This window comes from Vulpes lagopus, chromosome 1 (genome assembly GCF_018345385.1).
Source record: "Vulpes lagopus strain Blue_001 chromosome 1, ASM1834538v1, whole genome shotgun sequence".
In the NCBI taxonomy this organism is placed as follows: domain Eukaryota; kingdom Metazoa; phylum Chordata; class Mammalia; order Carnivora; family Canidae; genus Vulpes; species Vulpes lagopus.
In genome coordinates, this window is record NC_054824.1 from 158,735,023 (window position 1) to 158,879,201 (window position 144,179).

At 40.3% G+C, this 144,179-nt stretch overlaps 2 protein-coding genes across 5 annotated transcripts in view; one reads left to right on the forward strand and one right to left on the reverse strand.

Moving 5' to 3' along the window:
* The first annotated feature begins 7,538 nt into the window (after window positions 1-7,538).
* PRRC2C (proline rich coiled-coil 2C) lies at window positions 7,539-111,839 on the forward strand. Of its 4 annotated transcripts, none has more exons than XM_041753052.1 (35): window positions 7,539-7,768; window positions 40,916-41,077; window positions 41,797-41,974; window positions 43,592-43,701; window positions 44,844-44,969; window positions 47,023-47,246; window positions 51,018-51,100; window positions 51,947-52,080; window positions 52,161-52,248; window positions 53,302-53,446; window positions 55,012-55,065; window positions 59,273-59,894; window positions 69,748-69,917; window positions 70,350-70,599; window positions 72,165-72,375; window positions 73,800-76,052; window positions 77,983-78,191; window positions 81,888-82,042; window positions 82,815-83,598; window positions 83,992-84,077; window positions 86,945-87,133; window positions 87,279-87,530; window positions 88,723-88,815; window positions 91,691-91,792; window positions 95,191-95,392; window positions 98,669-98,872; window positions 100,354-100,466; window positions 100,846-100,982; window positions 103,604-103,835; window positions 104,065-104,172; window positions 105,201-105,419; window positions 105,968-106,071; window positions 106,445-106,571; window positions 107,500-107,736; window positions 109,892-111,839. In XM_041753052.1, exons 2-35 carry the CDS (start codon window positions 40,966-40,968, stop codon window positions 110,147-110,149), a joined length of 8,571 nt encoding a protein of 2,856 aa, XP_041608986.1. In that variant the 5' UTR covers window positions 7,539-7,768; window positions 40,916-40,965; the 3' UTR covers window positions 110,150-111,839. The 4 variants fall into 4 exon arrangements, with proteins under 4 accessions (XP_041608986.1, XP_041608993.1, XP_041609003.1 ...); XM_041753059.1 differs by having other exon boundaries at window positions 41,803-41,974; XM_041753069.1 differs by lacking the exon at window positions 107,500-107,736.
* A 28,154-nt stretch (window positions 111,840-139,993) lies between these two features.
* Window positions 139,994-144,179, reverse strand: part of MYOC (myocilin) — an 11,443-nt gene continuing 7,257 nt past the window's right edge. Inside the window, exons 2-3 of the mRNA XM_041753107.1 lie at window positions 142,992-143,117; window positions 139,994-141,340 (exon numbers count right to left, since the gene is read on the reverse strand). Of these exons, the coding sequence (XP_041609041.1) occupies window positions 140,556-141,340; window positions 142,992-143,117 (911 nt within the window). The 3' untranslated portion in view covers window positions 139,994-140,555. The remainder of the gene's footprint in view (window positions 141,341-142,991; window positions 143,118-144,179) is intronic.

Here is a 144,179-nt window from a genome sequence, read left to right on the forward strand (position 1 = left end):
GCCTGCTTCTCTCTCTGCTTCTCTCTCTCTCATGAATAAATAAATAAAATCTTTAAAAAAATAAAAATAAAAATAAATAAACCAGATTGTACCTTTTATTCCATTATAAGAAGGGTTTGTTGACCCAATTAATAATAGACTGATAAGAACAAAAATATTTATTCCACATTATGTATAATGTAATATTTTATATACGACATATATTTAATAACCTATTCTGGGATCCCTGGGTGGCGCAGCGGTTTGGCGCCTGCCTTTGGCCCAGGGTGCGATCCTGGAGACCCGGGATCGAATCCCACGTCGGGCTCCCGGTGCATGGAGCCTGCTTCTCCCTCTGCCTGTGTCTCTGCCTCTCTCTCTCTCTCTCTCTCTCTGTGTGACTATCATAAATAAATAAAAATTTAAAAAAAAACCTATTCTAACTTTACAAAAGACAATTTTTAAGGCACTGTCAATATTTTTCTTTATTAATAAAGTTCAATATCTGTTGAAGTTAAGTGAGATTACATTTTCATATAATACTTGGGTATTATGATTTTCATTGTATCAACTTATAATGTTTCACAGTTTTACTAAATATGATTTGCTGGATCATTGGTGAAAAGAAATCAAAATTGCCATGTGCACATAAACCTCTAAGGAATACTTCGGCTAAAAAAATATGATATGGTCATTGATTCTTTTATTTTTTGTCTAACATCTCATAAATCTTCAGTGCCTCTACATTTATAGAATCAATCCAATGAGAAGGGTAGAGACAATAAAACCATTAGCAAGGGGCATCTAGGTGGCTCAGTCGGTTAAGCATCTAAGTCTTGATTTCTGCTCAGATCATGGTCTCAGGGTTGTGAGACTGAGCTCCCTGTCAGGCTTCACACTTAGTGTGGAGCTGATCAGAAAGGAAAAGGCAAGCTGAGGACAAAGCACAAGCTGACACTATACAACAACCCCCCTCAACTCCCAGGTGGGATCTGTGTGACCTGGCTGCCCTAAAGCTAAGGGAAGGAAAAACAAATGGTTAACTAATAGAAATCACAGTCCAGTAAGACCTATGTCTCCCTCAGTTTAAAAATGTCTTAGTGATTTACAAGAAATAAAGCATTCTCATCGATAACCTAATTTCTAGAAGGAAACTGCCAACTGTTTTAATATTAATGGTTTACTAGAGGGAAAAACAACCTTAACTTGACAATGGCAAGGCCTTCAATATCTTGTAGGTCCTCTTTAGCTACAAAAATTCTTTTGAGGGCAGCCCAGGTGGCTCAGCAGTTTAGTGCCGCCTTCAGTCCAGGGTGTGATCCTGGAGACTGGGGATGGAGTCTCATGTCGGACTTCCTGCATGGAGCCTGCTTCTCCCTCTGCCCATGTCTCTGCCTCTCTCTCTCTCTCTCTCTCTCTCTCTCTCTGTGTCTCTCATGAATAAATAAAATCTTAAAAAAAAATTCTTTTGAGGGATGCCTGGGTGACTCAGCGGTTGAACGTCTCCTTTGGCTCAGGTTGTGATCCCTCAGTCCCAGGATCGAGTTCCACATCGGGCTCCCTACATGGAGCCTGATTCTCCCTCTGCCTCTGTCTCTGCTTCTCTCTCTCTCTCTCTCTCTCTCTCTCTCTCTCATGAATAAATAAAATCTTTTTTAAAAAAACCTCCCTTTTTTCTTACCCCCAACTCCCAAGTATATAATCAGTCACCCCTCACAATCCCAGGGCAGCAGCTCTTCCTGCCCATGGGTCCTGCCCTCCTGCTTTAATAAAACTACCTGTTTGCGCCAACGATATCTCAAGAATTCTTTATTGGTCTTGGCTCTGGACCCCACCCACCGAATCTCACCTATATTTAAAAACTACATCAGAGCCAGCTTTGGATTCTCTCTCCCCCCCTCCTCTTTTGCCCCCCACCCCCTTCTCTCACACGTATGTGTGTGTGTCTGTGTGTAGGTGTACACTCTCTCTTGAAAAAAAAAAACATTAGCAAATAAGACTGGAGAATCACAAAGAAAAGAGGTCATATTGTTTGGAGAATCAGTTTGTTTCCAGTAAGAAACAGTTTGCTTGATTGCAAATTGCCAATTGGCAATTTGATAATGTAATCCTAAAATTAATTTTTAAAAAGTAGAACTGGAAGTTGAATGACAAGTTTCCATTCACTATGTCATGAGAACATTTCCATTATGACAAATTTACCTATGCTGAAGGGATGTTAGGAGAGGTGCGAGTAATACAATACAAAGTAAATTTTAAAAGAATATTATTTGGCTCTGGACATCGTACCAATACCTACAGATTTCAGTCCACTTCCTCCCAGGATATTGGAAATAAGGGAAATAAGATTGCTCTTTGAGAGCTAAACTTTAAGAATACACACAACGGATAAGACCAGAAGTAAGTAAAGTCACCTATAAAACACAAACTGGCCTGACCTGACTGCAACTTGGTTTTCATTGACATAAGATTGCTAAGAGGTTTTGGGTAGCCGTGGAAACAGAAAGGAGCATATAGGGGCACTTCTGGGCCAGTGCCCATCCAAGTGCTGTCAAGGAGAGAAGATGCTCAAATCAATAGCATGCCAGGATGTCCCTACTCTTGGAAATCAATTAGAAAGTTGCAACCATGGAAATTGAGTATTTCTATCTTTGGGACAAAATCATCCTGCCATGGAGATAGATGAATCAAGAACAATCTATACACATAAGCCTACTTGTTCTGAATCTGTGTTCATCAAGTTGCCTTCTGATAATGCCTAGGTTTCCTAGGTAAGCCTTGTTTATGTAGAAAACACACTGACTTTGAAATCTTGAGTTTTCTGGTATATAAATTGAAAACTAGCATTAATATTCTGGTTATATATATATATATATATATATATATATATATATATAATTCTCATCACCTTGGATAATATAAACTCATCTGATTGCTGGAGCTATTTTAGGTACTTCTGAGATTAAAATACTGTAAGCCAGATCTTAAAGGGTTGGGAAAAATTCACTAAGGTAAGGTTTCCCTGTCCTCTTGGGGCTTCCCCTGGCAATGACCCTATATCATCCAAACTTTTCTATTTCAAAAGATCATTGATATCAATGCTGGGCGGGGGGAACAGGGTGTTAGTGTGTGCTTGTGACTTAATTGTGTTTATTATTCTATTTATTCTAACATTGCTACAGTGACAATCCTTGACCATATTGGTGGGAAAGACAGCTCAGACCAGGAGAGATGGCAGGGAATTCTTGAATTTAAAATATACCATATATAATTCGTAAAGTGGATGCAAGTTTCCACTTACCACATGTCTACCATATGCTCAAAGTCAATATTATCATCATTACGGTCCCTTAGTTACAGATACCCTCACAGCCCTATCTTATACTTGCCTGGTAAAGCCCAGCATGGATCAATCTACCTGTCTTCTTCATAGCTGTACCAAAGAGCTGCACACTGCTGGAGAAATCATATAAATAAACTGAATGGCATATTTTTACATCGATTATCACAAACTTTAAAACCGCTCTCAGCAGAGCATGCCAATCCTACACTCCTCCTCACACTAGGCTTAATTTTTCACTCTTTTACTTTTGAATCTTCCCCTCAAACTCCTACAAGTCAAGCCCTCTCAGCAGGTTTCCTCCCTCTCTACTTCACTGAGAAAACATGCTATCAGTGGGATTTCCCTTTTGTTTCCAACATCGAATCATCAATATTCCCTATAGCTGCAACTACCGTATGTAAATCCTCCTCCTTCGGAGCTCTGAATCCCCCTTCACACCTTCTCATGGGCCTCCCTGCCTTAGCATTTCTTCTCTTCTATCTAATTGTTATCCTCCTCCTTCTGGATTATGCCCATCATCATACAAACATGATCTACTGTCTCCAATACTTAAAAATGTCTCTCTTTACTCCACATTCCTTCCAACTACCTTGTTTTTTATCTCATGGCAAAATTCAAGTTCTTCTGGAAATAATTGTTTATCCATGGTCTTCTCTACTTTCTCAACATCTATCTCCTTTTCAACTCACCAGCATATGACTTTCTGACCTCATTACTCCACCAAAACTTCCTATAAAAGATATTAGTAACTTCCAGGTTGCCAAAAACAATGGACACTTTTGGCTCCTCTTTTGTATGACTTGACCTCTCAGCAGCATTTAACTTATGTGAATGTTCATGCCGTCTTGTAATCCTCTCCTCTCTTGGCTTCTGTGACATCATCATCTTCTGACAGTTCTCTGGCTTCTCCTCAGTGTTCTTTGCTACTGCCTCCACCTCCACCTAACCTTTACATATCACTGTTCCTTAGAGCTGGCCATTTTTTCTTCTTTCCCTATTCTATCCCTAAGTGATATCATCTGCTTCCAGCACTTTAAACATATGTCTATGAAATGTGTGTGTATAGTTGTGAAGCCCATGTCTATGAGATTCAAATCTCTCTCCAACTCCGACTCCCCTCTGAGTTCTAGACATGCATGTCAACTGCATACTTGATCTACAGTTAGACATTACAGAAACATCTCAAATTTCGCATGTCCAAAATTTAATTTTCCCCAATTTTTCTTTTTAATATTGCTCCACCAACCAAATGATTTTCCTTCCCTCTTCCAACACCATAATCTCTATAAATGTTGCTGTCATTCACCCAGTTGCTCAAGCCATAAATCTGTCATCATAGATTTTCTTCTCCCACATTTAGAAGCCATAATGTCCCACAAGCAAGTATATTTTAGCTCCAAAATATATGCCATATCAATTTCTATCTCCACTGCCTCCATCCTAGTACAGGCCACTGTCATTCTTCACCACTGTAATTACTTCATTATTGCCTAACAGGGCTCCTGGTTTCCTTTCTTGCCTCCCCCAATCTATTTTTCATGCTCTTCACTCGGCAGTAACGATGATCTTAAAATGCAAAATATCAGATCGTGTGGTTCCTGTTCTTAAAGCCTTTCAGGGATCCCTGGGTGGCGCAGCGGTTTAGCGCCTGCCTTTGGCCCAGGGTGCGATCCTGGAGATCCGGGATCGAGTCCCACATCGGGCTCCTGGTGCATGGAGCCTGCTTCTCCCTCTGCCTATGTCTCCGCCTCTCTCTCTCTCTCTCTCTCAATGTGTGACTATCATAAATAAATAAAAATTAAAAAAAATAAAATAAAAAATGAAATCCCCCATGTCTCTAAAAAAAAAAGAAAAAGAAAAAAACCCTTCCAAATGCTTTTCACTGCACCTAGATGACATTCTGAACTCCCTAACCTGGCTTCTAAGGCCCCTCTGATTCCGGCTCTTGTCTCTCCTTCTAGTGCCATCTTTTGTCACTCTCTCTCTTAACTAAGTTCCAGACACACTCCTCTTCTAGTTCTTAGAACATTCCAAGCTCTTTCCCAGATTAGGGCATTTGCAATTGTAGTTCACTTGGTCCAGAGCACTTTTCACCTATTCTTTGCATTACTACTTTTTTTTTTACAATTTTATTTTTTTTATTTTAGAGAATGAGCACAGGTGGATGGGAGGGGGAGAGAGAAAGGGCAGGGAGAAGCCGACTCCACACTTAGCTGGGAGCCCTGACTCTGGACTCAAACCCAGGACCCTGAGATGATGACCCAAGCTGAAGGCAGACCCTTAACCAACTGAGCCATCCAGGCACTGCAAATTACTGCTTCTTGGTATCATTTAGGTCCCAGCATTATGGCCCCTTCTCAGAAAGGCACTCAGTAACCACACTTTCTAACATAAATTCCTCCAGCTCTTCTCCCTGGTTATTTTTTATCTTGATACCCTGTTTGTTTCCTTCACTTCACATATCCAAACCTATTATTTGGTCTGTATCCCTAGACCATTGCCTTAGGACCAAAGTCTAAATTGTTCTATACCTTTAAATACCCAGTACCTAACACAGATAATAGGTGCTCAATACATATTTGGTGAGTAAGTAACACAAACTTGAGAAGTAGGTATTATTATGTTTTTGTGGAAGAACAATTCTTAAAATATTTTATTATGGTTTTTTAAAAAGATTTTATTTATTTATTCATGAGAGACACAGAGAGAGAGGTAGAGACATAAGCAGAGGGAGAAGCACCATGGGGACTCAATCCTGGGACCCCAGGATCACGCACCAGGCGGAAGGCAGGCACTACACCACTGAGCCACCCAGGCGTCCCTCTTATGTTTTTTTTTTTTTTTTTAGATTTTATTTATCCTCTTATGTTTTTTAATTGTAGTACAATTGATATAGAGAGAAATAGGCATTATCTCCATATTACACATAAGAAAACAGAATCTAAGTAACTTGCTCAGTACAGAGCAATTAGTTAGCAGAACATGTTCTTGTCTTATTCTAAAACCTGAAGAATATATACTTTATGAAATGTAAATAAATCCAATGCCATATATAGTTATATGCATAGTGTATACACTAGATGTATGCACACATTGATCATTTGTGTGTCATAATTTTATGACTCACAAAGTTTTCATTACACATTAAAAGTGATTTCTGACTATAAAATCTGGAACTTACAGAAAGGCATGCATAAAATACTTTTAAAAATCTGCATTGGGGGGATCCCTGGGTGGCGCAGCGGTTTGGCGCCTGCCTTTGGCCCAGGGCGCGATCCTGGAGACCCGGGATCGAATCCCACGTCGGGCTCCCGGTGCATGGAGCCTGCTTCTTCCTCTGCCTATGTCTCTGCCTCTCTCTCTCTCTCTCTCTCTGACTATCATAAACAAAAAAAAAAAAAAAAAAAATCTGCATTGGGGCAGCCGGGTGGCTCAGCGGTTTAGCACCGCCTGCAGCCCAGGATGTGATCCTGGAGACCTGGGATCGAGTCCCACGTCGGGCTCCCTGCATAGAGCCTGCTTCTCCCTCTGCCTGTGTCTCTGCCTCTGTGTGTGGTGTGTGTGCGTCTCACGAATAAATAAATAAATAAATCTTTTAAAAAATATCTGCACTAAGAAAACTATTGTTGACATCAACATCATTAACATCCAGAGTACATGTTTTTAGTCTTTTCCATCGATACGCACATATGCGGGTGTTTTTACAGCACAGTTATGGCATAAGCATTCCCCCGGTCATTAAGTATTAATCGGAATTTAATGGGTTCAGAATAGTCCATTATGTGGATGTATCATAATGCATTTAAATATCTTTATCAACGGCCAGGTTTCGGTATTAGGAATATTGTATTCCCATTTCTGGAAAATCCCAAGACTGTCAAATATCAAGGTTAAAGATCGTGCACGGTGCAACGTTGCTACAAAGCGCCAAGCTGCTGAACCACCTCTCGGACCCATCCACCACACACAAGGGCTCCCTCCCGCGAGGCCCATCACCGTGCAGCCGCGGTCTCCTCCGGAGCGGCCGGGGAGAGAGCGCAGGCCAAGCGCCGGGCCGCGGGAACTCGGACCGCAGGAACTCCCTCCTGCCGGCAGGAGGCGCCGTCGCCTTCCGCCGGGCTTGCGCCGCCACGGAGGCTCCACGTGACCCGGCCGTCTCCGCGCCGGAGGGCGGTCTTGCGGAGACCGGCCTTACGTACGCCGCGGCGTGACGTAGGACGTAGGGGCTGGCTAGCCGCCATCTTGCTTCTTTTTCTCGCTCGCTCTCTCCCGTGTCGGGAAGCAGCGAAAGTGCTTTGGCGGTTTGTCCATCCGCGGCTTGGGCTTTCCTGTCGGGTGGTCCTTCCAGCCCCCCACCCCAGCCTCCCCTCCCCCTTCCCTCGATCGGAGCCCGGCGGAGACTCTCGAGGTGCGCAGCCACGCTCCGCTTGACACTCGCCCTGGCCGGTAAGGAAAGCGAGGGCGTAGGAGCTGCGATCAAAGCGGGCCCCGTCGCGGAGGGCGGGCGTGGGGCCGCCCGGGGCGTGGGAGCGCACCCCGACCCTGCTTCCGGCGGGCGGACGCGCCGAGGCCGCCTGCAGACGGCCTGGGGTCCAGCCTCCCTCCCTCCCTCTCTACCTCCCTCTTTTTTTTTCTTTTTTAAGCTCCCATCCTGTCCGCGTCTGGGGGGAAGTCTCGGCCTCCTGGTCGGGGAGCGGGAAACCGGAGCCAGACCCGCCCCATGTGGTCTGCCGCGGGAGTTCCGGGCCCGTCGGCCTCGCTTCCCCACCCGGCCCCCGACTCGGGCCCTCCGCGGGGATTCACTTGCGCTGCGGCCCGAAGGAGGGAGTTTCCATCCTTGGGAGAGGCGGCCGCGCGGTCTTTTTTTTTTTTTCCCTGTAACGTGTGGGATGCGTCCCCCCAGCAACTCAGGGGCTCACCCAGGGCCTCGACTGCCGACTTCTTTTCCGTGTGGAGTGAAGGGGGAATTTGTAGCGAACAGTGTTGGTGTTGGGTGAGAGGGACCGGGGGGCGGGGGAGTAAAGACCTGACTCCGTGGGCGGCTCTTGGGGGGATCTGGACCGACCCTGCTTCCGCTGGGGACGTGCTGCCCCGACTCCAGAGGAGGGTTTGGTCGTCGTTTCGTGGCCCTAGGCCTCGGCATCCCCTACCCTGCGCAGTGAACCCCGCTCTGCGGCTCGCCCGGCTCTTTGAGAGAGCGTTAATGTTACCCGTGCTACGGGAGAGGCCCCACGTTAGGACTTGAAGGAAAAGGCATGGGGGGGGGGGGGCAACGAGAACACTGATAAATTGTTCTTTATGCCCGAGAGGAATGCGTCGAGCTCCTTTCAAGGGGGGTGCATATTTGTTTTAAGCTTTGAGTTTTTTTTTTTTTTTTTTGAGGTTTCCAACATGCCTGGTGTTTGCTGGCTCCTAAAGGCTACCCAGATTTCTGCATTGGCCGCTCTTAGGTTTATAGAGTCAGACCTCGCTAGGGTACTTGGAATGGTACGGTAGGCAGCTGTGCTGTAAGGTTCTCGTGTGGAATGAATGCAGCACAAGAATCAGAATTTGTGATTAGGTGCTTGATGGCTTACTCCTGCAAATAAAAACGGTAGGGTGGTATTTAAGCGCCCACCAAGTCTAACTCCAGCATTTGTTAAAAGTATTTAACCTCCTCTGTTGGTGATTAAGATGCTGCTCTGACTGGAGCCATTTTTAGGTGTGTGTCACAGATGCACTGCAGCATCATTTCTGGTCCACCTCAAATGCATTGATCCCCTAAAAAAAAAAAATAGGAAAAGATTGAATTTGAATTTTATCTTTAGCGTGTAGTCAAATAGTAACTTTCTTTTCTATAATGGACTTGTAAGAATCTAGGCTTTTTACTTTTATGTTTTGGCTTGGTGAGCTTATACATGTGGCTGTGTTCTCTCCACCATTAGTTGACCTTTTATTGTGTACTGAGCATAGTAATAAGCCCTTTACATACACGATCTTTTCTAGTCTTACAGAAAGTGCTTGAAGGATGTTCTGTTATTATCATCCCATTTTACAGATGAGGAAGTGAAATCTAAGATACTAATTTGACCAAGGTCACTCGAGTTCGTGGTGCTGTAGAGATTCAAACCCAGACTGTCTAAATACAAAGGATGTTCTGGGTCCTCAAACTGCCTTCCTGTTCCTTGTAATTTTAGGAACGGTAGTAACTAAAGATGCAGCATTGTTAACCTAGTTTTTTTTTTACCCCCGCTTGATTTCAGTATAGAAACATTGTTGCATACAGTGGTGACAGTGTTGCAAGGTATAAAAAATAGCTTATAACTACTCTGGGGATAGGAGAGAAGCTAGTTTTTCTACCCTTTTCTATTTAAAAGCCAGTTGGTTAATACTTAACTGTATAATATGTCATACAATTTTAAAATTTTGAGATCTGGCCCGTATTGTTGATAAAATAGTTCTTCATCTGTAAAATTGAGGTGATGATAATAATTCCCTCCAAGTTTTGTTGTAGTATTAATAATGTGTGTGAGGGGTTATTGCTGTGCTCAGCACATAGTAAAAGGGCAACTAATAGTGGAATGGCAAAATGTTGGTAGAAGAAAGTACTCTCCCAAATAAGTAATCTGTATATTCTTAGAAAGAAGTATATATTCTTTGGGAATTTAAATAGTTTTATTTTTTTTTAACACTTACTAGATTTTGTTTTTTAAAGATTTCTTCATGCTTTGCAGTCAGTAACCTTGGGTTCAGTATGTTGAGCACAGATGAAAATACAGAAGTTCTGACTCATTCCAGCCCTTGCCTCCCCACTACCCTTATGTCACCCTACCGCCTTTTCTGGTAAAATGTCTTTGAATATTATATTTTCCCCTCCCTCCAAGTGGTTTCCTTTTGTCCCCGCCCCCCCCCCCCCCAAACACTGCTTCAACTTGTAAGCCAGTTGAGTAACTTGTTTCAGATGCTACTTATGCCATATTCGTGTAAGAAAGGGATTGATTATTGATAAAATGTTACACAAATTGGTACAGAACCCTATTCTTACAGTGAAGAGATCCAAGAGTTGTGTCTCACTGACTTATGACTAATAAACTTTCAGTAAAGTGAGATTTATCAACTTATGAATAGGGTAACAGTGATAGTTTATCTTAGTCAATGTTAACTGTTGTTTAGAAGCTTGAGAATTAATGTTTTCTGAGTCATAACATTCTTAACGTCTCCATAAAGCCTTTGATGCATCAGTCAGGATATCTTTGTGGGTAAAAGTATTTTCTAGAGATGGTAACTTGCACTGAGCATGTTCTATTGTATGTTTTTTCCCAATCCCCAGAAAGTCTAAATATAAACTGATCTTTCGCCAGTTATATTTGTAGTCGTTTTGCTGTAGATTAACAGAATGCCAGGCATGTTTTAGGGCCTGTGTGTGTGTGCATATTTGCCAGCAAATCAGATGAAAAAGGGCTATTAGTGAATTTCAGCAGTCCTCTAGTTGGCAGACAGAAACTTAAATGGTTAGCATGTAACTACAGTCTGAATATAAGGTAGCAATAAAGTCATTACTGTCAATGTGATTTAATGTTCTCACCCCTAAGTGGTGCTGCTAGGTGCTCTACATTGAAAGAGGATGGGGTTATAATCAGCATTTGTGGAGCATATCTAATATAAAAAAAACTTGGATAGTATTTACATAGTATATTATCTAGTAATTTTCCTTTTACCTGTCTGTGTTCCAATATTAGTCTGTTTTCTTTTACTAAACTGTTTTCATGTCTTCATCACCTTGTGTGGTAGTTGGCATATATCTTGATTTTATTATTGAATGAGTGAAATTAGAAAACAAGAATAGACCCACAACCGAGATTGAACTGACACAGATCTTAGTGGAGCAAAAGAATACCTTGTCCTGGGGATCCCTGGGTGGCTCAGCGGTTTGACACCTGCCTTCAGTCCAGGGCCTGATCCTGGAGTCCCTGGATCGAGTCCCACGTCGGGCTCCTTGCATGGAGCCTGCTTCTCCCTCTGCCTGTGTCCCTGCCTCTCTCTCTCTCTCTCTGTCTGTCTCTCATGAGTAAATGAATAAAATCTTAAAAAAAAAAAAAAAAAGAATATCTTGTCCTTTTCCCCCCTTTATTTACGTATCAGAATGGTGTCAAATGCTTTCAAATAGTTTATGTACTATGCATTATGAGATTTATTTGCAGCAGATTTTCCTTTCTAGTTTTTAGATTTATTCAGCAAACATTAAAGATTTTTTTAATTTTGTAAGGCTTAGTGAATCAGGAATATGGCTTTTGGTTGCTGCTGCCAAGATGTTCACAATTTTAAAGATTAATGTTAAAAGTTATGTGATCTTTGGATTTATATCAAAAGAAAAAATGAACATATAAGCTATAATGGGCAAAAAGTCCATATATGAAAATTTGCTATAGTATAGATCACATGTCTAGTTGATTACAAGTGAAGAAGGTATGGTGGCCAAGACAATCAATCATTGCAATTATTTAAAAAAAAAAAAAAGAATGAATTGCAGTTTATTTGTTGGGCACTTTCCATGCAGGCACTGAGCTAAGATAATTTTGTAGGTTATCTTTTTCAATGTATACAGTAAGCCTAAGAGGTAAATTATTTTATGCCTGTTATGCAACTAGAAAACTGGAATTTAAAGAGGTTTAAGTAATTCGTTCAAGTTAACTTAGCTAGTAAATGCGATTCAGGTCATCGACTCAGAGCCTGAGTGCTTAACTTCCACACTACATGGATTTCCCAGTGACTAGTATGGCCCAAACTTAAGACCAGTCATGACTTTTTAAATCTTCAAACCACCTGTCTTAGCCAATATATTTCTTTAATTCAACTTAAACGATCTTTTAATTAAATGATTTTCAAGAAGAACATACATGGTTTTTTCATGTTACAGTTTGTTTCTTTCGGTGTGTTTCAGAATAAACATTTTAAATATGCTTCTATGGACCACATAAAATCATCTAATAGGTCATCAGTAGTCTTAGATATTTCATCTTTTAGGGACATAACCACTATAAGAAATGAATGCTGGGATAGATCAGGCAACAGTTGGAATTAATGAAAGCCAGAAGTGATGAAAGCCTAGAGTGGAATAGATTCATCACAGAAAATGGCAGCATTACAGGAGAGGAACTGAAATTAGAGCCTTACCTACATCCTTGGGACAAGCATTTCCATGATAAACTGCAAAGTGAAGATATTTGTTTAGACAGAAATGTAGCAGGATGTCTTAAGACAATCTATGGCAAGAGGAGGAGAGCAACAATGAATAAGTGAAGAAGGAAACCATTACAAAAATCAAGATGGAAGAGAATAATCCAAAAAATATGATTATTACAGGCAAATGCAGAGGAATTCAGAAAAATATAAGAGAAGTGACCATTGGGTTTGGCTGAGACATCTTTGGTGACCCTAAAAGAATTTAGGTCAAGTAATGAGGGTAGTAGAAGGTTAAGCAGGGAGGAATAAGTAGTGAGACTTCTTGATTTTTAGGTGACTTGAATACTTAGTATGACCTCTGGACTATGAGTTTAAAAACCTGGGTTTAGTCCTTTTGTCACCTACGGTTTTTTCTTGTTCCTGCTGTTAACTTTGGGGGCAAGTAACATGGCTTCTTCAAATTTTAGATCCAGGTATTCCGTGCTCTTTGAAGGTTCGCACCCCACTTTGCTTTTTTTTTTTTTTTAATTTTTTATTTATGATAGTCACAGAGAGAGAGAGAGGCAGAGACACAGGCAGAGGGAGAAGCAGGCTCCATGCACTGGGAGCCTCACGTGGGATTCGATCCCGAGTCTCCAGGATCGCGCCCTGGGCCAAAGGCAGGCGCCGCGCCACCCAGGGATCCCGCTAACTAAATTCTAAAGAGGATTTTTGTTTTCATGGAAAAAGGCAGAAAGTGAAAATAGTATTCAGCAGTGAGCCATTATAGAGGCAGGGCACACCCTGAGCAGCGAGAGTGGTGCCACCAAGCTCCTTCCCTTGGAACTACCCTCAGCATCTAGCCATGGTGGCTTTGAACTGTTTGTAAGTGTCTGTACTTTATCATGATACATTTTGTGAATTTGTTAGTAAGATGTGTCAGAAGGTATCAGAAAAGGCTAAGAGAGGTTATTTTTTGAGTCTGGGAATAGTGCAAAAAATTTTCCATATAAATTATGGTAATTGTTTGCTGTAGCCATTTCAGCTTACAGGTTTCAGAACACTTTGCTTTCTGATAGCCGGGGAAACCTGTTTGTTCACCTGTGAAATAAGGAAAATACCCACATCCCCTATTTCAGAGGATTGTTGGAAAGATCACATTAAATGTGTTCCTATGTATGTTTTGAATTTTTATATTCTTTGATATTACATGATCCTTGACCATATTTAAAATAGAACTATGAAAAATAAAAAGTTAATAAATATAAAGGGAGGATAGGTTCTCTATGATGTTGGAACATCCTTTTTAAATAAATCCTGAGTTTATTAAGAAAAAGGTGGATGCATATATGGTTGGAGAATACTTGATCTTCTTTCCTTTTTCCTAATGAGTAATCTGAAAACGTAGGGCTGATGTGTATGATTGTGCAGTTTGTGGGCTGCACAAATGTGCTGGGCTGATATTGCTGAGGCAGTAAGGACTGAAAGCTCCATGTTCTACTTGCAGAGTCCTGTGCTCTGGCCAGGCCTCCCAGGGATAATTGTGCCTTCACTTCTACCCTTTATCCCAATGCATCAGCACCTCACCCAGAGGATCACCTGTATCTTCCCAGAAGGATAGGTTTTTCTATTTGCGCAAAGGCCCTTTGGAGACAAGTGGATGCTCTGAAAGACTCCAAAGTAGGTGTAAGGAGATACACACACACACACACACACACACACACACATATTTTAGAGATTTTATTTATTTATTCATGAGAGGCACAGAGAGAGAGAGGCAGAGACACAGGCAGAGGGAAAAGCAGGCTCCATCCCAGGTCCCCAGGATCACACCCTGGGCTGAAAGTGGTGCTAAACCACTGAGCCACCCAGGCCTGCCCAAGGAGATATATTAAGGATACATTTAGAACAAAACCAAAAACCTTTGGGAGACTGCAGAAATGGTCACCAACGAGCAAAAAGCTCAGTACTTCTTACTGAAAGGGGTTAAGTAGTTGGGCAAGTACACATTTATTTTATCCATGTACTTTTATTTTAAAGATTTGTTTACTTCAGAGAGAGCGCATGTGCACACACGAACAGAAGGGGCAGAGGGAGTCTCAAGCAGACTCTGGTCTGAGTGTGGAGCCGGATGGAGGGCTCCATCTCAACAACTCTGAGATCACCACCTGAGCTGAAACCAAGAGTCAGAGGCTTGACCACCTGTGCCACCTAGGCACCGCTATCCAATGTACTTTATTATTTTTTCTTTCTTTTTTAAGATTCTATATATTTATTCATAAGAGACACCGAGAGAGGCACAGACATAGGCAGAAGGAAAAGCAGGCTCCCTGAGGAGAGCCTGATTGCTACATTAGAACATACAGATGAGCTCTCTGTGACTTGATCCCAGGACCCCAGGATCACAACCTGAGCCAAAGGCAGATGGTCAACCCCTGAGCCACCCAGGCACCCTATCCAATGTATTTTTAAAGATGAATATTGTATGTAACTTATTAAATATTTCTTGTAACTTATTAAATATTTCCTGTAAAAACAGACCATTATATGTAATTTTTTAAAAGATTTTATTATTTATTCATGAAAGACACAGAGAAAGGCAGAGACATAGGCAGAGGGAGAAGCAGGCTCCACGCGGGGAGCCCCACACAGGACTGGATCCCCAGGTCCCTGGGATCATAACCTGAGCCACCCAGGCGCCCCTATATGTAGATCTTAAGAAACACAATGTAAGACATACGGAATTAACTTCTGAAGGTCAGGAAAATGGAATAGAGAAATTTTATTTTAAAAGTATGAAAAGTAAAAAAAAATTCATGTTATTGAAATGAGGCTTTTTTTTTTTTTTAAAGATTTTATTTATTTATTCATGATAGACATAGAGAGAGAGAGAGAGGCAGAGACACAGGCAGAGGGAAGCAGGCTCCATGCCGGGAGCCTGATGCGGAACTCAATCCTGGGTCTCCAGGATCATGCCCTGGGCCAAAGGCAGGTGCTGAACCCCTGAGCCACCCAGGGATCCCCTTCTTTTTTTTTTTTTTAAGATTGTATTTATGTATTCATGAGAGACAGAGAGGCAGAGACGTAGGCAGAGGGAGAAGCAGGCTCCATGCAGGGAGCCCGATGTGGGACTCAACCCTGGGACCTTGGGATTATGCCTTGAGCCAAAGGCAGGTGCTCAACCAATAAGCCACCCAGGCATCCCATGAAATGAGGCTCTTGACAGAAGCAGAGATTGATTATATTTCTGTATGAGTTTTTGAAATTTAGATAAAAATTGGAACTTGTTATGAGTTTTACTGCATATAGATTCATGTAACTCACATGAAAAGTAGGATACAGGGATCCCTGGGTGGCGCAGTGGTTTGGCACCTGCCTTTGGCCCAGGGCGCGATCCTGGAGACCCGGGATCGAATCCCACATCGGGCTCCCTGCATGGAGCCTGCTTCTCCCTCTGCCTGTGTCTCTGCCTCTCTCTGTGACTATCATGAATAAATAAATAAAAAATAAAATCTTAAAAAAAAAAAGTAGGATACAGAATGTAGAACCATAGAGCCAGAGTCTTTGGACATTTTGGAGGCAGGAAAAGTATCTCCTGCTGAAAAAAGAACTGTTGAATAAAGATTTAAAAGGAATAGGAGTGCCTGGCTGGCTCAGTCAGAAGAGAATGGGGTTGTGGGTTAGAGCTTGGTATTGGGTGTAGAGGTTACTAAAAAAAAATAATAATAAAACAAAAGTTAGGAATTGGCCTGCATGTGCTGATTGCTTGGTTTCTTGATCAGGATTTTTTTTTTTTGGTATAATTTTATATATGACAAATTGGAAACAAGGAAAGAATAAAAGTAGAAAGCAAAAAAAATAGGTAGGCTTACATGTCTGGAGACAAGACATTTTAATGATAGAGGAATAGAGCCAGTGCTTAGCAGGGAGGGATGCTAACCAGTTCTCTAGTTTAAACTTGAAATTCCAACCCTTAAAGGCAGCTGGTTAGTTTATATGAAAGGTTTAGGGTGGTTCATGATGACACTTGAGCATCGTGGAAGGGAATGCTTCTGTTTTTCTCCCAAAGTATTGAACATATTTGCCTTGCAAAAATTAATTAAGAAACTTTTATGCTTTGGTTTTTATTTGTAACGTATAAGTTTTGAAAGCATTATTACCATTTGTTAAACTTAATAAAAGCTTAAGTGCCAGACACTATTTTGAGAACTTTATACATATTTTATTAATTATATCTCATAATAGACTAGAAGATATAGCCCACAGATGAGGAAGTAAAGATTCAGAATTATTTTTAATGACTAGGGAAATGCTTCTGCCATAACATGCATATGCCACAATTATGCTGTAAAAACACCTAGCTACTAAATGTTAGAGCTGGAATTTAAACCACATTAGTTTTAAGAGAAGTAATTGTGTGACATGAACAGTTTAAAAATATTGTAAGTTGTCAAAAAGAGTAATGTGGCAATCACCTCATCTAGTAAATGGTAGACACAGATTTGTTACTTCGCTAGAGCAGTAATTTATGGTACAGAAGGTCTGATAGCTACATATCTTTTCTGACTGTTAAGGCATTCTGCCCCAGAAACTTAATTCATATGTTTCATTTTCTAAGAACAGCCTGAGGCCTTCTACCATTCTGATTAGAACTCCACCAGATTTATTTATATTACACTTTGTTTTTAAAAATGACAATTTTTAATCCTTTTGCTGAGGTGCTATTTGTAGTAGAGGCATTCAACATATGGTGGTATTCTTAGCTTTTCTATTATAGCAGCAAATGTGACCTTAAAAATATTTGATGTCACTCTGTTAGAATTACTGATTATAACAATTGGAGATTGAAATGAACTTAGAAGTTGCCCAGTCTCTTATCCAAAGCAAGACCTTTTCATTTTATTTTATTTTTATTTTATTTTTTTTAAGTGAATAGCATCTCCTATTTTTTTTTTATTTTATTATTTATGATAGTCACAGAGAGAGAGAGAGGCAGAGAGACACAGGCAGAGGGAGAAGCAGGCTCCATGCACCGGGAGCCCGATGTGGGATTCGATCCTGGGTCTTCAGGATCGCGCCCTGGGCCAAAGGCAGGCGCCAAACCGCTGCGCCACCCAGGGATCCCGACCTTTTCATTTTAAATGGAAAATTTAGTTTAATTTGATAGAATGTTTTCTGAAGTTAATATATAAGTCTCCCTTGCGTTTGTCAGTTCCAGCTGCCTTGAGAAAATACCATAGACTTAACTTGGTCTTCTATCCTCTAGAGCTGTAATAAATTCCTATTAGACCAAGATCAGGGTTCTCGCATAATCAGGTTCTGGTGAGGTCATCCTGGCTTGCACGTGACTGCTTTCTAGCTATGTGTTTTTTCCTCCTCCTCTTCTTCCTGCTCCTCCTCCTCTTTTTTTTTTTTTTTAAGATTTTATTTATTCATTCGTGAGAGACAGAGAGGCAGAGACACAGGCAAAGGGAGGAGCAGGCTCTCTGAGGGGAGCCCGATGCAGGACTCCCTCTCAGGACTTTGGGATCGCGACTGGAGCCGAAGGCAGATGCTCAACGACAGAGCCACCCTAACATCCCAAGCCACCTAGGCATCCCTCTAGCTAGTTGTGTGTCTTCATGTGGCTGGGAGAGAGCTGTGGTGTTGTCTCTTGTAAGAGCACTAATCCCATTATGAGGCCACACCCTCATCACCTCAGCTAAACCTAATTATTTCCTAAAGGGCTGTCTCCGAATACCATCTGTCACTTTGGGAGTTAGGACCTCAGTATATGAATTTTGAGAGGGGAAGCAATTCTCTACATAGCCCTCCCCGGATCCCCCCCCCCCTTTTTTTTACACTCTTCAGTGCATTGATTCTTAGACTTTTAACATTATTATATTTCTACCACAGATGGAATGCATTTTTACTGTATCTTGTTACTATAATTTTTAGACCCTGATATTTTATTCTGTATTGTAATGGAATAAGTTTTGAAAATAAAAACTTCAATCTGTTAGAATTTCTTAGCCTAAAATGACATGTTATTTATTACTATATTTTAAAGGTTTGATGTTTATCTTTTATAGTGAAAATTGAATTCTGATTTTCATTTGTGAGGTTATCTTGGGTACTGCCTTTGGCATCAAGCCTGGCTTTAATCTTGGCCCCTATCTCTTCATAGCTATATGAGTTCAGGGCAAGTTATTTTTGTCTGAAGTGGTTTCTTCATTGGTAAATTTTGGTGACTTGGGCTTTGAGCTCTTATTCCCAACCTAATATTTCTACATCTCTATAGCTCAGAGTTTTAGAAAATGGCTGCAAGAGACATTGCTACATTAGAACATACAGAAGTTAATCCCTCTTCATGTAAGAAGTGGGAGACATAAATGTGGAAGATTACTCAAGGTTTTATTTTCTCTCATTTTTAAAAGATTTTATTTATTCATGAGAGACAGAGAGAGGCAGATACACAGGCAGAGGAAGAAGCAGGCTCCTCATGGGGAGCCCAATGCAGGACTCCATCCCAGGACCTGGGATCACGACCTGAGCCCCTGAGCCGCAGGCAGTGCCCAACCACTGAGCCACCCAGGTGTCCCTCAAGGTTTTAAATCTAGAGATCAGGGAGGAATATCTGGCTGGCTCAGTCAAAGAACATGCGACTCTTGATGCGACTCTCATGGTTGTGAGTTTGAGCCCCATATTGAATGTCGAGATTACTTAAATAAAGCTTAAGATATCTATAGGGCAGGGAAAGTAGTTATGATGAGGTTGGGAAGAAGAACCTGTTTGGGAGAGCAGGTGAGCTTTTTAACTTATTTTTCTCTATTTAAGTAGGCTCCAAACCCAGCATGGGGCTCAAACTCCTGACCCCCGAGACCAAAAGTTGCATGCTCCATGGACTAAGCCAGCAGGCACCCATTTTAAACTTTTTCTTTTGGAATAATCTGAGTCTCACAGAAAAATAGTAAAAAATAGTATGGAAAATTCCTGTATTCCTTCATCCCTATTATTTGTTAATAGTTTACCATATTTATCATACCCCCTCTGGGGGTATGTGTATTTATCATACCGCCTCTGGGGGTATGTGTACATGTGCACATTGGGTCACATATAGAATGTGTGCTTGACTTTTAATGTCTGCTGTTCTAAACCCACTCATTATTTGAAACTTTAAATTCAAATCACAAGCTCCTCTGCCTCCAATTTTCTCAATTCAGATACTACATTTTCTTCTATAGTTTTTATTAAATGAACAGAGCAATCCACGGTAAGCTTGACTCAGTAAGCATTTAATAATTTCTATTGATGGAGCTTTTATTCAATCATAGTAAAAATTGGCAGTTCCTTCTGCTGTCCTCCTTATTCTTTTTCCACCTTCTCCTTTACTCTCAGGCTTAGACTTGCATGAAATGTTATTTTCCTGGCAGTATCTTCTCCCTTGCTTTTCTTTACACATGTATGGCACAGCTCAAATTCTTTATCATTCCAGCTGCTGTGTGCTTGCTCACCACTCCCGATTGTGCTGCTGGACTTTAATGAGAGTCTTCAAACTGTACAGCCTTGGGAGTACTGTCTATCACAGGTCTCTAGTGGGATGTCTGCACTGATTGTCAATGCCTGGTTTGCCTAGTTGTCTGTCTTTCCTTCCAATTCTTTGTAAACCTTTTCTAACCTCACATTTCCTGTTATCTCCATTCAGTTGATGAGGACAACATGTTTTTTTCATTTGTTCCTCAGAGTGCCTGATAATACAGGAGGTGCTGGATAAACATTTCTGTGAATGAATAGGGGAGTCGAACATTTTGAGTTTGTAGTTCTGGCCAGAAATTTAAGTGGAAACATTTTGTTCTATAGACAATTAAAAATGTATGTCTAAAGAGTGTAGCTTGGAGGAAAGTTTTGGGAATTATCCTTATTGAAGCGGTGAACCTAATAGATGAGTTGGCCAAGGAAGAAACCACATAGAGGGAGCTGATAGAGATGGCAAAATCATGTTAACATTTATGTAGAAGGATAGAAAAAAAGAGACCGAGCTGCCAGTCACAGAAACCAAAGAAAATGGTTTACACAGAACCTGTTTATTTTTATATTTGTATGTGATAACATTACTTACTAGAGATTCTTCTTTTATTCAGTAAAATATTTGCTGAGTGCTTATAGTATGCTCACCTGGAAATGGTTGCATTTTAGTGTTAAGTACTTAAATCATTGGGACACTGTTCTTCATTTTCCAGAGGAACTAAACTCTCACCAAACTCTTAACATAAGATTAATGAGGAGGGACAGCTGGGTGGCTCAGTGGTTGAGCGCCTCCCTTTGGCCCAGGGTGTGATCCTGGAGTCCCAGGATCGAGTCCCACATCGGGCTCCCTGCATGGAGCCTGCTTCTCCCTCTGCCTCTGTCTCTGCCTCTCTCTCTGTCTCATGAATAAATACGTCTTAAAAAAAAAAAAAAAGATTAATGAGGAAAGAAAGGTAAACAGAGCTTGAATATTTAGAAGCCCATGGTAACCAAAAAGATAATTGTCATTTAATTGAATTGAGCAGATTGGCAATTTGTGAAAGTATGTTTTCCCCCCAATAATGCTAGATTTTAAATATAACTAAAAATAATGTTTTTAGTATTGAATAGTTTTAAATACTTTTGTAATGGTGAGTAACCTTAGAATCTCACAATTTTTGAGACTGGAGGAATTTTAGAAATAATAGCAAATCTTGTTTTGATGTGGAAATCCTTCATATATTTAAAAAAAAAATTTCAGCCTATGATAGCTGTCTTTCATGAAAGCCATCTCTTTATAACCACTGCTGAGTGTCATCCTTTCATTTTGAAAGGTTGATATTTGGGGCGCCTTGGTGAGGTACATTTGGTTAAGCATCTCCTTTCTCCTCAGGTCATGATCCCAGGGTCCTGGGATCGAGCCCCGGCATGGGGCTCCCTTGGTATGGAATCTGCTTCTCCCTCTGCTCTCTCTCTCTCACATAAATAAATAAAATCTTAAAGGTTGATATTATGATAAACTGCTGCCTTCCACATTTGCCTTAGACCTTTTGTAAATTGTTTGCTTTTAAAACACAGGCTTTTTATCCTTCTTGGTTTCTTCTTTCATCTTAACACTTTTTTGAAAAAAAAAATTGTTTACAGGTAATATATGTTTATTGCTCAAATCTAGAAAATGCAGATGCACATGTTTTGGTGTATCTAATTTCAAAGAAAAATGCTAATTTCTTACTATCATTGCTCAGTCACAGACCCTTGAATTTAGAAATGTGATTACTTTCTCTTCCCTTAAAGGGGGTGTATTAGTCAATAGGCTTTGTTTTTGTAGACTAAACTTCAAACCCTAATGATTTAGATTTTTAGGTACATAGTAAGGACAGTAATGTAAAAAAAATATTCTGAATAGCATGCAAATAACAAAAAGCTTGTAAAATTTAAAATGATACAAGTAGAGGATATAGTTCCTTTGTTCTTTGTGTCAGTACAGTACATTTTTTGAAATGAGAATATGACAAGTTGAAAAGAAATGCCTCTGTTGAGCTTACTGTTTCTCAAGGTTTTTTAAAATTACTAATTATGTAGGGGGAGCTATAAGATGGCAAAATCATTTAACATTTATTAAAGGGAAAAAAAAAAAAAACCCACTGCCAGTCACAGAAACCAAAGAAAATTTTACACAAACCTTTTTATTTTTATATTTGTAGTGATAACATTACTTACAAAATTCTTTTTTTATTCAGAAAAAATATTTGCTGATTTTAATAAAATCCTCACCCGGGAAAGGGTTGCTTTTTAGGAAAAGTACTTAAATCTTTGGGGACACTTTCTTCTTTTTTCCAGGGGAACTAAACTCTCACCCAAACTCTTAACAAAGATTAATGAGGGGGGACAGCGGGGTGGCTAAAGGGTTTTGAGCGCCTCCCTTTGGCCCGGGGTTACCCTTTGGAGCCCCCAATCGAGTCCCACATGGGGCCCCCTCAGGGGAGCCTGTTTCTCCCTCTCCCTTTCTGTCTCTCCCTCTCTCTCTGTCCATAATAAATACGTTTTAAAAAAAAAAAAAAAAGATTAAGGGGAAAGAAAGGTAAACAGAGCTTGAATATTTAGAAGCCCATGGTAACCAAAAAGATAATTGTCATTTAATTGAATTGAGCAGATTGGCAATTTGTGAAAGTATGTTTTCCCCCCAATAATGCTAGATTTTAAATATAACTAAAAATAATGTTTTTAGTATTGAATAGTTTTAAATACTTTTGTAATGGTGAGTAACCTTAGAATCTCACAATTTTTGAGACTGGAGGAATTTTAGAAATAATAGCAAATCTTGTTTTGATGTGGAAATCCTTCATATATTTAAAAAAAAATTTCAGCCTATGATAGCTGTCTTTCATGAAAGCCATCTCTTTATAACCACTGCTGAGTGTCATCCTTTCATTTTGAAAGGTTGATATTTGGGGCGCCTTGGTGAGGTACATTTGGTTAAGCATCTCCTTTCTCCTCAGGTCATGATCCCAGGGTCCTGGGATCGAGCCCCGGCATGGGGCTCCCTTGGTATGGAATCTGCTTCTCCCTCTGCTCTCTCTCTCTCACATAAATAAATAAAATCTTAAAGGTTGATATTATGATAAACTGCTGCCTTCCACATTTGCCTTAGACCTTTTGTAAATTGTTTGCTTTTAAAACACAGGCTTTTTATCCTTCTTGGTTTCTTCTTTCATCTTAACACTTTTTTGAAAAAAAAAATTGTTTACAGGTAATATATGTTTATTGCTCAAATCTAGAAAATGCAGATGCACATGTTTTGGTGTATCTAATTTCAAAGAAAAATGCTAATTTCTTACTATCATTGCTCAGTCACAGACCCTTGAATTTAGAAATGTGATTACTTTCTCTTCCCTTAAAGGGGGTGTATTAGTCAATAGGCTTTGTTTTTGTAGACTAAACTTCAAACCCTAATGATTTAGATTTTTAGGTACATAGTAAGGACAGTAATGTAAAAAAAATATTCTGAATAGCATGCAAATAACAAAAAGCTTTGTAAAATTTAAAATGATACAAGTAGAGGATATAGTTCCTTTGTTCTTTGTGTCAGTACAGTACATTTTTTGAAATGAGAATATGACAAGTTGAAAAGAAATGCCTCTGTTGAGCTTACTGTTTCTCAAGGTTTTTTAAAATTACTAATTATGTGAATTGTACCATTATGTTACTTAAGATGTGGATCTGTGGAATGCAGCCATGCATTTACCCAGCAATTGAGATTTTTCTATTGATTTTCTTCAGTGGCTCTTCATGGCATTTAGAATAAACTGGGCAATACTCCTTAGCCTACTAGACTTCTGTGTACTCTGACTTCTTCTCCTGCCTCTCCCCCAGACGTGACCTTTACACCTCAACTTTTTTTTTTTTAAGATTTTATTTATTTATTCATGAGAGACAGAGAGAGAGGAAGGCAGAGAAACAGGCAGAGGGAGAAGCAGGCTCCATGCAGAGAGCCCGACGTGGGACTCGTGGGACTCGACGTGGGTCTCCCTGTCTCCAGGATCACGCCCTGGGCTGATGGCGGCGCTAAACCTGCGCTAAACTGCTGAGCCACCCAGGCTACCCTACACCAAACGTCTTATCTCAGATCAAAATTGGGTCATTGCCCCCACCCCTTCCTCCCTCTCTGCAGTGGTTCTCAACTGTGGCTATAGTTGCATACCTTGGGGATATTGAGGGTTCAGTTCCAGAACGGTATAATAAAACAAATATTGCAGTAAAGGGAATCAAATTTTTTTGGTTTCCCAGTGCATATGAAAATTATATTTTTGCTATATCGTAGTGTAGTAAAGGTACAATAGCATTGTTTTTATTATTTATTTTTTTAAAAAATATTTTATTTATTTATTCATGAGAGACACACACAGAGAGAGAGGCAGAGACACAGGCAGAAGGAGAAGCAGGCTCTATGCAGAGAGCCTGATGTGGGACTTGATCCCGGGTCTGCAGGATCACGCCCCGGACTGAAGGCGGCGCTTAAACCGCTGAGCCACAGGGGCTGCCCTATTATTTTTTAAGAACAGAAATGCAGACATTTTTTCCCTGCCCCACCCCCCAAGCAACCCTCAGTTTGTTTCTCCAGTGATTAAGAGTCTTATGGTTTATTTCCCTCTCTATTTTTAAAAAAGATTTTATTTATTCATGAGAGAGGCAGAGACATAGGCAGAGGAAGAAGCTAGTTCCCCATGGGGAGCCCGATACGGGACTCGATCCCAGAACCCTGGGATCATGATCTGAGCCACAGGCACATGCTCAGCCACTGAGCCACACAGGTACTCTTCCTTGTCTGTTTTTGTCTTGTTTTATTTTATCTTCTCTTACCCTGATCCTGTTTCGTTTCTTAAATTCTACATGTGATTGAGATCATATAACTGTCTTTCTCTGACTTATATTTCACTTAGCACAATATTCTCTAGTTCCATCCATGTCGTTGCAGATGGCAAGATTTCTTTTTTCATGGCTGTTTAGTAGTCCATTGTGTATATATACCACATCATTATCCATTCATCTGTCAGTGGACATCTTGGCTCTTTCCATAGTTTGGCTATTGTGGACATTGCTGCTATAAATATTGGGGTGCAAGTGCCCTTTTGGATCATTACATTTGTATTTTTGGGGTAAATATCCAGTAGTGCAATTGCTGTGTCATAGAATAGGTCTATTTTCAACTTTTTTTTTTTTTTTTTAAATTTATGATAGTCACACAGAGAGAGAGAGGCAGAGGGAGAAGCAGGCTCCATGCACTGGGAGCCCGACGTGGGATTCAATCCCGGGTCTCCAGGATTGCGCCCTGGGCCAATGGCAGGCACCAAACCGCTGCGCCACCCAGGGATCCCTATTTTCAACTTTTTTGAGGAGCCTCCATAATGTTTTCCAGAGTGGCTGCACCAGCTTGCATTCCCACCAACAGTATATGAAGGTTCTCCTTTTTCCACATCCTTGCCAACATCTGTCATTTCCTGACTGGTTAATTTTAGTCATTCTGACTGGTGTAAGGTGGTATCTAGCATTATATTTAAAAAAAATTTTTGTTTAAGGTTTTATTTATTTGAGAGAGAGAGAGACAGCGAGACAGCCCAAGCCAAAGTAGTAGATGGGGGGCGGGGGGGAGAGAATCTCAAACAGACTGAGCATGGAGCCAAACATGGGGCTTGATCCCAGAACTCTTGAGAGCATGATCCAAGCTGAAACCAAGAGTCAGATGCTTAAGTGACTGCACCACCCAGGCACTCCAACAATGTGTGTGTGTGTGTATTTTTTTTTAATCTTTCAAAAAGATTTTATTTATGAGAGACACAGAGAGGCAGAAACATAGGCAAGGGAGAAGCAGGCTCCCCACAGGGAGCCCAATGCAGGGCTTGATCCCAGGACCCCAGGATCATGACCTGAGTCAAAGGCAGACATTCAGCCACTGAGCCACCCTGGTGCCCCCACAATGTATATTTCTTAATTAAAAGTTACTTTACTGCTAAAAATACTAACCATCATCTTAGCTTTCAGAGTTGTAATCTTTTTGCTGGTGCAGGATCAGACCTCCACGTTGATGGCTACTGACTGATCAGGATGGTGTTTGCTGAAGGTTGGGTGCCTATTGCAGTTTCTTGAAATAAGATGACAGTGAAGTTTGCTGCATCACTTGACTGTTCTTTCATGAGCAATTTCTTTGTAGATTGTGGTGGTGTTTGATAGTATTTTACCTGTAGAACTTTTTTCAAAATTAGTCTTAAACCCTGCCACTGCTTTACCAACTATGTAATATTCTAAATCCTTTTCATTTCAACAGTTTTTTTTTATTTAAATTCAATTAGCCAACATATAATACATCATTAGTTTCAGATGTAAAGTTAGTAATTCATCAGTGGTGTATAACACCCATTCAACAGTTTTCACAGCATCTTCACCAGGTGTAGATTCCATCTTAAACACTTTTCTTTGTTCATCCATAAGAAGTAATTCCTCATCCATTCAGGTTTGATCCTAAGATTGTGGCAATTCAGTCCCATCTTCAGGCTCCACTTCTCATGCTAGCTCTCTTGCTCTTTCCACCACATCTGCAGTTGCTTCCTCCACTGAAGTCTTGAACCCCTCAGTCCATGAGGGTTGGAATCAGTGTCTTCCAAACTCTTGTTAGTGTTGGTGTTTTGTGTGACCTCTTGATGGCATATAGAGTAGTGAATCTTTTCCAAAACGTTTTCAGTTTACTTTGCTTAGATTCATCAGAGGAATCTATGGCTGCTATAGCCTTATGAAATGTATTTCTTAGATAGTAAAACTTGAAAGTTGAAGGGATTCCTTGATCCATGGGCTGCAGAGTGGATGTTGTGCCAACAGGAGTGAAAACAACATCTTGTTGTAGAACTCTTGAAGCAGTGATGTTTTGAAAGGAATCTTTTTCCTGAGCAGTTGGTCTCAGCAGTGGGCTGAAAATATTCAGTAAATAGGGACACCTGGCTGGCTCAGTTGGTGAAAAATGAGATTCTTAACCTTGGGGTTGTGAGTTCGAGCCCCACACTGAGTGTAGAGATTACTTAAAAATCTTAAAAGAAAAAAATCAGTAAATATGTTGTAAACAGATGTGCTGACATCCAGGCTTTCATTTCTGAAACGTAGGCAGAATACATTTAGCGTAATGCTTAAGGGCGCTAGTTTTCAGAATGGTAAATGAGCATTGGCTTTAATTCAAAGTTATCAGGTGTATCAACCCTTAACAAATGAGTCAGCCCTTTGGAGCTTTGAAGCCAGGCATTGACTTCTTTGTAGCTATGATGAATATTCTTCCAATAGAGGGCTGTTTCATCTATGTGGAAAATTAATTGTTTTAGCTAGGTCTTCTGGATTATTTTGTTGGAGCCTCTACATCAGCACTTGCTTCATCTTTTACATATATGTTATAAAGTTGGCTTCTCTCGTTTAACCTCATTAACCAACCTCTGCCAGCTTCAAATTTTTCTTTAGCTTCCTCACCTCTCTCAGCCTTCATAGAATTTTTTAAGATTTTATTTATTTATTCATGAGAGACAGAGAGAGATACATAGGCAGACAGAGGGAGAAGCAGGCTCCATGCAAGGAGCCCGATAAGGGACTCGATCATGGAACTTCAGAATCATGCCCTGAGCCGAAGGCAGATGCTCAACCACTGACCCACTCAGCATCCCAGCCTTCATAGAATTTAAGTGAGTCAGGTCCTCACACTGAATTGGGCTTTGGCCTAAGGGAATGTGTCTGTTTAATCCAGATCACTCAAACTTTCTCCCGTATCTGTAGTAAAAGTGTTTCACTTTCGTTCCTATGTTCACTGGAGTAGCACTTTTAATTTTCTTTAAGAATTTTTCTGTCGAATTTATGACTTGGCTAACTTTGCTGCAAGAGGCCTAGTTTTTAGGCTATCCCTTTCTTACTGAACTTAATCATTTCTAGCTTTTGATTTAAAGTGAGAGACATGAGACTTCCTTTGACTTGAACACTTACCATTGTAGGGTTATTAATTGGTCTAATTTCAGTATTGTGTTTCGAGGAACAGCTTGTTGGTGGGCAGTCAGTACACACAACATTTATCAGTTAAGTTCACTGTCTAGTTTGTGGTGTCCCAAAACAATGACAATAGTAACATCAAAGATCACTGATCATAGATCATGTAACAAATATAATAATAATGAAAAAGTTCAAAATATGAGAACTACCAAAATATGGTACAGACATGAAGTAAGCAAATGCTGTAGGAAAAACAGTGCTGACAGACTTGCTCATTGGATGCAGGGTTGCCACAAACCTTCTGTTTCTACAAAACAAAAAAACAAAAACACAGTATCTACAAAGCACAATAAAGTGATGTATGCCTATATTTAAGAGACACCTGAGGAGGTTTGCAAAGAATCCTATTGCCAGACCGTGCCTGAGAAAATTTCTGACTTAATTGGTCTGGCATGGGGACTGTAGTATCTTTAAAAACCTTCCTGGATTGGTTTGAAGCCTATGTTGAGAACCACTGATCATTTTGTCTATCCTCATGTCACCTTTCCAGAGAGATCTTTTGGACCTTTACCACAGTATCCAGTCTCTTTTCCTTCTTTGCTATCTCTTTATCCAGCTGAGTTTTTTCATTCTCATATTTTTATTACCTTTTGTTAAAACTTCCGTGAAGGCAGGGACATCATCTATCTTTCCATGATGTGTCTTAACATCTAAGGCAGAGTTTAGCAGTTTATTAGTTCTTAACACATTTGTTCTATCTTGTTGAATGAATATTTGTCATTGTAGCAGTAAGGAGGAAATTTCAGACTTGCTGTTTCTTCTTCTTTTTTTTAAGATTTTATTTATTTATTTATTCATGAGAGGCAGAGACACAGTTAGAGAGAGAAGCAGGCTCCATGCAGGGAGCCTGATGTGGGACTCAATCCTGGGGCTCCAATCAAGCCCTGGACCGAACGCAGGCTCTCAATTGCTGAGCCACCCAGGCATCCCTGGCTTGCTGTTTCTGTGTAACCTGTAGAGGATTGCTTTGCTAAATTGTATTTCAGAGATTATATTAAATCCTCCATCAGGCTTTAAGAGGACATTGGTTTCATTATTTAAGGTTTTAGTATCTAAAGACGAGCACACACAAGATATGTTATCCCTTGGAAACTTACGGATGTGAGTTAGGTTCTAATGCCAGTGCTCAAAAGGAAGAGGTGTCACCATACTTGCAAGTACCTATTGTGGTGTAAGGAGCCTTAATGACTGTTGTGTTATGCGCAGTGAACGTTCACTTAACATACATTAGTTATGTGCATGTTTTCATTGCTTTCTCCCATTTTTGTTGCATAACCACAAGGCAGATAAAAGAAGTCAGATTGGGGATCCCTGGGTGGCACAGCGGTTTAGCGCCTGCCTTTGGCCCAGGGCGCATCCTGAAGACCCAGGATCGAATCCCACATCGGGCTCCCAGTGCATGGAGCCTGCTTCTTCCTCTGCCTGTGTCTCTGCCTCTCTCTCTCTCTCTCTCTCTCTCTGTGACTATAATACATAAATAATAAATAAAAATTAAAAAAAAAAAGTCAGATGAGCCCACATTCAACTACTTTTTGTTTACTTATAGTCTTTGTTAATATTCTTGCATATTTTAGATCTGTGTTACATCAGTGAGGATAGACTTTTAAATTCTTTTTAATAAATCCTATGCATTTTTTTCATTTTCTGGTCTTGAAACTATTTTTTTCATTTCAAGTCATTGCTATTAAAAACATTTGCAGTTTTTTCTTGTTTTCTGTTACAAAAAGCAAAGTACTTTTACTGTTTATATTAAGATACTGCAGTACATATAATGAAGAAAGTCAAAGTTCCTTTTCAGGAGTGTCACTACTGCTGATAATTTGTGATATGGTTTGGTAGACTTTTATACTTGGCATGTATTTTGTATTTTTTTAATACTTAACATATGTTATTTATTTAACTATGTCTTGAGTATCTTTCTGTACAGATCCCTGCTTGTTTGTATAAAGATCTCAAACTAAATATGGCTGAGAACTCTTGCCATATTCCCCCATCTTCTGTAAATCTAGTCTTCCTCACCTCGTTTCATGTCCATCTTCTGTAGATCTTCTGTAAATCTAGTCTTCCTCACCTTGTTTCATGTCCAGCTTTTCTTTTTTTTTTTTTTTTTTAAATTTTTTATTTATTTATGATAGTCACAGAGAGAGAGAGAGAGAGAGGCAGAGACACAGGCGGAGGGAGAAGCAGGCTCCATGCACCGGGAGCCTGATGTGGGATTCGATCCCGGGTCTCCAGGATCGCGCCCTGGGCCAAAGGCAGGCGCCAAACCACTGCGCCACCCAGGGATCCCCAGCTTTTCTTTTTTAAAAAATTTATTTATTCATGAGAGAGACAGAGAGAAGGGAGAGGGAGAAGCAGACTCTCCGAACTCCGGGATCACGCCCTGAGCGGAATGCAGCCGCTCAACTGAGCCACCCAATGTGTCCAGCTTTTCAAGCTCAAGACCAAGATTGTCCTTGTTTCCTCTTTCTGGCCTCTTTTTAGTTTCCATTTTTCAGCCACAACTACATCATCTTGTGCCTAGGTTTTTGTAGTTTTGTAGTTTTTGTAGTATGATGTTTCCACGTTCCACCTTTGTCCCCCTACAATCCATTCTCCACATTGTAGCCAGGATATTTTTGAAAACCAAAGTTACGTCGCTGCTCAGAATAAATACTAAGAATTGCATTGCTTTCAAGATAAAATTTAAAATTCTGATAGGCCTTCTCATCCAATCAACTCTCCCTTTCCTAGCTTCTATTTCACTAGCTTTTTTTTTTTTTTTTTTTAATATATGACATGATAAGCATGTCAGGACCTTGGGGCCTTGCATTTGCTTTTTCTTGAGCCTTGAAGCTGATTCCTTCCCCCTTAGATCCAAATCAGAAGCCTTTCCCTCAGAGAGGCCTTTAATGATCAGCTAATCTAAAATAATTACTTTCTTACTTTCTCATATTGTCCTGTTTAGTTTCATTCGTAGCATATGTCACCATCTGAAATACTAGAAAGTAAGACCCCTGAGAGCAGATCTAGTGTGCTGTCAAAGAATTCTTTATTTTACCCAAGGTTGCAGGATTTTCTCCCTTGCTTTCTCTTTTTATAATTTTAGGTCTTTTCATTTTGTCTGTGCTCCTTTTACAAAAAATTGAGATATTAACATACAATATTGTGTAAGTTTGAGGTGTACATGTTGATTCATTTATATGTTGCACAATGACTACTGTGACATTAGCAGACTTTGCCATCACAACCCATTTATTTTTTTATGTAGTGAGAACGTTTAAGGTCCTGTCTCTTACCAATTTCGATATGTATAATACAGTATTTTGAGTATAATAATGCTGTGCATTAGATTTCCAGAACATACACGTCTTCTAATTTCAAGTTTCTACCCTTTGTTGTGGTCCATTTTGAGTTGTTTTGTATGTGGTAGGAGGTATGGATCAGAATTTATTTTTTTATGTCCTGTATATCTAATTGCTTCACCATTTGTTAAGAAGACTATCCCTTACTCACTGAGTTTTCTGTGCATTCGTAAATACCAGATGCCTGTGTATATTTATATTTCTGTATTCTGTTTCATTGATCAGTCTTTTTTTTTTAAGATTTTATTTATTTATTTGACAATGAGAATGAGCATGAGCCCACTGAGGGGCAGAGAGAGAAGCAGACTCCCCACTGAGCAGGGAGCCTGATGTGGTGGTTGATTCCTAGACTACCTCATTATGACTTGAACCGAAGGCAGACACTTAACCTCCTGAGCCACCCAGGTGCCCCTGATTTGTCTTTTTTTTTTTTAGGCCAGTACCACACTATGTTCATGGCTATTTAAAAAATCATGAAATTAGGTGCTATTCATCTTCCAGCTTTTTAAAGTTCTTTTATTGAGACTCCTGGGTGGGTCAGTGGTTGAGCCTGTCTGCCTTTGGCTCAGGGTGTGATCCTGGAGACCTGGGATCCAGTCCCACATCGGGTTCCCTGTAAGGTTCTGCTTCTCCCTCTGCCTGTGCCTCTGCCTCTCTCTGTGTCCCTCATGAATAAATAAATAAAATCTTTAAAAAAAATTAAAAATTCTTTTATTTATTGGTCCTATATATTTTTTTAAGATTTATTTATTTATTTATTTATTTATTTATTTATTTAATGATAGACATAGAGAGAGAGAGAGGCAGAGACAGAGACACAGGAGGAGGGAGAAGCAGGCTCCATCCCGGGACTCCAGGATCGCGCCCTGGGCCAAAGGCAGGCGCTAAACCGCTGAGCCACCCAGGGATCCCCTTGGTCCTATTTTTTAATGAATTTTAGACCAGCTTGACATTCTACCACCCTCTCCCCTCAAAATTCCTTCTGTAATTTTGTTTAGGATTGCTTTGACTCTATAGATCAAATTGATCTATAGATCAAAAGGAATCACATCTTACATATCGGGTGTTTTGACACACACACAGGACATATAGCATCATATATATAGGTTGTCTTTAATTTTTGTGATTTTCAGTATACAAATCTTGCACATTTTTTGTCAGATGTATCCCTGAGGATTTCCTATTGTTAATTGCTGTTATAAGTTGTGCTTTAGTTTTAGTTTCTGGTTGTTCATTGCTACTATGCAGTGATACAATTGTTTTTATTTATTGTTTTTTTTTTTTTTTTTTAAATTTTTATTTATTTATGATAGTCACAGAGACAGAGAGAGAGAGGCAGAGACACAGGCAGAGGGAGAAGCAGGCTCCATGCACCGGGAGCCTGATGTGGGATTCGATCCCGGGTCTCCAGGATCGCGCCCTGGGCCAAAGGCAGGCGCCAAACCGCTGCGCCACCCAGGGATCCCTATTTATTGTTTTTTTAAGTAATCTGCGCAATGTGAGGTTTGAAGACACGGCTCCAAGATCAAGAGTCACATGCTCTACCTACTGTACCAGCTAGGCACCCCTGATACAATTGATTTTTATATATTGATCTTCTTTGCAACTTTGCTGAACTCTTTTTAGTTCTAATAGCTTTTTCTAAACTCCATCAGATTTTCTACAAATATGATCAGGTCAGCAAAACAAAGAATTTTTATTTCATCCCTTCCATTCTGAATTCCTTTTGTTTCTTCTTACTGCACCGGTTAAAACTTAGCACAGTGTTAAGCAGAAAGAGTTGATATCCTTGTCTTGCTCCTGACCTTTGGGAGAATGAGGCAGGATGGTGGTGAGCATTCAATATTTTACAAATCTCATCTATTACCCACTTAGTTCCATATCTGATGTGGTTCATTTTTTCTGTCAATTTAGACTTTATTCTGGTCTTCCCCCCCCGCCCCCGGTTGAAGGACTTTAATACTTCTTGTAGTGTAGGTCCTGCTATTGATGAATTCTCTCAGGTTTTCCATGTCTGAGAAGGCCCCCTCACCCCCTTTCTGGTCTTCTTCAGTTTTGAAAGATATTTTTATTGGATATAGAATCTAAGTTACCTTTTTTTTTTTTCCATTCAGTACATTAAGCATGCAGCCACATCTTCTTAGTTGCATGATTTCCCACAAGGGCGCTACTGCTGTTATATTTGTTTGTTTCTCTTGTTGCTTTTAAAATATTCTCCTTATTGTTAGTTGGTTTTAAGTAATCTCTACACCCAGTATGGGGCTCAAACTCAGAATCCCAAGATCAAAAGTCACATACTTTACCGACTAAGCTCGCCAGGCTCCTGTCTTTATTATTTTTGAACAATTTGTGTATGATGTGGTATGGTTTTCTTCATTGATTTGCTGAGTCTTTTGGATCTGGATTTATAGTTTTCATCAAATTTGTAGCATTTGGCCATTATTTTTTTTTCTGTCTTTCCCCTACTCAGTCAACCTCTGTTACACTAAGATTAGGCTGCTAGAAGCCCTCTCAAGGCCTAGTAATACTCTTTTATTTTTTTTAATGGTTTTTTTTCCTCATTGTCTTCTGATGACTTCAGGTTCATTTTTTTTATCAAAGTGTCCAAAATGCTGCTAATCCCATCCACTGTGTTTTTCATTTTTATTAATTTAGATTTTTTTTAAAAGATTTTATTTGTTTATTCATGAGAGACACACGCAGAGAGAGAGAGGCAGAGACACAGGCAGAGAGAGAAGCAGGCTCCATGCAGGGAGCCCGATGTGGGACTCCATTCTGGGTCTCCAGGATCACACCCTGGGCCAAAGGCAGGCGTTAAACCGCTGAGCCATCCAGGGATCCCCTAATTTAGATTTTTAAGTATATTTCATGTCTCTGTTTGTATTCAGTCTTCTTCTTGAGTACATAGAATGCAGTTGTAATAAAAAAAAAAACTGATTTAAGGTTTTGTCTGCTGGGTTACCCAGGTTGGTTTCAGTTGATTTATTCTTCTCCTGAAAATGATTCATATTTTCCTGTCTCTTTGCCTGCATTTTTTTTTTTTTTGCATGATTTTTATTTGGATGCTAGAGAGTAGATTTTAGTTTCTTGGGTGCTGGATATTTTTTTCCCTTTTTGTAAATATTCTTTTTATTTGAGACTCAGTTACTGGGCAACAGTTTGATTCTTTAAAAGAATTTTTTTTTTAAAGATTTTATTTATTTTAGAGAGAGTACTGGAGGAGGGAAAGGGCAGAGGGAGAAAATCAGACTACCCCACTGAGTACAGAGTCCCATAAGGGCTCAGACGGGGCTCAGGCGCACAACCCATGAGGGCCAAAACCAGGAGTTTGGATGCTCAACTGACTGACCCATCCAGGCACCCCTTTATCCAAATTTTGAGTTGTTTTCATTTTGGGTGAAAGTGTGAGCCTGTTAGGCATGATTATTATTGCTTAGAAAACTCATGTAGCCATGATTCTTTGATACATTTTAAGCACCCAAACAGGAATTACACTTTAAAATATTTTTAGTTACATTATACAAAGTGAAGCTAAGTCTTGATGGCGCTTAGGCTAGATTGGTTGGATTCTCTTGATACTTTGTCCTAAAAGTAATTTTAATTTTTGAACAAGTCACTAGCTTTTCTCTAAAGTATATGTTGAATGAATTTTCAACCTAATTGGGACTTTCACGGTATCTCTTAAGCCTTTCAGAAGAAAAACACCAAAAAGCAAGAAGGCTAAATTAAACTTTGGCGCTTTTTAAAATTTTTTTATTTATTTAATGATAGTCACAGAGAGAGAGAGAGAGAGAGAGAGAGAGAGAGGCAGAGACACAGGCAGAGGGCGAAGCAGGCTCCATGCACTGGGAGCCCGATGTGGGATTCGATCCCGGGTCTCCAGGATCACGCCCTGGGCCAAAGGCAGGCGCCAAACCGCTGCGCCACCCAGGGATCCCCTAAACTTTGGCTTTTTTTTTTTTAAATTTTTATTTATTTATGATAGTCACACACAGAGAGAGAGAGAGGCAGAGACACAGGCAGAGGGAGAAGCAGGCTCCATGCACCGGGAGCCCGATGTGGGATTCGATCCCAGGTCTCCAGGATCGCGCCCTGGGCCAAAGGCAGGCGCCAAACCGCTGCGCCACCCAGGGATCCCGTTTGGCTTTAAATTAAAAGTGCTCGGGATCCCTGGGTGGCGCAGCGGTTTGGCGCCTGCCTTTGGCCCAGGGCGCGATCCTGGAGACCCGAGATCGAATCCCACGTCGGGTTCCCGGTGCATGGAGCCTGCTTCTCCCTCTGCCTTTGTCTCTGCCTCTCTCCCTCTCTCTCTGTATGACTATCATAAATAAAGAAAAATTAAAAAATATATATAAAAAAAATAAATTAAAAGTGCTCACACCAATTCACAAACCATTATAGTGCAAATGGCCTTTCCTGTTCATAGTCTTCTTGCTTATGGCTACAAATTTTGTTTCTTTCTTTTTTTTTAATTTTTTATTTATTTATGATAGTCACACACACACACAAAGAGAGAGAGAGAGACAGAGAGAGACAGGCAGAGGGAGAAGCAGGCTCCATGCACCGGGAGCCCGACGTGGGATTCAATCACGGGTCTCCAGGATCACGCCCTGGGCCAAAGGCAGGCGCCAAACCGCTGCGCCACCCAGGGATCCCCAAATTTTGTTTCTTAAAAATGCATATTTTATAACAATTAGGTTACGCACATTAAGTGGTAGTTCTTAGCTTTTGATGGAATTATCATTTGGTTCATTTGTATTACAATCAAGCGTATTTTATTTTTTTAATTTTTTGGTGTAGTAGGTACTGTAAAACATAAAAATAAGAGCAGCTTATAAGCATATGAAAGCATAAATTTTACTCTAGTAGCCTGATTGTTCATCTTTCTCACTACAGAGTACACCTGGTATGTACTTTGTTTACCTCATTTGAGAAAAGAGTACATACTGAAGGGCATATTGTATTTACTTGTTTTTAAGTAATTTCTACACCCAGTGTGGGGCTCAAACTCATGACCCCAAGATCAAGTGTCACATACTCTACAAACTGAACCAGCCAGGTGCCCCCTGAAGGGCATATTTTAGAGTATTTTGTTAATAGTGGGAGGAAAAACTTCACAGAATGTTGAACCTTAAAAAGAACTATTAAAAAAAAAAAAGAACTATTCAGACTTGAGTTTTACAATATATTTGCAGAAACTTAATTTGACCTTATAGTCTATTGTGTGGCTTTTAGGGTCATTTCCCCTTTTTCTTTCTTTTTCTTTCTTTCTTTCTTTCTTTCTAAAGCATTTTTTTTTTTTTAATTTTTATTTATTTATGATAGTCACAGAGAGAGAGAGAGGCAGAGACACAGGCAGAGGGAGAAGCAGGCTCCATGCACCGGGAGCCTGATGTGGGATTCGATCCCGAGTCTCCAGGATCGCGCCCTGAGCCAAAGGCAGGCACTAAGCCGCTGCGCCACCCAGGGATCCCCTCTTTCTTTCTTTCTTTCTTTCTTTCTTTCTTTCTTTCTTTCTTTCTTTCTTTCTTTCTTTTAATTTGAGAATTCCTTATAATTTATAGGAAAGTTTTTGTTTTTCTTTTAAGTAGAAAAATTAGGTTTATGTATTTATTTAAGGTTTATTTTATGATTCTATCCAAGCTCTAATGTTCCTTTTTTTTTTTTTTTTTAAAGATTTACTTATTTATTCATTCAGAGAGAGCGAGAGAGAGGCAGAGGGAGAAGCAGGCTTCATGCAGGAAGCCCGATGTGGGACTCGATCCCGGGTCTCCAGGATCACACTCCGGGTTGCAGGCAGCGCTAAACTGCTGCGCCACCAGGGCTCTCCTCTAATGTTCTTTGATGACTAGAATCGAATTATATATTGTCAGTCTGGTTAAATGATGTAATGTTACATTGTTTTCCTTGTGTAAGGATATAAACAAGCTAACGTGTCTTGTAATTTTAGTTTTGTTTGCTTATGAAACTGAATATACTTAATACATTTGCTTATTGGTAGTATTTCTCTATTTGTTTATAGGATTAATTTTATTCCTTCAAGTTCGTTTTCTTCAATTTGTTGAGTTCTTACATAACCACATTTTGTCAAATGTTGAGATACTTTGTCCATTGATAGTTTTTAAACTACCATTTTCCTCTCATGCTGTGCAGATGTTTTGGTAGGCTTGTTTCTGAAACCCTTAATATGAAATAGATTCCTGTGTTCTAGGTAAAGTTAGAGCTATGCAAAACAAAGAAGAAATGTAAATAGGCAGCAGGATATATTCTTAAGGAACACAGAGTTTTGGGCTGGACATAGAAATATGGGATGATCAGTTGGTTGTTGAAGCCATAGGAATGATGAGATTCCCTACAGAAAAGCCAGGATTGGCCTTCGATGGAATGGGAGAAAAGACATCCATTTTACTGTTGCAGTTTTGAAGATTGCTTACATATTAGAATCACCTGAGCAGTTTTTAGCCTAAGGATTGCCTCAGCTCCACCTCGAAACCTCAGATGCTGGTGCATTTTATTTTATTTTTTATTTTTTATTTTATTTTATTTTATTTTTTTTTTTTTAATTTTTATTTATTTATGATAGTCACAGAGAGAGAGAGAGAGAGGCAGAGACACAGGCAGAGGGAGAAGCAGGCTCCATGCACCGGGAGCCCGACGTGGGATTCGATCCCGGGTCTCCAGGATCACGCCCTGGGCCAAAGGCAGGCGCCAAACCGCTGCGCCACCCAGGGATCCCTATTTTTTATTTTTTAAAAAAGATTTTATTTATCCATTCATGAGAGACAGAGAGAGAGAGAGAGGGAGAGACACAGGCAGAGAGAAGCAGGCTCCTTGCAGGGAGACTGATGTGGTACTGGATCTGGGGTCTCCAGGATCGTGCCCTGGGCTGAAGGCGGCGCTAGACTGCTGGGCCATCCGGACTGCCCTGCTGGTGCATTTTATTTTATTTTATTATTTATTTATTTATTTATTTATTTATTTTATTTTTTAAAGGATTTTATTTATTTATTCATGAGAGAGAAAGAAAGGCAGAGACACGCAGAGACACAGGCAGAGGGAGAAGCAGGCTCCATGCGGGAGCCCGATGTGGGACTTGATCCCGGGACTCCAGGATCATGCCCTGCTCTGAAGGCAGGCCTGAGCCACCCAGGGATCCCCCCCTGCTGGTGCATTTTAAATCCCACGCGATTCCAATGTGCCTCAAGGATGAAGAACCTTTGCTTAGATTATGTCTGCTTTTAGCTTAACTTATCCTTAACTAATCGATGTCTCAGCATCATCTGAGGACTTGTTAAAAATAGTGCTACACCCCATGCTCAGAGTTCGATTTGATAGATCTGGGTTGGAGCCTGAGAATTTGTATTTTTAGTAAGTTTATAGATAATGATTGAGAACCTTGTAACAATAGCTGGAGAAAGGGAAACCATTAAGAAAGATGGATGTAGATACAGGTGGGCCTGTAGGTTTGCCCCTAAGTTTCAGGAGTGTCTTACACTGTTGCTTTCTCTCTGATGTAGGCCTGTGAGGGTCCACTAAGAGTGTTGCATGAATAGTTGTGATATTAAGAGAGGTTTGAGGTGCTAAATTGCCATCAGATGAGGATGAAGGAACAAGTAGTTGACTTTTTCTTGCTATATCAGTTACTTTTTTGCAGCTGGAGATCTCCTTGAATCTTAATTTTGTCATCTAATAAATATGCATTGCCCTTTTTTGTCACTATAAATGAATGTATGTTTTCCTACATCTTTGTTCATGTTAGTGAAAATATGTCAACAGGATATTTTCTGGGAGTACAGCTCTCTTCATAACATTATTAGCACTCTTGGGATATAATTAATTGCATGCATTCTTCTATGGTAGCAGATAGGAAGCTGTTTATATATTATGCAGTTCTTTTCATTGCAGGTGAGTCCTTTTCACAATTTATCTCAAGGAAAGGTTGTTTATTTCTGCAGTTGCATGGGGAGGAGGTAGCATAATGGACTGACCCAGAGCCTTGATTTTATTTTATTTTATTTTTTATTTTTATTTTTTTTTATTATGATAGTCACAGAGAGAGAGAGAGAGAGAGAGAGAGAGAGAGGGGCAGAGAGACACAGGCAGAGGGAGAAGCAGGCTCCATGCACCGGGAGCCCCATGTGGGATTTGATCCCGGGTCTCCAGGATCGCGCCCTGGGCCAAAGGCAGGCGCCAAACCGCTGCGCCACCCAGGGATCCCCAGAGCCTTGATTTTATATCAAGTTTCATTTACCTCAACATCAGTTTCCACATCTGTAAAATCAGGATACTAACTGTAGCATAAGGTTATTATACTGAAATGAGATAAAGTGAAAATTCTTGATAAATTTTACGGAACTATACACATAGTGTGGCAGTTGACATGTATGAAACCACACCTCTGCCTGTAAGGCTGATTCTGCAATTGACATGTGAACCAGTAGATAAAATGACTTTCATAATAATAGGGCCTACATGGCCCTTCCTTGACTTTCAGTACTTTTTGCTTGATGTACCTGTCAATTCTCTGTCTTTAATTCCTGTGCTTCAGTTCTCAAAGAACTATTAATGTTTGGTAGAATTGACCATCTTTTGCCCTACTGATACCCTAACCACTCAAAAAAGGAGAAAGAAAAAGATAAACCATAAATAAAAGAAAAACCATAAAAGGTTGATGTATGTATACTTCATTAAATGGAAGGGAACTAATAGGAGAACTAATTTGTGTATTTTTGCTGTTTATTAGTAAACTAGTTTTAAGGTGCACCTCACATTAGGACACATTAACTCCAAAGATGAAATTATCTTTGTATATGAGTGGTCATTAAAATGCTGTTTTCTTCTAATAACTTAACCATTTGTTGAGCACTTAATCCATAGCCATGAAATAGAATACTGTTTTTAAGTCCGAAGGAGTTTATAAGGAAATGTTCTACCCTTTGCAGAATGCAGTGAAAATAGAATGTTTCTTTTTATTTTATATTGTTAAATTACTACAGCTTTGTTAGATACATACCACAGAAAACAGAGGCATACAATTTATAGAGGAATGATGGTAATCCTCCTATCATATATATTCCATATGTAGGTACTGATTGATACCTCTATTTGTAAGATAGACAGTCTTCATAGGCTTATTGTATTTGAACTGTTCATGTTAAATTTATTTTTCTTAAGTAGACTTCACATGCAATATGGGGCCTGAACACAATTCTGAGATCAAGAGAATCTTGTTCTACCCACCAAGCCAGCCAGGTTCCTCTGGATTAAAATTCTTATTCTCTATGATATAGTTAAGCACTTACAAACCGTAAATAACTCAGGTGTTCACTGAATGCAAGGCAGGTTAGTTTGATTCATTTTATTGTGTGTTGGTTCTTGGAGTTTGAGAGTATTGAACAAGTCTGTGATATTATTATTGATACAAGTTATTGAAGATGGATTTCATTCCTTAGTGTTTTTATTTTTCAGAATTTCTGAGAACATTTGAATTTACTGAGAGTTTCTTAAAGTAAGTTAAATTTTTCCTCATTTTTCTTTCTAATGTGTTTTAAAGGTTTGAAGGGGTGCGGCAGGAGGTTTTGGACTCGATGAGTTTCCACCGAAATGTCGGAGAAGTCAGGCCAGAGCACAAAAGCAAAGGATGGGAAAAAGTATGCAACACTCAGTTTATTTAATACTTACAAGGGTAAATCTTTAGAAACTCAGAAAACTACAGGTGAGTAAAATCAAGTGGCTTTTTTTTTTTTTATGATTTTCATGGAACTATTGCTGTTAGGAGCTAGGACAAACCCATGTTTATGCAACCATATGTGCACTGGACTTTTTATGTTTGCACTCATTTTTCACAGGATGAATAAGTATCTTACAGAAGAAAATTTAAATGTTTTAAAATATATCTCTTTTTTTCTTTTACTGTTTGTCAGAAAGTTAAGTAGAACTGTGGCTGCAAAAGGGGATTTGGTCAATGAGAATGATAGGTTTAGGAATATTTATTAGTGGGTGCTTGCTACCATTTCTAGTTATGGAAGAGATGGTCCTGGGGTCTTTTGTATTTTTGATACCTTGAGCCTAGTGTTTATAGTGAACTGTCAAATGTTGATTATGAATGTAAAGTTAGCATATTCTGTAATGTACTAAATTTTGAGTTTAAAATAGATTCCTTGAAAAGATTACAAAACCAGTTATCGCCTGTATTTTCCTTTTCATAGTATATAGGGTTGTTAGAATGCTTAAATCCTCTTTTCAGTGGCTCCGTAGTTTAATGTAATTTCTGTATTGGTTTAATGTTGCAGGTGTGGCTGTTTTAAAATTCTTATTTTAAAATAAAAGGAAATAGTCCAAGATTCCATTAATTTTTATTGTCTTTATATATTTTAAGAAAAAATGGAGCAATAAAATAGATGTTCTAAGAAAGTTGATGTTATTGATCTTTAGTTGCAGCTCGACATGGATTACAGAGTCTTGGAAAAGTTGGTATTTCACGACGTATGCCTCCACCTGCTAACCTCCCAAGTCTCAAAGCAGAAAACAAAGGCAATGACCCTAATGTAAACATTGTACCTAAAGATGGCACAGGATGGGCATCCAAACAAGAACAGCATGAAGAGGAAAAGTGAGTCAAAGTCAACTAAAAATTTAAAACTATTCCCCTTTCTTTGTAGGCAACTTACTATTTTTTTAAAGCTTTTATTTTTAAGTAATCTCAACATGGGGCTTGAACCCACAACCCTGAGATCAAGAGCTGCATGCTCTAGCGACTGAGCCAGCCAGGTGCCCCTGTAGGCAACTTCTGTTTGAGTTCGTTCTGTGTGCTAGACATTATATTATGTATGTTGGATATCTCAGGCCATTTAAAGTCATTTTACATAGTCAACTTTAAATGAATTTTCTTTTGTGAGTAGGTTTAGTGGTAGTATTTCCACATGTCAAGGTAGAACAGATGACAGAATTGCTAATCACAGCTTTTCCTATGTACCACGTTAGGCTCCCTCAAACTCCCACCATATTAGGCATTCACTTTCTAAGATAAGTAAGAGTTGATTCTGTTAAATAATTTCCATGATGCTAAGAATTTCTGTCTGCCTAGTTCACTGAAACTATACCTGATGTACTCTGTAAGTGCTCAAGTAATACTGTTTGAATGAATAAAGAATTAGCAAGCAGGCTATGATGGAATTAATAATGTCCCTTTTATTTATTCAGCATATATTTGGCATTCTGTATTTTGGGAATTATGCTGGGCTTTTAGTTTCTTGAATGACCAAGCAAAGTAGTGGTGATTTAGAAAAATAATATCAGCATTTGGGTTTTTTATGCTTTTTGCCTATATTTGTTACCAAATTTCTGTACTCCTGTTTGGGGAGCTTTATGTAGTAAAATTTGACTTTACTTGGATAAAACTTGTCAAAGACCTTGTTCTCCATTTCTTAGTTGTAGCATTATTTTGTAGTACTAGGTCAGTTACAGGTCTGAGTATATACCAGGAATATATTGCCTCCCTTAAGTCTCTTAATTACTACCTTTTTCATTTTCAGGCACTAAATCATTACAGTGATTGAATAAAACTGTAGATTTTTTTTTAAAACACCTTTTACTTGGGCACCTGGGTGGCTTAGTTAAGTGTCCAACTCTTGATTTTGGCTCAGGTCATGACCTCGGGGTTGAGATCCAGTCTTGCATCAGGCTCTCTGTTGGGGGTGGAGCCTGCTTAAGATTCTCTCTTACCATCCCCAACCCCTCCATCAGTCCCTCTCTTAAAACAAAGAAAACACAAACACCTTTTACTCATGGGGATGAATCAGGCAAGTTGCTGTTACCTCTCTGAATAACAATAGTAAGTACAGTGATGAACCTGTTGACTCCCAAATAGAGAATTTGTTATTTCTAATTATATGTAAGTATTTACTTCTTCCAAACGGACTCTTGGTAGCTGTGCTCAATAATGAGTGTTTCATTTTTTTTGGGTGTGGGGTGTGTGTGTGTGTGTGTGTGTGTGTGTTTTCATAAAATAAAGAACAAAGCTATCCTAAAAGGTAGAAATGAAAGGGGATAGAATAGCTATACTTTATTTGAAGGAATGTTGCAAAGGAAAAGCATTTGTGGGAGATGCATCTGTGAGTAAATATGTAGCCAAAACATTCTGTACACAAATTTACCTTAACTACAATATTCATTTTTATTTGATTTGATCGTATAATGTCTGAAATAATGGATTCATATTTTTTTTAAGAACACCAGAAGTTCCACCAGCACAGCCAAAACCTGGGGTTGCAGCTCCCCCAGAAGTAGCACCTGCTCCCAAATCTTGGGCCAGTAACAAGCAAGGTGGGCAAGGAGATGGTAAGTGGACATTAGCTGGGGAAACTGGCTAGGTTTGACAGTTACTGAACAGCCATGCAGCAGATAAGGGGTGGATTTTGGCAGGGGCAAAGAACATTGTCAAGGATATACTCAGACCCTCAAAAAGTGTCTTTCTGTCATCAGTTGGTGTAGTTAAGTTTCAGTGCCAACACCCATGTATGAGCCATTTATGAGAGGGTATCGTAAAGATTCCTTTTTAAAGGAATACCCTCTGTCCCACATTGTTTTTATCTTTACCCTATGTGATCAGAAAAAACTTTGTAGCTTCTGCTCTTTGGGGCATAAAAGTACCCAGTCATTGTGTAGATTGCTAGAAACCTTATTCATCACCATCTGTGCTCCCTAACCTTTTCTATTTCAAATATGTGCTACTCAGGATTTCCATAGTAGAGAAGAGCTAGACAGTAGCTATAAAGCACAGTAGCTGTTATACTCTGCCCTCTACCCCCTCACCAAGGAATGATGGATTCCCCAGCAAAATGGAAATTTCCTACTTGCAAAACAGGAAAGATCTATAAAACATTGTATGGAAAAACCTATCTAGGCTCTCAAGCTAATAAAAATCAGATCTTTTCACTTAATAGAAGTATATAAATAGGCAGGTAGGTGGGTAGATGAGTGAATGAGTGACTAGTGAGGTGTAAACCAGTATCTCGGTTATAAATTCGTTGAAGGCCTTACTGTGATACTTGCAGTGTTGATTCATGTATTCTATTTCAGTAATATTATTTGATTTTTAGAATTATTAGCAAAAGAATTTGACTTTTTGAAAATGTAAAGAGTAGAAGAGAAACAAGTGAAACTCTCCTCTTTTGCCTCATCATCTTTAATGAGTCCTGGACAATGTCTGGCAGATTCCTTTCTTAGATTTTTATCTTCTCATGGCTGTTCATTAACTTTCCAAGGGATTCTAATTCTAAAATTTAAAGTTTTATGAATGTGAACAGTGGAATAATTATATATATATATATATGATATAATATATATAATTATATATACATATATACACACACAAAATTGGAATAATTTATCAGAGAAAGCAGAGACCTCTGTCCTGGGAGGGTTTTTTTTTATTATCTTCAGTATAAAAGTTACATTTAATATTTTAAAAAAATCTGTAGGAATCCAGGTGAATAGTCATTTTCAGCAAGAATTTCCCAGCCTGCAGGCAGCTGGGGATCAGGAGAAAAAAGAAAAAGAAACAAATGATGAAAATTACGGACCTGGACCCAGTTTACGCCCACCAAGTAAGAATATTTTCTATTTCATAAAAATAGTGAATGAGATTATATTTGTATTTTATTTTGTAACCTTCTGCCCAATATTATTATATGTGTGACTTGCCTAGTTTGAAAAGACAGTAACTGCTCTCATTCCAGTGTGGTTTTTACACGTGCAGCATTGGTATAAATTAACATGTTGGAAATGTAGGTCTTTGGCCTCACACCCAATCCCCTAAATTAGATATTTATATTTTAACAAGATTCCTGGGTGAGTTCTTTGAGTTCTTTGAGTATCTTTTCTGATACTGGGTGAGTTCTTTGCACATTAATATTGGTCATTTTTATAGTAAAAATTTTGAGCCAACCTCCCTAATGTGCAAATTTTAATTTTTAAATTATATCCATTTACTTGCTATTCTGTTAACATTCAAGGATCCTTTCCTTTCTGAACTCACACCAAAGAACCAAATAAATTTGGATAGTGAGTGAGAAATATTTGTATTAAGAAAGAAATAGGAAATGCTTCAGATTGTCATCATATTATATTCCAATTGTCATTACCAAATATCTCTAAGGATCCTGTATTACATGGGAGATCTCTGTTTTCAGTGATGGTTACCAATCTATATTTCTATTTTTTTTTTAAGATTTTATTTATTTATTCATGAGAGATACACAGAGAGAGTCAGAGACACAGGCAGAGGGAGAAGCAGGCTCCATGCAGGGAGCCCGACATGGGACTCGATGCCGGATCTCCAGGATATGGCCCTTGGCTTAAGTGGTGCTAAACTGCTGAGCCATCCAGACTGCCCTCCAATCTATATTTCTGATAACCTGACACATTTCATATTTTTTTATGGCTTATTTCTTTTATGGTCTGGGTAAATCATCTTTTTCTTATTTTTATTTTTAATTGCTAATGTATAATTGATGCATATTAGAAATAGATGTGTCAGCTCTATTTTCTTTCCTCTTTCTTTCTCTTTCATTGATTCATTTGTTCATTTAAAAAATTTTAAGTGATCTCTACACGCAACATGGGGCTTGAACTTACAAGCCTGACATCAGGAGTTGCATGCTTTATGCACTGAGCCAACCAGGCACCCTCTACTATTTTCTTGTTCAGTTGATTTTCACCAGTTATCTGTTCCTGCATAACAGATTTATCAGCTTAGAACAATAAACTGAACTGGCCTTAATTTCAGAGTATCCAAGGGTCAGGAATCTGGGAGCTGCTTAGCTAGGAGTTGTGGCTCGGGAACACTCTTCTTTGTGTGTGGGCTGCTCACAGTATTGCTTCCCCACATAAAGAGAGACAGGACTATTCCCGCTCAAGATGGAAACCTTATATCTTGTATTAAGAAAGATCTTTCATCTTTTATAACTTAATTCTGTAAGAGACATGTCATCATTTCTGCTTTATTCTGTAGGTGACACAGATAATCCTGGTATACTGTGAGAGGAGACTACTACTAGGGTATGAATACCAGGAGATAGAAACCCATCTGGGGCATCTTGGAGGCTACCTACCAAAAAGATACCCTTGTAAAACCATTTACCTATTTTGAGTGTAGTTTTACCAGATAATGTGGTCACTGAATTTGCCCCCTTGGACACGTGTATATAACTAACCGTAGTAGCCTAAAAACAAATGAGAGCATCACTGTCACTATAGAACTCCTAGCCCTCTTCCCTCAGGACTTAGGTTTAACAGTGACTTTAATTTCTATATCAAATATTGGTAAAGCTTGATAGAGAAGTTCTAATATTTTCTGCCCCAACTCCAGTATTTGCTTTTGGTGGTACCCTCTTTGGTACATCTCCTCTGCTTTGGAAGCCACTGTTCCTGATTACCTAAACACTTTGAAAGCATTAGGACCTAGATCAGACTTTTACTGCTGCTTCCCTGCATTTTGTTACTTTATTCAGTTTTGAAATCTGCCTGGTTTGAGATTTCTGTGTTCTATTTTCAGCTTTTTTCTTAGCCCCTTCCCCCCCAACCCCTTAAATTTCAATCCTGAATTCTAAGGTGTCGTTTCTTTGTTTTAATTAAATTTCTTACCTCTCTCCATACCAGATGTTGCTTGTTGGAGAGATGGTGGTAAGTCAGCTGGCTCACCTTTAACATCTGACCAAGATGAAAAGCTCTCTGGCCAGGATGAAAGCACAGCAGGAACATCAGAACAAAATGATATCCTCAAAGTGGTGGAAAAGAGGATAGCTTGTGGTCCTCCACAGGCTAAACTGAATGGACAGCAGCCTCCTCTTGCTTCCCAGTACAGAGCTATGATGCCTCCTTATGTAAGTATTGTTAAAGAAGCAAGTTCTTAAGTAAGAGGTTTTTGCTCTGGGTTTCGAGGAGAGAATTGGAATGGTGAAAAGTTTAGGTTTTTATTTGTATTAACATCTAGCTAAAAAAATCAGCATTTTCCTTGATTATGAATGCAGGCAACAAATTACAGAAGTGTTAGGAGTACCGTAGTTGTTATTACTAATAGGGATCGTAGATATTTTCCTATCATCACATTGCTGTGGATATAGCAATATATACTCAGTAATACTTCCACATAATTTATTAGACCCCTGGGTAAACCCACCTATTATTTAATGAAAGCACATACTTCACCATATCACAAATTTTTTAAAAATGTTGTGTTAACAAAATTTTAGCATTGTTTAGAATTGTTTTCTTTTGTAGTACTCCTTATTTTAGATTATGGATTTCTATGAGAAGAAGTTCATAGGATTTACAGACTGCCAGAGGGGTTGTTCATGGCACATAAAAGATTAATGTGTGCTTTAGTTCTAAAATTTTTATTGCTAAATGTACCTTTACATTCTTTTTAACTTTTTATTATGGAATATTTTGAACATAGGCAAAAACAGAAATAATAGTACAGTGGAACCTCCCTCTTCTTCTATATCTACCATCCATCTTCAGGAGTACTCAACTTTTTTTTTTTTTTTTTTTAAGATTTTATTTATTCATGAGAGACAGAGATAGGCAGAGGGAGAAGCAGGCTCCCTACAGGGAGCCCGATGTGGGACTCAATCCTGGGTCCTGGGATCACGCCTTAGCAAAAGGCAGACCCTCAACCATTGAGCCACCCAGGTGTCCCAGTAGTTCTCAACTTGTGGTCAGTCTTGTTTCACCTATTTCCCACCACCTCCAATTAGTGAAGCAAATCCTAGACACATTATTTTGTCCATACATATTTTAGGTTGTGTTTTAAAACATAAAGATTAGGAGAAAAATCCATCATGGCATTATCATACCTAAAAAGCAAGGTTTTTTTTTTTTTTAAGTTATAAAATTATTTTTGAAAAGATTTATTTATGAGGGAAAGGCAGAAAGAGTCTTATGCAGACTCTACCCTAAGTGCAGAGCCTGACATGGAGCTGCATCTTGACCCAGAGATCACAACCTGAGCTGAAACCAAGTCAGACGCCCAAATGACTGTGCCACCCAGGTGACCCTACAAAGAAAGGTTTTTCAAACATGTCAGTATTCTAATTTCTCTGATTATCTCATAGTAGGATCCATTTTTTTTTTCTTCATAGTAGGATCCAAATAACATCTATTTGAGATTGGTTGATATTTTTCTTAGGAATCCTGTTGTCTTTGGTTACTACTTTCCTTCCACTCTTTTTTTTGAGCTTATTATAATTTATTAGTTATCCTGTGGAGTTTTTCATAGTCTGGATTTTGCTGAATTCTGTCATTGTATTTTTATTTAGTATATAATTCTGACCCCATATATTTCTACAAATTAATAGTTAGATTTGGGACCCTCATACATTTGTTTGCTCAGCCTCCTGTGAAATGATACTACAAATTACATGTGCCCAAGTAAGTAAATTAACATTTTCAGGAGACCATTAATCTCAGAGTATCTGGTTATATTTATTTTTATTATGATTTAATTCCTAAGTCTACAGGCTCTAATTACCCGTATTTTTTGATAATTTTTATTTCTTTGTATGACTTAGTTATTCGTAGGTACAGGAGGGAAATAAATGATGAAATATGATTGCTTTTTTTTTTTCCTGTGGGAGCATGATAAAAATCAGTCTTAATGTGGTAAATTGGCCTTGAAAAATTATTTACATCTGTCTCCTCATAGTTTCCAAATACCTCTGAATTTTCGGGTGTGTGGGTAGGATGATAGAAGGAAAAGTAAAAAGGGAGATCAAGTGGCTTTTGTTCATGGTTTCATCAGTCATTTTATTTGAAAAATGTATTCCACTAATTAACAAAGACAAAAGAGTTTTGTGGGGTTTTTTAAGATTTTATTTTTTTTACTTATTTTTTAAAAAAAATTTTTAAAGATTTTTTATTTGTTTATTCATGAGAGACACAGAGAGGGGGGAGGGAGCAGAGGCACAGGCAGAGGGAGAAGCAGGCTCCATGCAGGGAGCCCGATGTGGGACTCGATCCCGGAACTCCAGGATCATGGCAGGATCATGCCCAAAGGCAGGCAGTAAACCACTGAGCCACCCAGGCGTCCCAGATTTTATTTTTTTATTTATGAGAGACACGCACAGAGAGAGGCAGAGACATAGGCAAAGGGAGAAGCAGGCTCCCTGCAGGAACTTGTAGGACTCAGTCCCTGGACCCTGGGATCATGACCTGAGCTGAAGGTAGGCACTCAACCACTGAGCCACCCAGGCGCCCAAGACAAAAAGTGTTTTTAAAAGCATTACTGTATATTGAGAATTTAAAGATTGCTTCTGTAAATAATGTTGTGGCAAATTCCTAAATTTTAAGCATTTGATATATGAAATTAATCTGTGCCTGACTAATCAGTAGAGGAGGGATCTAATGAAATTTTACCTATAAACGCTTGCCTCCAACAGTGTTTTTGCTAACCTCAGTACAAGATGATGTAACCAAAAATTCTGAGTATTCCCTAGACAAAAAGTTTTTCCATTTGAGGTTCATCTGCTGCTTACTTAATTAACTTGATTAACTTTGCTCTAACTCTACTTAGAAATTGTATCTTTAGATGGACTAATCATATAAGCAGCCTTTCTTCAAGTACAGAGTAATTTCTTTACATAACAGGTTTTTTTTTTTGAAAGAAAAGCTAATCTATTTCAGGATATAAATGACATATTTAAGGTAATACAGTCTTTTCTTTCTTGCCTGCCTTCCTTTCCCCTTTCCTCCCAACCTCTTTTTTTTTTTTCCCTTTTTTCCTCTTTCCTTCCCTCTTTTTTTCTTTATTTTTTTCTTTCTTTTCTTTTCTTTCTTTCGGCCTGGTTATGAGTAAATAGTTACAAGCGCCTCTTTTGACATTTCTTCTCTTGTTGGTGTTACCATATTTATAATATATCTTAGAACTTCTCCTAAACTTAGCCTCTCAAATCCACGTTCCCATAGAGAGCAAAATCTTTGTTACCTCAGTTTGTGATAACGATCTGTATATTAACTTGAAGCAGAATCCACCTATAACCCACCCATGGGAAATTTCCCATACCCACTTTCTTCCTAATTCCCCTGCATTTGACCATCCTTTTTGGGAACTGAGTTTTGCTTTACCAACAAATCTGTCTGCACTTAATCTACCGCATTATGATGAAGTCACACATTATATCCTTTCAAGTCTTTGAACTTGGTTAGGGCTTTGTAGTTCTCTGGGGTGCCATGCATGTTGTCTTTTTAGGATTTTCATGTTAGTACATAATTATTTATGTGATTTTGTTAATGGACTAGCAGAAGTTCTTCCTAGGATATGTCCTGGTCATGATCTATGTTTGTAAAGTCTTGCTAGACCAGTAGTCTTAACAGATGACTTGTTAATTGAGGGTGAATGATGATTCCAGCTGATACAATTAATTATTCATGATATGTTTTATTTTGATATTCCTATAAATTGTAATCTCAAGTTTAGTTGGGGTGAATGATGATTCCAGCTGATACAATTAATTATTCATGATATGTTTTATTTTGATATTCCTATAAATTGTAATCTCAAGTTTAGTTGGGGTGATCTATATCTATCTATCTATCTATCTATCTATCTATAAAACTTGGTTGCAAAATTTATCAATTTTGTTTTCTTCATGCAGATGTTTCAACAGTATCCGAGGATGGCGTATCCTCCTCTTCATGGTCCCATGAGGTTTCCACCTTCTTTATCTGAAACGAACAAGTAAGACTATTAAATGATAAAAGTTACCAGGGCAGAAAGGCACATAGATGGTAATTAAGATTTTTCTGGAGGTTGAAAGAAAAAAAACAAAAGATTTTTCTGGAGGTTATGATGATTGATTCAGTATTTTGGCCTTAGAGTACAGTTGCCATGGATAAATAATTGACTTTTATAAGATAGAACAAAAATACAGATTCTGAAAACTGAAAATCATGGCCCTAACAAGACATGACAGTTGTTTATCCCTTCTTCCTTCCATGATGTTAATGACTCCTAATTTCTTTTTTTCTCTCTTCATGTGAGACAAGCATTCTCCTCATTTTTCTTTCTTTTTTTTTTTTTTTTTTTTTAAAGATTTTATGTATTTATTCATGAGAGATACAGAGAGAGAGGCAGAGACATAGGCAGAGAGAGAAGCAGGCTCCATGCAGGGAGCCCGATGTGGGACTCGATCCCATTACTCCAGGATCACGCCCTGGGCCAAAGGCAGGTGCTCAACCGCTGAGCCACCCAGGTGTCCCATCTCCTCATTTTTCTTAAAGTTCTTCATTTTGATATTAGTATTAGTTTTAGCCCTATTATTCTTTAATATATTTGTTTTATTTAAAATTTTGGCAATTAAAAAAACCCATTGTCAGATATGAAATACTTGAAAAAGAATTATATATTGTCCTGAATTTATGTATTGATATTAGGATTTTTTCATATATGTGTCAGGTATAAAATATTTTGTACGTCAGTACTGATATTGAATGGAAATGAACTGATTTCCAATTTTTGAATATTTATCAATTTAGAATCATTAAAACTTTGCATCTTTTTCCCTCCTAACCTCTTGTTCGTTAGAGGTCTTCGAGGAAGGGGCCCACCACCTCCATGGGCCTCTGAGCCTGAACGCCCCTCTATCCTTAGTGCATCAGAACTAAAGGAGCTTGATAAATTTGATAATCTAGATGCTGAAGCTGATGAAGGTTGGGCAGGTAAGAGGCAAAATCAATTAAGCATTTTAGTTTTTGGGTTTTTTTCAGCAGTCAATCTGAGTTTTCCTTAACTTTAATAGGTGCTCAGATGGAAGTAGATTATACAGAACAGCTGAATTTCAGTGATGATGATGAGCAAGGAAGTAGCAGTCCTAAAGAAAACAGCAGGTAAGCTGTTGGAATATCTTCCACGAGTAATAGTATGAATTTACTGTTACAACATTATCCATTTATGCAGAGAGGGTTCATTAATAGTCATTTGTTCCTTTTTATAGAATTTCTACATTTTATTCTAAGATCTTACTGACTGGGAAGGTGATTAATAAGCCAAGTTTTAAAAGTACAGCTAATCAATGAATTAAAGTTTTGATGTTTCTAAAGAAAATACATATTTTAAAAAAGATGTTTAGTTTGGCTGTATAATTGGAGATATTTTGAAAGACCGTATCAGGGACCATTTCAAACTTGTTACTTGCTTGAATGGATTCATATTTACAAAATTGGGAGAAAAATTGAGGTACTATAGCTGCTTTCATTGAGTCTTTGATTTTTATAAACTTCAACAAGTAACATTAAAGTTTGAAAAAATGGCAACTTTTAATCTCTTCTCTAATATGGGGGCGTCAGAGTCAGAAATATATGGGTTATATACCATAAAAATTGGGCTGTTAAAATACAAGGAGCTTGCATGCATGTGTTAGTAGAGTTTTCTAGCCATCACATTGTAATACAGTGTTGTTTCATAACCAGTTGGGAGATACCTGGGACTTGTGATCTTAAAAAAATATTGTAGTTTGACTTCTCTTCTGTCACAAAGTCAGAATAAATTAGAATACAGGTGTTAATTATAATATTACTTGGATGCAGTTAGATGAGACTTTTTGGGCAGGGGGTGATAGAAAATAGTGGCATTATATTCTTTTGCCAAGTTGTGTGTAAGTGTGAATGTCCATATTTGACAACTACTCTACTGTACTTTTTATTTTGTGATGATAACCTGACCAAACCCATTTCGCACCATGTTTTAGATATATAGTATATATTTACTGAATGAATGAATAGCACCACTAGATCACAAAACCATTTCATTCCTTGATATACTCCACTCACCCCCACTAAAATTAAATAGGAATAATCGTTTTTATATAGACAAAATGCTTTTACTTACAGTGTGGTCTGTCCACTTTACTTTTTTATTCCACTTGGATTTTGATTCCTTAGTGAAGATCAAGGTTCAAAAGCCTCTGAAAACACTGAAAACCGAAAAGAAGCAGATGAAACGTGCAACACTAAATCATCTTCTCAGATACCTACCCAGCCATCAGTATCAAAAGGTCCCTATGGGAAGGGACCTTCATTTAATCAGGTTTGTTGGACTCAAGGATATCATTGTCACTACGTGTACTTTGGTTGAATTAATTTTATAATCATAAAGTTGAAAGAAGAATTAGGAAAATGAGACTATTTTTTGTCTTGAATAGTTGTAGATCTAAACTATAATTTTATTGCATGTTAACAGGAACTATCAATACAGTATCTAAAATTATCAGGTAGAAACTAAAGTTTCACTTTTTTTCTTTTCTGTAACACTTTAGTCCTATAAAGGGGAGGGATAAACTTCTTTCCGAACATTGCCAAGTGCTCTATGGTTTATTGAATACTTTGTAAATTCTAATCAGTAGTCATATGTGAAATAGTATGCTGAATTGGGAAGTAAGGAGTAGAGAAATCTATTAGGTGTGAGTTATTTTGAAGAACATTGTTAAAGAAAGGAAATAATGTGAGTAAAGAGATTCACTTGATCCTGCTTCCAAGAAACAGCATTGCAAACTGGCTGTCATCCAGAGAGTCCACTTAATTCACGGTGTACTCAGCATTTATATGTTGAACTTACACAAAACAGATGGAGGAACTAGTCCCTTCAAGGGAATAAAAGTAGGTAGCTATCAATCTCTGTAAAATGAAAAGACATCAAATATCAGTTGCAATACAATGAGTGTTAAGTGTTGTGACAGAGCACACATAATTAGTTCTTAGAGCATTCTCTGGAAAAGGTTTTGCAAAAGATTTGGTACTTGAGGTGGGAGTTAGCCAGTAAACAAAAGAAAGAGAAAAATTTTAAGCAGTGGGAACATGTTCAGAATAGAGAACCATAAGAAAGCATGGCACATTCTAGAAGTCCCTGGTAGTTTGATAGAGGAGAGGAATAAGAGAACTGTGTAACAACGAGTATGCTATACGAGGAACTTTGAGTTTTATTCTTAAAGCATTAGTTCATTGGAGAATAAATTTGTGAACTCCGAAAAAGGATTTTTCAAGTTTTTTTTTTTTAAATAAAATTCATGTTTTATGTGACTTTAACTTACTAGCTTAATATGGGGAGTGATAATGCCTTTCTTATGAAAGAATAGAGGAGTATCCTATGCCATATCTTGATGTCTTGATTTGTGCCTGACACTGATCTATCTATATATTAGCAAGTGAATAGGCTATGTATTATATTTGATTCCAATATGTTTTAGATGTTTCGTTTCTTTAGGTAAATCTCATACATTTAGGTTGCCATTAGTAAGAAATTAAAAAGAAAATAGGGCTTATGTAAATAAAATTTCAAAATTAAAGGCATACTTCTCCATAGCCAAATTATTACCTGTGGTAGAATTTCAGAATTCATACAATAAAATTCTATTTTTTGCAAAATCCATTTGAAATTCTAATCTTCTTAAATGACAGAGTGATTTTGTAGAATATAAAGTTACCGTGCAATAACTTTAATAAAGTTACTCTTTATTTAAAAAAGAGAAAAAGATGAAGATAGTTTACTTTTTGCAATCTTGTAGTGTCACCAAAAAAAATTACGTATGTTCAGAAATGTTTCCAGTAGATATCTTTTATGTTGTTATTTTGTAATAGTCCTTATTTTTATGATAGGAACGCGGACCATCTTCACACCTGCCACCACCTCCAAAACTGCTTGCTCAGCCGGTAAATCTTAAAATCTTATTTGGGGTCTGTCTGTATCATTTGATTTTATTTGTTTTAAGGGAAAGATTTCTGTACGCTTCTTATTTATAACTTTTATGATACAATTATGAATTTTACCTTGTTAGCTTTTTGCGTATCTTTCTTTCTTCTCAGCTGATAGACATGGTCCTGATTTCACTAAGAAAATGAGAAGCAACTGTTTATCTCATTTCAGTGCCCTTATTATTCTGACTTCTTCCTGTCTTCCTTTTTTTTAAAAAAAATTTTTTTTAAATTTTTATTCATGATAGACATAGAGAGAGAGAGAGAGAGAGGCAGAGACACAGGCAGAGGGGGAGAAGCAGGGTCCATGCAGGGAGCCCGACGCGGGACTTGATCCCAGGACTCCAGGATCACGTCCCCTGCCAAAGGCAGGCGCTAAACCTCTGAGCCACCCAGGGATCCCCTTCTTCCTGTCTTCCTACTAACGGGCAACTCTTACTATTCCTCTGGCCCCCTCTTCTATCACTTATGGGTAATATTATCTCCCATCTTAAGAGACTTAAAGAAACTAAAAAACGACCCTCCTTTAACTCTCACTACTGTCCCCCCCCCCCCCCCCCCCCTGTAGTTTCTACCCTATTTATCTGTTCTCCTTCATGGCAAAATATTAGTGAGCTATTTACCCGTACTATCTTCACTTTCTCTCTCATTAACCCTTTATAAGTAACGCTTTTCATCTACCACTATACCTTTGAAACTATTATCATGAAGGTCAGTAATGATTCCCATCTTGCCAAATTCAATTCTCTTGACTTCATTTTACCCAATCGCAGTAGCAGTTGACAATAGCTAATCTTTCCATCCTTCTTAAAAGACTATTTTTTTTTTACTTTTGCTATATCACGCTATTGTGTTCTCTTTCTTCAATTTGTATTTCTTCCGGCCTTTAATACTTTTGGTTGAGGGGGGTCTGTTTTGTTTATTAAAGATTTATTCATTTACTTATTAGAAGGAGAGAGGAAGGGAGTTCACACGTATAGGAAGGGGGAGGAGCAGAGGGAGAGCGCTAATCCCAACTAGACTCCACACTGAGCATTGAGCCCAGTGCGGGACTCAGTCTCACCACCCTGAGATCAAGACCTGAACTCAGATCAAGAGTTGGAAACTTAACTGACTAAGCCACTCAGGTACCCCTGGATGTTGGAGAGTTAAGGGCTATGTTCTTTTTCCTTTTTCTGACTTTATCCTTTCCTAGAGAGGATTTCATATATGTGCTTTTGGTAGTTAAATATATATTATCTGTAGCCCTTAAAGCTCTACCCTAACTTCAAGAGTCATGTATTTAGTGATCAATTAAGCATCTCCACTTGGATTTCTTCCCCCCCCCCCTTTTTTTTAAGATTTATTTATTTTTGATAGCATGAGCTCAGGGAGGGGTAGAGGGAAAATCTCAAGTAGACTCCCCTCTGAGCTCTATGTGGGTCTCATGATCCCAAGATCATGACCTGAGCTGAAATCAGGATTTGGTTGCTTAACCAACTGAGCCACCTATCATCCTTTCACTTGGATTTCTTTCTTTCTTTTTTTTTTTCAGAGGTAGGACTTTTTTTTATTACAATGCAGGGAAAATTGAATGAGGTGGATTCAACATAGGAAAGTTTTAATGAGGCAATCACTTGGATTTCTGATAGATATTGTCCAGACCATAACATTTTCCCCCCATACACAACACCCATGCAGCCCTGCTTCTTCCCTTATCTTACCATCTTAGGTAATGGCATTATCATTCACCCATTTGCTCAGGTTAAAATCTAGAACTTTCTTCATTAATTTTTATTGTACATACAGCCTAATCTATCAGCAAATTACCTTACCCTTATTTCCGAATATATTCCTACACTGAGTACTTGTCTACTATCTGTTACTTTTCAATTGAACTATCCTAGTAGATCCTTAAAGGTCTTATTTTCCACTCTTGTTCCTCCTTATCCATCACCTCCATCCGAAAGAGGACTCTTCTGATCAAATTTATTGCTCAGGTGTTACCACTTAATAGGCGTTCCCAAATCATCCTGCTGTGGTAGGCATACCTATCAACCATCACCTCTGCCAGTCATTTTCCTTGTAACCACTGAGTGCTCTTTATAGTATTTTTATATGCAAACAAGCTAAAACTAAACATCTAGAAGAAAATTGTAGAAGGAAATCTTTAAATTCAGGTCAACAGAGATGTTCTTGGATAAGACACAAAAAGCATGACTTAGAAAAAAAACATCTGTCAGTTGACTAGAGGGCAGCCCTGGTGGCTTAGCCGTTTAGCGCCGCCTTCAGCCCAGGGCGTGATCCTGGAGACCTGGGATCAAGTCCCACGTCAGGCTCCCTGCATGGAGCCTGCTTCTCCCTCTGCCTGTGTCTCTGCCTCTGTCTCTCTCTCTCTATGTCTCTCATGAATAAATAAAAATCTTTTAAAAAGAAAATCTGAGGCGATGAAAAATATGTCCACAAAAAATATTACTAATACGTCTGACCAAGAACATGTCCTGGAATATATTTTTTAAAAAAAGAACAAACAAAAGACTCTTATCAATAATAATAGGATACATAGCCCAACAAAATGATTTGAACATTCACTTCACAAAACGAGATAGACAGGTGGCCAGTAAGCTCATGAAATGATGTTCACCATCTTTAATCACCAGGGAAAGCAAATTGAGACCACAGTGAGATTTTGTTGCCCTTCCAAAATTTAAAGGGCTAGGGATACCAAATATTGGTAAGGGTATAAAGTAGCTAGCACCCTTATATATTAACTGGTGCGGCTATAAAACCTTTTAATCACTTTGGAAAACAGTTTGGCAGTGTTTTAATAAAGTGGAAAGATATACCTACCACATGACTAAGCAGTTCCACTTCTAAATATTTATCCAAGAGAAATGAAAACATATGCATTTACATAAAGACTTAGGCACAAAAGTCCATGACTGTTTATTCAGAGTTAAAAATGAAACATGCATTTGCACAAAGACAGGCATGAATGTCCATAACTATTTATTCATGGTTAAAAAAAACTAGAAGCAGTCCACATGTCCATCCACAAATGATGCAATGTGCCTATGATGGAATACTGTCCAGCAATGGAATAAAACAGATTTCTGATAGACACCTCAAAACTGTTATCCTGAGCATGAGAAGCCAGATACAAAAAATATAATTTGAAGTAGTCATATGTATTGAAATTCTAGGAAAGATAAAACTACTCTCTATTGCCAGAAGTAGACTAACAGTTGTTTGGGGTTAGGGGTACTGGCAGATAAGACAACACTGTTAGTAAATGATAGAGACTGGATCATATATATATATTTTTTGTTTAGTCCAGTGTTTTCATCATACTAATATTTTCTCATTTGTAAGGATTCTGACTGGTTATGTGACTTTTCAGGTTTCTTCATCATACTAGCCATTAAAATCAGTATCTTTAAAACAAAAAAAATTTTTTTTAGTTCCTTAACATTTCAGCCCTTCAGGTGCTCTTTTTTATTCTGCTTATTTTGTGTAGTTGCTGGCAGTGATTATAGTTGTTTTAAAACATATCAATTAGAAAGTAGATCATTAAAACTCAAGTCTCTCAAGCAATATCCCACATTCTACTATGGGTTATAGGTATCCATTTCTAGATCTTTTAATGAAAAGATTAGGAATTTTTCCTCCTTTAAAGTGTCAGCAGTAGTAGTGTTTCCACCTTCTTCACTTAACACCTCTGGCTGGCTGTTTTTGCCCTGTAAATGCACCTTTGTCTTCTCAGGGCTCACATGACACTGTTGTTGATCTTTATGGATTTTTCTCCCTCTTTAGGCATTCCATCTCTAACAGTTGCTGCTCTGAAAAACATTCATGTTCTAGATTTCTTTCATGTCTAAATTTAGATTTTGAAATTCGTGTTATGACAGCTTCTAATTTTATTCAACAAATGCTATATGAGCAATAATGTCTACCACAAAAATAGGTATATGGCCTAGATTAATTTTTCTTGTCTAAGTTTGAGGAATTCTCTAAATTTAATATTTTCCTTATGTTGCTACTTGTTTGCATTTTATTAGGTATGTTTTATCAGAAACACTAGTGGCATTTTGCAGAATTTTTCCTTCCTTCTTCATGTCTGTGGTATCCATTGTTGGATGGAAATAGATCTGTCATAGTCATCTGATAATTTATCGTAATGTTTCAGCATCCTCCTCCAGACCGACAGACAGTACCTGGAAGACCAGGCCCTTTCCCCCCCAAGCAGCAAGTACCGGATGAAGATGAAATATGGAAGCAAAGAAGACGACAACAGTCAGAACTTTCTGCAGCAGTGGAACGCGCTCGAAAGCGGCGTGAAGAGGAAGAGAGAAGAATGGAAGAACAAAGGAAGGCAGCATGTGCAGAGAAGCTGAAACGATTGGATGAAAAACTTGGCATAGTGGACAAACAGCCATCTCCAGAGGAGATTAGAGAAAGGGAACGAGAAAAAGAACGAGAGCGTGAGAAAGAACTTGAAAGAGAACAGGAACGGGAACGAGAGAAGGAGAGGGAAAAAGAAAGGGAGAGGCAACAGGAAAAGGAGAAAGAACTGGAGAGAGAGCAGGAAAAACAGAGAGAACTGGAAAAGGAAAGAAAGCAAGAAAAAGAGAAAGAACTAGAACAACAGCAGGAAAAGGAAAAAGAACTGCAAAAGATCAAGGAACAGGAAAAGGAATGTGAGTTGGAGAAGAAAGAAAGGGAAAAAGTGGAGGAAAAAATTGAACACAAAGAACCTACATTAGAGCCTATGGTAGAAAAACCAGAAAGTGAAACCAACTGTAATAAAGGTATGAGAGTCCTGTTTGTTTTTACGTTAGCTTATAAAGGCTTCATAATACTTCTCTGCTGTGGCTGTTTGTGTATTTTAATATATGTATATAATCCAGATGTGAGTAATTGAGGGTTGTTTTTTTGTGTGTTTAAGATTGATTTTATTATTTATTTTAAAAAGACAGAGATTGAGCCTGCACGTGTGAAGGGGTGGGGGCAGATGGAAAGGGAGATAGAGAATCTCAAGCAGATTCTCCACGGAGTGCCCAGTCCAACGGTGGGGTGGATCCCAGGACCCTGAGATCATGACCTGAGCTAAAGTCAAGAGTCAGACACTTAACCAACGGAGCTACCCAGGTGCCCAAATTGAGTTTTGTTGTTTTTTTTTTTTAAAAAAGAAGTTGAATTTCATTGGATATTTTAATATACTTTTTTCCGATAATTTTTATTTTGATAAAATACACGTAATATGAAATTTAGCATCTTAATCATTTTTAGGTGTACAGTATCAAATACATTCATAATGTGCAATCATTACCATTGTCCATCTCTAGAACTCTTTCCATCCCATAAAACTGAATCTCTGTCTTACTAAACAGTAGTTCCCTATTCTCCCCTCTCCTCAGCCCCTGGCCACCACTATTCTAATTTCTTTCTCTGATTTTGACTGTTCTCAGTGCCTCGTACAATGTTTATCTTTTTGTGACTGGCTTATTTCATTTAGTATAATGTCTTCAAAGTTCTTTTCGTATTGCAGAATTTTCATCCTTTTTTAGGTTAGTAATCTATATATAAAACCACAGTTTGCTTATCTTTGTTGACAGGCACTTGGGTTGATTCCATATTTTACCTATTTTGAGTAATGCTTTTGTGAATGTGAATGTACAGATATCTTGTTGAGACTTTGCTTTCATTTCTTTGATTACATACTCAGAGATGGGATTTTCGGATTACATGGCAATTCTATTTTTAATTTTTTGAGGAACCACCATACTGTTTTTCACAGCAGCTTTACCATTTTACATTTCCACCTACAGTACACAAGAGTTCTAATCTCCCCACATCCTCACCAACGTTTGTTATTTTCTATGGGTTTTTTGATAGTAGCCTTCCTATTAAGTGTAAAGTGATATCTCACTGTAGCTTTGATGTACACTGTAGCTTTGCTGATGATTAGTGGTGTTGAGAATTATTGTGTTTTTTGGCCATTTATGTATCTTTGGAGAAAAGTCCAAATCCTTTGTTCATTTTTTAAATCAGACTGTTAAGTTTTAGGAGTTGGCTATACATCCTAGATGTTAATCCCTTACCAGATACATAATCTGCCAATTATGTCTCTCTTTACATAGGTTGCCTTTTAACTGTGGATATCCTTTTCATACACAAAACTTTTAAGTTTTCATGAAATTATTCTAGTTTTTGTTGCCTCTGGCCTTTGGTGTCAAATCCACGAAGTCATGGCCAAATCTAATATTGTGAAGCTTTTTCTGTTTTCTTCTAAGAGTTTTGATAGTTTTATGTCTTACATTCATATTATTTATTTATTTATTCATTCATTCATTTATTTATTTATTTAATCTTTTACCTATTTAGAGTTAAGTGTTATACATTGTGTTAGGTAAGGGTCCAGCTTCATTCTTTTGCATGTGGACATTCAGAATTGTTGGAAATACTATTGTTTTCCCCCATTGAATGGTCTTTAGCAGCCTCTCCTAAAACTAAAATCATTCTACCATGTATGCGACGGTTTATTTTTCAATTTTTATTTATTTATTTTTTTAAAAGATTTATTTATTTATACATGAGAGACACAGATTGAGAGGAGAGGCAGAGACACGGGCAGAGGGAGAAGCAGGCTCCCCACAGGGAGCCCGGTGCAGTACCAGATCCCAGATCTGGGGATCACCACCCGAGCCAAAGGCAGGTGCCCAACCGCTGAACCACCCAGGCATTCCTATACGATGGTCTTTTTTTTTTTTTAATTTTTATTTATTTATGATAGGCACACAGTGAGAGAGAGAGAGAGAGGCAGAGACACAGGCAGAGGGAGAAGCAGGCTCCATGCACTGGTAGCCCGACGTGGGATTCGATCCCGGGTCTCCAGGATCGCGCCCTGGGCCAAAGGCAGGCGCCAAACCGCTGCGCCACCCAGGGATCCCTATTTTGGGGTCTTGATTCTATACCAGTGATCTATCTGCCTGACTTTATGTTGGTGTCATACTGTTTTTATTACTGTAGCTTTGCCATATGTTTTTATTTTTTATCTTTTGAAAGATTTGATTTTTTCATGAGAGAGACCGGGGGGGGGGGTGGGGGGTGGGGGAGCCACAGGCAGAGGGAGAAGCAGGCTCCATGCTGGGAGCCTGATGTGGGACTCGATCCCGGGACTCCAGGATCACGCCCGGGGCTGAAGGCAGAAGCTAAACTGCAGAGCCACCCAAGGATCCCCTTGCCATATGTTTTTATATCCAGATATGTGAGTCCTCCATCTTTGTTACTTTCTTTTCCATGAAGGTTTTGGCTATTCTGGGTCCCCCTGAGAGTCCATATGAATTTTAAGATGGATGTTTCTATTTCTGTAAAGAAAGCAATTGAGATTTTGATAGGGGTTGCATAAGTATAAGTTGCTTTGAGGTAGTATTCATAATGTTAACAATATTAAGTTTTTTGTTCTGTAAACATGGGATGTGTTTCCATTTATGTCTACCTTAATTTCTTCCAGCAATATTTTGTAGGTATAAGGCTTTTCCTCTTTGGTTAATTCTTAAGTATTTTAGGGGTGCCTGGCTTGCTCACTTTGGGGAGTGTGTAGCTCTTGATTTCAGGGCCATGAATTCAAGCCTCACATTGGGTGTAGAGATTACTTAAATAAAAAATTTTTAAAAATTCTTAAGCATTTTATTCTTTTTGATCCCATTGTAAATGGAATTGTTTTTGTAATTTCCTTTTTTAGATCATTATTGGTATACTAGAGATGCAGGTGATGTGAGCAGATGATACAATCTTATATAGAGTAATATACTATATAGATTTATACCATAAATCTCAAGGGATCCAGAATAGCTAAAACCATCTTGAAATAAAGTAACAAAGATGGAGGACTCCCACATTGGGATTTAAACTACGAAGTTTGTTTTTAGGAATTTGTTCATTTCATCTTGGCTTTCCTATTTGTTGGTATACAGTTATCCATAATATTCTCATAATTTTTATTTCTGTAGAATTAGTGGTAATATCCCAATTTCTAATTCTGATTTTAGTAGTTTCAGTCTTTTCTTTTTTTGCCTTAGATGACCTACCTAGTTAAAGTTCTGTCAATTTTGTTGATCTTTTCAAAGAACCCACTTTTAGCTGCATTAATTTTCTCTATTTTTGTATCTCTGTATTGATCTTTTCTGCCTTTCTGCCAGTAACCTTGGGTTTACTTTGCTCTTAATCTCTTTTCTTATGTTGTAACACTGGGTTTTGGATTGGAGATCTTTTTAATGTAAACATTTATAGCTATAAATCCCACCCCCTCTTTGTATTTCTTTTGCTGCATTCTATAAATTTTGGGATGTTATGTTTTTGTTTTCATTCATCTCTTGAGTATTTTCTAATTTCCCTTGTCATTTATTCTTTGATCTCTTAGTTAAGACTTTCGTTTAATTTCCACAGATTCATGAATTTTCCTGTTTCACTCTCCCCTTCCCCCCATTTTTTTTAAAGATTTTATTCATTTATTCATGAGAGACACAAAGAGAGGCAGAGAAACAGGCAGAGGGCAGGCTCCATGCAGGGAGCCCAAGGTGGGACTCGATCCTGGGTCTCCAGGATCATGCCCTGAACCACCCAGGCTCACTTATCTTTTTTGATTTCTAACTTCATCCCATCATGGTTAGAGAAAATATTTCATATGAGATTTATCTTTTTAAATCTATTGAGCATTGATATTGTGGCCTAACATACAGTCTTGTCTTGGAAAATATCTTATGTGCACTTAAGAAGAATGTGTTGGTTTATTGTATTTAGTCCTTTGTTTCCTCACTTACCTTCTGTCTAGTTCTATCCATTATTGAGAATAAGGTATTGAAGTGTCAAACTATAAAAGTATAATAGTCTTTCCCTTCATCTCTGTCAGTATTTTGCTTCATATATTTTGATGGTCTGTTCTTGACACATACCTTAAATATGTGTAAATAGGTGCCCACCTGGGTGCCTCAGTGGTTGTCTGTCTTCAGTTCATGTCATGATCCCAGGGTCCTGGGATCAAGTCCTGCATACTCCTCCCTCTGCCTTTGTCTCTGGCGTTCTCTCTCTCTCTCTCTCTCTCTCATGAGTAAAAACATAAACTTTTTTAAAAAAAAATTAAAAATGTGTAAATATTTATAATGTCTATATCTTGCTGCGCTGAACCTTTTATTAGTATATAATGTCCTCCTTTGTCTCTTGTAAAACTTTGAATACAAAGCCTTGCTTGTCTGATATTAGCGTAGCCGATTTGGTGTGTTGCTCTCTTGGTTTCTGTTGTTAATGAAGTATCTGTTCATCTTTTCAATTTCAGTCTGTGTCTTTGGGATCTTAAATGTGATTCTTGGAGATAACGTAGTTGGATCACATGTTTTTATCAATTTGGGACTTTGTTTTTTGATTGGAATCTAGTTCAATTTATTTAAGTGTTGATTAGAAGGGATTTATTTCTGACATTTTGGTATTTGGTTCTTATATGCCTTATATCATTTGTTTCCCTTGTTTCCTGCATTACTGCCTTCTGTGTTTAGTTGATTTTTTTTTAACGTTGAATCATGTTACATTCTTTTCTCATTTCCTTTTGCTTCAATTCTGTATCTACTTTTCTTTGTTTTTACAACGGGATTACATAAGCATCCAAAAGTTGTAACACTGAAATTATATCATCTTAACTTTGATAATATACAAAAACTTGTTCTTTTTCCTTTAACAGTTCCATTTGTATTCCTTTTGGTTGTTGATGTCACAGAATTACAGCTTTTTACTTCGTATCCCCAGAAACAAACTAATAATTATTTTAAATGCATTAGTTTCTTAAATCATGTGGAAAACCGTGTAGACTGACAAACCAAAGCATAGTGTTATTAGCTTTTAGACTAATGATTACTTTAAGAAAAGTATTCATTTCTTAAATCATGTGGACATGTCTATATGTATTTGCCTTTATTAAGATCATTATTTTGTCATGCAGTTTTGGTTTACTGTGTACATTCCTTTCCTTTTTTACCCTGCAGGACTCCCTTGAGCATTTGTTGGAGGGCAGGCCTTGTGGTAATGAACTCTTTCATAGATTTATCTGGAAATATTTCAAATCTTTCAGTTTCTCCCTCATTTTTGAAGAGCAGTTTTGCCAGAGAAAGGATTTCTTGGTTGATAACTTTTTTTCTTTTAATATTTTGTGATGATTTGTAACCTGTAATCTTTCTGATGAGAAATCTGATTGTTTTACTGAGTATTCCTTGTATGTGACCTCCTTGGTGCTAACCTTCTAGTTTCAGGATTCTCTCTTTGTCTTTTTAAAGTTTGATTATAATGTGTCTCAGTTCTTAGAGCTTCTTAGAAGTTATATTCACGTTATCATCAAATTTGAGATGATTTTGGCCATTAATTTCTTCAAATAGTCCCTCTGTCCTTTGTCTCTCTCCTTCTGGACTCCCTCAGTGTGTACATTTATTCTGTTGATCTTGTTTTATAGATACCTAAAGCTCTGTTTTTGTTATTGTTGTTCTGTTCCTCAGACTTCATAATTTCCATCGTCCTATCTTCAGGTTTGCGAGTTCTCTGTTCTCCTTGCTCATATGTGGGTTTAAATGTTAACCGGGTGGGCACCTGGGTAGTTCAGTTGGTTAGGCATTTGACTCTTAGTTTCAACTCAGGTCATGATTTCATGGGTTGTGGGATCCAGCCCAGCATCAGGCTTCAGCTCGTGCGGGGGCGGGGGTCTACTTGAGGATTCTCTCCTGTTGCCACTCCTTTTTTTTTTTTTTAATTTTTATTTATTTATGATAGTCACACACACACACAGAGAGAGGCAGAGGGAGAAGCAGGCTCCATGCACTGGGAGCCCGACGTGGGATTTGATCCCGGGTCTCCAGGATCGCGCCCTGGGCTAAAGGCAGGCGCTAAAACCGCTGCGCCACCCAGGGATCCCCTGCCACTCCTAATACACGTACACCCACTCACTCAGGCACTCTCTCTTTCTGGTAAATCTTTTAAAAAATACATGAGGTGGGGGCTGTGTAGCTGATACTGTGCTAAGAACTCTAATTGATATCAACTGCAGTTTTATCCTCCAAGCCTTCCCTTGAAAGTTGCATGCCTTTAATAGACTCTGGAGTTGAGTAATTAGATCAGACAGATTGTGCCAGTGCAGTTTTGTTGTCTGGGTTGGGAAAGAGATGTTTGGTGTTTCCTTCTCCGCCGGTCATCTCCAGATACTCTGTGTCTTATATAAAAGGGTGTGAAGACAACATTTGCACTATAAAACATGCACTAGAGCCATTTTTTCTTATTTTATATTAACAATAAAGGGTGTTGAAAGAAACAAGTTACTGGGTTTGGGGAAGGATAATTGTGGAGTTATTCTGCAAGGAAACAAAGTCTCTCTTGTGTTTCTTAAAGTTGTTAGATGAACTTCAGTTCTGTTTTGTCTGCAAAATTGTGTTGGTTTCATAGTCACATATACTCATTCTTCTACTTTTTTCTAAGACATTTAAGTTTTCATTTGTATACCTATATTAATACTTCCAAAACTTTAGTTGAATAGAGCTTAATGGAAATTTTGGGATTGTTATAATTAAATGACTACATCCAGTTCATGATTTCAGATTTGTTTTTCTGCCTGTTTAAATATAAAAGCTTTCAAGTGTAGTTGATATGCTTACCAGACTGTAATTATTCTTTAAAAAACAATTTTCTGGCTGTAATCAACGGTTTTGTTTTTCTCCTCATTGGCTTATAAACTAATTAGCAGAATTAAAATATAGTGTTAAACCTTGCTCTGAAGTGTGGTAAAGCTCATTCTTAATGAACAGCTTAACAGTGACTTAAAATAGAAATAGGTCAATTTCACTATTCTCTGATATAGAAATACTGAAACTTTGTTTTTATCTCAAAACCTATGGTCTTTCTACAAGACCCTGCTGCTTGAAATACATAGAGCTATTTAAAATTTTCCTTTAATTTTGTATTTATACGTAGGGTTGTCATCAAATTTGGCTCTTAACGTAACCATAAAAGGAGTGATACTTTAACTTTTTTTAGTGAGATAAGGCCCAGCCAGATTTCATAAATTTTCATATTAATGCATATAGAGATAATTTGATATTGATAATGGGCTTTTATTATATTATAAACACAGATTGCTGATAATACTAAAAAAGTAAAGTTTTTCACTATAGGGATGAAAAATGGGGCACTTGGGTGATGCTCAATCCGTTAAGTGTCTGCCTTGGGACTCAGGTCATGATCTCAGGGTCCTGGGATCAAGCAAACCCTGAGTCTGGCTCAGCGCTCCATGAGAAATCTGCTTGAGATAAAATCTTTTTTAAAAAAAGTAGGGGGGACGACACATGGGTGGCTCACTGGTTGGGCATCTGCCTTTGGCTCAGTACCTGATCCCAGGGTCCGGGATCGAGTCGCACATCGGGCTCCTTGCAGGGAGCCTGCTTCTTTCTCTGCCTTTCTCTCTGTGTCTCTCATGAATAAATAAATAAAATCTTAAAAAAGAAAAAGAAAGAGAGAGAGAGAGAGAGAGAGAGAGAAAGAAAAAAGAAAAGAAAAGAAAAGAAAAGAAATCTGCTTAAGGATTCTCTTTCTCCCTCTCCCTCTGCCCCTTACCCTTCTCATGCACACACTCTCTCAAGTAAGTAAGCAAGTAAGTAAGTAAGTAAATAAATAAATAAATAAATAAATAAATAAATAAATAATTTTTTAAAAATGAAAAATGGGGCAGCCTGGATGGCTCAGCGGTTTAGCGCCACCTTCAGCCCAGGGCATGATCCTGGAGACCCAGAATCGAGTCCCACGTCAGGCTCCCTGCGTGGAGCCTGCTTCTCCCTCTGCCTGTGTCTCTACCTCTCTCTCTCTCTCATAAATAAATAAAATCTTTTTTAAAAAAATGAAAAACTTTGGCATACTTTAATATCCATGGATGCTAAGAACAACATTAGGGAATCTCATTAATAGATAATGAGAAGGGACTATAGATTCGAAGTAAGGAAATTCATATTTATTAGGTCCTTGTTTTGCCAATGAATACACAGTATTCACCCCAACTGATTAGTTTGTCAGTGGAGACTATATTTACACAAATTATTTAGCTTTTTTTTTTTTAAGATTTTATTTGTTTATGATAGAGATAGAGAGAGGCAGAGACACAGGCAGAGGGAGAAGCAGGCTCCATGCTGGGAGCCCGACGTGGGACTCGATCCCAGGACTCCAGGATCACGCCCTGGGCTAAAGTCAGGCGCTATACTGCTGAGCCACCCAGGGATCCCCTAGCTTTTCTTTTTAATCATTATTTCATGGTGCTTTTATTTTCATTCATATCTTGTATGTTTTTTGATGGCAGTTTAACTTTAGTTAGGTTTATCAGCATGATGTACCCTTTTGATTTTTTTTTTTAAGATTCCATTTATTTATTCATGAAGAGACAGAGAGAGAGAGAGAGAGAGAGAGAGAGAGGCAGAGACACAGGGCAGAGGGAGAAGCAGTCTCCATGCAGGGAGCCCGATGTGGGACTCAATCCCATGACTCCAGGATCACGGCCTGGGCTGAAGGCAAGCACTGAACCACTGAGCCACCCAGGGATCCCCTACCCTTTTGATTTTTACGTGTTACACATACTGGCTTTTTTCTTTCCAATATTTTACTTTCCTATTTACAGCATTTTTTTTTTTTTTAAGATTTTAAAAATTATTTATTCATGACACAGAGAGATAAAGAGAGACAGGCAGAGGGAGAAGCAGGCTCCATGCAGGGAACCCGGCGCAGGACTCAATCCTTGGTCTCCAGGATCACACCCCGGGCCAAAGGCGGCGCTAAACTGCTGGGCCGCCAGGGCTGCCCTTTACAGCATTCTTTTTTTTTTTTTTTTTCCTTTACAGCATTCTTAACAATGAATGTAATGCCAGTGAGAAAATGTGGTTTTTACATTGACAAAATAAACGTCCTTTCAAAATTCATCCCTAGTTCCCTGAGAAAAGAATTTATAACAAGGTTGGCATTGTAATTGGGACAAGTGACATTCTCTAGAACAAATATGGCTGTGGTTTTCTTTAGGATGAACAGTTGTTATTTAGTTAGTAAATCAGTGTATATAGTTCTTTTTGGCATCATTCTTCATATTCTTTACGTAGAATAATTTATATGTTTGAAGATAGCTGGTGATCAATGTTGTTAGACTTTTATTCGTTGGTTTTCTTAATAGTCTCTTGATCAAAAAGCAGACTGTTGTGTTACATTTTACGTTTAGGCTCTTTGTGTTTTTACATAAGTCCTAGTGAACCACAGGTAAATACTGACAGGATTAATATTCATTGCAACATTGGGAAATAGTATTTGAAGTGTTTTATTATCCTAATATATCAAAAAATTTTTGCTTGGTAAAGCATTTGGACATGTGATCTCTATCTTAAGAATCTAGCTTTGAGGAACTCTAAGATTTTGTTAATTTAATGTTAACTTCATTGATAGTTACCAGTATTAGCATACAGAACATTTTTGGGGGATGTTATGGATCTTTCTTCATCATCAACCTTTTTTAATATATCAATCCAATAACTTCATGCCGGTGCACACATCATGTATGTGATGTGTCATAGATGAATAACATTATTATTCACCTTTTCATTTGGACAGAGGATGACCCAGTTTTCACTAGACAAGACAGCAATCGTAGTGAAAAAGAGACCACACAAGTGGCACATGAAACGGAGCCAGACTCAGGGTCTCAGCCTCGACCTGCTGTATTATCAGGTTATTTTAAACAGTTTCAGAAGTCTTTACCACCTCGATTCCAGCGACAGCAGGTAATAGTAAAAACATTTTATCATGTATATGTGATTGAAAAGGTTTATTGTTCAGGGTAGTCTGAGAGGTATTTTGACATGAAACCTAAAATAAAGCACACAAATTTTCCCTGAAATTCTTTCCCCTTTTAATAAAAGTTTATTGATCATAGGTTTTACCATAAACTTGTGTCATTTCCCCCCCTCTGCCTCATTATAGGTAGCATCTTCCTTTCTGTGAAATGATTTCTATAGTATGATTTATGAGTAGTTAATTTAAGGCAAAATGTCATAACTTATCTTTTGTTCTTTTGTGTTACCACCTCTCACTGTTAAATGTCTTTTGAATTCTTTTCCCTGGAGGTTTTAAAAAAACCCTATTATTTTCTAATATGATTGATTATGTTATCACGTGGAACTAAAATCTCAAGACGTGGGATCCTGCTTTTCTAGGAACAGATGAAACAGCAGCAGTGGCAGCAGCAGCAGCAGCAAGGTGTACTTCCCCAGACAGTCCCTTCACAGCCATCCAGTGGTGCTGTCCCTCCTCCACCACACAGACCTCTCTACCAACCCATGCAGCCTCACCCTCAGCATTTGGCTTCTATGGGTTTTGATCCAAGGTGGCTCATGATGCAGTCCTACATGGATCCTCGAATGATATCAGGTAGACCTGCTATGGATATTCCACCCATTCATCCTGGTAAGTTAAAATTGATGTTGTTTCATGGCTCACTGGCAGTTATGCAAGATCAGAGGTTTTCATCTTCCTCCCATTTTTATTCCTTTAAGAGGTATAATTTAGTAAGCACTTAAGTAGGGTGGCTTGATATTTTCTTTTAAAGATTTTATTTATTTATTTGAGAGAGAGAGCACATGAGCACTAGTGGAGAGGGGGTGCAGAGGGAAAGGGAGAGAGACAAGCAGACACAACCCCCCCCCCCCCCAGCAGGGAGCCTGATGTAGGGCTTGATCTCAGGACCCTGAGATCATGACCTCAGCTGAAGTTGGATGCTTAACTGAGTCAACCTAGGTGCCCCTAGTTTTTTTTTTAAGATTTTATTTATTTATTTTAGAGAGAGAGTGCATGAGCAGGAGGGGGAAAGGGAGAGAGAATCTCAAGCAGATTTTCCACTGAGTACAGAGTGTGTGACACGGGGCTCAATCTTACTACCCTGAAATCAAGACCTGAGCAGAGACCAGACGTTTAACTGTGTCACCCAGGTGCCCCCAGGGGCCTAGATTTTATTTAAAAGATTTATTTTAGAGAGAGCATGCATGCACAAGCAAGGGGAGGGGTAGACAGTGAGGGAGAGAGAACCTCAAGTAGACTCGCCACTGAGCATGGGAGCCCCATGTGGGGCTCAGTCTCATGAGCCTGAGATCATGACCTGAGCTGAAATCAAGAATCAAATGCTTAACTGACTGACACACTCAGGTGTCGCCAGGGTGTCTAGATTTTTAATTTAAAAATTCTGTAACTTTTACCAGAGTACATAAATGACAGACACTGTATGAACAGTATGATAAGACCAAAACACTAGTTATTTTCTGTATGTAAATATTAAAAATGTTTGAGTCTGAAAACATTCTGTTATTTGCTAAGTTATTTTCATTCTTCTGTTTAAGCATTTGAATTTTGTCCTTATATTCTGTATTCTAGCTTTTCAATTTTCTCTGCTGTATACTTGAGTTTTCACATAGGTTAGCTGAAAAACAAATGAATTAGCAATCATGTATGGAATCTATCAGAGTAAATTCAGATAATTCATTACCAAAATGAGGAAAATTTAGGAGTGATAAAAATATGATCAATAATGTGTTACTTAAAAAAAATAATGTCTTAATTTTAAAATTTATACTGCAATTTTAGAATTTAAAACGCGTAATTAATAGCATTGATCAACTACTTAGACTATTAATAGAATTTTCTGTAGGATATATTTCCTCTGGAAATCTATCACTGTTGGTGTAATCCTCATTATGTTTTTATTGAGACACATAGAGGCTTCATACATGTTACCTGACTTATAGGCATTGTATTTTTTTTCCCTTTAAAGTAAAGATAGGCTACTGTTGTGGTTTGCTTAGTTTGCTTCCTCAATTCTTAAATCTATTTAATAGCAGCAATAAAAATCTCATTTATGGAAAAACTTGTACAGTTTTCATTGATCATTGCTTTATAGTTTAAGTATAAAGTTCTAAATAATAATAACCCAGATTTCTATGTGATGTGTTTTTCCCATCTTTTTCTGATGTTCTGTATAGGAATGATTCCTCCTAAGCCATTAATGAGAAGAGAGCAGATGGAAGGATCGCCAAACAGTTCTGAGTCATTTGAGCATATTGCACGATCTGCAAGAGATCATGCAATCTCCCTCTCTGAACCTCGTGTGATGTGGGGATCAGATCCCTATCCTCATACTGAACCTCAGCAGGCCACTACTCCCAAAGCAACAGAAGAACCTGAAGATGCAAGGTAATTACAAAAATTGTTAATAGACCAAATTAATATTGTGGTAAAATGAAAACTGTGTAGCATTCCCTGAAGATCATTTTGATTTAGAATTGAGCCACAAATCTGATTTCCTCCCATTTGAGTGTATGTCTTCTCATTTTTGGACATGCTTTTTCTGTCATTTCTGTATTGATTAGAGCATTTTATCACACGTATTTTTGTACACTGAATTAAATACTGAAATTCAACATTGGATGTAAAATTGGCCAGTTTCTACGGTTGATTAGATATTTGACATGTAGTCTAGCTTAAGGTGTTGATACTTGTTTTCTACTAAGGAGAAGTGGTAGAGATTTGATTGTCCATACCTTGTGGAAGTCTTCTAATGCCAATATAAGGACAAATACTAATTTACAGAGATAATTCGAAGTAGCAGTTGGTGACCTGTGATAATTTATAACCATAAACTTAGAACTTTTGCCCTTTTAAGGAGTGTATTTTGTAATGCTGATTCATTAGGGGAAGATAGACCTACTCTAGTGTACTCTTGGATTATAGGTAGAAATTAGTAGTCTTGATGGACTAAAAATTCCCATCAACATGGCCTAAACGTCCTTTTTTCTTAAGGAATGAAGTTCATTTGTTTTTAATTGTGGCTTCTACCGTCAATGAAATTTTGAGTGTTCGGTTCAGTGTTGTTCTATAAGCATGGTGTTTTACAGCACATTTCTAGAATTTCTTCATTTTGTATGACTGAAATTTTATCCCCACTGAGTAGTAAATAATTTTTCCATTCCTCCTAGTCCCTGGCAATCATCATTCTGCTTTATGCTTGGATGAGTTCTATTAAATTATATATCGCATATAAGTAGAATCCTACAGTACTTGTCCTGTGATTATTCATTTCACTTAGCATAATATTCTCATCCATCTGATGGTATATAACAGTATTTTCCCTTTTTTGATGGCTAAAGACTATTCTATTGTATGTATATACCATGTTTTCTTTCTTTTCTTTTTTTTTTTTTTTAAAAAAGATCTCATTTATTTATTCATGAGAGAGAGAGAGAGGCAGAGACACAGGCAGAGGGAGAAGCAGGCTCCATGCAGGGAGCCTGATGCGGTACTCTATCCCGGCTCAACGGGATCACGCTCTGGGATCACGCTCTGGGCCGAAGGCAACACTAAACCACTGAGCCACCGGGGCTGCCCACGTTTTCTTAATCCATTCACCTGTCATTGGATATTTAGGGTTGTTTCCACCCCTTGGCTATTATGTAATGCTGTGCTAAAGTTTTTAAGGAGGCATAAAGATTAGAATCCTCTAAATGGTTTTTATGATTAGGATCCATTTGTGTTTTATAATTAGAGGGATTATTTTGCTGTACACTTGTGAGAAGGAGTTTGTTTTGGTAGTTACACCTCTGAATTCTTCATTATTTTAGGCCGGAAGCCCCACTGGATCAGGAGCAGATTACTGCTGCTTATCCTGTAGAACAGAGTCAGTTAGAGGTTCATCCAAAAGCGGACTTTGTCAGAGAATCGAGTGAGATGGAAGTACAGAAGTTTTTAAGCAGATCTGTGGAAGACGTTAGACCTCGCCATACTGACACGGTCAGTCAGTCTGCCTGTTTTGATGTACCTGATCAGAAAACCATATCCACTCCTCAGGAAGAGCGGATCTCAGCTGTAGAAAGTCAGCCTGCCCGGAAAAGAAGTGTTTCCCATGGTTCCAACCATACTCAAAAATCAGAGGAGCAAAGAAGTGATCCATCTGCAAGCATTCCTAAAGTAACCAGCAGATGCATGGATTCAAAGGAACCAGCAGAAAGAACAGAGGAAAAACCAAAGAAGGATGGCTTTATACGATCATCTGAAGGACCAAAACCTGAAAAACTATATAAATCTAAATCGGAAACTCGTTGGGGCCCAAGGCCAAGCTCCAACAGAAGAGAAGAAGGTAATGATAGGCCCGTGAGAAGATCAGGTCCCATTAAAAAACCTATACTTAGAGATATGAAAGAGGAACGAGAGCAGCGGAAAGAGAAAGAAGGGGAAAAGGGAGAAAAGGTCACCGAAAAAGTTGTCAAACCTGAAAAAACAGAAAAGAAAGATCCTATTCCTCCAGTCCCACCACCTGCAGCACCGGTTCAGCCACAGTCTGTTCCACTACCACCTCAACCAGAATTAGAGAAATTTCCTTCAACAGAAACTTCAGCCTTGGTTCCAAAGCCACCTCAAGATGCTGAGAAGCCCCCGGAACCTGTAAGTAGTGTTGAAGTAGAGCCTGTGGCTAAAACTGTAAACCAGCAAACCATCACAGCACCAATAGTCAAAGAAGAAAAACAACCTGAGAAACTCGGTAGCAAAGATCTTCTTTTAGAGAGGCCTCGACCAGATTCAAGACCAGCAGTTAAGAAAGAATCTACTTTACCCCCCAGGACCTATTGGAAAGAAGCTAGAGATAGAGATTGGTTTCCAGATCAAGGATACAGGGGTCGAGGCCGGGGTGAATACTATTCGAGAGGCCGAAGCTATAGGGGTTCTTATGGAGGACGTGGCCGAGGTGGGAGAGGGCATACTCGAGATTATCCCCAATATAGAGACACTAAGCCACGGACAGAGCATGTGCCCTCAGGACCTCTTAGACAGCGAGAAGAAAGTGAAACACGAAGTGAGAGCTCTGATTTTGAAGTTGTTCCCAAAAGAAGACGACAGCGGGGTTCAGAGACTGACACGGACAGTGAAGTTCATGAAAGTGCGAGTGACAAGGATAGTTTAAGCAAAGGCAAACTTCCCAAAAGAGAGGAACGGTCTGAGAACAAAAAGCCTGTAAAGCCTCAGTCTTCTTTCAAGCCCGAAAATCATATCAGAATAGATAATAGACCCCTCGAAAAAGCTTATGTGAGGGATGATGATAAGTCTAAACCAGGCTTCCTTCCTAAAGGAGAGCCTACACGGCGAGGCAGAGGGGGGACATTCAGACGTGGGGGAAGGGATCCTGGAGGCAGGCCATCTCGCCCTTCCACCTTACGAAGACCTGCTTATCGGGACAATCAGTGGAACCCAAGGCAGGCAGAAGCTCCAAAACTAGACGATGGGGAGCCACCAAGAAGACACGAGCAGTTTATTCCTATACCAGCAGATAAACGACCTCCAAAATTTGAGCGAAAATTTGACCCAGCTAGAGAAAGGCCCCGACGACAACGTCCTACCCGACCACCGAGGCAAGACAAGCCGCCTCGATTTAGACGTCTCAGGGAGAGGGAGGCTGCTTCCAAAACCAATGAGGTGGCAGTGCCCGCAAATGGCACAGTTAATAATGTGGTTCAGGAACCAGTTAATCCTGCTGGGGATATTTCTGGGAACAAGACACCAGACTTATCTAACCAGAACTCTTCAGATCAGGCAAACGAAGAATGGGAAACAGCTTCAGAAAGCAGTGATTTCAATGAGAGGCGTGAAAGAGATGAAAAAAAAAATGCTGATTTGAATGCACAAGCAGTTACAAAGACTGGAGAGAATGCTTTACCTCCAAAAAGGGAAATAGCAAAGAGAAGTTTTTCTAGCCAGAGACCTGGTGTAGATCGCCAGAATCGGCGTGGCAACAGTGGTCCACCAAAATCCGGAAGGAATTTCTCAGGTCCTAGAAATGAAAGGAGAAGTGGTGGCCCACCATCAAAGACTGGGAAGCGAGGGTGAGTACTTTGTTTTCAGTATACTTGCTTTCATATATGAACTGAGCAAAGGAGCCAGTCTGGATATAGGATCCAGACATTGTTCTTCCCTAATTTTTTTGTTTGTTCATTCTTGAAGTGTTAAGGGTGCCTGAGCAAGAGAGGTTAATGGGTCTCAGAAGCTTTTGCCTCTTTCGTTAACATTTTCTAGAATTCTCTTAGGAATTTGTAGCTTTGGGAGAATTTGTACACCTAAAGGAGGGACCTGTAAAAGTGTCTTCCTTTTGGTAAGTCATCTTATTGATGAACAGCCCTTCTTTCTTTTTTGGTTTCTTTTTACAAAAAACTGGTGTTCATAGGTGTCTTCTGGGGCTTAAATGAATACATTTTAAGCATATGCTTTATTACTCTGTATTGGTTGCTAGGAAGTGAACATTGAACCTTAGGAATAAACTATATCTTCCTCTGGAGTTGCAAACTACAATAAATGATCCAGCTGGATAGAGGCACAGAACTGCCATTAAGGCCACCAGCAACATAAATATGTTGGATTTATTTTAAAATAATTTCTCTGTGCTAAGCTTGATCTGTTCTTTTAACTATTAAAATGCTGTTTATAGTAAATTATTAATTTCTTTAATATCAGGAAAAATTACAGTATCGGTATGCCTAGTTTTATTTATTCATTTGCCTAGTTTTAAATGTAGGTTCTGCTATTTACTGCCTTTATAAACCCTGCTTCCTCACCAGTAAAATAGGGAGAAAGTAATCATACTTTTAAAGATTGGTAAAGATTACAGACATATTTGTGAACTGTATTAACATACCTGATAAATAGTAAGCATCTGTTATTAGAGTGTGCCCTGGTTTTTGATCAAATTTCCAGGTTTGCAGCCTGAGCTGTTAAAAAATTTATCCAAATAATACTAATTTGCATTTGTTAGTTACAATACACTTAATATTTCAGGTTACTATACCCATCAACAAAAATATTTCTGCTTTCTGATAACTCAGAAAAAAAATTTAGGGAAATAATTGCGACCAGTTGTGTTTCCAGAGTACCTTCATAACACAGAATTAGAACCTCTCTTTATAGGGCCAAAATAATTAGGATAGCATATATAGTTGCAATGTAGTTATTGACTATAACTGAACTATTAGAGTTTTGAGTAATAATATTCAGGGGAAATCTTGATATGGTTTTTGTGTAATGTAGATTTCAACAACTTAGCAAGATTTTTGTGACATGTTGACAATAACTTTGAACCTGCAGAAATAGCAGTTACAGATTGTAATTAAAATAAATCTTTTGAAAGAGTCCCACTTAGAAGAAATCATTTTATTCTGCAAATATTTGAGTTCATGCTTTGTGTCAAGTACTTAGGTAAGCTTTTATCTCAAGTGAAACTATTGGCTAAGATGAAAATGAATTAATTTGATAGGAAACAAAAACTATAGAAATACATTGGTTTGTGAAGTATTTCCCTATTAAAAGTGTTTTTTTATATGCTTTCGTTAATTATAAATCTGATTGAACTTCTAAAAAAAATGTTCATAGTGTTAACAGAATGCTTTTTAAATTTTTCATATGCTGTCCTGTTGTGGAGAAGATCCAGCAGTGAATACTTTGAACTTGTTTGGATCATAGGAATTTTCTGCTATAAACCATGTTGAGTGCCGTATGCATACCATGATAGATACAATAAGAACCTTCAGGGCACAGTTGGAATTCTGGAATTTAATTCCTGGAAAAAATTCTGTTCACCTTCTTAATTGGAAAGCTCAGTTTTAGTGAAGTTGTACTCAATAAAAATCACTGAAGCTTATTAATTTGAGAGTCTTCTGTCCCATGGCTATTTTATCTTAGATTAAACTGTAGAAACTGCCAGTAATAATTTTTCTTTTGTTCGGTTACGTGGAGGTAGCAGTAACTCAACTTGTTGTTTTGCAGGCCATTTGATGACCAGTCTGCAGGCACAACTGTTGTTGATCCTGTTAATGGCAGTTCTGCACACCACCAGGAGGGAACACCTAATGGTACAGGACAAAAGAATGCCAAAGATTCCACAGGGAAAAAAAGAGAAGACCCCAAATCAGGCCCTAAAAAACCCAAAGAGAAAGTAGATGCATTATCACAGTTTGATCTCAACAATTATGCAAGTATGTCTTAGGTTCCTTTTATGCATATATTATCTGTCATATTTGAGTTGATACTGAAATACAGAAAGGGGGGAAGAGGGAAAAGAGGGAAAGAATTAGAACTACAAGATTGAGATAAAGGCTGATGATGAATCACTAATTAATAAAATGAACTAGTTTTTAGCACAGCCTTGTGTGCTTGATCAAGTTCTTGTTAAAGATAATCTGCTGGATTTCATTTTTCTTCATAAAAAAGGAGAAAATTAACCACTCCACTTTGCCAAACAGACGTAGGAAAGCATTGAAGACTAAATGAGGTTGCTTAATTAGATCTGTACATATGCTTTATCTTCAGTGAAAGAAATCTTAATCTCAGTGACTTACGCCCTTGATAAAATTGGTATCTAAGGCATGATAAATAGAGAATAATAGGATGGGAGGCAATGTTGCTCTGGATAAATACTTTCAGAAAGCCATAAATAATTAGATACCAAATGCGAAGGATAACACAAGCAATAAGAAAATATTTGTTGAAGACATTAACGAGGGGGAAAAAAGAAAAAAGGAATATCTATGAGAAGGCATTTATACATGTAAAAATGCACTAATTGCTGTTCATTCAGATGAGACTTCAGCTGGAAATACTGTGTAAAATTGAGATTTACTAAGACCAGATAGTAGTAATGGCAAAGTTAGGTTAGGCACTGTTATTCCAGTATTGAAAATAAAGATGAGGATTTTCACCTAGTTAATGGTTATTTAAACTTGATTTGGGCCCAGGACCTTGGCATTATTATTTCTAGACCAGTAATTCTCAATGGGTGGTCCCCAGATCATCAGCCTCACCTAGAAAGTTGTGAGAAATGCAGAATGTTGACCCCTATCTCAGACCTAAGTTCAGAAACTCGCAATCTATATCTTATAGAATTCTCCAGGTGATTTTAATGCACACAAATACTTGAGAACTATTGTTCTAGAATACCATTTTAGGATTCACATGGGAAAGAAATAAACTTAGCTTAATTGCATGTTTAAGAATTTTAGTTAGTTTATGTAGAGCAGTGGTTCTCCACAGGAGTAATTTTGTGCCCCAGGGAACATTTGGCAATCTCCGAAGACAGTTTTGATTGTCCTAGTGTGGGGCTGGGTGCTACTGACATATGAGATATAGGCCAGGGATGTTGCTTAACATCCTAGCGTGCACAGGATGGCCACCTCAGAATACTGGTAGTGTTGAGTTTGGAAAGCGCTGATCTAGAGAGAAAAAAGTAGACTTTTAGGAAGCTTGGGTGCCAACCTTGTGGCGGTCCGTAGAGAGAGAGGAGAGTCTAAACACACATTTGGAAAATGACAAATGAAGATTACAAGAAGTCTGCAAAACAGGCAGCCGGAGTGGCTCAGTGGTTTGGCGCCGCCTTCAGCCCAGGACGTGATCCTGGAGTCCTGGGATCGAGTTCCTGTCAGGGCTCCCTTCATGGAGCCTGCTTCTCCCTCTGCCTGTGCCTCTGCCTCTCTCTGTCTCTGTGTGTCTCGTGAATGTATAAATAAAATCTTTATTTAAAAAGTCCACAAAACATAGCAGATATGTCTTCCCAAATAACTGTTTACCACTTTCCCTTCTTCCAGAGAACTCTTAGGGTAGAAAATTCCCAAAGTATTATATTATTGAATTAAGACATAAAAGACGTAAAAAGGTTAAGAACTCCATATATAATTCTGAGTTGATGGTGGAAACTGAGCTATGCATTTTAAAAACTCATTAAGAATTACTCCTCTTTAGGTTGTTTTTCTAATACTTGTTAAGTAATTTGTGTTTAGGCCAAATTGTTACAAAGCACCAGGCGTGTTGAAAATGAACATAAAGTATTCTTCAAATTTTTGCTTCACATAGTTGAGTAAACTAACTCTTGAAAGGTTCTAAAGAAGCTCTTTGACAAGAAAATTAAAATAATGGGTGATGGTATGGCTATGAGGAAAAGTTTCAACACACATTTTTAGTCAAAGTGGAAGACTGAGATGAATTTAGAAATATAAAGAGGTCTCTTTGCCACTGTGAAGCAATGGAGTGTATGGCATCTGCTGAGATGTTTGACTAAGGCCTTTTATTTGAAATGAGCATTATGCTATTTCAGAGTTAATCTCTTAAGGATTTAAAACACGTGTAGAACTATCATAGATAAATCAGAACCAATGAGGCTTTTGTTAGAAAAACAATAACATGGGGCACCTAGGTAGCTCAGTTGGTGGACTCATGATCTTAAGGTCATGAGTTTGAGCTCCACTTTGGGTGTAGAAAGCACTTAAATAAGTATTTAAAAAACAACAGTAATAGGTTTTTAAAGAGAGGAAGCCAGCAGCACTTCGGTGGTTCAGTCAGTTGAACATCCGACTCTTGATTTCAGCTCAGATCATGAACTTAGGATTGTGAGATCTACCTAAGTGGGGCTCCACACTCAGCACAGTGTCTACTTGTCCCTCACCATCTCCCTTTGCCCCTCCCCCTGCTTGCAGATGCATCGCCGTGTGTGCTCACACCCCATCTCTCTCATAAATAAATAAATAAATAAATAAATAAATAAATAAATAAATAAATTTATTTTAGAGAGTGAAAGCCAGTTTTAGTCTTTGTTTTGTTTTTCTCATTATTTACATAAATGCAAATTGTTAGCCATTCAAAGAGAGTTGTTTGTTTGCAGGTGGATTCCCTATGAATCACTCTCTAATAAGACTCTCTTGCTATCCCTCACAAGTTATCACCATCTTGAGTTGTATATGTAAAATTCCCAAGCAAACAACCTATTTTTATTGTGTGTTCCCCAACTAAAACATGCATTATTTGCAAAATTAAAACAATTTATTTGAATTGCCTCACCCCTTTCTTACATTTGTTTTGGAAACATGTCTGCAATCACAGGTTGCATTGCTTGAACTATTTTAATTTTAGTTTTAGATATTAAACTTAAGGGATCCAGATTTCTTAAATTTACTGGGATATATGATTTTTCAGGACATCGCCCAAATAACTGTTAGTTAAACAGTGAGTTCAAGATACATCTTAAGTTAGTTATCTGCTAGGTTATTTTGATGTATGTATATCTATGCCACTTTACATTCACGTAGAACTTTCCCATATATTTCATTTGTTTTTAACATCTACATGTTGTAAACAAATGGTCTCCCTAAAACAGTCATTAAGAGCCATAAGACTCGCTTGGGTATTCACCAGCTCATCTTTAGCATACCAGCCTCTCAGAGTTTATTTCATCCTTTAGAAAGGGGAAACAATACTAATATGCACCTCTAAGAATGGTTAGATGCAAATGAAGTGAGGTGCTGCGTAGGCCTTTATAGCCCATTACAGACCCTTATAGCACAGTTATAGAGATTAAGCAATTTGAAGAAAGTAGAATGATACTGATTGTTTTAAGACATCACCACTATATTATTGAAGAAAAGAAAGACCTATATCATTCAAAGTACTTTAGAAAGTCAAAAGACTTTTTAAGCTTGTTTGTGAAATATTTTCATGTTTATGCATTCTTTTCAAATAATTACTAATGGCCATTGTGTGGGATGGGAATTGGGTTATATTGTGAGTTATAAGAACTAGATTTTTGTCTCGCCCTTCTTTTTTAATCACTACTGGGCTAAATATTTTTATTTACCTTTTCAATTGAAAAAATATATATCATTTTAAATCTTTTTCCATACTCAAAGGTGTTGTTATAATTGACGACCATCCTGAAGTAACAGTAGTTGAAGATCCCCAGTCAAATTTGAATGATGACGGTTTTACTGAAGTGGTTTCCAAAAAACAACAAAAGCGTTTACAGGATGAAGAACGTCGAAAGAAGGAAGAACAAATCATACAGGTTTAGTGTTTTAGTTTGTTGCTAGTTATTGAGATTGTTGCCCAAAATATAATCTTTGAAATCCAGTGAACACAACTGCTATGATCAATAAATTGCAGACTCTTCACCTATAAAGGTTTTGTGATTATAATCTACATTAGTTCATTTATACTCATGGTATGAATCAAGGTCAGTTATTCTGTTTAAATCATCCCAAACACCCATTTTGCTAAACGGTGACACAGGATAAAACTAAGTAAAACACATAGATCATAGTGATAACATGCTCTAATAGATGAGAAGCCTCAAAAACAAACACTGTAAAAATCATACGTGAATGGTAATATTAAGTTGAATATAAGCCTTGAGACTAGGTATTTTTAGAATCATTCATTTGTGTATTCATTTACTTTATAAGGTAAAAATTGTACAGCATACACCCCAGCAACACCACAGATTAATGTTTCTGTGGCAAACATGAGTGAAGTCAATAAGTAGCTCTTTGTCAGATTGGATCAGATTTTGCTGCCGAGTGAATTCATTGAAAAATTCCATAACTTGAATTTTAAAATTATGGAAGAGAGATTGTAGAACTGTTTATCAAGAATGTATAATAAATACTTGTCTTTTTTTCCCCCTGTAGCATCCTTGCAGCCTTGATGTTTTTACTCTTATTAAGTGCCTATTTTGAAAAGTAAATGAGTTAAATTACTTGATCTTGTCAGAGACTGTGTTGGTGAACTATGCTTTTAGTTACATTATTGACAAAAATGGTTCCTACCAATTTTTTCAGGTCTGGAATAAAAAGAATGCGAATGAGAAAGGAAGAAGTCAGACTTCTAAGCTTCCTCCACGGTTTGCCAAAAAACAGGCTACGGGGACCCAGCAAGCACAGGCTCTGGCTCCAGTTCCAGCCTCGACTCCAGGTCTAGCCTCAACCTCTGCCCCAGTGCCAGCCTCAGCCCCAGCTCCAGTCCTGACTTCAGCGCCAGCTCCACTCCCGAGCTCTGCCTCCACACCAGTTCCACCCTCCACCTCAGCTCCAGCCACAGTGTCTTCTTCAGCTCCAGCTCCAACCCCTATTCTTGCCTCAGCTTCATCCCCAGCTTCTGTGCCCATCCTCACCTCAGCCTCAATACCCATCCTTGCTTCAGCCCTAGCCCCAACTTCAGCTTCAGCTCCAGCCCCCGCCACCTCAGCCCCAGTAGCCCCCACCTCAGCCCCTGCCACTCCAGCCCCAATTCCAACCCCAGCCCCGGCCCCTGCCTCCACCCTAGTTCCTGCCTCAGCTTCAGCCCCAGCCCTGGTCCCCATCCCTGCTCCAGCCCCCAGTGCACCATCTCAGACTCAGGGACAGACTCATAAACCAGCCCAGAGTCAGCTACAGACTACAACACAGTCTTCAAAACAGCCACCACCTTCAATTAGACTACCTTCAGCTCAGACACCTAATGGCACAGAATACGTAGCCACAGGAAAGTCTATCCAGACTTCACAGTCACATGGCACAATTACAACTGAATTATGGGATAACAAGGTGGCCCCACCAGCTGTGCTGAATGACCTCTCAAAGAAATGTAAGTTCAACAGAGAAGAGAAGGAGGGGGTATGGCCTGAGATGTTGGGGTTTGTTTTTTTGATTGTATGCTCAGATTGGTTTTTTGTAGCCACTTCCTTTTTCTTAATAAGAAGCAATAATTTTTATTAGTTTCCTTTCTTAAAGCCTTTGTTTCTAAAACAAATGTGTTACACTTTTAATAGCATATTTTATGGGCACAATTTTTGCATTGATTAAAAAATACAGGTTTGTTGGGGGGGACCTTATATTTATTTAGGTATTCAAAAATCTGAGTGTATTATGAAAACCTTTGTTTTTTTGTCTAGCTGCCATTTAAGGAAAAGATAAAGTACTTAGGATTATTAGCCTCTAAATTTTAATGGTTGCATTTGCAATGACTCCTTCTTTCCAGTAGGTCCCATTAGTCCACCACAGCCACCCTCAGTCAGTGCGTGGAGTAAGCCCCTAACATCGTTTGGATCGGCTGCTTCATCAGAGGTAGGAGTAGATGTCATAATGGCCTTAGCAGAGTTAGTGGAGCAGAGTTACCTTAAAACAGTTTCTCAAACTGGAATGTGCATCCCAGTCACTCGGACAGCTTAGTAAAATAGATTGCTGAGATTCATGCTCAAAGTTTCTGTTTCATTCGGTTTAATTGAAACCTGAGTACATTTCCAACAAGTTCCCAGGTAATATTATTGCTGCTGGATCCCTATGTATAAGTTGCTTCTCACCTTTAGACATCCTAAGCTTAACATTTTTAAATTGAAGTCTCAATAAAAGTGCTTGTGATACAGAGAATATGAGTGCAATGATTAGTTTTTCAACTTTTCTACCATATTTTTAGCCTGAAAATTAGGTAATAAAATTACTTAGAAGCAGAGTTTACAGGAAATTCTAACATAATTTCTTGAATGTGCAGTATTGGTAAATGAGAACTCAGGTTAGCAGTTTTTCCACTTACTTATTGAACAAAAATTTCTTGAGCACTTGTGATCTACCAGGCAGTGTTCTAACCTGTGGACTTACAGAACAGGGAAAGAGTGTGACAAAAAGGACAAAAAGCCCTGCACTTTGGGGGCTCCCATTGTAGATGGAGGTGGGACCAATAATACATACCATATAGTATGTTAAATGGTGATCAGTGCTGAGGAGAAAAGCAAAGTAGGGAAAGTGCATAAGAAATTTCTCAAGGGATCTGGAGACAACTTAATGATTATTTTGTTCAATGATATAAACGTTAGATACACTAAATAGATTCACAAAGATTGATAAGATTGTATGGTCTAAGTGTTACTACCCTTCATTGTATTATATATATTTTATACACCATTTTTATTTCAAAGTATATTATATTCTTCCTAAAACTACCATTCTCTAATAGTTCTATTGTCCATCTGTTTTTGCATTTCATTGGACTATTTATAAGTTAATTCTTTCTGTACATAAAATCAGTAGCTTTCAGTGATTAATTACTGCACTGTTTCACTTTTATACTACTAACTGTATATTTAAGTTGACTAGAATTTCAGCATTGACTGAAGCAAATAGAGATTCTTTTTTTTTTTAATATTTCATTGTATGGATCTTTTTATTTTTAATTTTTATTTATTTATGGTAGTCACACAGAGAGAGAGAGAGAGAGAGAGAGAGAGAGAGGCAGAGACATAGGCAGAGGGAGAAGCAGGCTCCATGCACCGGGAGCCCGACGTGGGATTCGATCCCGGGTCTCCAGGATCGCGCCCTGGGCCAAAGGCAGGCGACAAACCGCTGCGCCACCCAGGGATCCCCAAATAGAGATTCTTATTCTAAGTCATATCAATAATGTTTGCCTGTATTTGAAAGAGAATATTCAGATATTAATAATAAATCTAAAGAGCATGACTTGTTCTTATTGTTGACATTGTTACACTGATAAATACAATCATAACCTTATACAGTAATTGATACCTTAAGTTCAGGACTACCGAAACTGATAGGAACTATGATTGGATTGTAAGACTGGTGCCTGAAGTTGGACTTTGTCCTGAGTTTTGTCTATTTTTTCTGAAAATGTTAAGTATTGTTATAAACATCCTCTGACTTATAAAACCCTGTTTTGTCTAGCCTTCTGCATGTTCACCTTCTACCACTGCTCTTAAAACCTGCCGTATTCCAGCCTCAGTAGCCTTTTTTTCAGTCTTAACCTTTACACTAGGTGTTTGCTCTGCCAGGAACACTTCCCGCTGCTTTTGTCTTTTGTCTTTTTTTTTTTTTTTTTTAAGACTATTTATTTGAGAGAGAGGAGGGTGAGAGGACAGGGAGAGTTTGGGCAGTCTCCCCACGGAGCAGGGAGCCCACCACGGGGCTTGACCCACAGGATTGGGGCTTGACCCACAGGATCGTGACCTGAGCTAAAGGCAGACATTTAATCAACTGAGCCACCCAGGTGCCCTGATTTTTTTTGCCTTGTAGATTGAGTAACAGTTTGACCTCCTCAGGGTCTTTTTCTGTCTACCAATCTAAAGTGGCTTAACCATATTTTGATTTTTGCATATCTCTTATCTGATTTTCTAGTTGTTCATTTTCTCCATTCACTATATAATGCAAGTTCTGTAAGTTAGATTCTTAGTGTCTGTCTTGGTCAGTGCCTAGCACAAAGAAGATGCCATAGAAATTAGCAGTTTAATTGGATTCCTAAGGTGCGTGCACTTTATTACCAATCACATAGTATTTTAATGGACATTATTTCATTTTATTTCCAAGTATACTTTTTAAAAGTAGGTGACACTAGTGTTGCTATCTTTCTTCTCTCCATTATTCATTCATCTGTTTATTTGTTGCTAATGCTATCTTTGTGTTTGTTGCTTTAAATTTATTTTAAAGGAACAAATAACTTGCTGTAATTTGCTCACAGCAAAACTCATGACACTTAAAAGCCAGGACTTTGAAAAACTGAAGTCTTGGGGCACCTTGGTGGATCAGTCAGTTGAGCATCTGACTCTTAATTTCAGCTCAAGTCATGATCTCAGTGTTTCGAGATAGAACCCTTTGCTGGACTCCAGGCTCAGCATAGAATCTGCTTCTCTCTTTAGCCCTCTCCCCCACCCTTCCACCCCCGCTCCTGCCTTTTTGCATGCATAGTTTCTCTTGCTCTCAAATAAATCTTTAAAAATAAACAAGTAACAACCAAAGTCTTATCCTGGTTTTCATTTTATTGCTTTTTAATACAGATCAATTGTAGCTAAAGGAAAGTTTTCAAAACACCATCAGTGTCTTCAAACTTCCTTCCATTGTACTTTTGAAATGCATGCTTCTATATACATCATTCAGTCACATTTGACTGTTTGCTTTGATAAGGAAGTTTTAAAATACTATCTTTCTAGGGAACAAAGAATGGTCAAGAAAGCGGTGTTGAAATTGGAATTGACACAATTCAGTTTGGTGCTCCAGCCTCAAATGGGAATGAAAATGAAATTGTGCCTGTACTTTCGGAAAAAACTACTGACAAGATACCCGAACCTAAAGAACAACGGCAGAAGCAGCCACGGGCAGGCCCTATCAAAGCCCAGAAGGTAAATATAATTGATATTGTAGATAGAACTGTATGAAAGCCACTAATACTTATGGGAGAACTAGTAATGGTGTTGGAGTTGAATTTGATTTTCAATAAATCTCTTTGATCATGATACATTTTTGTCATAAACATTGGATTTTTAGCTTCCAGATTTGAGTCCAGTAGAAAATAAGGAACACAAACCAGGTCCTATTGGAAAAGAGCGTTCATTGAAAAATAGAAAAGTAAAAGATGCCCAACAGGTGGAGCCAGAAGGACAAGAGAAACCAAGCCCTGCTACAGTCAGAAGTACAGATTCTGTAACAACAAAGGAAACCAAAACAGTTTCAGAAATGTCTACTGAAATAGGAGCAATGATTTCGGTATCATCCACAGAATACGGCGCTAATGTGAAGGTAGGCAACATGCCCCAGCCACCAGCTCATTGGTGCAAACCATGTGGGGAAAACAGCACCAGTACTCGTTTTTTCTGTTGTTCTTTTTCTTTTATTTTGGCTTGAGGCATACAATTCTGTAAACTATATGGGTTATTATATCTGCAGAGAATATTTTATTCCATCATATGCATTTGTGATCTGAAGAAGAAATTCCTAAGTAAATGATTTCTTTATGTGGAAATTTACTCTTAATTCTGGACAGTTAAATGGTTCAAAGTGAAAAATATGTACATTGAATGTTTTTCACTGGGTTTACAGGCTTTGAAAGGATTGCACTATATTTTTATTTTATTAAGAGTTATAGTGGAGCCTTATCTTGCCCACTAGTAAGATTTTCAAGACAGAAACTAAGTCAAATTAAATTTTTAGTAATTCCAAAATAGCCAGTTTTCTTTCACGATTGGAATAGATCACTGTTTTATTGATTGAGCACCAGAGGAAGTAATTTGCATTTAGGAACCACATTGAAAGGTGCGTATCTTTAAAAATACTCATTAAAACAAGATGCAAAGTTTATATCTGCCATTTTGTGTTCACTCTGGTACATATTAAGAAAGGTAAGTGGAAACTTTCATGTTATTTGAATATTTTTGTCTTTTTAATTGCTATACAATCAATGTATGTAAATAAAAAACTAAGATCTACCTCTACCATATTTAAAGAAGAGATTCATGATGATAAACAAGTTTATCCTAAAACCTAATTGCAACAACAAAGATCTTGACATTCATTTATCTATGTTGTTTTTTGAAGAGCATGAAAAATCAGTGGTTGGAAATAAGCTATGATTATGAGAACGACACAGAGTTCTTTTAGTAATCCCAGAAATAGTACTGTTGGCAACCTCCTAGTACTGTGAAGTGTATTTAAGTTTTAAAAAAAAAAAAAACTTTTAATTGGAAGTATAGTTGACATAAGAGAGCAATGCATTTGAAAAAAACGTACAGGACCTTGGCTGTAGTTGAAATGTACCACTTCAGTAGTGAGTCCATGTTTGTTTTATCACAGTATTGTCTCTAAGATTTGAGTCTTAAGAGATGCTCTCCTCTCCTGCTTTCCTCCAAAACAACTTTACAACTGTTAGGCTGCCATTAGAAAGTGAGTCATTAATTTAGTTTACAGTGTATTTTTTTCTATTACTACTCCACAGGAGTCTGTAACAGACTATACTACACCTTCTTCTTCTCTGCCTAACACTGTGGCTACTAATAATGCAAAGATGGAGGATACTTTGGTTAATAATGTAAGTAATCAACCTCAGATATGGAAAGTATGCTTAGGAACCTGGCTATTCTCTAATATGTACTGTGTGACCAGTATTCTTCTCTGGGAAAGGGTTGTAGTAAATTTGCATTTTGGAGCACTAATACTTAGCAAAAATAGGCAACACTTAGGCTCAGTTTCATAAGTACTAATCCTATTAACCTGGTTTCGTTAAGAATTTATATTCCTCCTTCCCACATTCTTCAGGTTCAGTAATTTATTTTGTTGGTATTGGTGTTCTTAAAAGAAAACTTTTTACAATGCATTAAAAAGTCACTCAACAAAGAGTGTTACCAAGTTTCTTTTTTAACTTAAAATCTTTACCTTAGCAACATGCCTGTTGTGAAGATTGAGCTGAAATGTATATGTAAGCACTTCAGACTCTTTGAATGCTGTGTTAAAAAGTGATAGTCATGTAAATTTGGCTGTAGTTTTCCAGAATGTCCATGTTATAATTAAAGATTATGTTAAGGCAGTACAGTCCATCATTTTGCCTTGTTCATTGGCTGACAAAAAATTGTAAACCCAGACAAGTTGGGTAACCCTCTGTAGAAGACCACTTTAGAAGTTACATGGATGGCCCTTGTTCTGGAGATGTGGTAGAAATTTGCTCAGCTGCTCCCTTTTTTAAATATAGCTTTCTATATCATTTTGAGAAGAAGAATTTTATGTCTTAGAGCATTTTTCTTATGCTATCTATGCTTCCTTCTAGCATCTAGTATAGAATTGTAGAGATGTGAGATGTTTTTAGGGTAGTTAAATCCAACTTTGTTGTCAGGCTGTAGGATGGAGGAAAAGAGAAAAGCAAGTGTACAGTTTCTCTTTGTGGTGGGAGAGCTTTGTAGGAACCAATTCATAGAATTTCTCTAGCTTTCAGATGTAGTAGAATTTCACTCAATGTGCCAAATCCTTTTCCCCTGACCTTTTGGAGGAAATCCTAAAATTTTTTAGCTTCCTGTAAGAAGTAATGGGAAATTAGGAAGGGTAAAAAGACTCCCTGTCAATGATCAGGGAGTCCGTGCCACTATGTCAATTATCAAATGCTGAATCAGTAATGCATCAATAAAGTTTAATTTTACCTGTGTCTTCTCATTTAAAAAATATAGTATTTCTTAGGTGTCACTTTTTCAAGAAAGTATACGATGCTGTATGCCAAATTACTCTCTAAATGTGATTTATGAAATACAAATAAGGAAAAATCATTATTCTCAGTACCCTTAAATGTGATTGAAAATATCCATATGAGGGGATCCCTGGGTGGCGCAGTGGTTTGGCGCTTGCCTTTGGCCCAGGGCGCGATCCTGGAGACCCAGGATCGAATCCCACATCGGGCTCCCGGTGCATGGAGCCTGCTTCTCCCTCTGCCTGTGTCTCTGCCTCTCTCTCTCTCTCTCTCTCTCTGTGTGTGTGTGTGTGACTATCATAAATAAATTTTTTAAAAAATTTAAAAAAAAAGGAAATATCCATATGAGTGTTTTAATGGTTTCTGTGTGATCTAATTAAAATGTAATATGCATGCAGGATAACTGAAGGGGAGAGACCATTCTTGTATCTAAGCAAATAGTCTGCATTTAATTTTTAGCTGTGTCTCCAGAGCATGTTTGAAAACAGGAACATCCAGTTTGGGTCAGGGAACATTATAAATGGTCATCAGTTTGAAATGATTTCACAGTGGTGTGTATTTGTGCCAAGTGTGGTGTTGATTCTGAACTTGATTTAATGTAGTGTTAAAAACAAATGTCATACATGGGAAAAATTTTACGACCTTTTGAAAGGTTTCTTTTTTATCCCTAGTGTGGTTGAGGGTTCCATTTTATGCATAGATTTTTTGTCTTTTGAAAAAACTGTTTTTGATTACGGCTTATATCCCTCATCAAAGTTTACTCTTTAAGGATCTTCATTTGGCTATTTATTTCTTAGTGTTACCTATTATTACAATCATTTTGAATCTTGAGTATCTTGAAGATTTAAATGCTGGTGGTGTTTTTGAATATTCATATATAATCTCTGTTAAGTAGTCCATATATTATCAATCTGTGTTAGATACTCCATAGTATCACAAAGTGATTATCATATAACCTCCAAGCATCTCATTTTATCTAAGAATAACTAAGTGAACCATTAGAATCAGTCATACAATAGTACATAATAAAATTTCAAGATCCAGAGACTTAGAGGGAAAAACAAAATCTGAGTATCTTAATATCTTCATGTTTTTAAAAAATATTTGCCATAATCATGTTATAACTACCAGGAAGCAGTTTGTTTAGTGTAACAGGGTGGTGCGATATTCCATACTTCCCTCCCGATTTTACTTCTGTTCTTTAGTCTAGTTATAAGAATGTTGGCTATTTTGCAGGAAAGAGATTAATTTCTAATATTTGCAGTATTGTGTCAAGTGCTTCTGATAGAATCTTAAAGGTGGAAATTGTATTCCTTAGAGCTTTGCTACACCGTGTATGGTCCATGGACCAGCAGTATCAGCATCACTTGGGAACTCATTTGAAATGCAGAATTTCAGGCCTTATCCCCCATACCAACTGACCAGAATCTGCACTTTAATAACATCCCAGGTGACTGTTATACACATTAAAATATATGAGGCAGTGCCTTCAAGTATATACCTTATATTTTGGACAGATTCTTTTTCTGTAATTATATGCATAAAAAAGCAGGTAGTATTTCTCTAAGATATCCAAAATTATTAGTGCAGACACAATGTAATTCTAAGTAATCAAATATTCCTTTTGGCTCTGATGAAAAATACCCCTAGACCAGTACAATTAGTGTTGTCTGTAGTGGGGCTTTTGTAGCAGACTTAGTTAGATTGTGATATGTGTTGCCTACCTTTTCAGGTGCCCCTGCCCAACACCCTCCCCCTCCCTAAGAGGGAGACTATACAACAGAGCTCCAGCCTAACTTCAGCTCCTCCCACTACTTTCAGCCTCACCTTCAAGGTATGTACAACCTCCTTCTCTAAAAGTCCTTGATGATTGCATGCAAGGGGGCATAAGTTAAAAATACTCTTTTGGTATTTTTACTTGTTTTGTATGGTAAGCAACAATACTAAGCTGAGGAAATAGAGTTATGTCAAATTATATCTTAACATTTTATTAACTTCTAATACCATTTTAAAGGGAGGCCTGTTACACTTGTGAATTTTATCTTAAAAATATAGGCAAGCACTTATATTTCATGTTTATACTGAGTCCTTCTTAGAGACCTTAAGTTTTGGATATATTAGTTGTATACAAAACAAACCAACTGGCACGGTGTCTTGCATGTTTTTTCTTATCCTATGGTCCCATAATGATAAGACTGCTAATTTTCTGTCTTTCTTGTAAGTTGTGTGAATTAAATGAATGCTTTGTAATAAGAATATTTTATGAAGGGCAGCCCGGGTGGCTCAACAGTTTAGCGCAGCCTTCAGCACAGGCAGGGCCTGATCCTGAAGACCCAGGATCGAGTCCCACATCAGGCTCCCTGCATGGAGCCTGCTTCTCGCTCTGCCTGTGTCTCTGCCTCTTCTCTCTCTGTGTCTCTCATGAATAAATAAATAAAATCTTTTTTTAAAAAAGAATATTTTATGAAGATACCTCTTGATTGATTAATGGAGGTGATTTTGATCTGATTTTGTTGGACAATTTTGTAATAAGAGGGCAAAAGAGATTATAGACATGTGTTTTTCTATCAAGAGATGCATGTCGGCTTTTTTCCCCCTCCTGTTGTGTTTATAATATTGAGCTGTATTATGCTTTTTTTTAGTTGGGTTATTTGAGAGAATTTTAAATCTGTTGTTCACCCAGATTAGTCAGTGGTTAACAAAAATGGCATGAAATTTAGTGAATTTCTTTTTTTAAGTGCATTGATTTATCCCATTGGTGATGTTTGTTCAGTTTTAGAATCTGGGCAAGTATTTAACCTCTATTAGCAGGACTTCCTAATGCTGCATTGGTTGACAGTGCATCTTTGAACGTTCACTTCTAGAAGTTTGAAAGTAAAATTTTATGAGACAACCACTTGTACTTTGTGTCAGGCCCAGTCGTTGCCCACTCCTTAGTCTCCTCCCAGTTCCTGTTCGATCTTTCTGGTTTTCCCATGGGAGTGACTGTCTTCAGTCCGTGTCTCATACTGTGTCTTATGTGTGGTTTTGACTGTATGCTAGTCAAGGCTAGTCCAGTTTCACATAAGCAAATAGAATATCATAAATTATTCTTTAGGCCAGCTGTTAATTCTTCAGAGAACCCATTCAGCCTTGCCTAATGTTTTTAACATTCCAAGAAGAACTATATACATTTAGAATTAAGGTGAATTTAAATTAAATTTCATTAGCATAAACATTTCTCTAATTTCTTCACTTTTTATATTTCTCTGACATCTCTCTACTTGGATAATATATAAAGTATAGAAATGTTTTATTGGGTGGATTTTATTGACAGCGTATTTGTCAAGGGGAAGATTAGGTATAGTTAAATAGTAGTACTTGTTTCCTTGATTTTCCAAAAATAGAGAATCGAAATTTCCTTGTTGCTAAAGAAATGAAATGAAGCCAAATGTGTGTGGCCTGTATATTATACAAGTTTGATTAGCTATAATTGACGTGTTCCCAACACAGTAGAATTAGTATAAAAGGCATTGTGTGCTCTGTAAAACTGCTCTAAACCATAGAATCTCAGACAGTACAAGCTAATTGCATTTTCTCTAACTTCCTAAATTTATTTTTTACAACCCCCCCTCCCCCGCAAGACTCTTATTTTAAAATTAAACACATTTGAAAGTAGCAAGGTGATTATGAGAAGACTCAAGCAATCATAAAAACATCCCAATGTTTTGGTATTACAGTGATGGTATTAGTCATCTGAGAAAAAGTTAGATTATATGTACTATGTGTTTTAACAAGAAAGCAGGGAAGATATGTAATTATATCTCATTCTTAAAATAAGGTGAAAAATTTTACAGTTGGTGCTTCAAGGACTGACAGCTTCCTAACTATGGCATTAAAGATTGTTACTGGATTTCTTTTGCAGCTGAATTTTATAGTTTACCTTGGGTTTGTTTTCCTGTTTTTAACTAGTAGATCTAAAAACTTGAAAGTCTGTGTATCTGTTCACTTCCTGTTGAGGATCTACATCTGTGCCTGCCAGTTTAGGATCCACTAGCCACATGTAGTTAGTAAGTGCTTAAATGTGGCTAATCTAAGTTGAAGTATGCGCTGTAAGTGTGTAAAAATACAATAGACACTGGATCTGAAATGTTAATATTTAAAATTAAAACATGTCAACTTTTGTGTTGATTACAGGTTTAAGTTATATTAGATAAAAATTGGGTTAAAAATGCTATCAAGTTAGTATTACCTCTTTATTTTTTAAAATGTGGCTATTAGAAAATTTAAAATTATAATATGACTTGCATTTATATGTCTTTTGAATAGCACTGGTCTAGATAGATCTGTTTCTATATTTTTAAAAAAGATTTTATTGTCTTGGAAAGAGAAGGGAAGGGGCGCACAAGCCGGGGGCAGAGGGGGCACAAGGAGGGGGAGAATCTCCAGCTGACTGAACTGAGCGCAGAGCTCAGTATAGGGCTCTGTCCAACAACCCTGAGATCATGACCGGGAGTCAAGACAAAGAGTTGGGTGCTTAACTGACTGAGGCACTCAGGCACCTCAGTCTGTTTCTGCATTTTAAAAAACGAGGACACTATAGCTAAAACCTGTTAGCCACAAGTACAAATGGCAATAGTCAGTATCTGAAATGCTTGATGAAATCTGGATGTAGAACAAGACATATTTCCTCTGCACCCAAGCCTAAAACCTATCTGGTTACTTTGCCGTTTAAAACACTGAACATAACCAGCCAAACAAAAGGTACCTGATAATTGCTTGAGAACTGCTACCTTATAGAGAGAGAATGGAAGGAGTGAGTATTTATGGAGGGCCTTTTAGTGCACTTCCCCCTGGAGTCAGGGCCTTTGGTTAGTCCTAAAGAGGCATGACCTTCCTGTTTCCTTACTCACCACAAGGGTACAAGAGCACTGACTTTATATTTTGCTAACTTCTTCGCCAGAGCTGTCAACAAGCTCTCTTTAGAGACATAGTTCACTGCCTCCCAATTAGAATAAGGGAACAAAGAAAGTTAAACGGCAAAGTGAAAGGTTGGAAAGCCTTAGGAATCCTAATCTTGTCTTTTTTGCAGTGTTTTGAAAGCTTATATTTGGAATTGAGATATATACACACACGTATGTATGTTTGTGTATGTATTTATTGTGTTACAGGTTTTTTGGTGTGTTTTGGGTTTTTTTTGTTTTTTTGTTGTTTGTTTTGTTTTGCTTTAAGACAATGTCCATTTTATTGCAGATGGAGTCTGCACGTAAGGCATGGGAGAATTCTCCAAATGTAAGGGAGAAGGGATCGCCAGTAACTTCCACAGCACCTCCAATTGCAAGTGGAGTCAGCAGTAGTGCCAGCGGACCAAGCACTGCTAACTACAACTCATTCTCAAGCGCATCAATGCCTCAGATTCCTGTTGCTTCAGTCACTCCCACAACATCACTATCAGGTAGAAGTTTTTGGTACCTTTCCTTTAAATATCTTATTTAAAATTTCTTATGATCTTTTCCTATTTACTATCCCCCCCAAACTTACTATTTATAAAATGTATAAGACTTCACAAGATCTAATTATCAGCTATTTTGTAGTAAGCTCTTGCTATTCTTATGCCTTCCCCTCTCTTAGCCCTCTCCTAATTTTAAACAAAAAGTTTTTTTTTTTTAAGATTTTATTTATTTATTCATAGAGATGCAGAGAGAGAGAGAGAGAGAGAGAGGCAGAGACACAGGCAGAGGGAGAAGCAGGCTCCATGCAGAGAGCCTGACGTGGGACTCGATCCAGGGTCTCCAGATCACACCCCGGACTGCAGGCGGCACTAAACCGCTGTGCCACTGGGGCTGCCCAAACAAAAAGTTTTTGATGGCTTATTAAAATTTTGCTTGCTGGACCTTCTGCCCACCCCTATGCTCTGCCCTTTGTGTCATGCTCCTCTCCCCATTATAGATATTAATAAGTAGTTGGTGAAAAGATGTTTATTCATCTAAATTTTTCTGTAGAATTCACCTTTTGATGTTTATTTTTTAACTCTTATACAGCTAATTAGTCCAACTCAAAACAGAATCACACAGGTTGTAAATTTTTGTGGTCTGTATCTAATTTGAGGGAGCTATTGGCCTAAATCTATTGGGATGACATATATTTTCTAGTGAAGGGTTAGGGATAGAGAATTTCCAGTTTCTTATTTGAGTAGATATTTATTGGGTTTTTGTTTGTTTTTAAAGGGAATCCATCAACATCCCAGGTTAGAAAGTGCTTTTCTTCCTTAAATATTTCACTAACGTATAATCCTTTCATTAAACTATATCTCATTTGGGGGCTTTACGGTTTTTAAATAATTACATTTCTAAAATGGTTGACTCTAGGAAAGTAACACCCTTTTACCATATGTCTAACAATGTTTCTTCTGTTGAAAACAAATTTCCGGGGCAGCCCTTGTGTGGCTCAGCTGTTTAGCACCGCCTGCAGCCCAGGGCGTGATCCTGGAGACCCTGGATCAAGTCCCACGTCAGGCTCTCTCTGTATGATGCCTGCTTCTCCCTCTGCCTGTCTCTGTCTCTCTCTGTCTCTCTCTCTCTCTGTCTGAATAAATAAATAAAATTAAAAAAAAAAAAAACAAATTTCCTTTCAAATTTTCCCAATATTCTCTAATATTTCGAAAGCAGCAGGAGCTGCTTTCCAACAGATAACGAGATCTATCCAGGACAGATTTTACCTTCTGACTGGTTTTCATTTAGTGATTGCATTATTGTTTTTCACTATTCTGGCATTGTGTACCAAAAGAATTGGTCTTTGAGATGTATTATGGTGATTTTGATGTTATATGGGATGAAAAGTATATATTAAGACACATTCAAATCAAAGAGGGTGTTCCACTTCTCTTCCCTCTTTTCATGCATTCCCTACCACGAATTTGCAAGACATCTTCATAATGTTTACTAGCTTGGGCCCCAGTCATTGGGTGCGTAGGGGTTGGGGCTATAAAGCAAGCAGGAGGAGAGTAATGTGGGGAGATTAGGAAATAAAGGGACTGGGAAGGTTCAGTCACAGTTGAACCTTAAACAACGCAGGGGGTTAAGGGAACTGACAGCTGCCAATAACAATATGCAGTCAAAAATGGAATATAACTTTTTCCCCTGGTTATAACTTTTGACTCCTCCTCCTCTCCACTACTCCCCCCCCCCCCCAACAGCCACTATTGACTGGCAGCCTTAACTGATAACATACATAGCCAATTAACACATATTTTGTATATTTATTATAGACTGTATTCTTACAATAATGTAGGGAAAGAATGGTATTAAAATCATGAGAGAAGATACATTTACAATGCTGTACTGTATTGAAAAGAAATCTGCATGTAAGTAGACCCACACACAGTTTAAATCTGTGTTGTTCATGGGTCAAGTGTCCTTCCTTTCTTCCAGGTCTGATTTCCCCACTGTGCTTGACTAGGATAAATGTTTATACTTCTTGCCCAGTTATCCTACTGGTGGAGACTCAAGTGGAAGAACAAAGGTGCTTTGACCTTAGTTCTCTCTTAGATAAAACATCATTTGAAGTCTGAAAATAATGACTGCATTTCACTTTTTAATCGGATAGGACTATTGCCATTCACTGTATTATTACCGTCATTAACACCCACAGATCAACAGAACTACTTGACCCTTCTAGATCTTAAGTTGTATAATTCTTATTTATTAATAGGTTTTCTTTAGGGATGCCTTGGTGGCTCAGTGGTTGAGCATCTACCTTTGGCTCGGGTTGTGATCCCGGGGTTTTGGAATTGAGTCTTACATCAGTCTCTCCGTGGGGAGCCTACTTCTCCCTCTACCTGTGTCTTGGACTTTCTTTGTGTGCCTCTCATGATTAAATAAATTTTAAAAAATAGTTTGTTTTTTTTTCCTTTTAAGGCATTATTATACACCTGTTTTTTTGCTGGTATATATACAAGGAGAGAAAGAACTAACTGTAGCTTTAAGCTTATATGGCTGTCTAGGAGAAGGCCCCTTTACATTAATTATTATTAAGGTTCAGTGCTTTGTTCTTCTGTGTTCTTATGTCTATGCCTGACTTAGTAGATGTTTAAATATTTATTCCTAAATAATGAAGCTCTTAAGATTACCCTTAAGGTATGTTTCTGGAAAGAAGAATAAAATCTAACCTTTAATTTACATGACTTTTTAGGAGCAGTTGTGATCTCCTCAGGTCTATTTACATGTTTTTTTAAGTTTATTTTATTTATCAATCTCTACACCCAGTGTGGGGCTTATATTTATGACTCCAAGATCGGGAGTCAGTGCTGTTCCGACTGAGCCAACCAGGCACCCCTGCATTCTTAAATATTCCTAAGGTGCAGCATTTTGTCCTTCTTTGTTGTTACTTTTATGCCTAGCTATAAATGAATGAAGCGCTTGACCATCCTTGTCTTTGTGACGATTAAAAAACTATTAGCTTGAGGCTAAACTATAACAACCCTGTAGGCTCTTGGCCATCTTATTTTGTGAGTTTTATTTTTTAATTTCCTTCTCTTTGCATTTTTCTATTTAATATATTTCTCCAGGTTTTATAGTCTTGTTTACAATTGGTGATTGTTACTTAAGTATGTGGTAAGTACATGCAGGGCATAAACATTAATTTTCCAGTGTCCAGCTGGCATTTGAGTTGTTTTACAGTGTAGAACAGTGGCACTTTAAAATATCTGCCTTTCTCCCTCTCCCACATATAGGAGCTGGTACATATACTACCTCTTCTTTGAGTACAAAATCTACAACCACATCAGACCCTCCTAATATTTGTAAAGTGAAACCCCAGCAATTACAGACAAGCAGCCTGCCTTCTGCAAGTCATTTTTCACAGTTGAGCTGTATGCCTTCCCTTATTGCCCAGCAACAACAGAGTCCACAAGTGTATGTGTCTCAATCTGCAGCAGGTAAGATTTTTAGGATTAGGTATAAGGAATTTAGAAAATGAAGACTTTTTAAAATATTTTTTTTCTCTTTTTCAAGTTTAAGTATTTTTTGATCTGCTCTGCAGATTTGTTTCCTGCTAGAATTCAATTTGCAAAGTAACTTATACACTTAATGCTATTCCAGTCAAGTTATAATACTTTGTTACCTAAAACTTGATAAAGTGATAGTAAAATTCATAGGGAAGAATAAGCCTAAGATGAGCAAAGAAGAAAAAAATTATATGTTGGGGGTATTGGGATAACTTATCCTGCTAAATATCACAGTGTTAATCTTAAATAGTAAATACTTGAAAAATATTCAAACTCACTAATGATTTAAATTCAAAATAAAAGAACAATGAGGCAATTTCTTGCCTTTCTGTGTGAGAAATATTAGAAAGATTGATAATACCTAGTAGAAAGATAGATAATGCCCAGTTTCTCTAAGGGTCACAGTTATTATTAGCAGTTTTTTAAGGCGTGTTGCTGGTGAGTATATAAATTGACATAATTCTTTTAGAAAAATATCTCTATTTTATGTGTACATACTTAACTGTAGTAACCGTTTTCATAGGAATCTTATATAAATAAACTTACTTTTTATTCAGAGACATAGAGTGTTCATTCATTGCAGTTATTGTTTATAGTAGTGATAAGTTAAAAAGAATACGGGAAGTTCTCCAAAACATGCTATCATATGAAATCAAATCACAATATAGTTTATGTAATATATAGAGATCCGTTAAGAATCTATACCAAATACTTTCAGTTATTAAATGCCAATTCCTCTGAAATAATTTGTTAAATTCTAGTAAGTAGATAGAAAGTTAGAGTAGATTTGCTGGTAAACCAGTAGGTTCATTTTCACTTTTAGAAGATCGTGTCAGATTTCACTTGTTTGTATTCCATTAGCAGTATCTGAGCGTCTGTTTTTCCATACCTTCACAACAAATACAACTAACCATTGAACAATGCAAGGGTTAGGAATGCCGGCACACTACACAGTCAAAAATCCACATTTAACTTTTCACTTCCCCAGATTTAACTACAAATAGCGTATTGTTGACCAGAAGCTTTATTAATAACATAAACAGTTCATTAACACTATTTTGTATGTTACGTGTGTTATACAATATATTCTTATAATAAAGCTGGAGAAGAGAAAATGTTACCATGAAAATCATAAGGAGAAAATACATTTATAATACCTCAGTGAATTATTTGAAAAAAATTTGCAATTCAAACCAGTGTTTGCAAGGGTCAACTGTACTAGAGGTATATTGTTTTAAATTGCTTGTAACTGCTAGAAATTTTGTGTCTTTCTAGTTTTTCCTTGGCTGTGTTAATTTTCAGAGGGCTCTTTTAATTTGAAATCTGCTACAAAACTTGGTTTTTAGTTACTATTTGGAAAATTTTGAAGCTTAGATACTTAAAACTGCTTGTTTTTTCCTGGTGGTCTATAGCTCAAATCCCTGCTTTCTATATGGACACAAGTCATTTATTCAATACCCAACATGCACGCTTGGCTCCACCATCTTTGGCTCAGCAGCAGGGCTTCCAACCAGGTCTTTCACAGGTAAATACCATGGACTTCTCTCATCCTGTATTTGTTTCTTGTCATGCTAAAGGTGTAACAGTTTTCTTGGGCTACAAATAAAGGCTCTTTGAAGTTAAAATCATCTATTGGCAACATGGGACGATCCATGATTACCTTGATATGTATTGGCAAAATTTTCAAACTTTACCAAATTTGTCAAAGCTTAATGATTAACAATGTAGAATAAATGTATTGAAAGGAAATTTTAGATGCTTACATTTGGTTTTATTTTAAAAGGGAGTTGATATAAACATATCCTTTATTAGTCTTTATTCTTTTCATATCTCAAACTTTTATCTTCCCAAATGCTGTGATTTGTGTATATGGTGTTCACGTATTGTATTTTATTGCATTGCAGCCAGCTTCAGTTCAACAAATCCCGATCCCTATTTATGCACCACTACAAGGACAGCATCAGGCCCAACTGAGTTTGGGTGCTGGACCTGCTGTTTCCCAGGCTCAGGAGTTATTCACCTCTTCACTTCAACCATATAGGTACATGCTTTTGTAATTACTGAGCCTTCTTGCCATATCCCTACTGTTCTTTCTTTGCCCCCCAGAAGCTAGGATGATCCTGTTACAAAATTCCTTTAAATGATAAGCATATTGATTATGTCCCGAAACTTAATTTCTGGTCATTTCAGCCAATTTATTTTTTTTTTTTAAGACTTTATTAATTTATTTGAGAGAGAAAGTGAGTGAGGGAGGAGAGAGCACAAGCCAGGGAAGGGGCAGAAGAAGAGGGAGGAGCAGACTCCCCACTGAGCAAGGAGCCCAATGTGGGACTCTATTCAAGGATTCTGAGATCACAACCTGAGCTAAAGGCAGACGCTTAACCTGACTGAGCCACACAAGTGCCCCTGTAATCCATCTCCATTTTAATGATTGCCTTGAAAGATGTACTTCTTAAGATAGGCCTGTTCCATAGAAAGATAATGTAAGCTGTATGTATAATTGTGACTAATGACAGCTGTATTGGAAAGTGCCAGTTTAGACTCTGAAAGCAGTTGTTTGTATCCCTGTCACATCATTCTGCTAGTCTTGCTCTCAACCTCATCAGCATAGTGTTTATTAATATAGAATCCCTGAACTAACTTCTGCCAGGACAGAGTAGTTGCGGGTTTATGTTTTTGTTTTATTATTACCATTACTATTATTACTATTATTATTATTGTATTTATTTATTTATTTATTTGGTTTTAGGTTTGTTTTGTTTTTTTTTTTTTTAAGATTATTTTACTGAGAGAGCACACGGGGTAGAGGGAAGGGACAGAGGAGAAAGAGTCTAAAGCAGACTCCACGTTGAGCACAGAACCCAACACAGGGTTTTTTTTGTTTTGTTTTGTTTTGTTTTGTTTGTTTTGTTTTTAAGATTTTATTTATTCAAGAGAGACACTGAGAGAGAGAGAGAGAGAGAGGCAGAGAGAGAAGCAGGGAGCCTGATGTGGGACTCAATCCCAGGTCTCCAGGATCATGCCTGGGCCAAAGGCGACACTAAACTACTGAGCCACCCGGGCTGCCCAGCCGATACAGGGTTCTATCTCAGGACCTTGAGACCACAACCTGAGCTGAATCCAAGGAGTCACTTAATCAACTGCATCACCCAGGCATCTTAGGACTGGGTAGTTTATAACAGTATGCTTATGTTTTCCCATTTTATATTTGACACATACACAGTATAAAGATTGCTTGTGACCCTAGGCCAGCACTCCTGCTTAATGGCTTTTGTTTCTGCCACATATGTCAATTTTAACAAAGCATAATGTTATTTATGGATGATACTATCTTTAATCTACTACTTTGATTAGTAACTCTTTATTTTAGCATTTTTAAAAGTATAGCTTGTTGAAGGCCCCCATTCCAGAGGTAAAAGGGTAGTCTAGAGTTAGATTCCAGCACTGTATTTTTTTTAAAACCATTCGAATATGTAATACAGTATTATTAACTATAGTTACCATGCTGTACATTACATCCCCATGACTTACTTTATAAATAACTAGCAGTTTATGCCCTTCACCATAATACTCTGTTGTGAATTTGAAAGTTGCTGAGGGGCACCTAGGTGGTTCAGTCCGTTAAGCATCAGACTCTTGATCTCAGCTCAGGTCATGATCTCAGGGTTGTGAGATCAAGCCTGGTGTCAGCCTCAACTCTGGGCATGGAGCCTTCTTGGGATTCTCTCATCCTTTGCCCCTCATCTCCCTTCATTCTCTTCCTCTATAAAAAACAAACAAACAAACAAACAAACAAAAACCCAGAAATTTGCTGAGAAAGTATATCTTAAAAGTTCTCATCAGAAGAAAGAAAGATTTTTTTGTAACTATTGAGACAGATGTTAACTAAACTTAACTGATTATTTCATAACACATATAAATATTAATTGATTATATTGTAAACCTGAGACTAATACAATATTATATGTCAATTATACCTCAATAAAAATAGAAATTTTATGAGTGATCCTGATGGTGAATTACTACTCTGCTTCATTCATAGAAATCTTGAGATCTCTTACAGGAAATATACGGGGCACCTGGGTGGCTCAATCAGAGTCCATTGCTTGGTTTCGGCTTAGATCATGATCTCAGGGTCATAAGATTAAGCCTCGTGTCAGGCTCTGAGCACAGAGTTTGCTTGAGATCCTTTCCCTTTCCCTCTCCCTCAGACCCTCCCCCTACTCATTACAGCTTGCTCTCTCTCAAATAAATAAAATCTTTATACACACACACACACACACACACGTGTGTGTGTGTGTGTGTGTGTGTGTATGGAGGGAGTAATGAAATACAAATAATAAAATCAGCTTTTAGTGTTATAAATTTGAATAAGATGTCAATACCAAAGAGAAACAGATTTGTTTCTGAGCTTGCTAGTGAACACATAAAAAAGAGGAGAAAACCCTGTTTCTCCGGAAAAGCAACCCTTTTCCTAGAACTTTGTTGTGTATGGGGCTCTAACTCATGAAACAAATGCCTTAGACACAGTATACTCTCTCTCTCTTCTTAATTGTTTTTAGTAGAATACTTGGTCATTTGGGATACTCATTCCCAAGATTTCCAGATTCCAAAATAGAACTGACTACTAACACACGTCTTTTCTCTTCAATACCCCTATAGATCTCAGCCAGCCTTTATGCAAAGCAGCCTGTCCCAGCCATCTGTGGTACTTTCTGGTACTGCCATCCACAACTTTCCAGCTGTCCAACACCAGGAACTTGCAAAGGCACAATCCGGTCTTGCCTTTCAACAAACTTCAAATACACAGCCTATTCCTATATTGTATGAACATCAGCTGGGTCAGGCATCAGGACTAGGAGGTTCCCAACTAATTGATACACATCTTCTCCAGGTAAGAAGTAACAAAGGGGCTAGAATCATGCACTATCACTCTATTCCTGTGTAGCACATTATGTAAGGAAACAGTTTTTAAAGAAAAAATGTTAAAAGACATGGTGAGAAAAACCAGCGTCTTTCTATCTAATACTAAAATTCTTAGAGTGCTTTGAAGCCACACCCTGGATGTCTGAATTGGTAATTTTTCAATCTTAATGCTATTTTCTCACAAAATTTTTTTCTAGGCTAGAGCAAATCTTACCCAGGCTTCAAATCTTTATTCTGGACAAGTACAACAGCCTGGTCAGACAAATTTTTATAACACTGCCCAGTCACCAAGTGCTCTCCAGCAGGTAAACTATGGCATGGTAAATTTCCTCAATTTTCTTTATTATTATTATTATTATTATTATTATTATTATTACTTTAGTTGTTGCTTGGTAGCTTAAATAGAACCAAGATGGGGAGAATATGCAGTGGTTTTCATACTTTCCCCTGAGGTGTCCTAGGAATTCTATGGGGTCCACTAGTGGTGGAACCTGCTCAACCCCACTTTAGTCACTTCTGCTTTTTGGCTCTTTGTTTCAAACTGGTTTCCGTGTAATCATTTTAACAAAGGATTCCATGAATATAAAAGTTCGAGAAACATTGTCTAGGATATATAGTTACATATAAGCAAGAGAGGCAGCTTTACCCATCTATGCTAGAAGGGAAGGAAGACTAAGGACCACCACACTGGTTAATAAAATACTTTGAACGGTGTGGCAGAGTATGAATTGTGTAAATGACAGACATGCACTAACTCTTAGCATGTCATTAATCTATTTTTAAAAATTCATGGAGGACTGAAGGAGAGAGACAAACCATTAGTCAATGTCTTATAACGAATTCTGGTGACTATTTTAGGGGTGAAAATTTATACATGTATTTATTACCTTATTGCCATTCAAATCAAATACTGTTTGTATAAAAATGGAACGGTTATTTTTCTTCTTGTCAGAGCTCATTTTGATCAGACATGAAAACAGTATAGAAATGTCTGTTTGGGAAGTTGTAACATCACTACTTTCCTTAATTGTATCCCATAACTATTGTTGTATTATGGGTCTATTAGACACGTAACCATGGAGTTATTCAAAGATAGTCATAATGATTTTGGTTACATGGCGTCTGCACTACTAATCTGTTCTGTTATTACACCTTTAATGAAAGCATGGAGGTAGTTACTAAGTAAAAGATTATATGTGAAATTTATTAATAGATTGATGTATGCTATTTAAAATGATATTCAAAAGTTTTTTGAAGAATTGTTAGTGTTACAGGGATATACAGACAACAGGTATAAGTGAATTGCTGCAGTTTCTGTTCACTTATTTTTTAGGTTACAGTACCTTTACCAGCATCCCAGCTTTCATTGCCTAATTTTGGATCTACGGGGCAGCCTTTAATTGCTCTGCCACAGACTCTTCAGCCCCCATTACAGCATACCACCCCACAGGCCCAGGCCCAGAGCCTGAGTCGTCCTGCACAAGTAAGCCAGCCTTTCAGAGGATTGATCCCTGCTGGAACACAGCATAGCATGATCGCAACCACAGGAAAAGTAAGTGAAAAATTTACCAATTTCTCTGAGAATTTAAGGCCATGTGTTTAGATATATGTATCTGTGTATCTGTAAATGCACCAATTTTTACCATCCTCCAGGGTGGTAGGTTGTTTTTTTTTTTAAGATTTTTTAAATTTTTTAAAAGATTAATCTCTACATCCATCATGGGGGTTGAACTCACAACCCTGAGATCAAGAGTTGCACAGTTCACCAACTGAGCCAGCCAGGCACCCCAAGCCCCAATGTTTTTTGTGTTTTGTTTTGTTTTGTTTACTTTAAATTTACTTTTTAATGTGTTTCACTTCCTCTGGTTTTTACCTAATAAAAAAATCACAAATTTTGTGGCAGAATTGGGTTTACGCAATCTCTTTTTACCCACAAATTGGCTTTAATAATTCCATGGTATTTGAAACTTAATTACAGGATTTTTGTACTAAGGCTCTTTGCCCGTTGCTGGAATAAATATTCATATTTCGAATACTAAGCATAGCATTTTAGCTTATGGAATTCCAGAAATGCTAAGTCCACCCTGTGTGTTTTCTCAGATGTCTGAAATGGAACTGAAGGCCTTCGGAAGTGGCATTGATATAAAACCAGGCACACCGCCAATCAGCGGTAGAAGCACCACACCAACATCTAGTCCCTTCCGGTAAAATGGGCATTTGAATTTCCAAACAACTAAGCACAGTTTGTTTGTTAGATACTTACTATGTCACCAGGCCTGTGGTAAGCACAAGACGTTCCTAGAGCTTTATGTAAAATGTTAAGCTATTTAATTAAGAATGTATACCACACTATATTAAGTTTTTTTTTTTTTTTAATACAGGGTAAATCTAGCTAGTATTCTTTCTCACCTCTGCCCCTCCATTGTCTCCCCACTACCATAATGTTTGGTAACTCACTTTGGTAAATTTTTATCAGCTACCACATATGAAGAATCTACCAAGAGCAATGTCTCTCAAAATCTAACAGCATTATTTATTTGGCACTACTGTACTGACCAGTGATGGCTTTTTCCCAAGGGCTACTTCCACAAGTCCGAACAGCCAGTCCAGCAAAATGAACAGCATTGTCTATCAGAAGCAGTTCCAGTCAGCCCCTGCCACTGTGAGAATGACACAACCATTTCCTACACAGTTTGCACCCCAGGTGGGCAGATACGAGTGAGAAATGAGTATTATTTACTTGCAAATGAATTGCTATTCTGGCTAATTCTCTGAATTCATAATCTTGCCATATTATAACTAGTTTAGAGACATAGTTTTTAATGAGAAACAGTTTCTTATTTAACAGTACATTTATAACATTCATATATATTCTCAGCAGTTTTTAGCGAGATATAGGTAGTAACCGTCTAGTTCTAAAGCAGACAAGAGAAACAGTCAAAAGATTCCCCACACAGCTCTGGTCATTTCAGTCCTGTTTCTTTTATATTTTTTGAAGAAGTGGACTTTTCTGAGAAGGGTCCCAGTGCTTAAAGTTTTCTAGGTTTAAAGTTTTTTTTGTTGTGTCGTGTTTTGTTTTGTTTTTTGTTTTTTTGTTTTTGTTTTTGTTTTTTTAGATAACTGTGTAGTTAAGGTAAAATTTCCAAAAGATGTTCTAATATATGTGTAAAAACATTGGCTTCTCTTCCCCTTTGCTGATCGAATGGAAAGACTAACTAGTAACTATCACAAACTAGAATTGGTTCCTGAAAAAACAATTTGTTGAATTGGTGTTGTTTTTGTTTATCTTCAGATTATGTTTGGTATAAGTGTGTGCCTTTTCTGCAATTCTATCTTTTTAAAAACATTATCCTAATTAATAGCTTTTCTATCTCCCCTTCAGAATTTGTAGCTGAAATGCTAGATCAAACTGCAGTGCCATAGCATGCTTTGCCTAATTTTTCTATTAGATTCTCCAAGTATGGCCTGTTTGTTCTTGGTCCCTGTAATAGAATGGCACATATCCCTACACTTCCTTTCATTTGGCAGAATGGGCACAGATTTACTCTGAGATAAGCCAACCTGATCTGGTTGGCAAAAAAAAATTTTTTTTTTAACAGTTCAATGTTGTATGTTTTGTTTTTTTCACTCAGATTCTCTCTCAGCCTAACCTGGTCCCTCCATTGGTAAGAGCCCCACATACTAACACCTTCCCAGCGCCTGTTCAGAGGCCGCCAATGGCACTGGCCAGTCAGATGCCTCCTCCGCTGACCACAGGCCTCATGAGCCATGCTCGTTTGCCACATGTAGCCAGGGGTCCTTGTGGATCACTATCTGGAGTCAGAGGTAATCAGGCCCAGGCTGCGTTGAAGGCTGAACAAGACATGAAGGTTAGTACAGTGTTAACAGCCAACAGAGCAAGAATCTGTCTCTGAACCATGTCTTAAGATGCCTCTGGACCCATAACCACATATCCAGGCATTCATTGTCTTAGCTGATTTAACTAAGCTAACTACTTTTATTCATTCCTTTCTTTTTTATTTCTTTTTTTTTTTCTCCCTTATTTTCCCCCCTTTTTTCTTTTTTTTTTTTTTTTTAATTTTTTTTTTTTTTTTTTTTTTTTTTTAGTTTTTTTTTTAGTTTTTTGAAACTGTAGTTAGCAAACAAGTTAACATTTTAAACTCTGGCAAAGTGAATTGCTTATAAAATAAACATTTGAGGGAGATCTGAGTTCAGCTGCTACATTTTTTTGAAGAGCAAAAAAGTAATGTGGATTATTATAAGCTTCCCCATTTTCTTTCATTTTTTCCCTTTATTTTCTTTTTTATCCCTCCCTCCCCTTTCCCAGACTTAAGATATAAATCATGGTTATGTGAAAACTCTGGAGTGGGTAAGAGATTTTACCTATCTTGATTTTTATTTCTTTATTCATGAGTCATCCAGGTACAGTTTTCTTCTCAAACTGTTTCCATACTTTTTTTTTTTTGTTTTGTTTTTTGATTTTTGGTTTTTTGTTTTGTTTTGTTTTTTTTGCCTGCCACTTGAGTTGGCTGTATACCACAACAGATTGTGCAGTTATAGATGAAGAACTGTAAAAAGCACTTTGGGATCCTTCATAATAAAAGGCACTGGTAAACGTGAGGTTTGCTGATGCAGAAGAGTGCCTTGAGGAGTCTGTGTGGGGACAGTTTCCATAGTGTAAACCTTACCTGTCTGCCTGTACAGCCAGCTGAATCCATTTATTCTGTATTTAGACTTGACTTTAGAGGTCTTAGTAATTTTGCCTGTTTTGTCACTATGTATATGTATGTGTGTATGTGTGTGTGTGTGTGTATACACATTCACACACACACACACACACAGATATATATCAGGTCAGACTAGAACAAAGAAAAGCTTGCTGCCTTAAAACAGGGCAATGTCCATAGTATGCTTTACTCTGAATTAGAAACATGTTTATGATAATCCTATTAGAAAATTTAGTTGACTGGCTAGTTCCTTCCTACATTGATATCCCTCATTTCTCATCCTGAATAATCAAATTTAAAAACTACTCTGCAGTGGAACTCTTGTTAAATATGATCTACTTTTATTAAGGCTGTGTGCCTAGGATTTCCTTCTGTTCATAACTATTAAAAATACTTGTATGTGTAGAAATCTTTGGAAACTATTTGTTCATGGTTTCCAGTTGTTGTTCTGTCTCCTTGGCACTTGATTTTCATACATTCCCGTTTTGGAAATGACATTAGAGCTTAGAATGGGGTGGGGGAGGGTAAAAATTTCTTGAAATTGCTTTAGATCTTTGGATAGTACAGGTTTCCTATAGAACATGAAGGGCTCTTTGTTATATGCAAGAGGTACAGAAACTTAAGGTTTAATTGTGTACGTTACAGTGGTATAGTTTACAGATTGACGTAAGTATATTCTTTGGGACACATAGTCAATAAACGTAGGAAATTATTTTACCAGCTCAGAATGTGGTAGGAGCTATCAGAACTTAGTGATCAAGTGAAGTTGTAGTTACTAATTTCTGATGCTCTTCCCCTGCAGAAGAGAGCTGTGGGAAGAGGACTCAGCCACAAGACATTTGGTCCTAGGTGTTGGTAATGCCACAATATAAGTGCTTCCTTTTCGTTTTATTGTAGACCACATATTGATAACTAGAAGTTTTAAGTGTTACATATATATGTCTTCAAATTTGCGAGCAGCTTCCCTAAATAGAATTTGATATCAATAAGTTTTGTTCCGGAAAAGATACAGACCAACAGCAATTTCTGTCTTATTATTTTATAAGAGGGCAAACTTTGAAAATGTGGTGGGAGGTGGTCCTATTGTTTTCAAATGTTTTAAAAAAAATCACATGGAATGTTTGCCAAGATAGGAAGAAATCTATCCATTAAAAGCTGAAAGATCATTGAGGTACTTTTGGTTTGGGCAAAACACATGGGGAAAATGGATTTGTGGTTGGTAAAGAGTGAACGGAGATGGACGGACAGGCTTAGCTAACGCTGCTGCGTTCTCAGTCATTGTTTCTCATTTTTTAAGGCAAAGCAGAGAGCAGAGGTTCTTCAGTCCACGCAGCGGTTCTTCTCTGAACAACAACAGAGCAAACAGATAGGAAGCAAAGCTCCAAAAGTGGACAGTGATTCAAGTAAACCTCCTGAAACACTGACTGACCCTCCTGGTGTCTGTCAGGAAAAAGTAGAAGAAAAGCCACCTCCTGCACCTACCATAGCCACCAAACCTGTTAGAACTGGACCAATCAAACCTCAGGCCATCAAAACGGAAGAAACAAAATCATAAAGGCTGTGGTTTATTGCAGGGGGTTGGGGGAGGGGGAGAGGGGAACGAGGGAGAATGAAGTCGGATAATGCCAGCAGCCAAAGGGGTAAAATGGTCTGTGACGTTATCCAGTCTAGAGCTGGGAGGTGCACAGGGGACATAGGAGCAGTGTACATGGACACACAGCTGCTGCACCAGTAAAATGAGGCTTTGCCAGCTTGCACCTACTGTATAATGCGCACTCTGTTGATGACCACGCATCTTCAGGCAGAATTTATATACAAATATCTGCACATGTTCCTTGAGTGCATATCATTTAAAACTGAAATCCTTATGGTTAGATGAAACACCAGAATTAGGAGGAAAATAACCCCGCTGGGGAATAGCTGAGCTTGAACAATGGTGATTCCAGCTAAGACATCAGGTGTGGTCTTTTTGTTCCCTTATGTTCTTTGGATGTGATTGTGGCATTTGTGGGCTTGGTGGTCAAGAACTGAAGATAACTGGTGCTGGATAGAGGAGCCTTATTTTTTATTATGGCAGCTTGCTATTTTTGTAACATTGATTGAGTTGAACACAATCAAAGTACAGTCACTGATCTCCCCCTCTTCCTGGATGAGTGAGCAGGTGATGAAATATGCTGTCCACCTCCTTGGACATGTCCAAGCGGGTAGGGTTTGGCTACTGCTTCTGTTTGAAATGATGCTGTGTTTGAGTTGTGGCCCGAAGCTTTGAAGTGCTACTTGGTGTCTCCTTTCTTCCACAGAGTTGTCATGTCTTAAAACATGACAGATTGGGTAAAATACTATTTAGGTTGAGTCTGGCTTGCCTCCACTAGGTTATCTTTGTATGAATCCAGTGGGGTTTTTTTTGTTTGTTTGTTTGTTTGTTTTAACGGTTTTTAGCTGATGTTCATCAAGAGCAGTGATACCTAGAACTGTGCCCTTAATGGAAGGAAATCCTATCTAAGAAGGTGCATTTCTTTACCAGAGCTGTGTTATACCATCCCTTGGGCCCTCTGCTGGAAAAGTAGAATCAAGTCTCAAATAATGCCTTTTTAATTGTATCCTGTAGTATTATAGATGTAGGACAGTACTGTATCATACCTCTGTGAATGTAAAATATCTTGTACCTGCTTTATGATACGTAATAGTGACTGTGCTTTATGAGAGCTGTTTTTAATGACGTTATTCTAGAATGTTTTCTTTCCAGATGATGATTGAGAAACTAATAAAAAAATGGTGCCAGGTACCACAACAGTAACAAAACTTTGCTGTTTTCTGGGGTTTTTTTTTTTTTTTTTTTTACCCTTTTTTTCTTTTTTATTAATGGAGTGTGCTGGATGTCTCTATAATTTTGTTCAGATGACTGCAGAACCTGGAAAAGCTGTTGCTGCTATTGATGCATAACATACTGCTATTGGTCTTTTTATATAAATAAATAAATATATATATATACATACATATACATATATATATATAAATAATTTGAATTTTTGGAAACTTTAGCTGTGCTGTCAACTTTGGAAAAAGTATCCCAGTTGTACCGTGTTGGGTTGGCATTGTACAGAAATTAACAGCCATATTGGTCTAGAAATGTTAAACATAATTTTTTCCATTTGTACAGGGGTAACGCACTGTATTAAATATGTAAGGTCTTATCTACATGGGTTTGATTACAGAAACTAATAAAGTATTCTCTAAATAATGAATCTTGGAACTTCTAATCCATTCCTAAAATCTGGAGCAAGATCTGTCACATACTAAAAACTAGTGATCAAGAGTACATTATGCTCTAGGAAAATATTATCATCCAAAGACTTGATTCTGACTTTTAAGAACTATAAAGTTTATTCAGTCAGAGTCATTGTTGTCATGGAGGCTAATAGGGTAGCTGTACTCCTGTTGAGAACAAGTCTGTCGAGGAGGAGAGCAGTCTTTCTGGATGATGCCAAGTGCTGAGTGAAGAAGACAGCTTTGCTGTTCTTCAGGGCTGATACTGAAAGGGCTCAAAGGAGATCTCAGTGCTGACATATTTATTTTTCGTATTTTTCCCAGCACATCCACAGTCCTTATCACTGATATGAACTGTCTGTAAGGGATTTGCTGTATCATTACTCATTTTTAAAGTGAGGTGCTGAGGGATTTTAATTGCCTAAAATTCCATATCCAGAACACATTGCTTCCAGGCCCAGCTTTAGGAAAATTAGTAATTCACTTATTGATGACCTGTGTGCCTTCTTTTACTCATGGATGCTGTAATTCTGAAATACATAGAACACTCAAGTACTCTTCAGCCCTATCTAGATGGCCAGGCTTTTCACTTTTAAAGTTTATGGGTGACTAAGGCTAGGATCACAGACGTGTACCAAAAGAACTGTAATCACCACTTCACGTATTTGCCTTACTAAGTCAATTCAGTTGCCCCCGTTTTTCATATCCTAATCCTTAAGTTCAATCCTCCTAATTGTTAAGTGACCACCTGTATAGTTTGCACTCTATGTTTGCAAGCAACCACATGTGTGCTGTTGAGTGGGTTGTATTAACTGGAAACCATGATCACCTTAGGCTCTTTGCTAGGTAGGATCATACAGTGGGAGAAATGGGAACAAAAACATATCCTGAGGCCTTGGGGTTCCTGGGTGGCTTAGTCAGTTAAACACCCAAGTCGATTTCTGCTCAGGTCATGATCTCAGGGCTATAAAATCCAGTCCTGTGTTGGGCTCTGCTCTGGGCATGGAACCTCCCTCCACACCCCCCCACCCCTTAAAAAACGCATCCAGTGAAAGTAAGATATTTATGTAAATTATTCTCCACAGTTCGGTCATGCAGTTCTTACCTCTGGCTCTTCTGGCATACAACTAGATGCCCCAAAAGATGTTGCGGTTAGTCGTCAGCAGTAGCTTTAGTCACATAACTTTTTGAACTTCCCTGCTTGAACTGTACTCATGATGGTGTTTTTGTCCTTGTTAATAATGAATTGTGCTTTATGATGGAAGAGTAATTGGAGGAAGCAGGTTGGGGAATGAAAGATAGTTTGAAAAGATTTAATTTGCTCATTTTCACAGTACAGATAACAAAGTTCCAACATACTCTTGGCTGGAGTCTAGATGTAGCAGATAGAATCAGAATATACCCTAGGTGTAAAAAAGCTGAGAGGACCCTTAGGTAAATGTGTCCAGCGCAAGGTCTTCTAGCAGGTCCCCAGCAGTTTCCTGTACCCAGCGGATCTCACAGCTCATTGGTGTCAGCAGTATTTCCACATTCCCTTCCTAGTCTCCTTTCTACCCATAATCCAGTTAGTCACAGTTGATCTGTTTGTGGAAAGCATCTTAATTTGATTGTATCTTAAGTGATTAAGAAATTTCAGCCATAATATCTCTGCTTGTGTAATGAAAATAACTGGACACTGATGTCTTAATGTCACCCTGGCCATCTTGGTGTTCGCATGTTGCCCAAGGAAATCATTTGCTTGGCCCCTTTCCTCCTCCTGTGTACTGGTCTTCATCGATACCCTCAGGGTATGGTTGAGTCTGCTGTTGGTGCTCAAAGTGGTGGCTCTATATGGTTTTTCTGAAATAGTCCCAAAGGCAATGACAACATATTTCAGGCCGAGAGTGCTATTGACTTTCAGCCTTCCTTGAGGTACAATGGGTTGGCAGGACATATTCACCCTAACACAGAAATGAAGCTTCTGACCTGGTGTCACTTGGATTCTTTTTTTTTTTTTTTTTTTTTTTAATTTTTATTTATTTATGATAGTCACACACAGAGAGAGGCAGAGACACAGGCAGAGGGAGAAGCAGGCTTCATGCACCGGGAGCCCGACGTGGGATTCCATCCCGGGTCTCCAGGATCGTGCCCTGGGCCAAAGGCAGGCGCCAAACCGCTGCACCACCCAGGGATCCCTGTCACTTGGATTCTTAAGTAGAAGCCCTCAGATCTCAGGCACCTGGCTGTCTCAGTCAGTAGAGCATGCAACTCTTGATCTCAGAGCTGTAAATTTGAACCCCACGTGGGATGTAGAAATTAAAATCTTAAAAAATAAGGCCTCAGGTCTTTTTGGACTGGGAAATCAAAAAGTATGGGTAGCCTAATCCTTTGATTTTAGGTGTATCTTGATTTTCCATCCAGTCTTTTGATGAAGCCTATGCCATTTCTTTGAGATGCCTGGTAGTGTCTTTTACCTAAGGTAAGTACAGAGTTCCTTTGAATTTTTACAGATTCTTTAGTTTTCCCCACACCTAATTTAGTAATTTTTTAGGGCTAAATTGGTAGCAATTGAATAATACAGACTTAACAGCCAACCACCTGTGGGCATCACGTGAGTGAAATCTAGCAAGTGGTTGAAGTGTGCTTAAGACTCACTAATGTACTCCATATTCCACTGTAAGAATTTTTAAAAACACCTTCCCTTCAACAGAGGAATAGGTACCATAGGAGAAGAAAATTTTACCTCAACTGGAGAGTTTAAGCAAGAGAGAAAACTCTGGTAACATTAAGCAAGGGGTCAAGAATTAACCATGTATCAGTTGCTGGGAATACGGAAGTCCGAGTCTTAGCATAGTGTGGTGGAAGAGGCAGAGGCACAGCTGGGGCCTGAGGCCGGTCAGACTGCCATCACTAGGAACCTGACATGTTCGCTGGATGCCTTGAGCCATCTTCCATCCCCCCTCCGTCTATCTCCACTGCTTAGGTTTCTAACTGATGGTTAAGATCTTCTAAAGGCCTTTAGGCAGTACTCACCTGGCTTTGTTTCTTCCCATTTGACACACCAGCTACGTAAGCTCATTTGTAAATTTTGATCTTACAGGTTTCTGAGCAAAAAAAGCTGAAGCCAGCAGTGCTTATCTGAAGTAAAAAGGGAGCCCCCAAGTGTGTTAGTGTTCAGTGCAGAATTAGAGCAGGGAAATGTCCTCAAGCAGGCCTGTGCTTCCAGATGAGTTAAGTCTCCGGTCCAAGGATAGTGTGGAGGAGCAAAAAGAGGAGGGACAGATGTATCCTGGCTTGTCCAGAGGGAAAGTGTTCGATGTCCGTTAATGTCCTGCTGCTCTGTGTGGAATGATACCTGGTGTTCTGACTTAGGGCTGTGGTTTTCAAACTGAAAGTACACATACTGTTCAACCGAGGCAGTTTTTAATATTTGGCACAAAATGTAAATACTAACGTAAATAAAGTTAATCGGTGCCAAGGAGGAGCTGCTGTCAAACTTCGGTATGAGAGGCTGAAAAGAGTATCACACCAAGAGTAAAACTACACTCCCCACAGAAGCTGCTAGTGATGCCCATGGGGGGGGGGGGGGGCTTTGACTGGGTATTGGATTTCTATCTGGGGATAGAAAAGGATGTTACAAATTTTCCTCTTAAATGCTTATGTTACCAGATTTTATATCCAGCTTAAAGCCTTACAGGGGAAAAATGGAGTTACTCATAAACTTTACCCACATTGTCCCTACCCCCCACCCCCCCACCCCCAGCAGCCCAGAATCAGGGCATGGTTCAAGTACTTGAATTTTTTGACCTTTGTACCAAAGGGACTTTGAGATGTGATCAGAAAGCACAGAATGGTGAATAGGCCTCCCACAAGTCAGCCCCGTTCTTACCCATGCAAAAGAGTACATGGGAGACTTTATTCCAGAAGCATTTGTGTAGCACCTGACACGTGGCAGGCATCATCCTTGCTAGATCCCACATCCCAAAAAAGTGCGATTCCACCATCCCATGAACTCAGTTTAGTCAAAGAGCCAGGGAGTGTGAGAGACGGGAGTGCTACTTCCTTCCTTGGTGGTTTAGGTCACTGATGGGACAGTCTGGCCACTGGGGCCAGACCATGCTGCTCCTCCTCAGCTTGCCATCCATACTCTAGCACAGAGGCATTTCCCAGCTCTATTTTGACAAGAGGTTGCAGGAGAAAAGTAGTGGTCACAAAGGGTAATACTCTGACCCCACATGTCCAAAACTAGCTGCTTCCTTAGTCTTGCTATGTCTGTGTATAAAGAGCAACCATTTAGAAAGTGCCAGTGTGCCAGGCACTGTTCTAATCAGTGTGTATCAGCCGATTCCTCCCAACATCCTTGTACGTCCTATTTTCTGTCTCACTTGGGCAGCAGAAGGGTGAGGCATCGATAACTTGCCCAGAGATCACAGGAGAGGAGCCAGGGTTTGGTCCGCACTTGCATGGGGACTAGCATGGGGCAGAGCTATGGGCAGCACGGGACTTGAAGTTACTAAGAAAAGTCACAACTGGGACACCTGGATGGCTCAGTGGTTGAGCATCTGCCTTTGGCTCAGGTCGTGATCCTGGAGTCCTAGGATCGAGTCTCGCATCAGATTCCCCATGGGGAGCCTGCTTCTCCCTCTGCTTATGTCTCTGCCTCTCTCTGTGTCTCTTGTGAATAAATAAAATCTTTTTAAAAAGAAACAGAAAAGTCACAACTCTGCCTCGGTTTTTCCCTATTCTAAAATGGAAATGATCATTTTCTTCACAGGGCTTTATAAATAGAATGTATTTGTATTTATCCAAATATAAATGTATATGTGTGAATAGAAGGCCAGGTGTTTGGCAGGTTGCAAAGAAAGTGAGAACTTCATTGCCTTGTGAAACCTGTATGGCTTAATCTAGTGCCTGTGCTCTTCAGAAAGCTGGAATGTGCTAGAGTTCAGTGCCTTCTGTAAGCATGGGATGAGGCCAGGGTTTCTCTTTCCCACCTCAGATTATGCCTCCTTCCTCAGAGGTGTTTCGCTGAGAGAAGCCACCTGGTGGAGAGGACTTCGAACTCCCTCTACACTTGCTCCCAGGTGCTGAGATCCCACATAAGATTCCACCTCTAAAAAAGTGGTTCTCTCCCAAAAAGAGACTGAAGCTTGACCATTGTCAATGGTTGAAGACCATTGACATCTTTCCCAGTTTGATGGTTTGAACTCTCTACCTATTCAAAGGTGCCTGCATAGATCCGAGCTCACCGCAGTTCTCATAGTTCTGTGTAACTGGGTGATACGGGTTAGGGCCAGCACAGCACCCAATGACTGTTTGTCCAGCTGCTACCATGTTTGTGTCAGGGACCATAGGAAACAGTGTAAAAGGTGCTCACAGGACGTTTAGTGGGGCCTGCCCCTGGGGTCAACACTTGTGAGGAAGTGAAAAGGAGGGTTGGGCAGCGGGAGGTATCGAACTGGGATGCTATTACAACAAAAGCTGTGGAGATGCTGTGAGATGCTCTGGAAACAGGATATTCTTTGAGTATCCTTGAGGCAAGAGGGCCAGACATCTACCTTCACATTGATTATTGGGAGGAGGAGGGAGCGCCTCATTTGGGGGTGGGGGCAGTCTTCAGCTGAGGGCAATTCTGGGCAGGAGACTTAGCTTGAGCCCACACACTCGGCCGCTGGGGATCTGAGCGCCTCCATCTCAGAGGCAAGGCTGGGCCACCACAGCCTCCAGCCTGGTCCACCCTCTCGCCACTCACATATGCTCAGAGAAGCCCTGCTGGGAAGAGCTTCAGACTCTGGTTGGTTTCTTCCTGGAGGAAGGCTAGTGGGCAAAACATAGACCCTGCCATTGCAGCTGGTCTCTAGGCCAGAGTGACATCTTTCCTCATCCTAGATTGCTCTGTTGGCTCACCCCTCTGCTAGTCAGGATGCCTTAACCAGGTCCTGATCACCGAGGGAGTCCGAGGCCTTGTTCACCAGGCCTGTCTACAACGGGCAGCTGCATGTCTCCCGCCGCAGATGGCTTGAGGCCAGACATATTCTTCCCTGGTCCAGCCTCCTCGTGACTAGAGTCAAGTATCTCTGCCCAACAGTAACTTCTTTCCTCACTTGTTCCTTGTCAAATGATCCCAAAGTAACTCTAAGCTATAAAGTTTAATGGGTATGTTCCTGGGACACCTGAATGGCTCAGTCCGTTAAGCATCCAACTCTTGATTTCGACTCCGGTCACGATCATAGGGTTATGATCTCGGGGTCATGATGAGATCAAGCCCTGAGTGAGGCTCTATGCTCAGCGATGAAATTCTCCCTCACTCTCCCCCCTCTCCCTGCTCCTATTCTCTAAGAAAATAAATAAAATCCTAAAAAAAAAAAAAAAGCTGAATGGGTATGTTCCTGTGTCACTAGTAGATGTATTCCTCTTCTCAGAGCAATTTCTAACCCCACAGGGCCCAGCATTGCAGGGATGGGAAACCCAAATTCTCCAAGTGGGTCACTGGGAGTGATGGTAAACTCCTCTCCACCCTTGGTTTCTAAAAGGGTAATCCATCTATTTTACCCAATGCTGCGTAACAAATTATCCCAAAACTTAGTAGCTCAAATGACAAATATTGTCTCTTTTGGTGGATCAAGAATACAGGTGCGGGGCAGCCAGGTGCCTCTGGCTCTAGGCCTTTTGTGAGTGCCGTAAAGCTCATGACAGGCTGCAGCCTCATTTTAGGGCTCACGGGGAGACCATCCTCTTCCAAGATCACTCATGCTTGTCAGCAGCCCTCAGGCCCCTGGTCACTGGGCCTCTCCACGGGGCCGCCTCCTGTTAGGACTGCTGGCTTCCAAGCAATCCATCCGAGAGGCAGTGAGGAAGCACCCAAGACAGAATCCACGGTCTTCCTGTAACACTGTCTTGGAAGTAACGTCCTGCCACTTGTCCATATTCAGTTTCTTAGGAGTCAGTCAGTAGGTGCACACTCAAGGGGCGGAGATTGCACAAAGTGGTGGATGACAGGAGGCCAGGATCATCAGGGAGTCTTAGACACTTCCTGCCACAGCACCCGGGAGTGTATTCTCCTCTCCCCCACATGACCCCTCCACTGTGTCTTCAGAAGGCCCTTCCATCCTAGCGGGCTGGCAGCTTTTAGGGGGTAGCAGGTGTATAGACAGAGTGGCTCCGGGGATCCCTGGGTGGCTCAGCGGTGTAGCATCTGTCTTCCGGCCAGGATGTGATCTTGGAGCCCCAGAATCAAGTCCCATGTCAGGCTCCCTGCATGGAGCCTGCTTCTCCCTCTGCCTGTGTCTCTGTCTCTCTGTCTCTCTGTCTCTCTCTCTGTCTTTAATGAATAAATAAATCTTTAAAAAAAAAAAGACAGAGTGGCTCCCTGCCATATGCCCACTGCACGTCTCTTGACGTCATGTAGGTTCTGTGGTCCAAAGACACACAGGATACCACCAGGATGGAAAAACACTCCATAAGCTCTCCGCCGATGCCAGCTGAGGTCCTGCAGGCAGAAAAAGCGAAACCATATCTACAATGTGTCCATTCCAGTCACCCAAGTGCAGGACGATTTGCCCTCATCGCTGTGGTTCGAGGCCACATATCCAATTGTGGGTCAGACCCACATGTCGAATTGACAAGAACCAGACTGGAGGTTTTCCCTTCTGTCTGAGCTGACCATCAGGGACCTTTCATGCACACACTGGGGTGAGCTTAGGGAGAGGTTCTGGTGTGATACTGCTGGAAGCTGTGGGGCCCTGAGTCACCTGCTTGTCCCTTGGGCCTTACTTCTGCTGTTCTGGAGGTGTCACTTGCCTCTTACGATGGATCGTAGCAGGGCCTGCTCAGACTCAGGGCTCTGAGGGTCTAGCAGAACCACTCAAGACGGGCAGTTCTGGCCATTTCATCCCTTCGTATCCCAAGGACAGGGGCTCAGTATCCCCCAGGAAGCTTGTATAAAACTCCATCACAGATGGCCTTGCATTGCAATTCTCCTACTGGAGCTTCGCACACAACAGCTTGTTTCATCACCAGTACCTTTAATGCCCTGAGGCCTTCTAGGTAATACTGACCAAGTGGCTGTGACTGCACCTGCCCCACCATCTGCACCTGGAGGGGCTTCCCCTGTTCCAGAACCTGCTCAGAGCTGGCACACTTCCACGTCGCTCGGTATGTAGGTGGAGCAGTGTTCCTGAGTCTGGAACATGCTGCTTCGGAATCCAAAGAAGCCTGCCGGTCACCATGCTCTTCTAAGATGAGTGGTGAGTGGTGGGAGGAATGATATTTAGTCCCTTAATTGGGAGGTAATGGAACAGCATGCCCCAGACCGTTGGATCCCTAAAAACTTCACTGGTGGGGTAGGCCCACATCAGTCTGCTCTAACAAACAGGACTTTGAACGTGGCAGCTGCAGCTACATCGGGTTACAACTGTTGAGTTTGCTGTATCGTCTTCAGTGTGGTTTTTGTAAAGGCCAGAGGGACAAATTAAATAGGGATGTTCTAGGAACTACTACCCCTGCACCCTTTAGGTTTCTTTCTTTCTTTTTAAGATTTTATTTATTTATTCATGAGAGACACACAGAGAGAGAGAGAGGCAGAGAGAGAAGTGGGCTCCTCGCAGGGAGCCTGACACAGGACTCGATCCCATATTCCAGGATCATGCCCTGAGCTGAAGGCAGACGCCCAACCGCTGAGCCTCCCAGGTGTCCCACCCTTTAGGTTTCTAAGGAGAGCATTGACCAGGGCTGTTCCCACTTTACCCCCAGACATTTATTTACTCTGCTGGGAGGGGAGGCAACCTAGCATTTTCCACTGTAACAGCTCTGCCTTGAGGCCAGGGCCCCATGTTAGAATACTGCCAGCCTACAAGTATGTCCAATTATATATTCAAAACATCTGGAAATGTCCACTGAGCATAGACCGAGGGGACTCACTGGGTCACACCTGGACCAGGACTCTCTATTCCTGGCCTCTATGTTTCTGATCATTGCGCACGCCTAGCTGACCTCTTTTCTTTTCTTTTTTTTTTTAATTTTATTTATTCATAAAAGTCAAAGACACACACAGAAAGAGGCAGAGACACAGGCAGAGGGAGAAGCAAGCTCCATGCAGGGAGCCTGACGCAGGACTCGATCCCGGGTCTCCAGGATCAGGCCCCGAGCTGAAGGCAGATGCTTAACCACCGAGCCACCCAGGGATCCCAACTGACCTCTTATTTTATAACCTCTTTTGCTCACTGCTCTGTGAGGCCAATTGCAACAATTGCATCTCGTGCTGTGACCTCGGCCTACAGAGGTCAGCCACCCCCTGAGTTTCCCAGTAATGCTGGAACCCGTTAGTGCAGGAATTACTTTGTCCCTTTGGTAAAGTGAGTATCCTCCAGGCTCACCCGCAGAGCGTACTCAACTGGCGAGTTTTCTGCCCTTTCTACATTATTTCCGGTCTAGGATGTCCATTTCTCTAATCCTTTTGTTCCCTTCTTCCCTCTGTTCTAGAATTTCTACTTTATTCAGTGTGGGCTGTCCCTTACTCCCAGCTTCCAAGAGCCGTCATGGGAGCAGGTGGGCGCCATCCCCCAGGGTCCCCGCTGGGGAATGAAGCATAGCTCAGGAGAGTCATCTCCCAGCCCCTCCTGGCCCAGTGTTCTCGGGACCCAGTGGCTTCCTGGGAACCAGTCGAGTGCTGCAGCCACTTCCTACTCTAGTCCCTTCCTCTCTCAGCGGACCCGGCACCTTCTGGTGAGTTACCTGGTGACCGGACACCCATAGCGGTCTGCTGGCCAGAAGGGGCATCCTGAGGGCGCGCGTGTTGCCTCACAAGGCAGCGGCCCCTGGCGCATCTTCAGGCAGGAGTGCGGGTCTCCAGTGGGGAGCACGGGGTCACTCCCGCAGCCCTGAGGGAGCAGGTGCGTCAGGGCTTTCACGGCCTCCAAATGTAGCCCCCACAAGTCTTCATCCCAAGTCTCCTTTCCTGCCTTGCTGGGACCGAGAAGGCCGCCTTCTCTGGGATGCTCTGTAGTTCAGAACTGAAGTCTTCGCCGTACCCCCCGCGTCCGCTGTCCTTTGGTCAGGGAGAAGTAGGGTCCTTTTCCATGCTGCCAGGGTGGCTTCCTCCTCACCTCCCCTTCAACTGCAGATCAAGAGCTACGCTTCTCCTGGCCTCTCCCAAAAGCACTGCTAGCTTTCCACCCTCGGCAGGAAGTCCTCACAGTACTTCCCCGGAGCCTTTCAAAAGCGTGAGATACCGTACTATGCAGCAGAATCCCGTCCCCATGCACCACCGATGAAAACCTGAACAACTGGCTGTTACCACTGCCAGGGGCTATGAGCGCTCCGCTTGCCACCGGTGACCGGGCCGCCTTTGCCTGGTAACCCACCGCCAAAATCTGTTTTTAGGCTCCACTTCCTCAAAGCACTGCTGGTGTCCACGGGTGTTAGTTTGAGTTTCCTGGGAAACACTGAAGATTGACTGATTGATTGATTGTTTGATTGATTATTCATCAGAGACACAGAGAGAGGCAGAGACACAGGCAGAGGGAGAAGCAGGCTTCCTGTGGGCAGCCTGATGTGGGACTTGATCCCAGGACCCCAGGATCATGACCTGAGACAAAGGCAGACGCACAACCACTGAGCCACCCAGGTGCCCCTGAAGTGACGATTTATGTGTGGGAAGTTCACTGGTGGAGGGGCCTCCATGTCAGGACCTGCAGGAGAGCAGAGCAAGTAGGAGGAGTTACAATAAAGGCCTCAGCTTATTCTACAGGCAGCTGCAGATCCGGACATCCCACATCCATCCGGCGATTCCAAAGTGAGGCAAGGAGGCTGGATGAGGGCTCTCCTTTGTCTCTAGGGGAGGGGCATGAACTTGGCGGAGGCACCTGTCTGCAGCTGAAAGCTGTCAGCCACCAACATTGCCAGCAGCCAGGATGACAAGGGCCTTGTCCGAAAGCAGATCCGGAGGGCACACCACAGCATCCACTACCACACGCCGAAATGCCAAAACAGTGTTTTTAGGTGTTGAGATACGTCAGTGAACATAGCAGACGTTCACTCTCCTACTTTTTGGAGCGCTCCAGGAAGGCCTCGCTGTTCAGGCAGCACTGAACAGACAGACACATGAAGGAAGAGAGGAGTCAGACTTTAGATTAGATATTTGCAGCAAGAGTTGTCCAGGCAGAGGACAACAAGTGCAAAGCCTGGCTTCTTAAAGAGTGTCCCTGGGTGTTTATGGAACAGTAAGGAGGCTAGAAGTTGAAGCAGAGTCAGAAAAGGAGAAAGTGATCATTGTTGGGGTCAGAAAAATTGGGGCTGAGTGAAGAGGGCAGACTGTACTGGGCCTTGAATGCCACTGTAAAGGCTCTGGCTTTTCCTCTGAGTGAGATGGAAAGCCACTGGAGAGTTTGAGGCAGAAGAGTACATGATGTAATTTAAAAGGATCGCTCTGGCTGTGTGTTGAGAACAGGCTGACAGAGGGACAAGGATGCAACAGGCAGACCAGTTAGGAGGCATTGCAATTATTCAGCCAAAGATGATGAGCTGTGGGCCAGGGCGTGACAGTGAATGTGGTGAGAACTGCCTGCATTCTGAGTATAACTTAAAGATCGGAGCTAAAACTTCACCTGATGATGAACTAAATGTGAATCTGAGAAAAAGAGAGAGAGAGAGAGAGATAAAGGCAAAGATGACTTCCAGATTTGAGGCTCATGCAGCCAAAAGGATGGGGGGGGGGGGGGGCTGCCATGAAAAGAAATGAGAAAGATGGTGGCACCTATTTGAAGGAGTTGATTGGAGCTCAGTCTTGGACATGTCGCTCCTAAATGGTTATTAGTTAAATGTAGATGTCCAGTAGGCAGCTGATGTCTGAATTTGTTTTTTGTATTTTTATTTTTTATTATTATTTTTTTATGTCTGAATTTGGAGTGCAGGGGACAGATCTGGACCACAGAAAGACAGAGGGTTGTCATCATCCTATGGATGGTATTTAAATGATACAACTAAGTGAGATCACAGGGAAATGTGTGCAGAGAACAGAAGAGATTCAAGGATTGAGCCTAGGATGCTCCAATGGTAGGAAGATAGGAAAAAACAAGCCAAGGAACTGAGGGAGTAACCAGTGCACTTGAAGCAGGGGAATGTGGTGTCCTGGAAGTCAAGGAAGAAAGTGTCTCCAGAAGGAGGGAGCCGTTGATGGTTTCCAGTGCCACTGGAGTGGGTTTGATGGAGCGTGGAAGGAAAGGAATTAGGGACAGCAGATACAGACCACTCTTTTCCAAGAAACTTTTGCCTATTTGTTTTGTGTGGGAAAAATCAGTGGGTTCAAGAGAGGGTTTTAAGACAGAAGAAATAACATGCTTGTACCCTGTTGGGAAAGAGCCAACAGAGAGCGGAAAGTTGATGTTTGGGAGGGTAGGACTGCTGAGCAAAGACCACGCGTGAGTGGGTGAGGGAGGATGAAGTCTGGTGCTCGAGTGTGAGCGTGACTTCGGAAAAGGGTTCAGACGGCCGGTGGTTCAACTGTAGGTGTGGATGAAGAGGCGAAGAATATGGGGAGATGTGCTTTGCGGGTTCTTACCACTGCTTCAGCCTCCCACGCAGAATGAAGACTGGGAAGAAGTGTCTGAGGTTTGAGATGAAAAGTTTCTAGGCCTGGGATAAGCTCCCACTTGAAGTTTGCAGTCACAACTTTAAAGTGAGATGAGTCATAGCTACGGGAGGTGAGCATGCCTCAGGTTGGCACTCAGCCAAACAGTGCAAAGACTTTGGAGTGGGCCAGGGGGTTGAGTACCGGCAGGGGCTCACAATCTCACGTTAGTGCTGCTTATCCTACAATCTACAGACATCATACCGGGTTTGTAAGGTTCCCCGTGATTGTGAGTGAGTCACAGTCATGGTAGAGTCCTGGAGCCTTGGGCACCTGTTGTTGTAGGAATGGCAAAGTAATGGAGTCCCTAGACTTTCCAGTTCACGTCTTCCTGGGAAGTCCAGTAGGGCCGCCCATCCTGTTCTCCCAAGAGGATTCCCATCCCTCTTCTGCTGTGTGGACCCTCACAGCAGTTCCTATCACTCAAATCACCTCACTCCGTGTGCCACGCATTTAACTAAGAGAGCCTAACAGAAGGTTCACTGCCACTATTTACAATTAATAATCATGTTGGTAGTTGTATATATTTGTCTGTTGTTTCTAGAGAATACACGTTCCCATTTTATCTTACCCACCCATGTGTTTCATGAGTGGACAAACATGGTTAAGTTTGTAAACTTTGATGCCAGGCAGACGATATTTGGAATCCCAGCTCTGCAAGCAGCAGTTTCCTTCCATTGGGGTTTTATTGTGCTCAGTGTGAGGAAAGACCCTCTTACTGCCAAACTGCTTTATTACCAGCGCTGCTTCTTACCCATCTGGACCGAAAACTTTGTGCTTGGATGTCACAACTCGGAAACATGTCTCAGATACATATGGACCATCATAAAGGAGACCTAGTGTAGGAGGAAGTGACCGGGTTTGTAATGCATTTAATTGCTCTAGATGTATCTGAATGATAGCAAACAAAGGTTTCTATCTAAAGCTGAAATGTCCTCCAAAGCTATTGTGTCAAACAGTAGCAAACACAAAACCATTTTAAGAAATCAATGCAGTCACTGTGTCCCTTCCGAAGTTGACACTTAACAGTTGCTTGTGACATATTCAAACACAATGCAGATATTTGTTTACACTTTGAAAATCCTACATACTTCAGAGACTTCCCTAATCATATGGCTGAAGAAAACATGGGAGCACAATGCTATCACAGATTCCAACTCAATGTAAGTCATTGTTGGGCTCCCACTAGGATCTCAACACTCTGCCAGGCCCCGGGAGGGGAGGGAAGGGAAAAATAGAGCTCCTGCTTTCAAAAACTATAGTTGTGAGGAAAAGGTTTCCATCAACGGCATGACATGAGGGGCAACCTATGTATACACACAGATCTGTATTCATCCTGGGGCTAAATGTATGTATACATCTATATACATCCTAGGGCGTATATTTAAACACTTTTAAGTGAAAAAAATGTAAAAATGAGGGATTTTTGCAAATATTTTCTCAACCATCACTACTGCCCTAGGAGGAAGAGTGTCACTCCCCTTTTGCAGGTAAGAAAACCGAGGCTCATAGAGGTGAAATCACTTGCCCAAGATCGCTCAGCTCAAAAGCGAGAGTCCTGAAACCAATCCTTTCCACCTCAAAGCCGAAGCACCTGCCGCCTCAGCAGGGTGAGGCACAGTCACAGCCAAGTGCTGTGAATCATCAGCAAGGCTGGGAGCAAGGCTAGGGGGAGGAGTGCACGTGAATTCGCTTGAGAAAACGTGGTCGTTAGATCACATGTCAGGATGTCACGATTAGCAGCATCTAAGGCGGGGCTTCCTCGCATCCCACGTGCCACAGGGCCCTTCCGCTGCTCTTCTCCCTGCAACATCTGTGGGGGTTCCTGATCAAGGCATGTCTTCAGGGAAAATTTGCATCAGCTGCTACCTTCCCAGGGGCCAAGCAATCCTATTAAGGGCAGCTCCCGAGAGCGCGTGACTACATGGGAATAAAACAAGCGTGGGGGACAGCGGTGGCATGTTAGTCTTTCCCTTCTCTGACGAGGAGGCGTAGCTGCCCTGTGGGTACGGAGTCTGTATGGGGCATTCCTCCCCGGGACCATGAGCTGAAGTGTGGAAGGGGTCCTATGCCGAGCCGAGCTGGGATCAAAAGGTAAATGGGTCTAGTGTAACTCCTAAGAACAAAATTCCCAGCCAGAAGATCAGGCTGGTGAGCTCAGGCCACCGCAGTTGACGCCACAGGGTCACCTCGAGAGTGTGATGGAGCCTCCTCGCCTGTTCCTTTGAGGTGGCTTGTCCCTGGGACAGAACTTGGGGGTCGCTTGGCTGCATAGTGGAGTCTTTGAAGCCAGGCAGGCCTCAGTTCAGATTCCAGCTCCGTGCCCCACCCCCTGCCAGGGAAGCCACTGAATCAGCTCCGGGTCCCTGTTCATTCGACGGAGATCCCAGAACTTTCCTTGCACAGTTACTGTGGTTGTCACATAAGAGAACGTAAAAGGACATCCCAGGGTAGCCGGCCCTAAATGGATGGCTGCTGGGACTTTGTTAACAATCAAGCGCCCAGAGTCTATGCCAGGTGTGCATCTGAACAAGTAGCCTTGTCAGCCCCAGCTTGGCCCGTGTCCCCTTCCTATTCCTTAGAAGGCAAGCACTCTGGGAATAAAGCTCTGCACGCGTCAGTGATGCCAAACAGCTCTGGGAGGGGAGGGGTCCGTGGGAGGAGCACTTGTTAGAGGGGAAGGAGGACAGCACAGGGCCTGGCTGTGCAACCTGGGGAGAGACGGGTCACCTCTCTGGGCCTCTATTTCCCCAGCTTTTTACTTGGGGGTAATCATAACTGCCCTCGATTTTGAAGAAATATCTGCCTCGAGACAGGTGAGGCTTGGGGAGTATGAGGGGGTGGGGTTGTAGGGAGGACCCGCTGAGGATGTGGCAGCAGAAATGCTCTGCAAACCATCCTGTGCTGGACCCGCATCTGACCCCTGAGGGATGTTTACTGGCGTTTGTATTACAGATTCACAGGTGCGGTGAACCCAAATTCCTTGAGTCCTCTGCATGTAAGGCCATGGCTCAGAAGAGCCCCACAATCAATGGCAACAACCTGCCCTATGGAGACCTGGCCTCTGAGGTGACCAGACGCAGAGTCACCATGGCCACCAGGTACTTGAGAGCTTTTGGTGCACTGGGGGAGGGGCAGGGATGGAGCATAAGTGCTGATCCCACAGATACCTGAAACTGCAGGAGACACTGGTTTGCATAAATCTGTTCAAATGCATTCATTCGTTGCTTCAAGGCAGATTTTATGGGTGAGAAAGCACTTTGTCACTCACCCTGGGAAACAGATTTATGTGTCTTTCAGCAGGTGATAAGGGTGCTGAGATGAACTTCAGATCAGTGGCTCTTCATTGGGGGGTGGGGATCACTTTGGTAATTGGATGGGAGTTGCCATGCACCCTCCCGATATAAAAACGTGTGACTTTGCCAAGTTTGGGGACAGCGTGGACTCTGGGAAGCTTGTCCTCATTCCCAACTAGGCTGTAAGCTCCCTGCAGGCAGGCAGTTTTCCTCCCCACCAGTGCATGCCCCGCGCCCGGGACCACGCTGGCCGGCCTTTGGGAGAGCTGCCAACAGCTGCTCTGGGCCCGCTGAGAGGCTTTGCCGGCCAGGCAGCAGCCAGGACCTGGGGGCAGGTCGGAGTTCTGAACCTCCGCTGCCTGACGCCTTCCCCTGATGGTGATGGGGCTGGTGGATACAATACAGGATGTCCTAGCGAAATTGGAAAATTTTTAAGAGACTTCTTTTTTTTTTAAAGATTTTATTTATTTATTCATGAGAGGCACAGAGAGAGAGAGAGAGAGAGAGGCAGAGACACAGGCAGAGGGAGAAGCAGGTTCCATGCAGGAAGCCCGATGTGGGACTCGATCCCGGGTCTCCAGGATTACACCCTGGGCCAAAGGTGGACGCCAAACCACTGGGCCACCAGGGCTGCCCTGAAATTGGAATTTTAAATAAAAAACAAGAAACAAGAAGTTTTCTTGGCCTAAGTACATCTGTGCAATATTTGTGATCTGCTCAGAGTAAAAAATCAGCTGTTTATCTGAAATTCAGATTTAACTGGGTACCCTGTATTTTTGTCTGCTAATTCTGACAAGCTCATAATGGCCTCTGGGAGTTCCCTGTCCTCTCTCTGGGCTGAGCTCCTCTGATCTGGTTGGGTGCCCAAGATATCTGCTATATAAAGGTGCAGAAAGAAAAGGTTATACTCCAATTTATATGAAAACCGAGCTCTATTGAAATTGATGTCTGGCTCGATGCAGTTCCTTGACTGGGTGTCAGGTGGTCAGGTGTCAAGTCGGAGACTTTCCTGTGGGGGGGGGGGGGATGGGAGCTACAAGCTGGGGGAAATCTAGGAGGCTGCTTCACTCGCAGCAAATGCGAACACATTACAATTTACTTGTGTTGGTTAAGTGGATCTACACGTTGTGTTACTACTCAATGTGTTACTACTCAAAAGAGACGAGCAGCCTAATGAAATTTCCACCAAGAAACCTGGCTTGAAAGGATTTTCATCACGCATAAATGACAAAAATTGGCAGAGCTGGCACTTTTGGTTTGTGTTCTTTGTCAGGTATGGTAGGAATGTAAGAATAATGGCTTTATTGGAACTGATGTGTTGTTGGGCAAAAAATAAAAATGATTGGTTTGAAATACCAATACCTCTATCCAGTATTATTCACAATGCTACTTAAGACCATAGAGTTTTAGGGGATGTAAGACTTTGACCAGTTGATTAAAAAAAAAAATTATATACAATTTCTTAAAGATTCGGGGTGTTGGAAACCTTCATTGACAGGGTTACATGGCAGCTTTGACACCATGGGTTGATGATGTGAGAGGGGGCCTTGTGAGAGGGCCTGGGGTCACTGGGCTCTAGCATCTACTGAAGAAGGATGAGCCTCCACAACTCTGAAGCCTCTCCTAGTCCCCACTCCCTGCACCTCCTATCCCGTCAGCCAAGTTAGGGCTCTGCTCGGACTGGGAGATGCGCTGGTACTTGTGGTCTGGAGACGAGAGACTGGGTTCCAGTTCGGCCCATTACGAGCCCTGAGCAGGCAGATGGCCTCCTGTCTCAGCCTCCTCCTCTGAGCAGCTTAGCGGGAGGGGTGGCTGTGAACCTGCAGGTCAGGAGCAGCACAGCAGATTTTCAGGGCAACGGTTGACTCTGATCTGACTCTTTAAGCACTTGACAGGCTAGTCCTCTCCTCCTGAAGACGGGGCTTGCCCAGCCCTGAGGAGGATGGGAACACCCTGCTAGACTCCAGAGAAGGGCAGGACAGCCTGCAGGCTTGGGGGGGCGGGGGCGCGGGGGTCGTGTGTGCAGGGGGCGCAGTTAGGTAGCAAGGAGAGGCCAAGTGAACTTAAGGCTGAGCTGCCAGGGGCGCCTGGGTGGCTCTGTCCGTTGAGCGAGTGGCTCTTGGTTTCCGCTCAGGTCCTGACCTTAGGGTCGTGGGATGGAGCCCTGTGTTGGGCTCTGCACTCAGTGGGGAGTCTGCTTGGGATTCTCTCTTGCCCTATGCCTCTCCCTCTCAATAAATGAAGGAATAAACTTTAAAATAATCGTTACAAAAAAAAAAAAAACTAGCCAGAGAATAGCTGGAGTGCAAATAAAACCTTGAGACAGAGCTTGGCCTCAGCTGAAATTCCAGAATGCTGGCTGGTAGGGCCGGACCCATGGGGCCGCTGGAGACAGCTGAGCTCTGAGGAGAGCTGAGAATTGAAGCTGAGAATTGTACGTCTCCCCCTTGCCAGCTGATAGTCCTGTGAGACTGAGTAGATGAGTCAGGAAAACTGTCCTTCAAAATATTGACTCGTTCTCTTTAGGTGCTGGGATCTGTTTTTTTTTTTTTTTTTTTTTAATCCTACATGTATTTAGAAAACATTCACTGTGCCTTTCCTCCCAGAAAAGAGCGATTTACTAAGAAAAGCGATGAAGCCAGGGCGATATCCTCCACTCTGGATCTGGAGCAAGTCCCTTCTAGTGTGGCTGGCCCTACAGAACCTCCGGCCCCTCCTCCTTCACCAGTAGAAGACTGCAGAATCTAAGTGGGCTTCTATATCATTCTAGCAAAGTTCCCCTGATGTCTTTGGGGGTGTCTTTGAAGACAGTCTTGAAACATCTTTCTTCTTTCTTTCCTATTTTTGTCAATCACTGCTGAGTGTTGTTTATCCTCACTAGTGCATGTAGAGCCATCTTTGGTCGTTCAAGTCAAGTCCCTGATATGTGTCCACATTTGGTCTTTAATTTGTGTCCTTCTATAGAATGTAGTAAATTGTATTGGAATTTAAAAAAAAGGATCAGGTTTCAATGTTTGTTATTAAATATGGATGAATAAAAAAGTCCAGGAATCTGTGACTTTAAATCTGAAGATTTGAGATCCAAAGAACCACGAGTTATTTGAGTTTTCAAAACTCAGCCTGGGACACTACAATTTTATGGCCTTTTGCACTAGTTTAACTGAGCTGCACCATATCTCCTGTGCTAGTGCCAAGCTGGCTGTGTTTCACATTTATGGACTGTATTTCCAAGGTGTATTTTAGGAGATTTAAGTGAATTTTAAACCCTGTAACAGAAGAAACCCAACCTGAAAACCAGCTAAGTGCAGAGTGGGAAAGAAGTCCATGGCTCAGCTCCCATGTACAAGACTCTCCACTGATCCCAAAGCACTTCTAAGGACTTCTGAGCAGTCTGAAAGCATAAAAAATGTGATCATCTAAATCCACCTATGGGAAATGTCCTGAGGTGCTTTTATTTCATCTACTTCTTCATAGGGTCCTCACTGGTGTTCTCTCTCCAAGCTTGCCCTTAAAAATGTACTCTGGTCCCCCCTACCTGCATAGGGGACTGTGCCTCCGATCAGGTCGGGTTCCTTGCTTGTGGTCTGCTGCAGCAGCATGGGGCAGGGGATGGGCAGGAGCCTGTGCGGAGTTCCTGTCCTTGCCAGCTGGGTACTCCACATACACACGAGCTCCTCATTGGTCAGACAAGGAACCTATGCTGTTCAATAGGGTAGCCACTAGCCACATGTGGCTACTTAAATTTAAATTCAGGAAGATTAAAAAAAACATTCAGGAAGATTAAATAAAATTCAGTTCCTCCGTTGCACTAGCCACATTTCAAATACTCAGTAACTGTATGTGGCTAGTGGCCACCATATTGGATGTTACAGCTATAGAACATGACTATCATTACAGAAAGTTCTGGATAGTGCTGGAACAGAAGTTAAGTGACTTGTCTAAGGTCAAACAGTTAAGAATAGAATCCAGGAGAGCAAATGTGAGAAAGACTAACCTTATGGTATTTTATTTCCAGTTTCTTTTTTAGAAGATTTTATTTTTAAGTAATCTCTGCACTCAGAACATGGACTGAAAAAAATGGTCTATTTTAGATTTTTTTATTATCTACTATGTGAGTCAAGCACTGCTCTAAGGACTTATTGAAGAGAACCATCAACTCCTGACCTCATGGAATGTTATTTGTTGGTTCACAACCACCTCGGGAGCTTCCCAGGTGAAATCTGAAACCAGCCCATGCACTGAGAAGGCAGGGAAAAGAGGAGAAAGAGCCCACTCCAGGTTTGTAGGTGGCAGATTTAGTAAGCAAAGGTAGCTTTGCTTGCCTTGGGTGGCAGCAGATGAGTGGGTCCTTGCAATACTTGCTACATCTTAAAAGTTTATATGGAGGCCTTAACTGGGCTGGGGTATGTATGCCATGCAGGTGTCTTCAATATCACATCACCGTCTCAAGGCCGTACCCTTCAAGCAGCCTCTGGGAGCTGGAAAGGCAAGCAGAAGCCACACTGTAAGCACAGGGAAGGGAGGTGAGGAGCCTCTGATTGCACCAACTCACAGGCAACTCCCAGTCCCCTCTTGTTGATGACCTTGCCCAACACTACCTCCTCATGACCACTCTTAAAGCCCCCTCTTCTGCAATGGGCCCTGAGCAGTCAGCAAGGAGTTTCCCTAGCATGGAGCTGGCTCCTGTGCTAGCTACCTGGAGCACTGGCATATGCCAATGATTCCCAAAAGCAGTGACACATTTTTCTACAAGAGCCTATGATCTGAATTACTGATTTATCAAGTCCCCTAAGCTGGAGTTTGGATCATCAGGGTGTTCACTTGTGTCACATGATTTAATAAAGATGACACATTACCACTCTCATCAGTATGAACACACAACATTCTATTTGGAAAACGTAGAGTCATTTCAATGTTCAGTAAGGGCAGGCTTATCAGCTATTTAGGACTTGCTAGGTGAACTTTTTTTTTTTTTCCTTAAAGATTTTATTTGAGAGAGAACACAAGTGCCAAAGTGGTGTGGTGGGAGAGGGAGAAGCAGACTCCTCGCTGAGCAGGGAGCCCAATATGGGACTCGATCCTAGGACTTTGAGATCATGATCTGACCCTAAAGCAGATGCTTAACCAACTGAGCTACCCAGGTGCCCCTCAGTGTGCATTTCAAAGGTCTTGACAACAGATTCTAGTGGAGATTGAGCACTTCCCCATCACCTAGCAATGCCAAGTAACTCATCCATCCTGCTGGGGCATCCCATACATTCAGTAGACAACTCATTTCCTGGGTGTGATGGGGCTTGGCATCCTCAGCAGCATAGCGCATTCATCCACAGTGAGAGTCGGGGTACTGGCTGTTTCTCATGACTTCCATACTTTTACAGTATCCTGTGCCTCAATGGGGGTCCCCAGTCTGGTATATGGGCAACAGGCCCTACTGGTTGATGATTCAAATGTCTTAAAGACTGAGTCAGAACTTCAGCCCACCCCACCATTGTTAGTAATTTGATCTGCTCCTTTAATATTCCATTTTTTTTTCTTTCTACCAACCCTGTTGCCTGTGCATTTCAGGAGAGACAGAACATCTGTTCAATGTCCTGTTCTGTTGCCCAGTCTAGCATGTCATGATTTGTGATATGGCAGTCTAGTTGATGAGGGTGTCTACCCATGATAGTTTTTCTTCCCCCCTAATTGTGGCAACCAGGTTTGTGTGGTGACAGAGGAAAGCTGGTTTCAGGCCACATGCAGTGTCCACAAACCAAGGCATATTTAGAGCCCTCACTCGGAAGAAGAGGGTCAATGTAATCAATTTGTCAATCCCTCATCAACTGGGAACTCTGGCGAATGGTTACCATGGTGGTTGCCTTGGGCATCGTTGGGAACACCCAGACATGCTATTACTGCTTTGACTATGTCACTGTACTTCAAGGACAATCCAGCATTCTTACCAATACGTCATTTTCCTTGGGCACTGTGGTGGCCACCCTTCCTGTGCACCCTATCTGCTGGGTGAAGAGTTAGTAGTTAGAGCTCTTACCTACAGGGCACCAGCTTCCTAGTAGCCAGGGGGTGTCAGTGCCTCATGAGCTGGGACATGGAAAAAAGTGAGGAATGCCTTGCTCTCTGGCAGATGCCCCCCGATGTCTTGCCACATATCCTGATCCCACAAAGTCTTATTCATGATCATCCATCCCTTGGCTTCTCACGGTCAGAGTCATGAGTGCAGAGGGTTAATGGCTGGGGCCCATACATAATCACTAACCAGACCATGCTGAGCTCAGCCTCCTGGATGCTGTATGAAAGGCTACCTGGAGGAGAGCTGTGTGTACTTAGGAGCTTGTGTTCATGGGGGTATACTGGGCTCTGTCCTCCCAGAGCTGAATCGTGTATCCTATGGGCACTTTCTCCTTGTGTGTTATTTTCTGCCACAGGGCCTAACCCATACCTTCTGGAGTCACAGACACATCTAACTCAGTGGCAGCCCTGCTTGGAAGATGTCCAGAGCTTTGTCTGTTTCATTCATATTTTTGCTTTCTCAAAGGCGGCTTGTTGCTCTTCCCTCTGCCCATACAGCCCTTTTCTTTACCAGACCACATAAGGGTCAGAGGCTCTGTGCCAGGTGGGGAATAAAAGTCCTCCAGACTCCAAAATCCCGACAAAGTTGCGTACCTCTTTCACATTCTTAGGGTTTGGGTAAGCTTGTACCTTATGGATCACAGCCTGTGGGACAACGCGAGTCTTATCTGACCAGACAGCTCCCAAAACCTTATGGTGGTGCCTGAGCCTTGATTCTGTGGTTTCACTGTCCATCCCCTCCCTCACGGGTGCTCCAGCAGGGATGCCCAGCTGCCTCGGTTGTAGCGCACACTACTCTTGATCTTGGGGTCATGTGTTTGAGCCCCATGTTGGGTGTAGAGATTATTAAAACAACAACAACACAAAACAGATGCTCCAGAAACCTAATCTGCGAGGTGTCCTGCAGCAGAGGCAAATCTTCACATGTCAGTGTCCTATCATCAGTGTAATGGGCCTGCTTTACTTGTGGGGAAGCTCGACAGGGACGGGTCTCAGGCTGTGCAGGTAGCCTTGGGGGAAAGGTTTGAAAGGTTTATTTTGTCCCTCCCATGAGGCAAATTAGTCTGTTATCAGACACCCGACAAAGTACTTTTTATTGAGTTTTGGGGGAACTGCTGTTTAAAATTTCCTTTGTTTTCGGAGGGCAGGGGGCATTTTGTCTGTTTCCTCATCAATCACCACTCCACCCTCCTCTTCATTCTCATCACTTTCCCAGAGATTCCACATCTTCATGTCCTGACCAGGCTTTGTTGTGAGTGCCCAGATGTTAGCTCCACAGAGTGGCATGCTGAGGCCTCTCACTTATTATCCTGCTCCCCCACCTGCCTGCCAGCCCCAAAGCCAGCGGACTAGTGGACACTCCCACACTCTTCTCTAACCTCAGCTTTTCTAGCTTTCTAACTCAAGCTCAGCCTCTAGATGTCCACAGGAGAGGCCAGCCCATCTCGCCATCCATTTGTTTCTCTGCTCTGCTGCAGTGAGCGATGCACACTTTCTCAAATAAGCTCCTGATAGCACCTGGCATTTTGCGGGGTGTCCCCATACTCATGAGACAGTCCACAAGCATCTAACAAACCAGGCTCCCCGACCCCCATTCCCGCCACAAAGAGAGGCAGCTGGCAACCTGGGGTCTCCCCACAGGTGCCTCATTCCTTCTCTCTCCAGGCAGGCTCACTACTTGTTGGTTCATAATCCCCTTGGCAGCTTCCTGGGTGCAATCTGAAACTGGCCCCAGCACTGAGAGGGCAGGGAGAGATTGAAGAAGGAAACAGCCACTCCAGGTTGGGGGGTCAGGTTTAATAAGCAAGGGAACATCCATATAAGCCTTGTGTTAGATGGCAGCAAGACAAGTGGATCCTCACACCCACCCTCCACATCTCAAAAGTTTATAAGGAGCCCTTAACTGGGTTCAGTTTATGAGCGGTGAAGGTGTTCTTAACACCACACACCACTATCTCAAGGCTGCATCCTTGGAGCAACCACTGGGGGACAGGGAAAAAAGGGGGAACCCACATGCAAGGACAGGAGAAGGGTTTAGGAGCCTCCAACTGCCAACGTCTAGCTCACATGTCAACTGGCAGTCATGTCTTCTCAAGGACCTTCCACAACATTCCAGAGAGAGAAGTCTGATGAAAAGTATATGCGATTTAAAATCAATGGTTTATATCATATGTCAGGAGATGATAAATGTAATGGAAAGAAAAGGAAATTTTTACATAATCAGACAGGGTCGGGAAGATTGAAAGTAGCAGACAAAACAGCCAGTCAGTTGCAATTTTAAATAGGGTTGTCTGGGTTGGCCTACTTAGGAAGGTGACAGTTGAGTAAAGACATGAGAGGAAGTTAGGTGCATGGACATCTGGGGCAGAGGGAAGAGTCAGTGCAAAGGGCTCAAGATCAGAATGTGCCTGGAGTATTCAGAGGAGAGTAAGCAGGACAGTGCGATTTGGCTGGAGTAGAGTGAATCAGGGACATCAGTAAAAGGTGAAGTCACAGGCGCGGGGGAAGGATCATGGGGGACTTTTCAAGGATTCAGACTTTGACTTTGAAATGGGAGGCTATGGGAGGTTTTCTGGAAGGAGAGGCAAGATCTGGCTTATATTTTAAGGGGGTCATCCTGGTTGTTATGGTGACTAGGCTGTCTGGGAGGGGGGTGGAAGGAACAGAAACACTCCAGAGGCTCCACAGCAATCCAGGAAAAAGGCAATGGGAATCTGAACAACTAGCTGTTGGCCTGGTGAGAAATGTGCTCAGATTCTGCACATACGTATTTGAAGATGGAACCAACAAAAGTTTCTGAGGGACTGGATGTGGGATTTGAGAGCAAGAAGTAAAGGATGACTCTAAGAGTTTTGGCTTGAGCAACTGGAGGAATAGAGATATTCTCCAGCTCCAAGGAGAACAGATTTAGCATGTATTACAGGGGTGGGGTATGGAAACTCAAAAGTTCTGTTTTTGCTGATTTGATATGCCTAATAGACATTTTTTTAAGATTTTATTTTTAAGTAATCTCTACACCCAACATAGAGCTTGAACTCATAATCACGAGATCAAGAGTTGCACACTGCAGTGACTGAGCCCTGCCTAATAGAGATTTAAGGGGAGAGGTCTAGAGTGCAAATAAATATATGAATCTGGAGTTTAGAAGTAAGGTTTGGGCTGGAGGTATAAATTTGGGGGTTATCAGCATAGATGTGGCCTTTAGAGCCCCAATGCTAGCTGAGACCAGAAGAATGAGCAGGTAAAAAGGAGAACCATAAATTGAGCCCAGAAGCACTTCAATCTTAAGACGTTGAGGCTATGTGATTGTGAATTTTGTATGTCAACTGGACTGGACCCAGGTGTGCCCAGATTAAACATTGTGAGTGCGATGTGAGAGTGACTTCAGATCAGATTAGCCTTTGAATCAGTGGACTCAGTAGACTGCCCTCCCCAGTGTGGGTCGGCATCATTCAATCCATGTAGGGCCTGAATAGAGCAAAAAGCTGAAGGAAGGAGGAATTCACCCCTTCTGCTTCCTGCCTGCCTTCCTGTGCCTGCACTGGGGGTTATGCCATCAGCTCCCCCAGTTCCTAAGCCCTCAGACTTGGACTGAATTACACCACCAGACTCCTGGGTCTCCAGCTTGCAGAAAGCAGATGGTGGGACGTCTCAGCTTCTATGGTAGGCATGAGACAATTCCTCATACTAAGTCTCTCTTCATACCTCTATCTTCTACTGGTTCTGTTTCTCTCGAGGACCTAATACAGGCGAGGAGGAGGAACCAGCAAAAGAAACCAAAATGAGCAATCAGTGATGTAGGGGGAGTCTAATATCCTGGAAGCTAAGTGCAGACAGATTTCTTTCTTCCCTCTGTTCCTTCTTCATTCACTCCCTCCTTCCATCCCAAAGCTAGAGGCAGGAGCTGATAGAGGGAAAGAAAAGGAATCACGGGCTGGTCTGTGTAGGGATTTGCCTCACCAGCATGTGTACTGTGACTGCCTGTCTCCTCATCCAGAGCTGTGTCCTCACCTTCCACTTTTCCCTTCAACACTTGGCAGCTACCGGTGCTCAGAAGGGTGAATGAGTTTATGAGTTCCTACTTCCGGGTTGTCTAGTTTTTTTTTTTTTTTTTTTAAGATTTTATTTATTTAATTCATGAGAGACAGAGAGAGAGAGAGAGAGTGTGTGTGAAAGAGAGGCAGAGACACAGGCAGAGAGAGAAGCAGGCTCCATGCAGGGAGCATGACATGGGCCTCGATCCCGGGTCTCCAGGATCATGCCCTGGGCTGAAGGCAGGTGCTAAACTGCTGAGCCACCCAGGCTGCCCCAGGTTTTCTAGTCTTTAAGAGTCTGCTGTCCGTACAGGCAGTGGTGATATCCAGGAGGTATGGACTGAATGGTGTCCCCCCACCGTCCCAATTTGTATGTCAAAGTTTTAACCAGTAATTCATCAGAATGTGACCATCTTTGGAGATAGGACCTTTAAAGAGGTAATTTCATTACAATGGGGTCACTGGGGGTGAGCCCAAATGCAGTTTGACTGCTGTTCTTAAAAAAGAGATTAGGACACAGACACACACAGAAGGAGGACCGTGTGGAGGTACAGGGAGAAGGCAGCTACCTACAAGCCAAGAAAGGCCTTGATCTCAGACTTCTAGCCTCCAGAACTGTGAGAGAGTAAATTTCTGTAGTTTCAGCCACCCCATCCATGACCTGAGCAGGTGAATATACCTGAGAGAGACAGCTCTCTCTCTTCCTGCTCATGCTTGGCATGCATAGCCTTCCTGAGGGTTGACCCTCAGTGGGTCATTCTGGGTTTTGCTGGGTTTGCTTTCTGAAGCATGCTCTTTAGAATTCATGACAGAGAGAATTGTCTTTAAAGTCAAGCTTTTGACTTTTTAATGTGCTGGTTCTCTTGGAAATCAAGGGGCTAAACCCTGGTTCCCATGAACAGTATTTGAAAAGATAACAGAGAAAGGGCTCAATGGTGGCATCCCTATAGTCTACATAAAGTCTGGGGGAATCAAGGAAAAAGGAGAGAAGAAGAGAGCTTAGATTCTATAGAGTTCTTGTCAGGCCTCTGTGTCCCAGACAGTTTGGAGCATGAGAAGGCAGAAGCAACTTGTTCTTGCTTCCAGATAAATCCTGTGGCCGTGGCAAAGTTCTACAGGAAGTGTCCCTGCACCAGCCCGAAGAGCAAAGGGGAACCTGAGATGGACCTAGGCGGCAGGGTCCGAGCACCCCTTGCTTCCCCTGGTGCACATGAGCTTCTTTTTTTAAAATATATATATTTTATTTATTTATTCATGAGAGGCACACAGAGAGAGGCAGAGACACGGGCAGAGGGAGAAGGAGGCTCCATGCAGGGAGTCCGACGTGGGACTCGAACCCGGGTCTCCAGGATCATGCCCTGGGCTGAAGGCGGCGCTAAACCACTGAGCCACGGGGGCTGCCCTGCACATGAGCTTCTGACGGGACACAGAGCAGGCTAGGAAAACAGCAGCAGTCTGATGGAGCTGGCCACCAGAACGTGGAGGTCGCCTGAGCTGGAACTGGCCACGGAGACGTGCGCACCAGCAGCAAATGCTGGAAACCACACTGGTGACTAACAGCAGGCATGAGAATCTGGCTTCCCCTCCCTCCTGGCCTGGGGGTGTGCCCTGGCTTCCCTCAAAAACACAGATGCCACCTAGAGGAGAATGGGGGAGAGGAACGACCTGAATTGATTGAAAATATGTGATGGGACAGAGTCCAAGCTGAACTGGCAAGATAAAGTGTGCTACTGTTAGGTACGGCGGCACCTGAGGATAGTAAGCAGGTTCAGTTACCAAAAAGTCACGGTGGAAGGTCTGCTCGGCTGAGGTTGTAGTTTATGAAGTTCATGCTCATGACAGCCAGTAAGAACCAACACGGAGCCAGGGTGAAGAGAGGGGAAGTTGAGGAAAGATAAGATGGTTTGGGAAGGACCAGGAACACCAGAGGAGGGCTGGATTCCACGGCGGGCCTGGTGTCCTCCTGGGCAGCACCTCCAAACCAGGTGCAGACTCTCAGCCCCCCCCCCCCCCCACACACACACACCAGTAACGCTCTGCAATCACAGCTCCCAACCCGAAGAGCTGACCTGATGGTCAGAATCAGTACTCTTCTTCTGAGCAAAGTATTTCACAAAGGTCGAGGAGGATAGTAGGTAAGATTGCTTTATTTCACAGGGCAAAGGGTATGTGATGCCCCACTGGATGCTACGTGAAGCCTTAGAAGCCCACTATGCAGGTGTTCAGTGCTGGCCACAAGAGCTGCTCCCCCTCCTCTAATTACGGCTTGTGGTAACCAGGCACAGGCAGGGGACGACCCTGGGTGCCATGTGGACTAAGCTGTTCTGCCCCAACTCTCCTCCAAATATGCCCCCTTTAGCCAGTAAGGGCCTTTTATCAAAAGCTTTGTGGTTTCCATGAAGAGATGACTATGCATGACAGCTTCTGCCCCAAATCACCACGGAACTTGCACTGTTTTTTGGTTAAACCGCCCTTTAAAAGCTGACCAAAGAAAAGACCATTGATTGTGACACTGTCTAAATCCCAACTGCTGTTTCCACACGGTCAGACCCGGTGACCACGCACATTCTTCTGGATTAATAATGAAAGCCTAAAAAGCCGAGAAAAGCTGCACGGGCACAGGCCGGCTGGCTCTGCCCTCAGGAGCCCTCACCACCAGCTCCTGTTGCCTTTCCTGACATGTGGGGCTCTTCACATCTTGGAGAGCCTGATGTCATAGGTGACCATGTTGAAGTTGTCCCAGGCGAAGAGCTTCTTCTCCAGGGGGTTGTAGTCAATCATGCTGCTGTACTTGTAGCGGTTCTTGAAGGGGATGCTCAGGACCCTGCTGCGCCCCGTGCCTGTGTCATAGGCGAAGTTGACGGTGGCATCCGGGGAGGAGTAGCTGCTGATGGTGTACAGGTGGCCGCAGATGACGAAGGCATTGGCCACGGACTGCTTCCGGATGTTAGTCTCCCAGGTCTGTTCAAGCTCCAGACTCTCTGGGTTCAGTTTGGAGAGGACAATGGCACCTTTGGCCTCCTGGGTGCTGTAGATGACCCAGAGGCCTGACTCGTCCACAGCCAGGTCGATGTCCGTGTAGCCGCCCCACGAATACGGGAACTGTCCGTGGTAGCCGGCCCCGGGAATCTCCCTCTCGGCCTTCACCGTCTCCGCGGTCAGCTCGTAGCGGACCACCGTGCTGGACCCAGCCCCCTGGAAGTAGAGGCTGCCCCGGTACACCACGGCGCCCGTGCTTTCCAGCGGCCTGGGCAGCACGTGCACCTTGGAGGGGTAGCCCTGCAGGAACTGGCTGGCCAGCTCGTACTCGAACACCTGCCGGATGTCCGTGCCCACCGTGTCGATTCTCCACGTGGTCTCCCGGGTGTGCGGGTAGGTGGGCTTCGGGTCTCTCATCCACACCCCGTACTTGCCCGTGATTGTCTCAGCGGTCCTCAGGGTGAGCGGCTCTCCTACCCAAACCAGTTCTCCGCATCCTGGAGAATTAAAGACAGACATCACGCCGATCGCTTTGCCACCACCTTCCCGCCACGTGGCCATGTGGCAGAGCCACTAAGAGCCAGAAGCCCAGACACAGAGCGTCCAGGTTTAAATCCGGGCTCTGCCGCCCGCTGGCTGGCGGGGTGACTTGCAGGTCCCTCAACCTTGGCTCTGTCATTATTTGTGAAAGGGGATAGTGTTTTGGGTAGTAGGGATGTTGTAAATGTTAAATGTGACTACACGTGTTAGGTACTGGGTAGAGAGTAAATGCCCAGTAAGTATTATGTGATCAATGTGTCATATGAATTGAACTTCTTCTCGGTATCAGGTGTATAGATGAAGGCTACACAGAGGCTTCAAACCGTATTTCTAATCTTTGATTGAAGCCTGGCAGGAACTCACGAGTTCGTTATACTACTCTTTATAACTTCCATATCTGATTTACTTCATTTTAAAAAATGAAACAGGAGTACCCAGGTGGTTCAGTCAGTTAAGCATCTGCCTTCGGCTCAGGTTATGATCTGTCGTGGGGCTCCCTGCTCAGTGGGGAGTCTGCTCCTCCCTCTCCCCCACCCCCAACTTGTGTGCACGTGTGCTCATGCTCTCTCTCTCTAATAAATAATCTTTTTTAAAAAAATATTTAATTTATTTATTCATGAGAGACACACAGAGAGGCAGAGACACAGGCAGAGGGAGAAGCAGATTCCCTGAGGGGAGCCTGATGCGGGACTCATCCCAGGACCCCGGGATCATGCCCGGAGCCGAAGGCAGATGCTTAACCACTGAGCAACCCAGGTGTCCCTAATAAATATTCTTAATAAAAATGAAACAAAAATCAAGTCATTATAAGAAACTCAATAAAACAAAGTTCTTCAAGCCCAAACCAATGGACCACATAGTTCAGGCATCATTTTAATACAGTAAAACCTGAACATAATTTTTAAAATGTAAAGATGATTGAAAACTTAGATTTAGCGGAAGCAAACATAACAGATCTCTGTGCTTTTTTCAATTTACTCTCAGAAGCTGGGAAGTCTTTGCTCCTCATGTCTCAGGGAATTGCATTTTAAATACTTCAGAACGTCCCCATAGCCATGCATTGCTCTTTTGCTGGGAATAATTGTCAATAACACAGATTGTCCCAGTTTCTGAAAACCACAGCCAGCCTTAAAGTCAGGCTTTCAGGGAACACTTTGGAGAGGGGTGATTGTACTTTCCCTCAGTACCCAAAGTTCACAAAAGATACCTTTTCTGAGTATATACTATGTGCTGAGATGGTGCATGGTGTCATCTGGCCCTAAGATCAAGAAAGATATGAAGGATCTACTAAAAAAATGTAACTAACTCTATATGGCAATCCAGTGGGTGAAATAAACCCATCTCTCCTCTTCCCCGAGGGCAGCCCAGCTGAGCCCACAATCCCTGAGTGGGTGGTGAGACACAGGGCTGTGCTAGGAAAGGCGGACTCCCTGCCAGCATGCCCTGGAAAGGGAGCAGAGAAGGGGCTCATCCCCACCCCCTCCCCTGCCTCTTGCCAGGCTGACCTGTGGTCCGCCTTCCCCCCAAAGTGGGCGGACCAACTCTGAACACAACCAGGCACAGATAAAGACCATGTATGTGCAAAAGGGAGGACATTTAGCTTTATACCAGAGTCTCCCTCCTCATTCCTGGGATGGCCAGATGGACTCTCCTTCAGGATTCGGGAGGCAGGAACCTCAGTTAACTCTGACTTTAGTTCCTGGAAGTTCACGGTGTCCACGTTCCATTTCGAAACTGTATTAAAAGAAAGAGACGAACTTGTACCATGAGGAAAAACGGCCCAATGACTATGCTGAGGATGGTATTTAATAGGCTTTCAAAGATATGACGGTGTTTGGGTTTTGTTTTAAGATAATAACTATGTAGGGGCGCCTGGCTGGTTCAGTCAGAGGAGCATGTGACTTCTGATCTTGGGGGCCATGGGTTCAAAGCTCCATGTTGGGTATAGAGATTACTTAAATAAATAAAACTTTAAAAAAGATTTAAAAACAATAAATATGTAGTGTCGGGGGTGGAAGTAAAACAAAACTGGCCTCAGCAGACAACTGTTGGAACTGGGTGATGGTACAACAGGGTTCGTGTTGTCCTTGATACTTTTGTGAATGTTTGAATAATGTCCATAACACCAAGCTCCCAGGGCACCTGGGTGGCTCAGTCAGTTAAGTGTCTGCCTTTGGCTCAGGTCATGATCCCAGGGTCATGAGATCAAATCCTGAGTTTGGCTCCCTGCTCAGCGGGGAGTCTGCTCCTCCTCGTCCCTCTCCTCCTTCTCCCAGCTCATGCTCTCTCTCACGCTCTCTCTCTCAAATAAATAAATACAATCTTAAAAAAAAGAAGCTCGCAAAAATAGTAAATTGCATAGCGATGTGCCTTGCACAGAATAGGGTATTCAAAATAAAGTAAGCTTGTACACAATTCAAATAATTCCCTAATTTATGAGCAGGTGAGGTGTGATTCAGGGATATTGAGAAGAAGATCCTCGCATCTTCTGGGATACCTGAAATTCAACAATTAACAATTCTGTGCCTGACATAAGGTTCTTTTCCCTGTCATAATGCAATCATTCCTGTGAGAGGTAACATATTCAGCTTTACATCCTCAGTTGACCTATCAGATTCCTTTCTGAGGCCATTCTTGGACAAGGACAAAGTGTCCAGGATTCCTACAGGAATTTGTGGGCAGGGTGGGGGTTGCCCATGTTGAATGGAAGGGGTGGGGAGGACACTGGTTAGACATGAAGTTGCCACACTGTGTCACATTTCGCTACTTTGGTCTAGGATTAGGCTTATACAGGAG

Excerpts from the sequence above, each read along its gene's own strand:
- PRRC2C (XM_041753052.1), top strand. The coding sequence starts at position 40,966 with ATGTCGGAGAAGTCAGGCCAGAGCACAAAAGCAAAGGATGGGAAAAAG. Across the intron at positions 70,600-72,164 it reads TATTCCACCCATTCATCCTG|GAATGATTCCTCCTAAGCCA; the intron begins GTAAGTTAAAAT and ends TGTTCTGTATAG. Across the intron at positions 84,078-86,944 it reads GATCGGCTGCTTCATCAGAG|GGAACAAAGAATGGTCAAGA; the intron begins GTAGGAGTAGAT and ends CTATCTTTCTAG.